Raw genomic sequence first — 114,399 nt, 5'->3', positions numbered from 1 at the left:
AGAGATGTTAATTAGAAGACCGTTAAAGATGGTTATCAAATTGCTCAAGTACAAGTACTGATCAACCAGCTCAGAGGAGCTAAAGTCTTTTCAAAATTCGATGCAAAGTCGGGTTTTTGATAAGTCAAGATGCATCCAGATAGTGTTCCCCTCACTGCATTTGGAACACCACAAGGTCATTATGAATGGTTAGTAATGCCCTTTGGCCTAAAACAAGCCCTTTCAATCTTCAAGAGAAAGATGGATGACATCTTCAAACATGTTGCTGAATTCTGTGTCGTCTACATTGATGATATTCTTGTCTTCTCCAAAAACCAAGGTTCTAAAAAATGCTAGGCGCTAGTCGGGCGGTGACCCAGAGACTAGCGCCTAGGGGCCTAGGCGGGGACTAGGCGGTTTTTTTATTATTTTATTTTAAATTATTTTTATGACATATAATAATATAAATAACAATATTTAAAGTCTAAAAATTAATTATAAATATAAAAATAGTCAAAATATAGAATAAATTAGGGTTTACGACCGCCTAGGCCCCGCCTAGAACCGCCTAGTCCCCGCCTAGCACCACCGCCTAGCCCGCCTAGTAGCCCAGCGCCTAAGGGAAACGCCTAGGCCAAAATCGGAGCGGTTCCTTGCCGCCTAGCACCTAGGCGCCGCCTAGGCCGTTTTTTAGAACATTGCCAAAAACAGAGAAGAACACATGAAACACCTCTATGAGGTTGTAAAGCTGATAGTTCAGCATGAAATCATCCTACGAGAAAAGAAAATATTCTTTATCCTAGATGAAGTTGATTTCCTTGGAATAAATATCAAGAATGGAGAGATAAAACTCCAACCCCACATCCTTGAGAAAATCTGGAAATTCCCAGATAGAATTCCTGATGCTAAGAGTCTAGAAAGATTCTTAGGAGTCATTAATTATGGGAGAGATTTCATTCCCAAAATCTCAGGACTAACATCAATGTTATCCCCTAAAACAAGTTCCAAAAGAAAATGGAACTTCACAGAAGATGATGAAAAAATTGTGAAGCAGATAAAATCCCTCTGCAAGAATCTCCCTCCTCTACAACAACCAGAAGAGAATGATGAAATAATTCTCCAAACAGATGCTAGTGATAATTACTGGTCTGGTGTTGTTTTGGCAAAAACGCTTGGAACTAACATTGAAAAGATTTGTAAATTTTGTAGTGGCAAGTTCAGCCCTGCAGAACAAAATTATCATACAGGAGAAAAAAAAATTTGGCTGTTAAGAAAACAATTTTAAATTCTCTAGCTTTTTTAGGAAAACCCTTTACTGTACGCAAAAATTGTGCTAGAGTAAAGAATTTTAAAAATTTTAAACTTGATAAAGTTGCTGATAGAGGAAGATTAGCAAACTGGCAATTATTTCTTAACCAATATGATTATAATGTTGAATTAATTGCAAGAAACAAGAATTATCTTCCAGACGCCTTAACAAGAGAAATGACAATGTTCAGCCGAAGAGAAAGCGACGAATGTTGCAATCCCAGAAACAGAAGAACAGGGAAAGAACCTGAACAGGCTGAGGAATCCAAAGAAAAAATCCTCAAAAGATTTATGCTAGGTCCTAAAGGACTAGCCATAACTGATTAATCCTAGGGTAAAAGATTGGCTAGCCCGTCTCAAACGGCAGACGGTAAAGGCTCATCAAGACCGTTGAAGGCTGTTGCTTTGCCAAAAAGCAAATCAACTCCAACTAGAGTTATAAATGTTTTTAATTATGAATTAAAAACCTTTGCTGACCCTGTGTTCAGAACTGGGAGGAGGCTAGCATACCACCAGAAGGCAATTTTAGATAACCTCTTATATGCCTTTCAGGAAAGAAACAGTGGAATCATGTTCCCAGCTCTCTTTGCATTAGCTGAAGAACTCCATGAAAATGATAGACCACAGTTTGAAGAAGTTAATGAAAATACACAACAGAGTGCTCTCCAGAATGAAAGAATTCAGTATCTTGAAGACCCTGAAAGCGCTAGAGTTCCTGTTTTAGCACTAAATTAGCACTAAAAGAATCAGACTGGTTCGACTTTCATAATCTCATTGGAAGTCATAATTTTGACTCATTTCCTCTAACTCTCTTCATAGTCCCTGGACCTTATGTTGGAAGATATGTAGTCAATGTTCAGAGTGAACATCCTCAAGAACACAAGCTTTGGCTTGTTGAAAATGGTTTTGTCCATAATCTCTAGACAAAAACCAATGAAGATCTCAAAGGTTTGCCACCTATCATAGTTAACACTGTCAAGAATGTCAGGAAAAATGACTGCATTCTTAGGTTGAAATTCAGATCTACTCTACCATAATGGATTCAGAAGAAAAATGGTGAAGTTGAGTATATTTCTCCATATCATATTATGTGTGAATTATTCAAGGAATATATCTTCAGTCTGCGTGTGTAGAATATAATGGCCAACCAAATTCCAGCATCCCTTGGATGAAGGCTATGTCCCTAGAATATATCAAGAAGATTATTGAAGAAGATACAGAAAACACATTCCTGGCAGCAGGACAAAAAAATTATTGTTACTGCTTATGACCATCTTGAAGTTATTAGCAGCGACCTTTTCCTATCTCTCAAAAGAAAAGAGATAGACTCCACATTAGCATGTCTACAGTGGATCGAGAAGCTTGAAAATGATAACCACTACAAGATGTATGAAGATACAAACGTAGAGGAAAATGGAACCAAAGCAAGGATGAAAAGCAACTCTTTTGTCCTTGGTCACAACTCTGAAACAGATGAAAACATGCGAAGCAGCAGATGTAAAAAGCACCGAAAGCAACTTTGGCATTTTCCCTAAAGATGCTTTTTGCTTTTCAAAAAGAATGTGAAAAACATTTCACCTAAAGGAATCTGCTTTTCGTTAATCGACCTCAATCATCAGGAGCATTCACGAGAGCAGAAAATAATGGAGTTGTTCTGTACATTTTTATGTTTTGAATTTCAGTTTGAATTCCGCTCCCTATATAAGGAGCCTTAGGTTCAGTTTGTAAGGCATCAGAAAATTGAGCAGAAGAGTCTTCTCTCAAGAAGTAAGAAAGTCATAGTAGCAGTGTGCTCTTTCCTGTCTAGTGTGGAGTAGTGTGCTTTCTTTCTCAAGTAAGTATCTATAATCATTCTCATGGATAGCTAAACAGCTTTTTAGCTGTTTACCTGAGAATGAGGCTCTAAATTTCTAGTATGTAATTATGTTTAAATAAATAAATTCAGATTGCTCATCCACTTCGCCATTTTCAAACTTTTTATGTTATTTTTTATTATCGTTTAGCCTAAATTCCTGTACTACCTCTAAGTCTAGATTTGTTGTTTCTAAGAAAGATTTTTCTCAGCTTATATAGAAACAAGCAGCAGTAATTCCGCCTGTTAAAGTAACCGTTAGGTGAAAAACTTGGGCATGTTGAAGGATAGTTTTGTTTTTTTCAAAAGATTGAACAGGTTTTTCTAAGAAAAAGTAGATTTTGGACCTAAAAGTCAGCATATGATACATTAGGCACTACTTTAGAAAATACTACCCCTATGAGTCTTTTCCTTTAAGATTTGTGTAAATTGGCACAATACAAACTTGTTGGTGCAAGTGGGCAAAATATTAAGGATTTCTGGGTATACGGGAAAGAACCCTATAAAAAACTCATTCCTGCAGCATCGCGCGGATTCGTTATCTAGGATTAGTGATGCAAATAAACTAGGAGAAGGAGGATTCGGGGACGCCTACAAGGTAAAAGAAAATACTACACAATTACATGCTTTGTGAAAGATTTTAATGTTAGTCCTTGAACAGGCAACTCTAAACAATGGGAAAACAGTTGAAGTAAAGAAATTAGCTATACTCCAATCAGACAGGGCAATGACAAGTTTCGAAAATGAAGTCAAGCTTATAAGTAATGTACATCACCGGAATCTAATTCGCCTTCTTGGATGTTGTAGTAAAGGACAAGAATTACTTCTGATTATCTGATATATGAATACATGGCAAACAACAGTCTGGACAAATTCTTATTTGGTAGTCTTCTGCTCCCAGCCCCGGCTAGCTCTAAATCCATGAATATAAACAAATATAAATAAAATGTGCACATGATACATTTCATTCAACTTTAATGTTCATTTGCCTATTTCAAGGTTCTTTCTTCTTCTTTTTTCCATGGAAGTAGGTCAGAAAAGAGGCTGTCTCAACTGGAAACAACGGAATAATATAATCATCAGTACAGCTAGGGGTCTAGCCTGTCTACACGAGGAATTCCATTATAAAACCCAGCAACATTCTTTTGGATGATGGTTTTCAGCCAAGAACAGATTTTGGGTTGGCAAGGCTTTTACCCGAGGAACCCTTCTGGGCCTAGTGCTAGGGTTTCCCATTCTTCTGGGCTTCGGTAAGCATGTCTTTATCTTATGCTATTGTTTATATTTTATTTTTACGCATGATATATGTAGCATATATTTTGTTGTATATTTGTACAATTTGAGCATGCCATGTAATTTATTTTTATATATGCTATGTTTTATTCTTTATTACGTGCTATGAATATTCCTTATTTAGAATGCTATACAAAAATTGTGTTTTGCCATGATAATGAAAATTCATGCGCATTATAAATACATACTTACCGTGATAAAACATTTTCATATAGCATCGAAAAAATGTGACCATTACGAATCTTGGTTTTGAAATCTAATTCATATTTTTGGAAAATAATTTACGTGGATGTCTTTATGACTGCATAATTTATATCTTCCCTCGTGTTTATCTAGATGGCTGATCCAACTCGACCTGAATTTGACATTTTGGACTCAGAAGGACTTGAGTACCACCGTTGGGTTTCCGATGTAGAAACTACCTTTGTGGCAAAAGACTACACTGCCACCATTACCAACCCCAAAGACGATGTACCGTCTAATAAGGTGAAAGCAAATGCCTTAATGTTTCTGAGGCGACATGTTACACCCCACACCTGATATACCTTTTTACCGAGTTACATGAAATTCTTATTGGTTACCGTTCACGATTTTAATTTTAACGTTTAGGGGAGGGGGGGTGGTTAAAAATTGACTTTTTATGAGTTATTAATTTGAGAAAATTTCCTTCATGAAAGTTGTAGAGGACGTTAACCCGAGCGCGGGCATATGTGGTACGTAAAAATTGGAGTTCGTATGCAAAAGTTATGAGTGAATTAAGAAAGTTACTGTTCATGGTAAGAAAATTATATATTTAAGGAAATTACTGTGGTAGGTTTCCAAAACCGGAAACCCACCTTTCTCTCTCCTCTCCCCCGATTTTCTCCTCTTTCTTCTTCGGGAAATCCTTCTTCCCTTCGATTGGCCGCCGTCCGGCCATCACCCGGCAGAAAGCCGGCCACCACAGGGTCGTCTCCTCCCCCTGGTCACGCTGGTGCCCTTAGTTTTCGACGATTTGGCCGGAAAAGCTCAGATCGAAGCAAAGTTCTCTCCGGCTACAGTTTTGGGATTTCGCCGATTTTCGGCCATTCCGGCCACCTCCGGCCACCATATTGACATCGAAGGTTTGGTTTTTGATGGTGATCATTTCCCCTAAGGTAGTTCGTTCCAATTTGCATTGTAGAGGTTGAATTGATGATTTTTCATTTCTAGGGTTCTTGAAGCTTCGGGGCTTTCCTTCACCAGCTTGATTCGACCACTTCGAGGTAAAATTGGTTGATGTTGTAGTTGGGAAGTTGATTGGGCTTGTTGTGTAGATGCTAGTGCCGGAGTTTGGTGGTCATCGGAGGAAGTGGCCGCCGGCGCGTGGTCCCCACGCGCCGCCACTGTAGGTAGCGCGTGGTGGCGCGTAGAGCTGTGTTTTAATTGTCGTTTTAATCCCATGTACCCTATAATGATTGTAGAATGTAATGCATGAAGTTTGGTGGAAATCGGAAGATTTACGAATTGAGTTAATTGGTTAACTATTGATTTTCGTGAATTCGATCACCGAATTTCTTTCGAATTCACTTTAGAATTTATTTATCGATGAGAGATTATTGTGGGAGTAAGCATGGATGTTGTGGAGAGTTGAGGAGTTGGATTTTAGGAAAGGGGGGGATGTTTTGAATTTCCAATTATAAGTATTGTAGAGTTAATTCCATCCTGTGAATTATATATATATTTATGAATGTTATTCGTACAGGACGAGAGGAGTCTCCATACGAGGAAAATACCGAGCGACGTCAGGATTGAGCATATATTGTGAGTGGACTTTTGTTTTTAAGAATTGATGCATGCATTTATTTCTTGAAGTAATGCTCTAATTATTTATCATATTACATTTCGAGCATATGATTTATTTTCAGAGATTGATTATTATTTGACGAATTATTTATTTCCGAGGTGATTTCCGGAATTATACTTTTTTTTATTATATTTCTATTCGTCGATTTGAGACTTTTAAAGGATTTTCGAAATGGGATTTCGATGAAGTACTTATATTTCTTGTTTATTTATCGACTTTCGGCTTTGGCATTGGGAGTGCCTTGATGATGAACTTGGAATTGGTTTTGTTTCGATTCATGGAGATTATGTTTTATTATTATTTTCTCTCCTATTTATTTTGAACTTGAGATTATCTTGGCGTGTGGGACACGTCGTTGGAAATTCTTTTACGAGAGATGGGGGAAGCCTTATGTATTTTGGATTTACTGGATTTTCGGTTATGTTTCCCTGTGCCATACTGAGGGGTGATTTTATCATGCTAGCATTGATTTTCCGCCTTTGTGGCGCGGTGATGGGATCACCGTAGCCCTTCCGCCTTTGTGGCGCAGGTTACTGTCTCTGTGACAGTAATTCTGTAGCCCAGTATCCTATCGCTACACTTAGTGGCGTAAGGGTATATTACGGGAGTTATGGGAGTTCTTTAGCCTGGGAGGCTATCACCCAAGCCTGAGTGGCTTATTCGTATGGCTATCATCTTCCCCTACTTATACTATTTTTGACTAGCGGGGACTAGTCTGAGTTTTCTTAACCAGCGGGGCTGGACTTATATTTTCGAGTTTTGAAATTTCAATCTTTTACTCTGTTGTTGTGACTAGCGGGGCTAGTCGGTTTTCTGGAGTTCAATGTTTTTCGGATTATTTTCTTAAGTGTTTTATAAATGTTGCATGCATCCGGATTTTATATATATCGAAAAATGTGGGAAAGTATAAAATCCATTTGGTTTATATTTGTTTATTTTTGTCCACTCACGCTAACGTTTTTATGTACTTTCCCCTGGGCCCTTCGGTTTCAAATGCCCAGTTTTCAGTGTTGCTGCTCGGCGTTCTGAAGTGAGCCATAGTGACCGCATCCGCTTCCGTCATCATATTTTGTAGGTTATTTATTTAGCCTACGGTACTCTATGTTAAACTTTATTCCTAGAATGCTCTGATTACTAAGGGATATGTGACCCAAACTTGTATGAATTATATTTGAGGTCTATGACCTAACTTTGGTGATTGTAGTAACTTGTACCTTTCGGAGATTATGTATGATGTTGTTAGCTTTGAGATGGGATTGGTGGAATTTGGGAGCAGGGTGGCTCCAGGAGTTGTGGTTGGATTATTAGAAGTGAATTTTGTTTCCGCAGGATTTTGGGTTATCCATTTTTAAGGGAGGTTATGCCGAAATTTTTGGTAAATCTCCTTTAAAGGTGGGTCCCGCGGGGCCACTTCGGATTCCAGGGTGGAATTTGGGGTGGGTCCTGTCACGACATATTGATCCTAACCTACGCTGGGAGTACCTTCAGTTGAAGACACCCAAAGAATTGTGGGATGCCCTTAAGGGACGTTTTGGAAACATTCACGATACTTTGCTCTCAGAACTGATCGTTCAGTGGAATGAAATCCGCTTGCTTGACTACAAAAGGGTCAATGACTTCAACAAGGACATGTTGCGCCTAAAGGCACGTCTAAATTTATGTGGAAAGGAACTCACAGAAGATGATATGATCCAGAAGACTCTTCCCATTTTTCCCACTTCAGCACTTATACTAGCGAACCAGTATAGGCTGGAGTATGACAACATAAGAATCACAACTTTCAATAAGCTGATCAACCTACTGCAAGTGGCTGAGAGGCATAATGAGGTTCTCTTGAACAACAATGCCAGGCGTGGATTTTTTTTTTTTTAAAATATTTATTTTTATGTAAGAATTCATTTTCCTGTGGAGAATAGATTCATACTTTTAGTTATTTTTATGTAAAAATTCATTTTCCTATGGGGAATAAATTCATAAGTTCTCTCTGAGATTTGTCACAAAAAATACTTGGGATGTCTTGGCCCATTGATTTTCTAGGATGTTTTAGGGTAGATTTTGGCTGAGCTTCATGATCAGAAGTTGAATTATGTAGGTAGTGACTCTTTTGACATTCCCACAAGGGTGGGTCGTTATGTGTAATTTTGCTAATCAATGCAATGAGTTGACATTTCTCTCAAATAAAACAAAAAAAAGTATGGGAGCTTCTATTCATACCTCCAAATTTGGCATTTGGACCTCCATACTTAATAGACCTCCAACTTACTTTTACACATAACCAATTTGCTATCTACACCTCTCTAATTTTCCTATAATGCCCATCGTCTAATAAAATCAATAAAATACTTTTTTTTTTTTTAGATTCTATTCATACTTTCAAAACTCAGTAGTTGGATCTCCTTCAGTTTTTGAAGATTTGGAATTGCAGCGATTTTTTTTTTTTTTTAAGTTCATCCTCCGTATACGAGTAACAGAGGTGCTAGCACTTTTTTAATGAATTGTCGACTCTTGGTTAGCGTAGGCAACAATACCATGTTTGTTCATCATCTCGTACAAATATGTTTTCCAAGTATTATTTTCATTGCATTTAGGTGTCATTGTCCCTAAACTGATTCTCTCCTACTTGTTTCCATAGCAGCTTGAAATGAACATGCATGGTCTTTTTGTTTTAGATATGTATGAGATAGTGGAGGAAATTACAATAATAAACCATGAGTCTAGTGCATTCTCCATAGATTTATATCAGATGGTCAAATTTTTCATCATATCTATAGAATAGTTCCACATAAAATTGCTCTGCACTGATGATGTGCGGGAAGATCTTGTGGACAACTACCCATTACTGCGTTTGTCATATAAACGTGCTGAAGTACTGCTTTTTGTCGTTGCTCGTTCACATGTTTGATTGCATTTAGAATGAGTAGAGCTTCATCAACTGATATTTCCCATTTTCTCTCCTTTTATTTTTTATTTTTTTTATAGCGCATTGATAGATCTTGTAAATTGTCAGCTATGTAAGCAAGGAAGTCTATCACTTTACGAAGGCAAAATCAAATTCAGAAAATTTTGACTTCAACGTTAAATAACATATCGCCAATTTAGGGTTTATATTGGAGGAGAAAATTTTTCCCAAGTTGAAGACTATTACAGTTCGTAGAGATAAGAATATATATATATTTTTTCCCTTATTTGTATCTTTATTGGTAATTTGACATGACTTGACAAAGTCAACTATTACTTGAAAAAAGTGAGAGGTCCAAATACCAATTTTGGAGGTATGAATAAAAACTCCCAAAAGGTATTCCAATCCTGAGATTATGACAAAAAATCAATTTGGTTTAGTGAGCGAGGAACGAATCCTTATTTCCGGTAAAAATCTTTTTTTTTTTTTTGGATAGCTAGATATTTGGAAATAATATTCATCAATTTAACAATTTGAAAAAAATAAAGGAATGACTTGTTTGGAAAGAAATCCTTATATACTCAAGGTAATATATTAATTCTAGGATTTGGCTTTTATTGTATATTTTTAAAAATAATAAATTCTAACATCGAATCTCAATCTTTTTAAATCTTGAGTAGAATGTAAGAGAACCTAATCAGATTCTAACGCATCAAATGTGAATATTTTTAGCAAATATTTCATGCATAGGTGGCGTACAAGATCATGCATTGAACCTGAAAATATTCCTAGAAGCTAGCCTTGAAGAAAAATTACTCTTACCGTATTAGGATATTGAATTTATTGAGAGACTTGTATATAAAGAGCATTGGGGGCGTCATAATACACACATCTTTGACGTGACACAGAGCCCCAAAATGACTGGTTCTTGCAGCCTTAACCTTGTCTTCGGTTGCCTTATTTTCATCAGTTTTCCAGTTGTGTTTTCAGTGGATGGTGGTCTTCCGATGATTACTGTTATTAATGACGTCACACCGGCACAGGCTGTAGAGTTTTCACCAGAGAAGTTGCCTAACGCCACAATCAAAGCGGGTGCGGATTACAAGTTGAGCATAGCAGAGAATGTTAGTCAAAGTTGCGTTGCACTGAGGGAGGACTTTTACATTGCAGCTTTTGACTATTATCAGCCTTCTCGAGACTACGGTAAAACGGTGTATTGGTTGATGAATAAAGATGGGATTCATCTGAGTTGGGATAAATCTACATGGAAGAAAATTGTTAAATGGACTTTTAAAGAATGACTTTTTGTTAAATGGACTTTTAAAGAATGACCTTTTTTCTTCTTAATAAGAATAAAATCAGCTACATGGCTGGATTGATTCAGTTATGTGTTGTCTGGTTGTAAGTTTTACAATAAGTAGAATGCATTGTTATGCAAGTTAATTCAATGCCTTGTCTTTGTATTTACTTTTCGCCGCACTAATACTATTAACTGAAGAGGTTATTCGAAAAAAATTTGATTTCTTGATGTCGAATTAGCTGAAAACAAATCCGTGTTGAAGAAATTTACTGTTGAGGCATGCTAAATTGTGATATATAGGGCGTCTTTTTGAGGGAGAACAAACAATTAGGGCTAGTTTGGGATTGTTGTGACTTTTAAAAAAACTACTGCTGCTGTGTTGTAAGAATAATCAGCTGTGAATTAAAACAGTTTCGTGTTTGGTAAATAATATTTTTAGAAGTGTTGTCAGTACATAAAACAACTGCAGAGCGTGTTTACTTCTGCTTCTAAAATCTGCTGCCAGTGACCTATAACTTTCAATTAAAGCTGTTTTTTATTTATTTACCAAACACAATAAAATCTAAAATTTTGAACAAAAACTGATTTTTTTAAAAGCGAAGCAATCCCAAACGGGGCCTTAATGACTAAGACCATGAATATAAGCTTCTTATTTTGGGTGATCACCAATTTAATTTCATTTCACAACAAGTCCCCATATTATTGTAGGTGTTAAGACAAGGCACCCACCGTTTTACTTTGGAGTGGTCTGGCATTGAAATCCAAACTCAAAAAGAAATTTCACGTCAAAAAAAAAAAGCTCTAAAAGAAATTCTATATTTTAAAGTTGGGAGTTGTAAGCAACTCCAACAGATTCCCTATAATTTTTGTATTTTAAGGAAGCAAAGATCAAAGCTAGATATAATTTTTCTTCTCCAACTCTAACAGATTCCCTATTTTACAGCAATCTCTAAAATTTTCATATTTCTTTCATAAAATTTTAGAGATTGCTGTAAACTTAGGGAATTTTGTTTTCTCTTTCCTCACTATCCTTAAAATGGGGATAGTTATAGAGAATCTGTTGGTTTTCAATTTTTGGTGGGTTTTTACGGTTTCACGTTATGTATGGGTTTGATGGTCAAATGGGCATTGGTTATAAACAGAGTGTTTGCTTTGTAAAGGTTGTGAATATAAAGAGCTAGTTTTAATTGAATTTGGCTCATTGAGTAGATATGAAAAGTGAAGCTCGAAAGTGGGTTTTAAGTTTGATTTACATATTTGTTGTTGCATCTATGTGGATACCATCATTTTAACTGAAATTGTTAAATTTTTGATGTGGTTTTTGTGTGCAGGATTCTATGAGGATATATTAGAGGAGCTGAGCAAGTATGGACAGATCGAGAGCTTGAATATCTGTGATCAAACGGTATTTTTCTTCTCTATTTTCGGTAGGGTTTTTGTCCATTTACCCCATTTCTAGAGATTTTTTTCCCACTTACCCCATTAAATTTTTTTAATTCCCTCTTACACAAAACACTCTAAGGAGATTTTCCCTAATACCCCATTAAGATTTTTTTTTTTTTTTCATACCATTTTACCCTCACCCCTTTGTTACTTAGAGAGAGAGAGAAAGAAAATGGAAGACAGAAAAATCATAAGAGACTTCGCCGGAGCCCGATCACCAGGCGCCGGAGCCCGATCACCAGGCGCCGGAATCCGGCCACCCACTGCCGGCCGCAGAAATCCAGCAAATTTTCTCCTGAATCTGGTCGCCGGATTCCGATCACTGGCCGTCGCCCACCGAACTTTTCAGAAAACCTCACCGGAAAGGTTTATTGCCCCAATAGACATCTATTGTCTCCCAATAGAGGGGCCCCCCAATAAACGTCTATCAGCCATGTATTGCCCCCCAATAGACGTTTATTGTCCCCTAGTAGAACTTTCGGTTGCCAGAATATGAACTAATCTCCCAAAATTTAAACAAATAAAACTTTGTTTAAAGAAAAAAACGAAGAGATTATATTAATTTAAAAACGTCTATTGCCCTCCAATAAATGCCTATTGTCTATTCAATTTTCTTTTTCTTTCCTTCTGCCCCATTACTTTAAAAAAAATAAAATAATAATAAATTATTTGGGTACCCAGAAACTGCTCTGGGCACCCGCATCTTCTTCTCCACCCATCTTTGACTTCGACAGTTGCAGCCTGGGACCGGATTTCTGGGAGATCAGATGCAGTCGAACTCGGACCGGCTTGGGGGCTGCCAGTCGCTCCGGTAAGGACAGGTTTGAACTGTAATCATGTGCAGCGCCGTGAGAGAGATCGAGGTGAGAGAGGTCAAATTGATCAGATTTCACGGGAAACCAGAGATTTTGTCTCTTTTCTGCTAAGGATGAGGACGACGAGGACATGGTGATCTGAGATTCAGGTGTGATGCCGGAGTTCGAAGCCGCACCGGATGTGGAGAGAGAGAGAGAAACCGGTAGAGATCGGGGAGGGAGAGAAAGAATTGTGCTGGAGACTGAGTTCGACCCGGTAGCTCCGACCGAAGCTTCAGGCGTGATGCCGGAGTTCGACGCCGCACCGGAGGTAGAGAGAGAGAGAGAGAGAGATGACTGTTAAAATGTAATTTATTAATTATAATAAGGCTAAAATTGTCATTTTACTACAAATTGGGTTAGTGGAAATAAAAATTTGTTGTTGCGGTAAGTAGGACAATTTTAGCTGATTTTGGTGCTTTGGGTCAAGGACCCTTGTTGTTAATGTGATTTTAGCGTGTTTTTTTTTTTTTCAATATTAACCTAAATGGCATATATTAGTGTTAACAAATAAATGGGCGTATATTAGGCACAATAATTATACTTATCTCCACAACTTCCTTCCCTTACTCGGGGCTGCTTAAATAGCTCCTAACTTCTATTACATGATTCCAGAGACAATATTTGCTTCTATTGTCGTGCATTCAAATGAAATTACTTCTCATTTTAGCGTAATGACTTTACTGAAGTCAATTCACATCAATAAGGACCTACAACTATTGTTTGTATTACTTTTGTAACTTCTCTGTTTATGATTGCTGAGATGAGGCTATCCCCGCTCTCACTTTTGATAATTGAAGGAAACCTCCTTAAAGCTATTCAATGCCAATTATATATCAAAGTCCACGATTCCTAGAATTGGGTTTAACTTAGTTTACATTGTTCTTTCAGGTTTGAGAGGGTCAAGGATACAGAAATCTATCGTTGTTGGGATCATATATTGTTCTGTTAATGCTCAAAGTCTGGCGGTAGCCAAACCTTCGTTTAACGCGGGTCCGGTGGGCGGACCGCTACTCTGTAGACTTGGTGAACTTCGCTAGCTGTCAAATGAAAGACAGGGCGATAGAGGGAGACCGCGTTGGGCGGTCTTCACTTCTCCGATGCCTAAGTCAGTCCAAACATATAGACAGCATAACAATAAATGAGTAGTAAATGCGTAATTAATGAGGAGAGAGGAGAGAACCTTTTATAGGTGAGGAGGAGTCTGATCTTCTCCTTGTTTTCGATGTGGGACTGATGTGCTTCAGTCCCCAGCTTTGGGAGCTTCTGATGCTATTTTGGCACGGCGCGTGGCGGCGCGTCGGCGGTGATCTGGGGGTGATCCGAGGCTCAGGTCGTAGCCCGCTTGGCTGTGTATCTACATGTTATTCCTTTGGCGGGAATTAGTACCTCTGGCGGTACAATGAGCGTAGCCCATTATAGCTAATTATGCTTGTAAATGTACATGTATGTACAAGTCCCCCAAGTCCCCAGTCAAGGAGGGCAATCTTGGTTGGGGAGTTGTTCAGCGGTTTGAAGCGTTATCTTCCACTAGACTTGCAACAACATAATTAGCGTCAGTGCGTTGTCAACCATGGATTTACTGAGCAAACGCTTTATACCCTTTCGGGTGGGCCCCTGCTAGGCCCCCCAGGGAGTCCCCCACTCCCCGGCGAAGATAGACCTCCGGATGGTCGGCAAATTGTTTGTTGAGGGGGAGCTTCACGGAGCAGAGGGTGTTAGGTAGCGAGCCCAATCTTTAGTACCCAAGTGACGGGGGTCAACGTGCCTGATCAGGGCCGTCGTAGATTGTTGACAAGTCCCCGTGTCCCGTAGGGACGGTCTGACCGTAACTCCGCGTGGCGGTCGTTGTCAGAGTGAGGCGTGGCCTAGGGATCCGCCGCTGGCGGATATCCCCCCGCTGACTGTAGCAGGAAGCAGCATCCAGTAGACATGCCTGGCGGTATTTTATTGAGCGATATTGCGCTGAACAAAATACGCAGCTTGCAAGATGAAAAGGGGTTCCGCTAGAGGTGTGTAGCGGAAGACGCCCCGCTTGCAGGATGACAAGGGAGAAGTTTTGCTGGCGGGGTTTCGCTCAGCGTAGACTTCGTCACTTGGAAGGTGACAAGGGAGAAGTTCCGCTGGCGGGGTTTCGCTCAGCGGAGACTTCGTCACTTGGAAGGTGACAAGGGAGAAGTTCCGCTGGCGGGGTTTCGCTCAGCGGAGACTTCGGACTGTTAGTGATTTCTTCCCAAGTGGTTACTTCCATTAGACGCTTCGTCTGATGGTGGTCGACACGTGGCCGACTCGTAGAGGGTTAGCGTCTGGAGGCTTGTCTCCTAAGTCTGGTCGTCTTCTCGCCATTAATGCGAGTAATTATGGATTCCGTAACCGAGGCGAATCCGGATAGTAAGTGGAGACGTGGGACACGTGTACGGCTGGTGTGCGATGTCGTTTTTCAGTGGACGGTCTAGAATTCGTTGATGTTGACATAAAAGGGGGGGGGGGAACTCAGCGAGATTTGACACTTTGCTAAGGCTTCAAACTCTTACTCGTCGTCTTCACGCTCTGCTCGTCCAAGACTGAAGAAAGTGGCTGCTGGAGTTTGGAGATATCGTTCCCAGAAAAACGAAGATTTTCCCCACTGAATACCATTGCTCTCCATCACACCGGAGTTTTCGCCACTAAGGTTGGTATTTTGATTCTTTTCCCTTTTTCATTGGATCTGTTGGTTTCTGGGTTTTGTTGTTTCTGGTTTTGGGGTGCTATATGTTCTTCTCCGGTGTGCTCTTAGGGTGTGAAGTGAGATTTGGGGGTGGGTTATGGTGTTTGGCAGAGGGTTGGTGTTTAGGGATTTACTAGATGGTCGAATCTGGGTTGAGTGTGCTTGCTCTTGTTTTGGTATTTTCTAGGTAAACTGTTCTTGATGTTCTTGGCTATAACTGATATAGGCATAGGCTAGATCTTGTTTGAGCTAACTGATTTGAGTTTTAGGGTTTGGGATGGCTAACGTCGTAGAGATTTCGAGCAGTGAGGATTCCGGGTCTGACATATCGTTCAGCGTGGCGGATAGAATATTTATTGATTCGTTGCGTCCGTCTGCCCATGCAAGAACCTCACTGCCAGAACCGCTAGAGGTTGAGCCGCTACAGACCATACCCTGGGAAGTAGCTATGGGTCGTGCCTCGTGTCCAGAGAGTTCTAGGGCAGGGGAGGCCGCCACTGCCAAAAATAGGCGTGACGAGCGATTGGCGAGTAACAGCGCTGCCAGTGGCTCCGCTGGCGGGGGAGAGATGGCGGGGGAGGATGCTGAGTCAGCGTGGGTCCTCCAGGACGGCACCCCTGTTGACGAGGCAGGAGGGCGGATGAATGTTGCTGCCGTCAATCGGGTGAAGCGGATGTTCCGGTTGCCAGGTTCGGTGAAGCTGCGTCCGCCGATGGTGGATGAGAAGGCATCGATTCTCCCAGAGGGGTTTGCCGCCGTGCACGAGGCAATATTCCGCCAAGGAGTGACACTCCCGCTGGTGCCCAACCTTCAAATTTTGGTGTGCGAGTTTGGCCTTGCTTTTGGGCAAATTTGCCCCAATATGTGGCTGTTAATGCTGGCGCTGAACTCCCTATGGCGGCTGTCCGGTTGCGAGGGGCCAACTGTGGCGGAAGTGCTGCACTTCTACGAGCTGGTGTACGTGAAGCGCCAAGGTTGCAGAGGGCAGGTGAACTTGAGTCGCCGCCAGGGGGCGCCCAAGCTGATTGAGAACTTGAGGGATTCCATGTCCTATTGGTGGGGGAGCTTCTGTGTTGCCACGGCGGGGTGGGAATACGAAGCTGGGTCCAACGAGGGGGAGCCGACGTTTACGATTAAGTCGGAGTTTCAACATATCCGAGGTTTTTTACCGATCTCCGCTAAATATTGCTGGCGGTTTCTTTTATGCACAGCCTTGTATTTTTACTGACGATTACTGTGTTTGTGCAGCGGGCTTGCGCTATAACCTGACGCGTGAAGAAAAGTGTCGCGTGGCACGCATCAAAGGTTGTTGGCGGAATCGCAACTTGTTGGATTTTCGTCTTCTTACCGGTTGGGAGTTGTTGGTCGATCAACGACTGACTCGTGCTGTTGGTAAGAAATCTCCGCCACATTGTACTTTCGATCAGAGTGCCTCAGGCTGACTGGTTTTATTGTTTTTTTTTTTTTTTAGAAACTCCGCCAGGTAACAAAGCGAGCCTCGACGCTTTCGATAAGGCGATGGACCGCGTAGAGATCGACAATTTCCTGGAGACCATGTATGCCTCCGGATTGGCGGCCCAGCAGACGGTCGTGAACCCGGAAACACTGGCACTGAGCCCGTCCGAGGTTCCTGTGGTGCTACCTATACCTCACCACTCCCACCTTGGTGGTGACGGCTTGCCGGTTGTTCAGGCGGGGGTAAATGTGGATGGCGGGAAGAAGGGATCTGCTACCGCCGCGCCACAGAATGAGAGGGTGCCTGCTAACAGGCGCGGCTCTCATAAGGAGAGAACGATACCGCCGGCGGAGACCGTCACCGCTGCAAGGGAGGAGCCGCCAGCGAGAGGGATGAGGCCTACTGCTGGGAACACAAGGGTGCTCCAGCGAAGGCGCCGGCAGAATGACTCCCCTGATGAGGAAGAGGGGGACGACGTGGAGACCATTGGGGCCCGCCAGCAGAAGAGGGCTCGACAAGCTCCGCTCAAGGCTCCCGTGGTCGAGGAGAGAGAGACGCCCGCGAGTGACCTGGACTCGTTCGCCGCGTACGCGGAGTTCATGACCGATGGTGAGCGGGAATTTCTCTACCACCTCTGCGAGCGGCTGGGGTTTGGCGGTCTAGCAGGGATCTCGCGCCCAACGGCCATTGACCAGTCGCCCTTTAGCTCGGCCTTCGGTCACCTTTCGGTTGGGCTGCATGTAATGTTCCTGGCGGCGTCGAAGCAGCCCCAGGTTGAGAGGGAGCTCAGGGAGGAGGTCCAGGGTCTTCAGAGAGAGCTGGCGGAGGCAAAGGACAGGCTGGCAGAGGTGGAACGGCGCCTGAAAAAGGCGCACTGTGACGTCGCGGACGCCCGCGGCAAGCTGGCGGTGGCCATCAAGCGGGACTTGGAGCGGAATGAACATGTCTCCAAGCTAGAGCAAGACATGTCCTTGCTGCAGGAACGGGTGGCCGCTAAGGATAAGAAGATTGATATCCTGCAGCGGGAGTCCGCCGCCAGGCTAGCCGAGGTGAAGAAGCTGGAGGGTGAGGTCGCCCGCCTGAAAGCTGAAGGGAGCCACACCGCGGCCGCCGCTGTTGAGGCATTCAAACAGTCGGCTGATTATAAAAAAGCAATGACTGAGGCGGCGAAGGCTGGGGCCCTAGCCAATGTGGAGATGTTGACACAGAAGGGCGCTATCGACTGGGCGAAGGTGTCCCAGCCCAACTTGTCGCCAGCTCAGAATGTCCCGCCGGCGAAGGGTGTGGTCCCCGCCCAACCTAAAGGTGCTCGCTCGGGAAGCGGAGAGAGTGGCGCACGCCCGGCGGATGGCTCCCAGCGGACTCCTCCTCCTACCCAGTCGGAGATGTCCCGTGCTGGTTTCCTGGCGGCTCATACTCGGGCGGATGGTACCATAGAGACTCCAAGTCCCACCACCCGAGGGTCTGACCAAACAAGCCGCGCACAGCCGCCGCCGCATGCTGAAGGTGAAGATGCTGAGGCCAACCCCTGACAGATGTTGGAACTTCTCTTTTTTTTTTTTTGTAGCCGCTGAGGCGTGAACTTTTTTTGTAATGAACATTTTTGGGTGGGGAGTCCCAGCCCTTTATATGAAATGAAGTTTTGAATTTTGGTGTTTGTCATGATATGCTTGTACCGCTAGGGTTTTGACTTAGAGTTTTCTTTTGCCAATCAACGAAACATTAAAGGAATTAAGATTGGTCCAAGTGCACCATGTAGCGGACGTGGTCCGCTGACGATTGCTGGCGTTGCCAGTTGCCCTCAGTGCTAGACTTGGTAACAATGGTTTGAATAATTCCTCGTTTCATTGATAGCTGATTGATAAGCGTGTACAAAAGTGGGGTAGTACCCGTTGGGTAGCTTCCCTTAGCTAAATATTGAACAAAAAATTTAGCTAAGTCAAGATGCTCCTGGGTAGCGGCATGACTATTTGTAGTAATACCGAAGGTGTTCGGTATTCCAAGGGTGGGTCGTTGTGACGCCATCCTTGCCTATTAAGTAGAAACTGCCTGGGCTAGCGACTTCCACGATTTTGTATGGACCTTCCCAAGTTGGGCGGAGTTTTGTTGGCGGTGGAATTACTTCATTCATTACCCAGTCCCCCAATTGGAGGTTCCGGGTTTTGACTCTGGCGTTGTAGAAACGCGATACCCGCTGCTTGTTTTGCAAGTTGTGCAAATGGGCCTTGTGTCGTTTTTCTTCTAGGAGGTCCTTGTCCAGGTTGACGCCGTCGCTGTTGGTCTCTAGGCAGTAGCCTTCGACCCTAGCGGTAGGTTGAGTGACCTCAATAGGTAGGACAGCCTCTGTTCCGAACATCATACAAAAAGGGGTTTCGCCGGTGGCGGAAGTTGGAGTTGTCCTGATGGCCCATAGGACTTCTGAAAGCTTCTCCGCCCACAAACCCTTGGCGTTGTTGAGTTTCTTTTTCAGTAGCTTCTTGATTATCTTGTTTGCTGCTTCGACCTGGCCGTTGGTTTGGGGGTGGGCGATAGAAGCAAAACTCAACTTGGTGCCAAGGTTGGCGGTGAAGGATATGAGTTATTTATTGTTGAACTGTGTGCCGTTGTCTGTAATGATTGTATGTGGGACACCATAGCGGCAGTAGATGTTCTTCCAGAGGAAGTGAATTACCTTGGTGGTAGTTATTGCCGTCAGTGGCTCTGCCTCTATCCACTTGCTGTTGTAGTCGATAGCAACAATGAATATTTGAACTGGCCCTTGGCGGTTTGGAATTTTCCCATCAAGTCGAGGCCCCACGTAGAGTGAACCCATGGGCCAATGATGATTGACAGCGGCTCTGCCGATGCATGTGGGAGATCAGCAAACTGTTGGCATTTGTGGCAAGATCTAGATATCCGTCGGGCGTCATCACCGAGTGTGGGCTAAAAGTAACCTTGTCACATTGTGCGATTGGCCAAGGATCTGGCGCCCGAGTGGTTTCCGCATTCTCCGCCGTGGATCCTTGCCAGCACGACCTTTCCCTCCTCTGGGGTTAAACAGCGGAGGTTGGGGTGGGTGAACCCCTGGCGGTAGAGTTTGCCATTCTGGATGTTGTAGCGGGTTGCTCTCCGCTTGAGCTGTCGCGCCTTGACTTTGTCCTCCGGCAATGTCCCGTTGCGCTTGTATTCGATAATCTCGTCCATCCAGCTGGGATTGACTTCAATGTTGAAGATCTCCGCCAGGGTCTTTGTGATACTTGGCTTGTCAAGGCACTCCACTCTTGTGTCCGCTGGACTCTGATGTGACTGGGCAGTTGCCAGTCTTGCCAGTGAATCAGCCTTGGCGTTCTTTTCCCTGGGGATTTGTGTGATGGTGTGAAATTTGAACTTTTTCAGCAGTGTCTTGACGTACCCCAAATATGCCGCTAACTGTTGGTCCTTGGCTTGGAAGCTGTCGTTGACCTGGTTAACGACTAATTGAGAGTCGCTGAAGATGTTGACGTTGTCAGCACCTGAGTCGATGGCGAGGAGTAGGCCGGGGATGAGTGCTTCGTACTCCGCCATATTGTTTGAAGCTTTGAAGTTGAATTTCAACCCGTATTCCACGTTCAGTCCCCCGGGGCCTGTTAAGATGACTCCAGCGCCGCTGGCCTTGGCGCTGGCGGAGCCGTTCACATGCAGGTTCCAGTCTGAATGTAGGGGAGCTGATTCTTCAGCGGTTACCATTTCCGTTCCGGGCTCTGTCCCCGCGCCGGGTTCTGGCTGACGCTCGGTGAGTTCAGCAATGAAGTCCGCCACCGCCTGGCCTTTCATGGCGGTTCTTGGTTTGTAATCAATGTCGAACTCGCTGAGCTCAATGGCCCACTTGCTGAGGCGCCCCGAATGTTCAGGGTTCTGCATTACCTGCCTCAGCGGTTGATTGGTTAACACATGGATTGTGTGGGCCTGAAAGTATTGGCGGAGGCGCCTGGCGGCGACGATGAGTGCAAGAGCAAGTTGCTCTAAGGGAGGATATCTTGTTTCTCCTCCGTTCATGCCCCTGCCGGCGTAGAATACTGGGAGTTCTTCCTGGCCCTCTCGCCGGACAATGGCGCAGCTTACCGCTGATATCGATACCGCTAGGTATATGTACAGTGTTTCTCCCTGCACAGGAACGGAAAGGAGTGGGACTGCCGCCAGGTATTCTTTCAAGCCCTGGAACGCCGCCTGACACTCTGGGTTCCAGTCGATGACCTTCTTGTGAGTTGTTTTGAGGACTTTGAAAAATGGGGCACACCTATCCGTGAGTCTGGAGATGAATCGAGAAAGGGCGGTTAACTTGCCCTGGAGACACTGGACGTGTACCTTATACTCAGGGTCCTCCAGGTTGAGTATGGCTTGTACCTTGTCCGGGTTAGCTTTGATGCCTCGTTCGCTGACGATGTAACCGAGAAACTTGCTGGCGGTGACGCCAAAGAAGCACTTTTCTGGATTGAGGCGCATACCATAGGCCAGGAGAATGGTTACTATGATCTTGAGGTTTGCCACATGTCCGCTGACCTTTATGCTCTTGACCAGCATGTCGTCCACGTAGACCTCGATTATTTTTCCGAGATGTTCCGCGAACATAGCGTTCATCAGTCGTTGATAAGTTGCACCGGCGTTCTTTAGACCGAAAGGCATCACATTGTAGCAGTAGAGGCCCTTGTCGGTGGTGAAGGTGGTGCACTCCTGGTCGCCGGGATGCATCTTGATCTGATTATAGCCGGAGAAAGCGTCCATCATGCTAAGGAGCTCATGCCCGGCGGTTGCATCAACTAGTTGATCAATGCGAGGTAGCGGGAAACTATCCTTTGGGCATGCCTTGTTGAGATTTTTGAAGTCGACACACATCCGCCACTTTCCGCTGGGCTTTTTTACCATGACCAAGTTGGATATCCACTGGGGATAGATGACTTGGCGGATGAACCCAATGCCCTGGAGCTTGGCAACCTCCTCTCCTATTGCCCGGTACTTTTCCTCATCAAAGGCCCTCCGCTTCTGTTTTATGGGATAAAAGGATGGTTTGATGGTCAACTTGTGTGTGATGATTTCAGGAGAGATACCTGGCATGTCTGCGTATGACCATGCAAAGACGGCAGCATTGTCACGTAGGAATTGAGTGAGTTCCGCCGCCACCTCTGGGTCTAGTTGGGCGCCTATGCGGACTGTCCGCTCAGGGTGCTCGTTCGAGATGCAGACAATCTTCAACGACGTTTCCGGGTTGACTGGCTCCTTCTTTACATACTTCTTCTCCTCATCTCTAGGATCCTCGAAGATATTTGGTGGCGGTGCCTGATTACCCACTGTCAGGATTTCATGGCGGCGCGTTGACCGCGCTATAGTCGTTGAATAGCATTCTCGTGCCAACTGCTGACTTCCCCTCACACAGCCCGTGCCGTTGGGTGTGGGAAACTTCATGAGAAGCATGTATCCGGCGATGATGCACTTGAGCTTGTTGAGTGTCGGCCGTCCAATGATGGCGTTGTACGAGCTGAAACAATCGACGACTATGAACTCTGTATGTACCTCCGCCATGCATGGACTGGTGCCAATAGTCAACCGCATGTAGTCGGAACCCAGCGGTTGCGTGATGTCGCCGGAACAGCTGAGCAGTGGCTCGTGATCCTGGAGTAGTTTCTTGTTCCGCTTGAGGTGGTTGTAGCAACCGCTGAAGATGACTTTGACAGCTGACCCGCTATCCAACAGGATTCTCCCCACTGAAAATCTGCCAAGAATGGTGTCGACCAAGAATGGGTCCTCATGGGGTAAATGCACTCCGCGCTCCTCCTCCTCTGAGAAGGTAATAGGTTCCCAACCTGACCTTGGGAGTTTACCGGATCTCTCGTAGCGGATGTTGCAGACTTCCTTTGGGTGATTAGCGCGTGCATAGCGCTTCCTTGCCCTGTGAGACATGCTAGTGATTGGAGCACCGCCGCCGATGGTGTTGATGCGGCCCATGGGCTCAATGTTGGCGATCACAGGTGGCGGTTGGCGCACCTTGAATTGCTCCATCTTACCGTCACGGTACAAGGTTTCAATGGCCGTTTTGAGAGCATTGCAGCTGTTGGTATTGTGACCGCTGTCCTCGTGGTATTTACACCATCTGCCGGTGTTTCTTGGTTTTCCCGTTTTTGGGTATCTTCCTGGGGGTGGCGGTGGGATCTGATCCTTGCACTAATTGTATATTTCCTTATACGAGGCTGTGAGGACTGTAAACACTGCATACCGCTGAGAGGATTCCGTTTGTTTGTTGCGGTTATCCCTATGGGATGGGCGGTTGCCCTTATTGTAGTGTTGGTCCTTCTGCCGCTTGTTCTGGTAGTGGCCCTGTTGCCACTCCCTCTTCTTTTCAGTTGGCGGCGCCGCAGGGGTCTTGCTAGCGATCTCCTGATGACTGGAGGAGGGTTGTGTTGACTTTGTTGGTGTTGCTGGTGGCGGTGGGGTTTCTCCATATGTGATGAATTCTGCTTGGGCATGAATGACCGCTTCACTCATGACGTGGTCATACACCGAATTTGGATGATTGTAGTTGAGGTGATAGAGGAATGGCCCCTTGAGGAGTCCCTGCTTGAAAGCCGTTGATGCCATTGTTTTGTCTAGATCGCGGCAGTGAGATGCTGCCGCCGGCCATCTTATGACGAATGCCTTCAGTGATTCGTCTGCCCCTTGCTTGACGCTGAACAGCCGACTTGTGTTGTGATGTCCGGCAGACAATAAGATGAACCGAGAAAGGAAGGCGTATGATAGTGCGTGGAATGAGTCAATGGATCCCGGCGGACACTCGAAGAACCAGTTCATTGCCTCACCGTCCAACGTTTCGCTGAACAAGTGGCACAGGGTGGCGTCGTCAAATCCCTTGTTGTTGGTGACCTTCTTGAAGGTGTCCATATGAACGAAGGGGTCAGACATGCTGCTGTAATGTGACATCTTTGGGGTTTTTGCGTACGCTGGTCTGATAGCCTGCAGAATCGCAACGGTGAATGGTCCTGGTCTAGATGCGAAAAGCGGATTTAGAGTTGGCGCTGGGGCGCCCGACTCCGCCCGGATTAATCTCTGCTCCAATTGTTGCATCCTTTCCAGTATTTGGGCTGTTGCGTTGCCGGCGGGACCTGCCTGGATATTCCGCTGAACCTGCCTGCGCCTTGGGGCAGGCGGATTGCCCTTAGTCCTTGCCCTAGCTTCCGAGCGGTTGGTGCGCGGCATTGATTCCGCCTCCTGCTCCAACATTAGTTAGGGGACGGGCGGTGGTCCCATCCCTAGTAGTTCAGGTGGGTTCAGCGGTACCTGCATCTGTATGATTGGTCCCGGTACCAACGTACCAGTGTTGGGCCGGCTACGCCCGGTGCTTCGTGATTGCTCGCTCTGCGTTGGGTTGGCGTTTGCCTCCAGCGTCCTCTTTAGTTCATCAAACGTGACATCAGCGTAACCACTTGTTTTTGGGCCTCGGCCTTTTCTCTGCGCTCCTCTTCACGCTCTCTGTTTGCCTTGTGAAGGTCCGCCAGTGCCAGCTCGTACAGAGCGGTGAGATCTTGGCCCGGTGGGCGGCTGCTACTTGGATTTGCCTCACCGCTGGGGTTGGCTGGGGTGCTGAATAGTGCGCGGTTAATGCCTGCCGCTGGGTTGGTGGGTTGGGGAATGGCGGATTGGTCCGCCTGCTCTTCAGCGTTTCCCCCGCTACCCTTAGTCATGGTAATTGTGGTGGGATGACCTTTTGTTCAAGGATTCCCACAGACGGCGCCAATGTTAATGCTCAAAGTCCGGCGGTAGCCGAACCTTCGTTTAACGCGGGTTCGATGGGCGAACCGCTACTCTGTGGACTTGGTGATCTTCGCTAGCTGTCAAATGAAAGATAGGGCGTCAGAGGGAGACCGCGTTGGGCGGTCTTCACTTCTCCGATGCCTAAGTCAGTCGATGCATATAGACAGCATAACAATAAATGAGTAGTAAATGCGTAATTAATGAGGAGAGAGGAGAGAACCTTTTATAGGTGAGGAGAAGGCTGACCTTCTCCTTGTTTTCGATGTGGGACTGATGTGCTTCAGTTCCCAGCGTCAGGAGCTTCTGATGCTATCTTGGCACGGCGCGTGGCGGCGCGTCGGCGGTGATCTGGGGGCAATCCGAGGCTCAGGCGGTAGCTCGCCTGGCTGTGTATCCGTAGGCTAGCTACTCCTTTGGTGGGAATCAGTACCTCTGGCGGTACCATAAGCGTAGCTCATTATAGTTAATTATGCTTGCAAATGCACATGTATGTACAGTTTATATATTAGGCAAACTTTGAAGAGGTATTTGCTGGATTTATTCAAAAAAATTCTTCCAAATTAATGTAAAATTTCATATGTGATTGATTTAGGGTTTGGGTAGATAGCTCTGGAGCTTTTGGGAATTGAAGGAGGAAGAGCGTAGTATTAAAACAAATTGATTGAGGTACGAAGCTGTGTTTTTGTTTGCGTTTGCTTTGCGTTTTACAACTGTGTATTTGGTGCATGATAGCCATTGTGTTTCTCATTCCTCTATTTGGGTTTTGTTAAAGTTTGGAGGTACGGAGCTCATTAGTGGAGAATTGAAATGGGTTTCAGGTGCAGAACCACATGCGAAACAAAGAAGGAGAAAAGAAGCGTGCTTTTCATACTCTAGAGGAGATTCACCTTCTGCCTGATGACACAAATACTTACAAATCTATAGGTACTTCAGTTTTAATCGACAAAGAGTCTCAAGTTTTAATCTTTCCCTAAGAAAGTTACCTCTTTTGTTTTTCAGGTGTTTGAAATTGAATTGATAGTTTTATTGGGATGTAATCTGTTTTGCAGGAAGAATGTGAGTTCTGGATTGCCTTCCCCTTTTAAATTAAATCCTAAAGCTTCACAAAGGAAGAACACTGAATGCGCCAATCCAACTGATATGGCAACAGGTGCTTTCCAATTCTATCTTTTTGTAGAAAAAGTGAACTTCTTACCTCTTTTGCCCTTTTTGTTTTCTTTAAGCATTACATACATGCAAAGGGAAGACTTCGTACCCAGACCACGGAATGTATAATGCAAGAATATCTAATTTATTGGAATACAAGAATATCTAACAAATTCAGTGGTTGCATCGTTTGCTCTTATACAAGTGTGTACGTTGTTGCATGCATTCTTGGCTCATGTTTCTGTGCTTTATTTTGGTTTGGATCAGTGCTTAATTGAAATGAATGAATATAGGAATCCACTCTTAAGCTTCTGTTCTATCGGATTTATTTCATGCTCAGTTGGTCATAGAACATTTAATGTGCAATTCTAAATGAAAGAAATTGGAACTCATAGACTGAAATCTATGTGAGATAATTCTTTTGGGTACCTATTATTACAATGTTGTTGATCTCTGTGTACTTCTGAAACCATCCCGACTTCACTAGATTACCATCCATTTTCAGTGTGATGTTTACATTTAATTATGCTCCCACAACTACGCTCTGTAAACATGGAAGTTTTTGCTGCTTCCGTTAGCCCAGTTGTATAAGACCTTGGATTCCTTAATTCAGTATTTGTGACATTTGCCCTTTGTAAAACTCTCAAGTCAACCAAGTACTAAGCTAAATTGTCAGGTAATGACAGTTGGAAAAGTTCAAGGAGGTGAATGATACTTTCAATCATGCGAGCATGTTTGGAGTGGACAAACTCGATGCTGTTCTTCTCATCAAAATTCGATTGATATAAGATGTTGGATATACAGATAGAGTCGGCTGAAGTTTAAAATCACTGAAGGAAATTCAGTATATATTGTTATTATGTCCCTGATCGAAGTTTATTAAACTTTTCAAACAGTCTTTTAAGTGGATTTAGATATACAGGAAGAAAGCAAAGCATCAAGTATTTACTTTTCTAAACTTCTAACTTGATTACTGTTGGTATTAAGGTGTGAATGTAAAGTAAGATAGAGTCAATAATCTAGAAGTGAAGAAGAATACTTAACCTGTGAATGTTCCTTTTTTATTTTGGTTTCGTTTCTTTTATATTTTGTTTTGAATTGGTTTGGCTATTTGGATTCTTTTGTTATGAAACTGTGAACTTCATTCGATTTATGTTGTTAATTATATTAGAAATAAAGCAATTGATAATTGTTATACGACTTGAATGCAGTTACTACCCGCAGCAAAGCGCGGGATCTGTAACTAGTATAATCAGTTCTGCTGCTCGGTCTCTTCTTTTTCTTATTCTGACTCTTCTTTCTATCTCCATCTGAACTTTCCTCACTTGCATTTCCAGAAGAATGTGATGATGATGAGTACTCGTCTGATGAATACCCTTTTTTTAGATCCCTCTCATTATTTCAAGCTCTTCGCCATCCAATCCTTGACCCAAAGCCCCAAAATGAGCAAAAGTTATCTCACTTACCCCAGCAACAAATTTTTATTCCTCCTTACCCAATTTAACGTAGAAAGACAATGTTACCCTCAAACAAATTAATAAACTCCACATATGCCTGGGATCTCTCTCTCCCCCCCCCCCCTTTATCTCCTCCGATCTAAAACACCCCCTCTCTCTCTCTCTCTCCACCTCCAGCCGGCGTTGATTCGCACCAAACTCCACCTCCGGCAGCCGTCGATCCTCTCTCTCTCTCTCTCTCTCCACCTCCGGCCGGCGTCGATTCGCTCCCCGATCTCCAACTCCGGCGCGGTTTGACCTCTAGCTCACATTCCGGTGCAGCTCGCCGGTGAGCTCAGCCACGTCCAACCGCCGTCGCGCTGACAAGGACGACTAGACGACGTCGTCGATGGGCCTCTGGACGCCTCGCCGACGATGAAATTGAAACGGAGGACTCCATGGCTGATGCAGAGCCGCCGGCGATTGGCAACGAGGAATTCCGGTGGCAGAGAGTGGAGCTGATATATTAATACTGCAGGAAGCGAAGAAGGTTGAAATTGAAACAAGGCTAGTTAGTACTACTTTGGGCAGTTTTGGGCTTCAATTCCAGATTGGAACAGTAGGAGGACTGGTAAGGATTTGGAATATCAGGTGTGTTTCTGTGCTGGATTCAGTTGTGGGGGTGGTTCCGGTATGTATAAAAATCACAGTTCTGGAAGTTAATGGCTGATGGCTTTCAGAAATGTAGAATGCTTACGGGGAGAGAGAAAGAAAACATCTTTCTTGGAAGAATTGACATGCCTATCTGTTTTGTGTGGTCCCAGATGGTGCATTGGTGACTTTATGTAGTGCAATTTGTTTTTGAAAAATCGAAAGGGGAGATTTACTGAAAGCATGAAGGACTTGCAACAACTAGTATTAGAGAATCTTTGACTAGTCTTATCAGATAATCTTCCAGCCATCTTTTTTTTCTCCTTTTCTTTTTAATTTTCCTTAATTATCTATTGTATGGACTTGCAACAACTAGTATTAGAGAATCTTTGAAGATTGGAGCCTACTCATCCTGCATATAGTCCATACCTTGACTTGTTTTTTTATGATTGAGCTGCAACCCTCTTGCTTTTTTTATTTTTTTACTTTTTTGGTAAAATAGGGGGCAGAAGGTCGAAAAGGAAAGAAAAAAAAAGGAAAAAACAAGTTTTATTGAGGGACAATAGACGTCTATTGGGGGGCAATAGACGTCTATTGCGGGGCAATAGATATTTTAAATTAATGTAATCTCCTCTTTTTTTTCTTTAATTAAAGTTATATTTGTGTAATTTTGGAAAAATTAGTTCTCATTTCGGTAATCGAAACGTCTATTGGGGGGCAATAGACGTCTATTGGGAGGCAATAGACGTTTTAAAATTGATATAATTTCTTCGTTTTTTTCTTTAATCAAAGTTTTATCTGTCAAATTTTAGGAAGATTAGTTCCTATTTCGGCTACCGAAAGTTCTATTGGGGGGCAATAGACGTCTATTGGGGGGCAATACATGGCTGATAGTCGTCTATTGGGGGGCAATAGACGTCTATTAGGGGGCAATAGACTATCGGGGCAATAGACGTCTATTGGGGGGCAATAGGAGGCAATAGAGGTCTATTGGGGGGCAATAGATGTCTATTGGGGGCCAAAAAACCTTTCCGGTGAGATTTTCAACAAATTCCGGTGACCGGAATCCGGCGAAAGTTGGCCGGAATCCGGCGAAAGTTGGTCGGAATCCGGCGGCCGGTGACCGGATTCCGGCGGCCGGTGACGGGCTCCGGCGAAGTCTCCTATGGTTTCTCTCTCTTCTATTTTCTCTCTCTCTCTACGTAAATAAGGAGTGAGGGGTAAAATGGTATTAAAAAAAAATTAAAAAAAAAAAAAAATCTTAATGGGGTATTAGGGAAGACTCCCTTAGAGTGTATTGGGTAAGAGGGAATTAAAAAAACTCAATGGGGTTAGTGGGAAAAAAATCCCTAGAAATGGGGTAAATGGACAAAAACCCATTTACTATATCCTGAACTCCTTTCTGCCCTCCTTATTAATTGAACTCGTCTTTTGTTTCTGTTTTGTAGAAGCATTCAAATTCTCATCCTGTGTTACCAGTAACGGCAAAAAACTTAACCCGCTCTTAATTACTACAAAATTTAAAAACAAAAACAATTATGAAAGAAACAAAAGAAAAGAAGGATAGTGCGACTCTTTCAATCTGTTCTCAAGGCATGAACTTCACTCCAGAAAGCATAATCGTAATAATTAAATGATCTACAGACCAACTCCAAAAAGCATCAGTATTTGCTAAAAGTGTACTAGTATTCTCATTAGTAAGATGACAGATGAGAATCAATCAAAAAATTGTACATGGGAATAAAACCCAAACCCAGACTTGGATCTCCATTCTACATTACATTCTTTTTAGTAATGAACACTTATTTTCAAGATCTGTAACCATATCAACCACCAGATGATGAAGATACTTGACATAATCTGGTCATCTTATGGCTATTATTAAAGCAAACAAACACAGCAATCATTTTCCTGCACAAATTAACCTTCAGTCATAAGTGACTCATAACAACGAAATCATGAACAAGACTACTACTATTTCATGCCTAAAAAGATGCGTAACTGCATCACTGGTGAAAGGATGATCCAGGACTTGTGTCTGGGGTCATCTCGCAACAAAATTTAACAAAACAACTTTTTGGGTGTCTCGAAAACCAACACACCTAATGGGACAACAAAAACAAAACAATTGCATAAAGAGTCACAGCAAAATGAAAACAATAACAGAGCAACAGATGCCCAAAGCAGACTCCTCTGCACTACACCAAGCAATAAAAAGGCTATAGTTTTAGATACTGAGGCAACAAATCTGATGGGGCTCGGTTCTCTTTGGGCAGAGCTGCTGGTCCCTATTCTTTGTAATTGATTGACTCAAAACATATAAAGATAAACTAACAAGCCATAACTAGAGCAACATTTCTTGGCTTAGCACATCTACCAATATCATCAACACAAGAGCTTCAGTTACCACAGCAGGCGGGTACTTGAAGGTACAAATAAATACCTTGCACGATAGCAGTGTTGCAGATTACTAAATTCCCCATTAGATATATGCAATTCTCAAATCAAGTTCCAATATCTAACAAGTAGATTCAATAAAAGTTCAATATATTCCCAAATGAGCCTTATTCACATAACACATATTAAGAGAACAAAGATAAAAACGGGATGGTGATTACGCAATGCGGATCCAAGTGGCCTCACTTGGTATGTTTTGATGAACAACATAGAGCATAAAATACGAAGAGGGGGCCAGGTTAGGATCACTTGGCATGGTGAGCTGCCCTTGATATGTCCGATTACCCGCTGATACGACATTGTCAATAGAGAGAAGTAATGACCGTTGGTTCATGGAGAACGAGTGGGTTGAAAATGATGGAGAAATCATCGATGCGAACAAGGATTGAGCGGCAAGTTTCCCGGATATAGAAAATTGAATCTGTACCTTTTGCCCGTAGCCAACAACTTGTTGAGATTTGGGTGCACTCACAGTGGGACGAACATCGGAGAATTCAGGATTGAGATATTCCGGATAAAATGCTTCCAAGGAAAGTTCGGTTGGGAAGAGCACGGAGGAAAACATGTATCCCTGGTGTGGATTGCTCCCACCGACCAACACGCGACCGTCACGTAAGAGAACGGCGGTCGAGTGGTACATGCGAGGGATGGACGTCGGATTCATGATCTCAAAGCGGGAACCGGCCGGATTTTCCGGCTTGTAAACAGTTGGGTTGAGAACCGGCCCTCGGCCCAGCTCCCAGCCTGCTGAGCCTTGCGATCGGCCATTGATTATGAGGACACTTCCGTCAGGCAGCAAAGTCATGTCGGGCATGACTCTTGGGCTGGGCATGGTGTCCAAATTCCATTGAGGATTTGGATCGGTTATGGTCATGCGGGCGCAGGTGTTCAAAGCGTCCAAGAAAATCCCCTTGTTGAGAGCCTTGTCGTAGGAGCCTAGCGGAGCTCCGCCGCAGACGAGGACTTGCGCCTCCGCCACAGTACCGTTTTGAACCTTCAAAGGGAGCAGGACGGCGGAACCGGTGCTGGGGTACGATCTCGGATCGCCGCCCGATATTGTGGGATAAGTCTTCACAGTTTCTCCGGTAACGTAGTTCAGAAGAATTGCTCGATTGTTGGCATATATGAATAAATTGCCATCAACGTTGAGGAAAACAAAAGGGTACAGATTGTCCTCTACGGCGTCCTTTGTTTCGTCAAGGAAAGGCACAGTGATCGACCCCTCCCCGTCCTTGGTCTTGGGAAAAAATTCAAAGTTTGGCTGCGAGCGTCCGCCAACGATTATAAGCCTGCCATCTGGCAGCAGGTGATTTGTTGCATACCACCTTGGGTGGGCCAGCGCATGCGCAATCTCCACCCAATCACAACTGCTGCACGGCTCAAACAGTCTCACCCTTAGCTCACCGTCGTTCCACCCCCCAGTCTGAACGAGACTGCCGTTGGGGCTGACTGACCCGGAGGAGCACCAAGTGTCGGAAAACAGCATGAGCGGTCGGAAAGAGTTACTCGCCACGTCGTACTCGACCGAATGTGCGGTACAGTCGACCTTCAACGCGGTGTCGTTTGGGTTCCTCCGGCAGATTCCCCTCGGCAGCGACAAATTTGATTTTCCGAAATCCGTTCGGTCGAACATGATGACTCGGTCGTTGCGCAGCAGCTGCATGTGCATGGCTGAAATCCCAATACTTTTCTGCAAGACCTGCCACCGGCCGCCGCCGCCGGAAGCAGCAGCAGCTGCGGTGATCAAGAGGGAGAACGACAGTAGAAAGTATTTAGTTGTCATTGTTTAGTATCCTGATGAGTTAAACAACTCTGATGAGGTGATGATCGAGCAAGAACCCTTTATAGATATAGGAGGCCCTGCAGAAAACTCTGTACGTACGCCATCAAATTAATGACCATAGACGTCAGAGACGTCGAACAGATCGTATTATACTTTCCCGAATTGCTTCGTTTTGTTGCATCACGCAACCAACAAAAATAACCTGTACAAACACAGAATCATAGTCATTTTCCTGTAATTGGTATTATCTCAAAACAAAATAACCTGTAATTGGGCGTTGGGTTGAAGTTGCATATTGATCGCTCCACTATGTAATCGTTTTAGTTTCTGTGGGGTGTAACTCGGTTCTTAACTGGTTGGCATATCAACTTCTTGTGACCGGGAAATTGTGTAGGTACAAGTTTTGATTAACTTGGTGTGTTGGCATTCCATACAAAACGGGAAAGTATCGTTGAGGTTAATAGATTTAATATCGATCTCTTATTCATTTAAAGATATTTTTCTGTGTGCCATATTGGATTATTGATTTCCCATATATTTTAGGGTTTGGTGTCCTTAATTATATATATTTTTTATTAACACAAAAAGATTTGTTTTTCCTTGTAGAAGGCGGATTAGGGTAAATAGCTGTCTTTGGTTGTTTTGGTGGACACGACAGCTAAGTTTAGAAGAAGGAAAAACAGACGGTACCTCATGTACAAGCTAGAGACGCAAGAATTTTTGTAGAGTCTTGCATGTTTGCTTGAGATTTGAGTCTTCACAAAGAGTCAAAACACTTGGTCCATGTATAAGTGTTGTTGATCATGTTTTCATATGCATAAAACTCTCTTGAAATTAGTAGAGAGATTGTGAAGAAAGAAGGCCAAGATTTGGTGATCGTTCAAGTGAAGGTGTTCAAGAAGGAAGACAAACTTTGTGGTAGATATTGTTTAATCATTGTAGCCGAGCTAGTGCTATTCAAGTCTGTAAAAGAACATATCCTTCATAATAAGATCATTCTTATTTTGGGCTCTCAAGAGTAAGAGCCCCGCAGTGTTTTTAATCTCATATTTGAGGTTTTCACTGTGTAACCAAAATCCGGTGTTCTGTTTATTATTTTTGGTTTCTGCTGCCCAGTAAGGATTGATCAGTGCACTGCAATCCCCATTTTCCAGAAAATCATATTCTGTCCTTGTATTTTCACTTGGCATCAGAGCAGGTTCTAAAGTTTTTTTAGTTGATCCGTGGTCAAGGATGGAACGTGATCGAATATAACAGAGCCTCTAGCTAGTTCTATAAATTACCTGCCTTTGTTTGATGGTGAAGACTATTCACAATGGAAGATTATGATGAGGGCTTTTCTCTACTCTCAGGATGAAAACATGTGGAATGTTGTTGAGAATGGATGGGAACACCCAACAAAGGCAGAAGAATCAAAGAAAGTGGAAGGGTCATCTGCAAGAATTCTTAAACCTAGGAAGGAGTGGACATATGAGGAAGTTCGTGACAAAAATTGTGATTTTAAGGCTAGAAATTCATTATACACAGCTTTATCCAAGAGGAGAGGGTGAGAATAAGCCATTGTGACACGGCTAAACAAGCATGGGATCTTCTTCAGGTCACTTATGAAGGAAATAAAAAGGTTAGAGGTCAGAAGCTTCAGAGACTTGTCTTGGAATTTGAGAACATGCAAGTGGGGGAGGATGAATCAATAGATGACTTTCATGCTCGTCTTATGTACGTGACAAGTCAATGTCACAGTCTTGGTGATCCTTTTGAAGAGCATCGGATTGTCAAGAAAATTCTTAGGTCTCTTTCATCAAAGTTTCAATCCAAATAGACAGCTATAGAGGAGACTCAAGACCTGAACACTTATTCTCTTGACGAACTGATAGGTAATCTCAAAACCTTTGAGATGAGGATCAAGCCCGAGAAAAAGGTAAAAAATATTGCTTTCTCTTCTGTTAAAAAGAAAGATTATATTGTTGATGATTCTGTGGATTTAGCTTTGTTGACAAAAGAGTTCAAAAAAAATTTTAAAAACAAAAACTTTTCTGGAAACTCATCGAAAATTTTTCCTAACAAACCTAAATGCTTTGAGTGTGGTGGAATTGGACATCTTGCTGCCGATTGTGGCAACAAGAAATATAATTCACGTGGTAACAAGGCTTTAAAATCCACATGGAGTGATAGTGATGAAGACTCTCAATCTGAGAATGAAGAGGTAAATCTTGCTCTTACTTCCTTTCTTAATATTGATTTTTCTGATGGTTCTGACTTGGAAGATGATACTCTTGATGAAGAAACAAATGAAAAGTGTAAGCAATTGTATAATGCTTCTAAAATTGTTCTTCGAAAAAATAACAAACTTGAAGAAGAAATTGAATCTTTAAGAGTGGAAAAGATAAAAATTGAGCAAAAAATTGATACTTCTTTAAAAGAATGGGAAGAAGAACGTACTGACCTTGTTGATAAGATTAAAGTTTTGTAGGGTGAGGTCAAATCTCAAAATTGGGACAAGGAGCATGATGAGCTTATAAACAAAATCAAAATTTTGCAGGTTGAAGTCAAGGCTCAGTCTACTCTAAATGTTTCACTAACCCTTGAAAATGAGAAATCACAGGATGAGCTACTCAAAGTCAAGGAAAGCTTCAACAAGTTCTCTATAGGGTCTGAAAAGGTCTCCAAGATGATGGATTTTGGTAAAACTCATGGCAACAAAGAAGGGTTAGGTTATGAAGGTGAGTCTTGCAAGCCTTTAACCTTTGTTAAAAGTGTGGAATGTGAAAGTTCATTGGATCAGTCACCAGCTTCAAATAACAATGATTCTGGTCCCAAGTTGCCCAAAAGATCAGAGGCAAATTTAGCCCTTCAAACCCATCAAAAAGGTGCTCAGGTAAGTTCTGACAGTCACAAGTCTGTGCGTTAGCCCAGGTACGTTCATAACTCTAAAAGCTTTATTCCCACTTGTCATTATTGCGGAAAATTGGGACACATACGTCCTAGGTGTAATATACTTCGTAGCAGATGTGTGATCTCGTCACTTTAGTGGGGATCGAGATGAGATATAGTGGGGACAGACCACGACAATTTATGTCGTTCCTGCTGAACATCTGTGTTGTTATCTCCCCCTAACGACGGGAAGACTGTCTCATCAAAGTGATATCTGCAAATCTAGCGGTAAGGAGATCGCCTGGCAAAGGCATTAAGTGGCGGACGATTATTGGAGTCTCAAATCCAACGTAGTTGCCCATTCGTCTGTAAGTACCCATCATAGAGCACTGTGGAGGCACAATTGGCACATAAATGGCACACTCAAATATGCGGAAGTACGATACTCACTATAAGAGAAAACCAAAAATGTGACGAATGGAATTCCTCACAAAAAGTCTAAATTCCTCACTGATAATCATCAGCGAGGAAATTGAGTCGTCGCAAATTTTCCTCGCTTAAACCCCCTCACGGATTACTATATGCGAGGACTTGTGGTTTCCTCACAAATGAAAAATTGCGAGAAATACATATTCCTCGTAAATTAAAAATTGTGAGGAATGCATATTCCTTGCAAATTAAAAATTACGAGGAATCTATATTCCTCTCAAACTAATATTTATGAGGCCCTTGTATCCTCACATTTAAGAATATGCTAGGCCATTGTTGCTCATTTGTCATTTCACAAATCTCTTGTTTTTTCTTTTAATAAGTTTTTATTTCACTTGTTTGAAGATGAACCACTAATATCAGACAACTAAACAATTGATCAATAACACTTCCAGACTTATATTAAATAAAGAGTAGTTATTATATACATACATAGTTCCTCAATTGCAAAAACAAAATATCTTAGAAGATATTTAGTTGCTTAGTTACATGTACAAAAGATACTTCCTAAATGGTGGTCCATGAAAATCAAGGTATCAATGTCCATGAAAAGCATACCATTATTGTTGCTAGTAAAATACTCCCATGTAATTTGTATGACTCGAGGAGTACTCTGTGATGCCTCTTGAGCTTTGCCCTAACATATCATCCTCTTCTTCATTTTCTCCTACAGCAAAATGAAAGGAGATGACTATATAGCCAACAAACATCCAAAAAATTTATATCGCTGGTAAGGTTAACAATAATCTGACATTGATCAACCCACAACACTTGTTATACACCAGCAAAGACTTATAAAAAAATAGTAATGTAAGGACGATATTAATTTGAAAACTGACGGAACAATCATCAGTGTATTACCATAGCTAGGAAAAAGTAGGATAACATACTAGATCACCCATACGATCTAGTATATGGTTTCTGAGAACAGAGGAAGTGAACAACCTTTTGTCCTTCCCACTTGTGACTAGGACCCAGAAAAGAAACAATCAAACAAGCATCTTTCCATAACATTTGAGATGGCCACTTGCAAAGCTACTTATCGATATGAAATTTAAAATATTTGCACCTGAACTCTCAATTCCTTTCTTTGGGTTCCGATTGCAAAGAGATATGCCTTCCTGCCATAAAACATACATTAGATTTTAAGTGCCATGGCAGAACAGGGATCTGATAGCATTCCAAACAATTGGCTTACCTGAAGTTCCAGCTTGTAAGCTCAGAGTTGCTCAATTGTCAAAGCATCAGAGGCTTCACTGGAGGCTTCAGAATGAGAATCTAAAAACCTATTCCACATAAAAAAAATATAAAAAAAAAATCTTTAGAGACCTCAGTGTAGGAGAAAACAAGCTAAATTCAAAAATATGCTGAAGACAAGTGCATAACGTTTTAGTCATTTCACTGCATCCAACGATATGAAGTGCAAATCTAATTGAACAGAAAGGGGAAATTTGTGTAAATCATAAACTTCTGAACTATGCAAATGCACACAAGTGCAAACCAAAATCACTGAAGAGACCAGATGTATTGGATTGCAATGTCAGAATTCAGAAGACTTATCAAAATCTACCAACTAGAAAATTCAACGGACAAACCATACAATATTCCCTTCAACAGATGTTCCTAGAGACTCTAATCTGTAGATCACTCTAATACCTCCGAAGATATACCAATTAACTTGCTATGTAGTAAAAGTGGCATATCTGCATTAATGCATAATGGATCAGCAAGCCTTGGGACATGCTTGATCCAATTTGAATCGCAAATTAGATCTCAGCAAAACCATCAAACATGTAAACCAATCAATTGATTAGGTGCTATCACTTATCAAACACTATAATGGTAAGCATTTCCAGGCACCAAACTTTCAAGGACATCACTTGAGCTATGACTTGCAAACAATACATTTCCAGGCATCAATGAAACCTGCTTAATTAATTGTTAATCTAAACATCCTCATTTCCCAACAATACATTCATATAGACACAAGACACATAGAGACAAAGATCAAGCCCCTCCATCATAAGCCTTTGGAAGTAGGAAGATCAATCCATAAACAAAGTTTCGATATTTTTATTCTTCACCATATATCGATGGAAGTTAATGGAACCAATTCCAATTAAAAGCTTGTGAATTCAAGTTAACCAAGTTTACCTTGACATGACTTTTAGATTGGCATTGATGTCCTCTTTTTCCTTTGCACAAGAAAGAAAAAAGGTCTAAAAATTAAAAAGCAAAGGCAGCAACGCCAATAAAAGAAGAGCAAGAGAATTATACATATAAGGTGTATCATATATATACATATATTTCGAGAGGAACAGGGGGATGAATTCAATCAAACTCAGTTTTGTATACACAAACATACACAATATAGTTTCACATAATCAATCAACCATTGCCCAAACAGAATTATCATATTCAGACTCGTAACAGCCAAAATCCAATTCAATCATAACCAAAGCTATAAAAGACAAAGATGATATTCAAAATTATACCTGGATATGAGGGAGAATTTCAATTGGCAGCCCAAAAACCACCTATAAGCACCCAAAGACAAAAGCCCAAAATTTAATCCATAAAACAAAAATGTAATCAGCAATTGCACCATACCAAACCAAAGAAAGAAAAGTGCGAATGAAATTTCAGATGAGTGGAAGAAAAAATTAAACCAAAGTAGTCGCAGTCATGTAGTTTATGTGGGGTTTTGGGGAGGATGAGAAGGTCTAATTAGAAGGGATGGGTAGTCGCACGAGGTTGGCCAACCGTCCGCCGTGGTTATCTGTGAAGAGAGATACCCTAAGTCGGGAGACGGAGGGATGAGCCAAGACAGAGAACAGGTGTAGAGAGTGCTTATATATTGGTAGGTAGTTTAATGTGTTTATAGGATTCTATATTTTAAGCTGCGAGGGCAGCGCCATCTTGTCCCGCCTAAGGGCAACTCCAACCATGGGGTGCCAAACTCAAAATTGGCCAATTATAAGACTTTGCATCTCCAACCAAGGCTTTTTGGTGGATCTGGTCTTATAAATATAAGACTTGGAGCCATTTGAAGTCTCATATTTGAGACTTTTCCAAGACCAGGACTCGGCACTGTTCATGGGGGCCAGCATGTGGGCTGTCTCAGCCCAAAAGAGGGAGGAACGCGCCAGGGGTGGAGAAGGAAGGAGACGCGCGCGCCATTTGAAGGGAAGAAGGTCAGCACGCGCGCCAAGGAGCTGGAGAGAGAAGGTGAGGGGCTTTTTCATCTGCAGACGTGGGGCCCGCGAGCATTTTCTGTCCCCTGCTGACCGTTAGAACCCCCAACGGTCATGAAATCGGCGGTCCTGATTGATTAGGTTTAAATATGGATGGTCCGATGTGCCCTTTTTTTTTTTTTTTTTTTTACTCAACAGATCCATTTTCAATCTGATGGCTCAGATTTGAGGGGAAAAAACTTATCAACGGCTCTTATTAATTGAAGAGTTATTATTTCCTTTTTGTTTCAAAAAAATTTAAAAAATTACCAGAAAATTGAGGGGAAAAATATACCCGTTGGAACAGTACAACAAGGGATTAATAAGAATAATTTTTAAATATTATGATAAAATGTTAAATTATTTATTTTTACCTTATTTAATTAAATTAACATATTTTTAATATAATATTTATCAAAATTATACTCATATTATATTTTAGTCAAGAATAGTGAAAACAGCACCCTCATATAGCACCTCATGGTTGGAGATGAGAATTGAGTCCTATGTGAATAGTGCAACAAGGGGGTGCTAAAATGAGAATAGCACCCCCAAATAGAGTCTATGGTTGGAGTTGCCCTAAGAGATTGGGACAAATTTCAAAATTATTTGGATGGATTTTTTGGGTATAATTCGGGCGCCATATTCCGAGGAATTATAAACTTCCTCGCAATCTATGAGAATTTGTGAGGAATTTTTCCTCGCAGATTTTTAAATAAGCGATAACCATTTATTCCTCGCAAATTGTAACTTTGGGCGAGGAATTATCGATCCTCGCAAATACTTTCCTCGCTAATTACCTGATTTCTTGTAGTGACTTGTACCCAGTCACTAGCTGTAACGCAAAGGTAGATTGAGTGGCGGTGGGTCGTAGACGAATTAGCATAGCTGCATGCGATATTGCATCACCCCAAGCGGATATAAGGAGATTGGTGCACATTACCAATGTCCTGACTACCATCGTAGTCGTTTTCGCGAGACCATTTAGGTGTGTACATGAGAATATGATGTCCAACATCAGTCCCATTCCAATATCCATCGAAAGTCTTCGATGTAAACTCTGTAGCATAGTCAAATCCAATTGACTGAATAGGATGATTCGGGGAGTGAGCCCGTTGTCATATGATATGTGCTAGGAGTGTAGCATAAGCAGTATTACAAGTGGACAATGGCACAACACGTGACCAGCGTGTTTGCGTGTCAACCAACATCATGAAATATTTAAACGTCCGCAAGTTGGTTGAATCAGTCCATAGAAACCCCATGGATTCTATGTAAGAACAGAATGAGTATTTTCATATCCTTTGCACAAGACGGTCTCAGTCCTAATTTCCCTAAGGAACGGGCTTTGTAAAACGAACGAGAGGCCGTAGAATCAACCAATGAGGATTTTGGTTAGGCCTAAGCGTCTCAAATGCTATTTGAAGCAAAGTTGGTGATTGCAACATCACCTAGGGCGTCATCACCATGATGATGATGTACGCTATCCATGGTGTCATGGATAAGGACTAGGCCAGCCCTAGGCTAGTGGTGGACGGCAATTTCTCCGGAGGCAGTGGCGGCGGTCACACTTAGTCCAGGAATCAACTTTTGATTCATGCTTCGTTTTGCTCGAAAGAAAGGATGTCCATATGAAGTTTTTAGTAGAAGGATCATCATATCATGACCAGGATGACCTATCCTGTTGTGACAAAGCCAATATGTGTCTAAATCCAAGAGATCTTCTCTCATGACTTTTGTAACGTCCCGTATCTTAATTTACCCGTTTACTAGTCATTTGGACGGTAAACGACAACTACTTTCACTTTTACCGTCGTTTCGATACTTTTAGTGGCCCTAAATTGTTGACTTTTGTTCGGGTAAAAAATTTGAGAAAGTTTCCTTCATGAAAGTTGTAGAGAACGTTAAATCGAGCGCGTGCATATGTGGTACGTACAAATCGGAGTTCGTATGCGAAAGTTATAAGCGAAAGATTAAAGTTACTGTTCACGGTAACTTTCTATAAATAGCCGAGTTACTGTGGTAAGTTTCCATTTTTGGAAACCTACCCGGCTTTTCTCTCTCTTCTCCCCTTAACCTTTCTTCCTCTTCGGCCGATTTCTTCTTCCTCTAAATTCTTCCTTCTCCGGCCGACCCACAACGGAATCCGGGCACCGGCAGGCTCGCGTCCTCTTCCTTGTCATGCCTGGGGTGGTGTTTTGCGGTGGCTCGGCCAGAGGAGCTCGGAATTGAGCCGCGAAGTTTACTGTAGCCGAACGGAGGTTTCGTCGATTTCCGGCGATTCCGGTCGTTTCCGGCCACCAAACCACCGTCGAGGGTGAGGTTTTTGCCAAGGATCATTTTGCCCCTAGCCTTGAGCCACGATTTGCAGTGTAGAGGGAGAATCGATCAGAACCCGATCCTAGAGTTCTTGGATTTTCTGGGTTTTCTTCACCAGCCGATTTCGAGCACTTAAAGGTAAAATTGGACCATGTTGTAGTTATGAAAATTGTTGGGTCTGTTGAGTAGGTGGTGCTGCCAAAATTTGGTGGCCATCGGAGGTGGTGGTCACCGGCGCGTGGGGCCCACGCGCTGCCACTGTGGGTGGCACGTGGAGGCGTGTAGGGTTGGTTTTTAATTCCTGTTTTAGCCTAATTAAATCCTATAAATGTTGTAGAGCTTGTATGTGAAGTTTGGTGAATTTTGGAGGAGTTTGGAATTGTTTGTGATTTTCCGAAGTTCGGAGTTTTGTGATTGAATTGTGGGAAATCCTGCCGTCGGATTTCCCTCGTTTTCGTTGTGGAATATGTAAATCGAGGAATTGGTGTTATGGGTGTGATGTGGGTTGAATCCGAAAAGAATTGGAGAGATGATTTATGAGGATTCGATTTTAAGAATCGTATTTAATTAGAATAGTTATTCACGGATTATATTTATGTACAGGGCGTCGTACCGAGCTATTGCTCGACGAAGGAACTCGTACGCGTGATCGTCGGAATAGTACTGTGAGTGGACTTTTGTTTTAAATAATGATGCATGCATTTATTTTGAAATTATTGATTTATTTAATTATCGTTTTATTTATCGAGCATGATATTTTGTCTTGGATTATAATTTGACATTGATTTTTTCATGAGTTTCGGATGTGAACTTATTATGCTCGGATTTGGATTTATGATTTATTTTTGAGAATATGAATTGATTTTCAGAGATTGATTATTATTTGAAATTATGATTATGTGATTTTCAATGAATTATTTTCCGAGGTGATTTCCGGAATTATACTATTTAATTATATTTCTATTCGTCGATTTGAGATTTTTAAAGGATTTTTGAAATGGGATTTCGATGGAGTTATATTTCTTATTTATTTATCGACTTTCGGATTTGGCATTGGGAATGCCTTGATGATGATTTTGGAATTGGTTTTGTTTCGATTTATGGAGATTATGATTTATTATTATTTCTCGCATTTTTGCTATTGAATTGAGATACTCTTGGCGTGTGGGACATTTTTTGGCATAGTGGCATAGCCAACAGCATTGCTTCCGCGTACTGATTCTATTTCTGTTTTCGTTGTTACCTAGTGGGTTAGTATTGGTCTGATAATCTGTGGGATCAATATTGTATTGGGGTTGAGACAATTATATGTGAAATTGGAGTTGTGATTTGGGTAGCAGGTGGCTCCAGGAGAATAAGGATGGATGATTTAGGAGTGTAAATATTTTCCTACATGTTTTGGGTAGCCTACTTTTAGGAGAAGTTTAGCCAATTTTTTGGTAGAATTTCTTCTAAAGTGGGCCCCGTAGGGCCACTTCGGATTTCGAGGTGAAATTCGGGGTGGGTCCTGTCAACTTTATTGGATTTAATTGCTCGAATAGTGACATAGAGTCCACTAGAGGGACACATAAACTTCTCTAAGATGCGCTTTTGTTCGCAATCGTTAGAGGTATTGCAAAGGAACTCATTTTCGTTCTCTACATGCGTTTTCACATGGAATCCGTTGGCTATTCATAGGTGCGATTTGCCCTAGGAGCGTAGAGAGTTTCTGTGATAGTAATCAAGGTGCCATTTGGCAAGGGGAACTTGGGCTATTCCATGTCCTTGAATTAATACTGATACCCATGTCACAAAGTAATATGCTTTGAATCAAAATGGAGTCATAATGAAAAGAACTCGGAATTTTATTCATAAGCCAACGAAGTACATCATTGTCTCTTAACCATTAGGAGAATCTAATCCAAATGCTAGCTAATGCAAAACAAAGGTAGTCGTTTGACTTCTTTCGGTAACTCCAAAATAAATATGACCAGGTGAGTAAAGAGATGTCGGTGGAGCATAGCTCGCTTAAGTACCACTTATCTCAAAGCCTTCCTAGACATCATACTCATTTTAGATGAGCCTATATATGTGAAGAAAAACTAAACCAATGGCATTTACTACAAAGTATATGACAATTGTCTATTACCTCTCTTGGAAAAATAAAGACTTAAACAGAATTGGCGATCTATTGATCCCAGCCAAATTTATAGTCTTCAACCCTTCACTCTAGATCATCTTCTTGATTTTCTTGTTCCACATAGTGAGCTTCTCTTGCTTCACAATATGCTTTGTAGGTGGTGACAATTTCTTCACGAGCTCTACAAATGTGTGCCCAATGACCGGATACTCCACATCGAGAACATACATCTCTTTGCTCAGACTACATTGATTGAGGCGCTCTGAAAGCGTCATTTAGATGGCTCTTAGTGTTGGTGGCGCCACCAACATGGCCAGAGGCGTTGCCTCCCTCTCTCTTTCCACGTTGACCTCTTCGGTTCCGTGTTCGCCTATATTGGCGATTACCTTCCCAAGTAGAGCGATTATATGGACCAGAACGTCCAGAAGTATCCCTAAGGTTAGGGTTTCGCTCTTGACCCCTTCTCTTAGGGGCGCGACTATAATTGGATTCCGGAATATGCTCTATTTCCACGGATCTCGAATTATAGTTCTTCACAAGGATGTTGTCATGCTTTTCAGCGACATTCATAGCTCCAATGAGCTCATGAAACCTTGTGATCCGTCCTGCAGTAACATCGATTCGATAGTTCTTAGCAACCATGCATCAATGCAGAGACGAGGAAGGTAGAGAGAGTCTTCTCAATCAACATCGCATCTGTGATCTCTTTACCACAGAATTCCATTAAGGATTTAATGTGAAGTGCTTCCGAGTTGTAGTCAAGAACTGACTTGAAATCACAGAAGCGGAGGCTATGCCATCTCACTTCTAGGTCAGGAAGCAGGGAGTCACGGACGTTGCCAAATCTTTCTTCGAGTGAGACCCACAGCCTTCTAGGGTCTTCTTCATTCATACACTCGTACTTGAACGAATCATCTATATGTCGAGTCATTAGGATGATGACTTTCGCCTTATTTGCCTCTAAGGCTGCTCTATTTGCACTACTAGAAATCTGTTCATTTACATCGCATGTTTTAAATCGGTCAGACTTGCCCACGATGTAAAAAAGTTATTTAACATCGTTTTACAAAAATACCGATTTAAATGTATATCATTAACATCGGTTCTTAAAATGACCGGTGTTAAAAGTTTTGTTTGAAAATTTGCGGGAACCTATTTTTGCAAAAAGCGCTAAGTCTTTTAAGTGAAATGAAGAAGCGGGTACTAAAACTCAAAACTTTCACACTTACAAAAAAATTTGCGCCCGACCCCAAAACTGAAACAGAAAACCCTAGCGAGACTCCTTCATTCTGAACTCATGACCCCAAACTGGATCTCCTCCCAAACTCAACCTCCATTCTGGACCCTAAGCTCACTCGAACTCGCCGCGATTCTAGAGCTTCTCATTGCTTCCTTCATCTACGTCCTCGGCTTCTTCGGCATCGACTCTGTCCAGTCCGTCATCTTACGCGCTTCCCACTACGACGGTGACGACGTCCTCATCAACTCCCGCTGCTGCCCTCCCCCGGCCAAACCCAAATTCGATTTCTTGTGCTTGAGGGATTCGAGTTACTTTTGCTTCTGCCAAAACCCTTTTCAACTCTTCACAGTTCGCCCTCCAAAGCGTTTCGCCGAGCTCGTTGAAGGACAAGGTTTATAGGATCTTCTGCAAGGAAAAGCGTAAGCTCGCCGGTAGAAAGGGTAAGCTTCGTGATCCTTCGCTTTTCTTTTAAGCTCTATCGTGAACTGGATCTTTCGATTTCCGATTTCGAATTTGTTTGGAATCATTCGGTTGTAGAGAAACTGTATTAGAGGGATAGGTAGCTAAGTTTCTTATTTGTGGATCATACTTGGAGATTTTAGTAGCTAAAATGGTATGCATTCAGATTCTTTTTTCCGATGGATCTACATCTGGTGAATGAAGCTTGGGCTTTGAGTTGTCAGTTCTAATTTCTAAGAAAAGAATAAAATTTGCTAAAGCTTTGGTTTGGTACTGGAAAAAGGTTGGATTGTTTTTTCGTTTTTAAGTTTTTTCATGTATGTTGCTATTTTGATTGTTTACTTGTAAATTTCTTAAGTAGAACTAAAAATGAAAATGAACCTTTTGCTTGCTTTAAATAGAGAATTGATGGCAGCAAGTGTCACAAAGTTGATTCCTTTCTTTGTTTTTGTGCTCTTGGCAGATCAACAGACCGGCCTCTGATCACTTTATCTATTCTCTGTTGGTTCTTCTTGCTTGGTCTACTTGGGTCAGTTGATATTTTCGTTTGTGATGAAATCCCATGTTGGACATTCAATCAAATATTGTAGCTTTGGGGTTGGTAGTGGATTGTGTTTGGTGGGTTTGATTTGAAATGTGTTTTTACAGGTGTATAGCTCAGTTGATTGGGTATGCTGGGATTAATTACAGCTCTCCTACTCTTGGCACGACAATATATGTCAACCTTATTCCAGCTTTCACTTTTGTACTTGCAGTTATATTCAGGTTTTGCCCTCCTCTTATGTCTTTGGTGTAAAATGTTGTAGCTTGCTTTTCTATTCTATTAGGAAAATTGAGCATACATTGGAAGAAACCTTCATGGAGATTGAGAATCAGGGTTATTTTCTTGTTTTGGAATGTGATCATCGCAGTTGTTTTATCTTGTTAATGTGTTTTAGATTAGTTTTATGGAAGATTTGGTTTTAGTGTGTTGTATGCATGACATTTCGGACATTGTAGTATGCTCTTAAATTTTTGTTTAGAAGAACTAGTGTAAATACGAAATAGTTCAGTTATCTTGTTATATTGTAGTATGCTGATGAGCTTTCTCTCATTCCAGATAAGAGTTCTGCAATGCATTTTTGAGTCACTTTCATAGTGCCATCCAATTCTAAATAATTCAATTGGGTGATTTCAGAATGGAAAAAATTGATCAGAGAAGCTGCAGTACCCTAGCTAAAACCTTGGGAACAATAGTTTCAATATCAGGGGCTTTCATTGTGACTCTTTACAAGGGACCCCCACAACTGATGACAACCTCAGTTGATTTATTGTCTCACAATCAACTTTTCTTGCCGCAGTCGAATTGGGTCATTGGAGGAATGCTCCTTGGGTTTTATTGTGTGGTGCCTGCAGCATTTCTTATCGTACAGGTGAAATCTGTAAAAGTTGATACCCTCACGAAACTGTCGAAGTTGAAGAATTATGATTATTTACTATACGTTTTCTGTATTTCAGGCATCAGTATTAAAAAAATACCCAGTAGAGCTCATTATAGTCTTTTACTATTGCTTCTTTGTGGCTATTCAATCTATAGTGGTGTTGTGGTTTGTGGAAAGAGACTTAAGTGCTTTAGCCTTAAACCCTAAGTTAAGGTTGTTTGCGGTTTTATACTCAGTATGTAGATAAGCTAAATTGACGACAATATGATGCTGACTTTGAAACTTACTCAAACTCTCAGTGATACTATTGCAGGGAGTTTTTGGCTCAGCGTTACATGGTGTCTATGTTCAAGCCTTTAGGTATTGTAGTTGCAGTTGCCATTGGTGTTATCTTCTTGGGGGATACTTTCTACCTTGGAAGGTAGAGTTCATATCTTTTTTGTGTTTTGGCTTTACTACCATGACTAAATGTTTGTGGTTGAGAGGCATTAAATTTCTTTATTTTGAAAAATTAAAAAGGTTATTTCAGCATCATACTTTGCACTTTATGAATGCTGCAGTTTGATAGGAGCAATTGTAATTGTCATTGGATTTTACTCTGTGATATGGGGCAAAGCCAATGAGGAGAAGATGGATGATGATGCAGGGGCAAGGAGTTTGGCATCAAAGAAACAACGGATTCCATTACTGCAAAACATTATTGAAGAAATCTAGAAGTTTTAACAGCATATACGTCGTAAGGTCTCTCTTGCCAAACAAATAGGTACTCTCTCTTTGTTGTTTTTGTCTCTTTTGAAATGCCACCCTTTTCACCATTCTAAAAGATTGGTATAGGTTGTGGGAATTATTTTGTTCAGGCCATTGATGAGAATGAGAAATGGCGGTAATGCAGGGAACTTGGGCCTAACCATTTGTTATAGTCCAACTCAGGCCTACCTGTTTGATCATTAACTCATTAATATCTTATTTAAATTTAAATTAGATGTAATGTGCAAGACACACTAAAACTAGATGTATGGATGCACCTAAAACACTGAATTCATTCTCACTTAATGAAAAAAAAAAATTAAACAAAAAGAGAGATATATAAGATATGAATTGAATCAACTATTGAGGGGCTGAACATGGCCAATTGGGGACCCTTTTGGCTCCAACTGTGTATGTTGTGTATTCCCACACGGCTTCTATTCGCTTTCTGCTAGTCTTCTTCTCCCACCATCCTATTGACCAGAATTGCACAATGGCCTGTATGCCCTTCACATGTGCAGATTCTTCAAATAATGGATCTGTCTCTGAAGCTACTACTCAGGTATGTATACTTCACAATAGTAGATTTTACATGAAAATGTCATGAAATTGAAGCGTAATACTTTTGCGAGTAATGAAACTGCTTTGTATAAACAAAGATATTTTTCTGGGTAGTGTGAAGTAGCAATAATTGAAAATGTGTGCAGGTTTCCTTTTCAGAACTTATTACTCATAAAGTTAATTATAATGTGATCTGTATTATCTGCATTTATACTTTATAAAACATATAAAGCATCTCTGTGAACTCTAATATACATGCATCAACTGTAACTCAAAATTGAATGAATCTTCATTTTGGCTCTCAATGAGATGCTTCTAAACCTATTAGTTTGTGAATGTTCATAAATCTCAGTACTATCAGCAAGAAGCTGCCAAACTGCGTGCCCAGATAACCACTTTGTAGAACAGTAACAGGTAACCTCAGAGAGACTAGGTCAACCCTATATATATAACAAAATAATTTCACCTTGGCAGATATTGACATGCTGTTGATATCCAGGGGTTATATGGCTGAGGGTTTGAGCAATATGTCTATCAAGGAGCTCAAGGGCGTGGAGACCAAACTTGAGAAAGCAATTAGCAGAATTAGATCCAAGAAGGTATCTCTTCCATCTGAGTATTTGATATTCTTTGTGATATCTCTCTCTCTCTCTCTCTCTTTCTGATTTTTTTCTTTGATTTGTTGTAACTTTGTTTCGTCTTCTCTTTTCTCAGGATTGGAAGACATGTTCTCTTAAAGAAAAGCAGGTAAACTGCTTGTTTTTGCAATAAATAGAGAAGCCATAACTAATTGATAAGAAGCTGTAGGATTTATATTTTATGATGCTTTTGTTTAAAATTTAGTTTTGTCCACTCTGCAAGATTAAAATTGACTGCTTTGTACGTAAAATTCATCTTTGCTTTGTAAGTAACATTGAAATTCATCGTTTCAGTTACTCAAAGCTTAGTTGTGCATAAAAATAGAAGGGCAAAGGAGGCATGGTGAAAAAGAAAAGGAGAGAGCTGCTGACCAATTGCATCAAGGTGGGGAAGATGATGAAAGCCTGGGAGAACATCTCATTTCATCTTCTCATACGATAAAAATTCTGCAAAAAGTGAGAATTGTGATGTTTTTGTGCAAAGGAGCAATTTTATGAAAATTAATTTGTTTTCTGGATGTGTTAGTGTGCACAACCAAGTAGCTAAAACTTTAAACTTGCAGCTTCATGATCTCAGTAAAAAGTTTCTTGTCATTAATTTATGTGTGTTTACATTTGGTATAGTCTAGTTATATTAGTATTGGATATGACTTGTAGTTGTGCAGATCCATCATTTAGTTCAGGCGCTGCACTTTTTTTGTTTGATTTTCTTTGTTTTGTTTTTGGGTTAATTAAATATTAACTTGCATGTTTACCCAATGATTGTGACTTATATGTTGGTTTATACAGTTCTAGTGGGCGGTAAAGACTCGGAAATCATATAGGCAACAGCGACGCATTGAAGTGGCTGATTATATACAGACTTTGGTATAGAATTTTGACTACTAAAATTAATAATTTTCAGTAAGGCTAGTTTTTTGCTTTGAGGCAAAGTTTGTTGATAAAACTGATTGTAGCTTGTTATTCATATGTTTATAGGTTAGCCTTTGTAGGCTTGGAGTTTTATGTTGCATCATGAATTTGGAAAGAAAATTAATGGAATGTCCCATTTTTGGATGATGTGCTTGAGTTAAGATGTTGAGATATTGTTTGGCTCCAATTTTGTTGCAGCTGGTCAACAGTCTCTTTTCTTGCGCGGGCGTGCCAGCACCGTTCGGGTGCGGTCGTCGGGGGTGTCCCTTGACCTGACTTCTTTCAAGCAATTGTGGACGAGGAGAGCACCAACCTCGTCGTGGGATTCTTTGTGCCTCGTGGTGAGGACTTTGCTGAAGTTTCTTCTTGTTCACAAGTCGATACTCAATATTGCAGATTGAGCAGAGCGAAATCACCGGGAAGTATTGAGATCTTGCTAAAGCGTGACTTTAGCTTGGCTGGGTTGCTAGGGCGTTACCCTTGCTTGGCTGGTTCTGTAACCGTTGTGGTCGCGGCACTACCGTCGGCTCCCGAGGAGACTACGACCGAAGCACGTTGACAGAGGGTTGGGTGGCACTGAAAGTCGGCTTCTGAGAAGACTAGGACTAGGAGTGTGATCACCGCTAAGAGAAAGAGAATGAGAGGAGTTGCTCTTAGAGAGGTTGCTCTAGAGAGAACTTAGATCATCTTAGAGATGTTTTGATGTTGTGTTGTGAATGTGTTGCTAGGGCGTTACCCTTGCTTGGCTGGTTCTGTAACCGTTGTGGTCGCGGCACTACCGTCGGCTCCCGAGGAGACTAGGACCGAAGCACGTTGACAGAGGGTTTGGTGGCACTGAAAGTCGGCTTCTGAGAAGACTAGGACTAGGAGTGTGATCACCGCTAAGAGAAAGAGAAGGAGAGGAGTTGCTCTTAGAGAGGTTTGCTCTAGAGAGAACTTAGATCATCTTAGAGATGTTGTTGTATGTGAATGGGTGTCTATTGCTAGGTTGTTACCCTTGCTTGGCTGGTTCTGTAACCGTTGTGGTCGCGGCACTACCGTCGGCTCCCGAGGAGACTAGGACCGAAGCACGTTGACAGAGGGTTTGGTGGCACTGAAAGTCGGCTTCTGAGAAGACTAGGACTAGGAGTGTGATCACTGCTAAGAGAAAGAGAAGGAGAGGAGTTGCTCTTAGAGAGGTTTGCTCTAGAGAGAACTTAGATCATCTTGATGTTGTTGTTGTATGTGAATGGGTATCTTAGAATGAGAGGAGAATGTGTTTATATAGGGAAGAAAAAGAAGAGTGAAATGATGAGTGGAAGAAAAATAATGAAAGTAGATCTAAGTTCACTTGTAAAATATGGAAAAGATAGAGAAAAGATGAAATGAAAGCAAAGCATGAAGGTGCAGCAACATGGAAGTGGTGATGATCTATTAAAGAGATTGTAGAAGAAAAATATGTCCAAGGAAAAAGAGAAAAGCATCTAGCTTTCTTCATGTGGGTAGGAAACATGAACATGTGAATATTGAGCTGGTTTTAGGTCAGTTTCTTCCCCTTTATTCCTTCAACTATTTCTCCAACAAGACTTCATTATATGCCTACGACTTCTTCATATGAAATGTTCCACTATGAGTGTAGATCATCCTGACAAATTTTCAGATTTTTATTCCTTGTGGTTGGGCCGAAAATGCTGCTGGACCTCTTACAGGTCCAGTTTTCCAGTTTTGCTTCTGTAGAAAATTGGGCTGATTGTTTGAAGGCCTTCCACTCAAAACAAGCTCTTGTACTCTTCATAAGAAATGATCCTTGGGCTGTCTAGAATGGATCTGGAAAGTTTCAGCACATTTAGATTTCATTTAGTTAGTCTGCCACCCCTCCTTCCTTGTCTAGCTCGGTTTTTCCTAGCCGAAGTAGGAAAATATGCTAAAGTTGACTTGTCATACTTCCATAGTGGGCTTTATTTAGCCTCTAAATATATATTTCGAGCTTGTCGACAATATATAGCTTGAGCCACTGATATTGGCTCAATTTCTCCAAGACGTGCCTTGTCAGGCCAAAATGTTCATTTTGGGTCCAAACAGATATGTCAATTTTTTTCCAAGCAGCAGCTACAATTAAACTTTGCACATCATGCTCGTCAAAAGGAAGTGATGTATATAAATGTATAACAAAACAATAATGTCAAAGAAAACGATGTTAATTCAGAGATTAGAAATCAGTATCAAAATAAAAATCGATGTCTCATGATTATCAACATATCGAAATGTGACCCCAAAATCGATGTACACAAAATCAATGCACATCGATATCTAAACACCAAACCGTTATCTACTGTCAACGTAAAAATCAGCTGTTATAAAGTAAACCGATTTACCATGAAATATAGGACATCGGTTTTGAAAAATAGAAATGATGTCTACAAAACTACTAGACATCGTTTCAACCAACGAAAAGCGATGTTCCTAGTAACATAAAACATCATTCTTAATAGATTAACCGACGTTGCCTAAATGCACATACATCGTTCTCAGGAGAATAAGGCGGCAAGATGCACGTAAAGTTGGACACGAACAAACAAAATTTTTTGGAGACCGATGTCTACGAGAGTATTAGACATCATTTCTGAAATTGTAATCGATTTAAATGTTCACTTAGGTATTGTTCGAGATATACTTTATTAAGCATAAAATGTGAAAATATGAAGAATTAAATATAGTTAACATATAAGATTATGATGATTATAATGATTATACATCGATTTGTATTTTAGAATCGATGTTGGTTGTTATCTGGGACATCGGTTAAAAACGCTCTTATACTGATGTCTGCATCTTTTACATCAGCCACTAAGAGATCGGTCAGAATTTAGTTTTACATCGGTTCTGGACTGATGTAAATGAACAGAATTCTAGTAGTGTTGCTTCCAAAGCTTGAGCATGCTCAACAGTTAGCACGTCCTGGCTGGGCTCGAGAATCGTATCTAGGATTCCATCGGCCTTGAGATGCTAGCGGACATCACGAACCCACCTGTGATATCCAGAGCCAGTTGTTCCCGATGGAGCAAAGTCCAATTTGTTCACGTTACTCATCCTGAAAGAGAACAATAAATTAGGGTTAGTTTCGGAGCGTAAAAGGCTACCACGAAAACATATAAAATTTTTAAGCGTAATCGCTTCCAAGAAATTCAATTCCAAGAGGTATTGGATTAGATCGAAACAATGACGTAAGTGGTCGATCATAAATTCTCTACAAACTCTAAGTTTGGAGATCTCAACAAGCTCCAAGCTTGGAGTGAGCATGAACCCCCACAGTTCGGCTTAATTAGGTCTCCCCTATGATGAAGAAAGGGGGGTAGAAGAAGGGAGTTTGCAAGTCCCCGAGAAAAAGAAGAGAAAAGAAATAAAAATTTCAAAAACGGGAACTTTTAGTAAAATATACCTTGAAATAGGTCGGAAAAAGTCGCCAGCGATCACTGTTGCCGGTGATGACGTGGCACCGGTGCTGACGTGGCGTTGCTGACGGTAGCTGATGTGGCAGGCTGAGCTGAGGTGGCGCTGGAGTGGGCCAGAGACGTGTCAGTGGGCTTGTGACGTAAGTGGGCCAGGCTGTTGTCCCTTTTTTTTTTTTTTCTTTCTCTTCAGTGGGCCGCGGGCCGAGCTATCTTCTTTCTGGGATGGGCTGCGTCGCTTCCTTCCCTTTTTTTTTTTTTTTTTTTTTCCTCTGGGCTCGTCTGGGACGGAGGGAGAATTAAGGTGGAGGTCCACTGATTCAGCAATTCTGGTGGCCGGTTCGGGAACTTCAAGGCCGGTTTCGGGGATAATTTTTCCGGTTCCCGGATTTTGGGATAGAGGTGCCGCCTCTGACAAAATATGATGGTCAAAGGTGGACCGAAATGGTTAGAACCGGACAGGGGATGTTCTTCTTCTTCTGATGGCCGGTTCGCCGTCTTTCCGGCCGGTTCTGGACTCTTGGGATTTGAGGCTTCAATATATGCAGCGGTGGTTGCTAGATATTGAAGGCTACGAAATTAGGGTTTCAGGGTTAGAGCTTCGTGCTGATAATGTGTTTAAGGAAAACTGAATTTGGAGAGAATTGAGTTGTGCTTTCATTGATAATAAGGGCCTCTTTGTATAGAGGATTACAAGGCATAGATACTGAGTTGTACAAGAAAAGATAATTGTACAATCAATAGGATATCTATGAATATTTCCGAGAATATCTATAATTCTAAACCCTATTACAACTAGGTCAAGTAACCTATAGTTTGGGCCATACACATATTCTGGATTTACTTGAACAATTTCATAATTGTTGTAAAAAAATAAGTATTTTGTAACTTTATCTCAATTTAACGGAATAATTAAAAAAAATACTAAAGAGGCTATCGGAGGGATAGTACATGTATCACCAGACTCCATAAAAATTTATAGATACCAAAAAATGCATTTCATGATAGTTCAGGTATAATATTTGGACTGCACCCATAATATAATCTATTATTATTGAATTGAAAAGTCTAGAAAAAACTAAGATAATTTTTTTTATAATACTTTTTTTAATAGTCATTTTGTGTGGGAGGATATATATATATATATAAGGTAATAATTCATAATAGAGTAAGGTCAAGTGAACAGTCTTAGAACGCAGTGATCCAATCTACAGTGGAGCTGTTATTCGCTGGCAAGTTTACGTGTGGCGTGGGGCTAAATAGAGCGCGATAGTGGATTTTGCATGGGCATGTGTTGGTCGATTGGTGCCTTGTTCGTTTTGTTTCTGTCAGGGAGATCGATGTTTCGAGTGGTGACGCCTGATTCTCTCGTTAGGCTTGGATATGAGATTTCGATTTGGTGCCGATTTGGTGATTGCTCTGCTAATCGGTGTTTGGTTGCAGAAAATAATTTGGGAAGGTAGTATGTGTCTGATCAACGGTCTTCCGCTTGTCGATATCGACGACAATGTGTTGGACAAGGCGGTCGTTGGAGAAGGAGGCAGTGACTCTTTGATAGGAGACGCAGGGTAGTCTTTCTGCTAGCCTTGCTCTTATTTGGGCTTGGGACTACGGGTTGGGCTAGTTGGGTCTGTGTTTTAGGCTCTCAAGGAGGGTGGTAAACCCTCACTTATCACTTAGTGAATTGGGATGGCTTGGGCTAAGAATTGGACATTCTTGGACATTCTTGGACATTTGAGTCGATATATGGTCTTTAATTGCCTATCTATTTGGACCATGACTTTTGTAGGAATTGGTAACTATCCTGAATGATTGCGCATTTTGAAGCGATTTATGAATAAGGAGTTGCTCTTATTTTTTTGCTAGGAATTGAATTTCTGTTGTTACTATAATTGCGTGCAAGTTAATGAAAGACTAGTCAAAATTTTTTTTTTTTTTTTTGAAAAGGTCAATTATTTTTTTCTTAGAAGACACAGAGTTGTTATTTCAAAATAGATTTGTAATGAGTGTCATTTACTTAATAGAGTTTTGAGATTCTTATTTGTTGTCATATGATTCCTATCACATCTATTGACTCTAATGATATCAATATCCATTTAAAAAAAAAAAAAAGTGAACAAATTTAAAAGTTTTAATAAAAACACTAAAATTAAAAAAAGTGAGAAAAGACGTTCTACTGGTCATTTGTTTAAACAGGCCGAAAACCCTAAACCTCACATCCCCGCTTCTCATTCCCCCCCTCCCCACGTCGCCGGCCCTGAGCTTCACTTTTTGGCGCCGACTCCTCACCTTTTCGGACAGCCCCTGCCTCTCTTGTTCTTCTTCTTAGGTAACAGATTCTTAGATTAACTTTTTCAATTTCTCGATACCTTTTCTCTTTCACCTTGATTCTGCCAATTTGTTACTGTAAGGTTTTGTTTTGAGCCAAGCTTTGCAGCTAGATATTACTTTTAGAACCGAAAAATCGCAGCTTTGGGCTTATTGTGTTCTTCTGAGTTGTACTGTTTGATTATTTGGTCAAGTTATTCACTATATTTGTTGCTCAATGTGATTCACTAGATTACTATGAGAACCGAAAAATCGCATCTTTGAAGGTTATTGTGTTCTTTTGGGTTCTACTGTATTGGATTAAGTTGATTTTGTTAATTTATTGCTGAAGGAGAAAGAATGAAGGTTAAGAAGAAGAGCTCTGTTGCGGCAGACTCGGTGAAAGAACAACAGAAGAAGCAAAAGGGGAAGGGGAAGATGAAGATGAAGATTCCTGAAGCGAAACAAGAAAAACAGCAACCGGAGGAAGTAGACTCTGATTCTGTTTACGATTCCGGAGCTGAAGATGAGAGGAGTCTGTCAAATCATGAGGTATTTTTTTGAAATCGATATAGAACACTCCTCGGTACTGTATATGGCTGTTGAAACTAGGAGAAGTATGAATCAAGGTTAGCGGTGCTTCAAAGCTTTAAGAGCTTGATGTAAATTGATAGAACTAAGATTGGAATTCCGTCACAAGTTTAGGTTTCCAGTTTTTAAGGTGATGGTAATATACATATAATCTTGCAATTTATACAACTTCAATATTATTCTCTGTTACCATTTTAATTTAGGTGGATAAGGTGGGTCTGATTTGGAGCTTTTTCAGTGTTCTGTTTGTTTGGGAATTGATATTGACTCTTACTTATGCGATTGACTTCAGAACTCTTATAGCTTAATTTATAAATGTGTATCACTTTCCTGGTAAAGTCGAAAACAGCATAGGACCAGATGTTCCTCTGTTTTCTGGGTTCAGTTTTCATTTATATACTTGGATTTTTTTACCAAGCAGAGAATGAATTGTAGGTATGTACAGTGCTTATTGCTGCTAAGTTTTTGTTTATTTTGAGGACTGGTGATGACATCTTGGTTGAATTGATTAGGTTCCTTAGTTGTCTTAAAAAAAAAAAAAATTGTAACTTCAATAACGAGATTAAAGAGGAAACTTCACCCTTCAATAAAATTAGGGGTAATTGATCAATACTTTTAAACAAGTTCTAATATATAGTCATAGATTTTAAAAGGGGTTTAGTTTATTGAAAAAAGTAGTAATTTATCAAAATTTATTGGATCAAGTTGACTCTAGGTAAATTTTAATTTTAATTAATATATATTTGATAATAGATTGTGGGTAAAGCTATGGTATGTTAACATTTCTCATACATCAACTATTTTTACCCCTTTAAGGACTCATGTTACCACTTTGAGGACTAATATTACTATTTTGAGGACACATATGGTAAACTAAGAAAATTTGCCACTTTAAGGACTCATGTTACCACTTTGAGGACTAATATTACAATTTTGACGACTCATGTGGTAACTAAGAAAATTTACCACTTTAAGGACTCATGTTACTACTTTAAGGACTAATATTACTATTTTGAGGACTCATTTTACCACTTTTAAGGCAATTGTATGCATGTCATACGTTAACATATTGTAGAATTTTCCATAGATTGTATTCAATCCTAATGTCCAATTTAATATTTTTGACAAAACCTAAGAACACAAGGAACTGCTAAATTTTTTTTTGTTCTTTCTTAAGTAATCGGTGTTTTATTTCAAACAAAATAAATGAGTGACGTTTTAAAATTATAGGATATGTCTGGTGGTGAAGGATCTGACTTAGAGGATTATCCATCAATCAGAGACACAGACTCGGAAGATGAAGAGAGTGGTTTTTCTGAAGATGAGGTATGCAGATATATGGAAAGAAAATAAGCTTAAAGAAGTAAAGATGTGAATTATTTTTCTATGCATTAAGTTCTCTATCGATTTCCAATCTTATTATGAACCTCCACATAGTTTAAAGTTCAGGCGTTATGAAGTTTTCATGATTTGAATAAAAATATGGCAGTCTGCATCAAGAAAGCTATCTGTTTTGACTGTCTGTTAATATTGTAAGTATTAACCATGGCAGGGTGAGCTCAACACCAGCAGAAATGATGGTTTGGCAATTGATCATGGTAATGAGGAGGAAAGTGATAGTTCTGGACTTCATGAAGTAGTCGAGGAAAGTGATTCATCTGAAGATGAGGTCTGTTGTTTTATCTTTTTTTCTTAAGAATTTTATGATAGTATGGTTATCTTAATGCATTTGAGTACATTTCCCCTCATTTTTCTGTTTTTAACAGGTTGCTCCTCGAAATACAATCGGTGCTGTTCCCTTGGAGTGGTATCGGGATGAGAAACATATTGGTTATGATCTTACAGGGAAGAAGATTAAAAAGAAGGAAAGAGAAGATAAATTACAATCCTTTCTCGCTAGCGCTGATGATTCCAAAAATTGGTGGGTTTCAATTTCTAAGATAGAAGTTTAAGTGAAGACTTTTGGTGAAATTCTGTAACATGCTACATTTTCCATGGCCAAAAATATCTATTATTACAGTATTCACCAAACATGCTACTTTTGTTACTTTTCAGGCGCAAATTTTTGGATGAATACAATGATGAGGAAGTAGAAGTGACAAAAGAAGATATGAAAACTATAAATAGATTGCTTGAAGGAAAGGCGCCACACGGTGACTTTGATCCATATGCGGTTCGTAGATCGCACCCATCAAATTCTAAATAGCATTCTCTTCTTAAAAATAAATAAAATAAAATAATAAATAAATAAATAAGCGACTTTCTTATAGCTAATTATTTATAGTAAAACTTTCCATATATAATCTCTTTTTACATATGAAATTTTCATTTGTAAGTTGAATTGAAACTTCCAATATGTCACTTGCAGCCTTATGTTGATTGGTTTAAATGGGATGACTCAAAGCATCCACTGTCAAATGCCCCTGAACCCAAGAGACGATTCATTCCTTCAAAATCTGAAAGTAAACTGGTAAGGCATATGTTCAGTTATTGATCCTGTTGGGTGGTTTGTTCCTCTTTAATATGTCAGCTTCTGTGATAAACAAGTGCACTTGTTTGAGCGATTGGCCCAGATCATTTATTATTTTTGTATTTATGTATATTGTTTGCAATGTGACATGGTTTCTTGTTTCATGCTCTGGACTTCTTCCTGTGGTCTACAGGTGAAGAGGTTAGTATTAGCAATTCGGAAGGGTTTAATTAAGCCTAGAAAGGATGAAGAAGAAGAAGAAGAAGAAAGTGTTTATCCCTTGTGGGGAGACGACTCTAATTCAACGGAAAAGGATGGTAGCCATTTATCTTACATTCCAGCGCCAAAGCCAAAATTGCCAGGTATGTAATTTTTATCCATATCTTTACTAGTGTAGAAATTCAATTAGATCAATTCCTCTTTGTTGGTGCTAGTATCCTGTGAGAGAGCTTAAAGTAACTCTTTCTTTTAGGGTATGAGGAGTCTTTCAATCCTCCTCCAGAATTCATCCCAACACAAGAAGAGATTGATGCTTATCAGTTAATGTATGAGGAAGACCGCCCTAAGTTTATACCGAAAAGGTAACACTAAAGTTACTTGAAATTGGGACTGATGTTAATTTGTTACTCTTAGTTCAGCATCTAACATCTGGGCTGCTGTCATATTGGTCAGGTTTACATCTATGAGAAGCATCCCTGCATATGAGAATGCTATTAAGGAGTGCTTCGAAAGATGTTTGGATCTATACTTGTGCCCCAGAGTTCGGAAGAAACGTGTAAGTGAGAAATTCAGATAGCAGAAGAAATTTAGCAGTGCTAATTAGTTTATGCTTTGATGGTCTTGCAAGATCATTTCAATCTTTGAATCTAATCAAATGAAGGCAAGAATGATTCATTATTCATAACACTATCTTTTCATGTCAGATCAATATTGATCCTGAATCTCTGAAGCCCAAGCTACCAAGCCGAAAGGATCTCAAGCCTTATCCTGTGAAATGTTATCTAGAGTATAGAGGTCACAAAGACACAGTTACATCAGTTTCCACAGAAGTTTCAGGGCAGTGGATTGCATCAGGTGTGCATGTTGTTCTTAATTCTTTTTTTGCATTCAGTCAGGTATTATAATTTCATATCAGTATCATTAATTGTTATGGTTTTTACAGGTTCATTGGATGGAACTGTGCGTATTTGGGAGGTTGAAACTGGTAGATGTCTCAAACTCTGGGAGATTGGAGAAGCTGTCACATATGTAGCTTGGAATCCCAATCCTGAGTATTCCGTATTGGCTGTCTCTGTGTAAGGCTGCATTTATTTTTTGATTAATTCATCCTTTTATATTTGTTTGACTGGGATCCTGTTACTTGACCGTAACTATTACCAATTTTTTAGGGGACAAGATGTACTTATTCTCAACACTGGTTTTGGGAATGAAGAAGTACAGAAAAAAACTAAAGAACTTCTTTCAGCTGAAACACCTACCACACCAGATGACACGGGTGAGTGTGAGTTTGCTGTTGCTCTGAATATATTCAAAAAATGGTTTCTAACCCTTACAATACACATACATTGGCAAAACAGCTACCTTCGTGAGCTGGATTCAAGATGAAACACATGAGGGCACCAGGTTAAGACATTTTAAGGTACATTTTTAATACATGGGTTGTAAACTGAAGTCAAGATTGGAAGGAAGGTCTGTCAACAAAGAATTTTAATTGCTCGCTTTGTTGGGATCTTGCAGACTGTGTCTTCAGTGGAATGGCATCGTAGAGGAGACTACTTTTCAACGGTGGTGCCAGCAGATATCCTTTTTAGTGTCAAAATATCTTATACGCTCTCTCTCACACTCTCACTCACTCTCACTGTCACATATCACTCACTCACTCACTTTTTTTGCACGATCCAATTAGTCATCTCCTTGCATTTTCTTGACTTAGCTTTACGCCAATCAAAATCAATTTTTATGCATAGGCTCTCTCAGAAGTCTACCCAGACATTTTCAATCAAGTTGGGTGGGCTTGCAGTTACTTCAGTTTTCCATCCTGTTCGCTCCCACATCTTCATTTCTACGAAGAAAACTATTCGCCAATATGATTTGGTGAAGGGAAAGCAAATCAGAAAGCTTGATACAGGACTAAAAGAAATCTCCTCCATTGCAGTTCATCCTTCTGGTAAATTTTGATTTTAGATTCACTACATTTCTCTGTATTTATTCAACTATATGCAACTATTCGCTTGTCTGTGCGTCATTTATACTCTGATTTATCATCTGAGGTGGACTGTTAATGCAGGTGATCATGTAATTGTGGGGAGCAGAGAAGGAAAATTTTGTTGGTTTGATATGGACCTTTCAACCAAAAAACCTTACCTTATTCGCCAGTAAGTTCCACATTTAAATAATGGTGCCAAACATATATATGAGTTGTACGTTTTTTTTCCTTGGTATATACTTTCATGCAAGGTTCTGTTATTCTTCACTCTAACTCTGCAGAATTTACAGGTTTTTGGAAGATGTTATCCATTACATTGTCGATTTATTACTATTTTTTTGGTCAGATCAGATGATCAATTTTAGAAACACTGAAATATGCATATACATGAATTTCCCTTTGCGATAACTTGGTTCTTTTGTACATTCATATTTCACCGCTGATTTTCACAATTTATCAGGTGGCATAAGAAGGACATCAACAATGTGTCTATCCATCGTTTATATCCGTTGTTTGCAACATGCTCTGATGATTGCACCGTACAAGTTTCTCATGGCATGGTTTATTCAGATCTTAACCAGAACCCTCTTATAGTTCCACTGGAAATACTCCGAGGTCATGCAAGCTCAGATGGGAGAGGTGTAATGGATTGCAAATTCCACCCAAGGCAGCCCTGGTTGTTCACGGCCGGTGCTGACTCGGTGATCAGACTTTACTGCGATTGAGAAGAAAAGAGATGAAACTGCATTCGTACACAGTACTAATTGATCTAGCATCATCAGTTGGGTCACAATTTTCTGTGCTCTGAAATCTAAATACATTGTTCATCTTTTAGATGTCTGTAGTATCAATAATTGTTCAATCCCAATTTTGACACCATACAACTGGTCCTTATTAAATTTGTTTTCCTTTTCTATTTGCGTTTCGGCGGGCATTATAGACGGGATAATCTGAGATTAACATCATCGAGTCATAGCACCAAAACTAATGGTGGTTTGGGTTGGGTTTCAGCCCTTCTTTAGGGATGTGGTACGGGCTTTTATGTATTAGGTTCTCGATTATGGCAAGCATACAAATATTTTAGATGAGGTCTCTACCATTTTTTCTCTTCTCTGCAAATGGATTTTTCATTAGTAGAAGCAGAATTCAACAATGAGAGTCGAGACTACAGTACTAACAATAATCCAAAGAAATGAAGAAGGAAAAAAACAATCAGGAAGAACACAATGGATTTGTTGGATGTTGTTCGGCCAGGTTGGGCCTGACCATTTGGATCAAATAATTCACGCCTCTTCATCTGTGTATGATGTACCTGATTTAGGTAACCAAAATTGAGGGTTTGTTCTTACTGCCAGAATGAATCAAATCAATTTTTGCATTAGTGCCAATAGTATGAGTTGTGTTCACTTGGTTCATCGTTAGCAATTTTAAATATAAAAAAAATGATTTAATGTCTTCACCGATGATGTATTCATCGCAAGAGGTTTAGTTAAAAAATTAATAAAACTCTTATATTGTCCACTTATTCGTCGGTCTAGGGGATAAATAAAAAGTAGAACATGCTTGCAAATGGCTTTTCGTCGTTGGCAATTTTAAATTTAAAAAAAAAAAGATAGAACATCTCTTCTGACAACGTACGACTATTAGCAAAAAATTTAAATAAAAAGATTGATAGGACACATTTACTGAGTTATCGGTGGACGGTTTATATAAGAAAATTGGTAACATCTTTACCAATGACTCATTATTCAGTAGTAGATTTATATTTAAAAATTTAGTAAAGCATAGTTTTATGATTTTTGTTGGTAGAAATTTTAAATAAGAAATAGTAGAACATCTCTGTCGATGACTTTATATTCGACACAAAATTTTCCTGCTGAGCCTTGAAATGTTTGGCTAACGTCCAATCTATAGTCCAAATATCCAATGTACTTATTGTTTTTTTTTTATAGTTCTTCTACAATAAATTCAAGATGTCGAACTTATTCTTATCGGGTCCTAAAGGTCAAGTAGAATAGTAGATTACCAGATATGAGTAAGATCAGAGATGTTAATAATGATCGAATTTGTGCAAAGTGATTCACGTGGCTTGGCGGCACCAATTATTGGAGTAGTTTTTGCCAAGAAATCATCTACCTAGTTCATAATTTGCTCTTGTGGTAATAATTGTGGTGGTTGAAGTGATCGACTTTCTGCGTTGATCGATTGAGAACATTCTCTATGATTTCGAGGATATTTGGTCTTCTCTTCATCTGATTTTTGTACTTGCTTTGTAGCTAAACAGCTAGCCTTTTGGTATTCCCCAAAGTATATCTGTTATAACACCTTGCTAAATCATTCGCTATTTAATTTTTTCGGTTATATATAAAAACAGGCATGTTAATATTCATGTTTCACTTAAAGTAAAGCACTAGATGTGAATTCAAACAAGTTCGAATTGCAAACATAAATTTGAATTGAATTATTTTTAAAGTTTGTTCAACTCAATCTTAAATTTAAATATGTTCACGGTCGAGAATTCTAACTAACATTTAGTTGATTTCGCGGCCTGTTTTTATATGATAAATTTCTTCAATGATTCAATATTTGACTATTTTTGGTCGAGTTGGACTTGTGATCCTAAAGATACAAAACATTGTAAAACACAAGGCACCATATGTAGCAATACCTATACCTTTTGTTGTAAGTTTTGACTCTGGACGTGGTTTGTGACCAAATGTAGAAGCCACCAAATTTGGTGAAGTAGTTTTTGTATATTCAATCATAGTTTTACGGATGCAACATCTTTAGTGTTTGACCAAGAACAGAATATTTTTGTTCCAAATAAAGCTGAACAAAATATTTGATTGATTTGGATTTGTTCTTGTGTGCTGCACATTCCCATATCATTCTGAGTGACACATGCACTTACGATTATCTTAAATCTAAAATCAAGATTTTCATGCTCCTAAACATCTTAGGGGTCAACTAATTGCTCAATAAACTAATGCAACAAGAAGACTATTAGAAATGATGTCGCGATGTGTCTGCGCGCTATGTTTTGTCTTGTTTTTTTTTTTTTTTTTTTTTTTATAATAATTATTATTATTATTAAAAAAAAAAAATTTATGGAATTAGGAGTAGGACTAACTCGGGGTCCTAATCAGGAATTTTATTAAGGGGTTTTGTCTATTTACCCTATTTCTAGGGATTTTTTTTCCACTTACCCCATTAAGTTTTTTTAATTCTCTCTTACCCAATACACTCTAAGGGAGTCTTCCCTAATACCTCATTAAGATTTTTTTTTTGTTTTTAATTTTTTTTAATACCATTTTACCCCTCACCCCTTTGTTACTTAGGGAGAGAGATAGAGAAAATGGAAGAGAGAGAAACGATAGGAGACTTCGCCGGAGCCCGTCACCAGCCGCCGGAATCCCGTCACCGGTCGCCGGAATCCGGTCAACTTTTGCCGGAATCAGGTCACCGGTCGCCGGCTGCCGCCCACCGGAATTTGCTGAAAATCTCACCGGAAAGTTTTTTTGCCCCCAATAGACGTCTATTGCCCCAATAGTCTATTGCCCCCTAATAGACGTCTATTGGCCCTCAATAGACGACTATCAGTCATGTATTGCCCCCCAATAGACGACTATCAGCCATGTATTGCCCCCTAATAGACGTCTATTGCCCCTCAATATATGGGCAATAAACCTCTATTGCCCCCCAATAGGCGTCTATTGTCCTCCAATAGAACTTTCGGTAGCCAGAATGAGAACTAATCTTCTTAAAATTAGACAAATAAAACTTTGATTAAAGAAAAAAACAAAGAGATTACATCAATTTAAAAACGTCTATTGGCCCCCAATAGACGTCTATTGCCCCATAATATAACATTTTTTTTTTCATTTTTCTTTTCTTCTAATCCTTTTGCACCAATTTTAGCAAAAAAAAAAACACCGAGAAGGTTGTATCTCAATCACACAATAGATAATTAAAGAAAAAAAAACAACCATAAGCTAATCAAAAGTCAAAACCATAAAAATCTTCTTTAAAAAAAAAATAATAAAGAAAAAGAAAAAAAAGCTAGCAGTCGGCGTTCCTACTTCGGTTTTGATTTCGTGATTGGCGAGGCTCAAGCAACCAGCGGTCCTACCGGTTCCAATTGCGGCCGGATAGTGAGGTGAGAAGCGGAACAACGTCGTCGGAGATTTTATGGGAGCGGAAAACAGCGTCGCTGCAGAGGCAGAAGAGGTCGGCGATCCGGTGCGGAGAGAGGTGTGGTGGGATCGCTGAAGTTCCATTGACTCTGCTTCATCTCGCTACTCAGCGAAGCCACCGGAGTTGAGCTTGACGAGGCCGGTGGCAGAGAATAAGCTAGAGTTTGAGTCGGCGCCGGAGCCAGGGCCCTAAACTTCCTCCGCCTCTGCCGTGCGATGGATTAGAGCGTGCGCCGGAATAATGCCAGCCTCGGCCGCCGTGTCTGGACTGAGACAAAGAGGAGAGAGATCCTAATGTCGCCGGGCCTGGTCCTTCACCGGGGCAGGGGGGAGAGAGAGAAAGAGAGAGAGTTTCAGAATTCAGATCGAGAGGGATGAGGGAGAGAGATTGATGGCATGGATGTAAATCATTAATTAGGTCGAGGGTAAAGTTGTCATTTGACTTTAATTTGGGTAAGTGGGAATAAAAATCTGTTGCTGGGGTAAGTGAGATAATTTTAGTCAATTTTGGTGTTTTGGGCCAAGAACCCTTTTATTAATATAAAGTGTAAGTACAAAGAAGCCAGCGGACCAAACCAGTTGGCTCAAGAAAACAGGCGGACCAAACCGAAACTAGGCTCAAGAAAATTATGAACAGCCGGCGGACTAACTTGCGCGCTACGTATATTATTGAGTGTTTTCATGATGTTGATTATTTTATTTTTGCATTGGTCCAACTAGTCACATGGTTAAAGACATTATAGGATTATTATACTGATTGAATCTTTCACCTAATTACTTAAATTTACTTACGTAAATCAACATTCATTTGTATCGACTCACATGAGAAAATGAATACGTTTAAAATATTTCGCCCACGGCCGATCTCTTGAGGTAGATTGATTGTTGAGCATTAATCTATGACTCGGCATATACTCGTTTTTTCACTTAAGAACGTGAGCTCATAGTTTAACACGATAATGATAATGTCCCCATTATGATTGTGATGATAAAGAGTGATTAATGTCTTAATAGTAACTCTTTGGAGGCGGCATTTTGTCATTCGACAATCACCAAATCATTACAAAATCTATCAAATAATTTATCCTAAGCCAGACCATGAGTAATTTGGCAGAAGCAGACAAATTAATCACATAGAAGTGAGAAGTTACTGGTCTAGTTTCTTAGAATCACTTTCTATCGCTTAATTTGTGGGTCTCTACGTCCGTGGCGGCGACCAAATGATTTTGGACTTTTTTCTTTTGCATCACTATTAGCATCTCATGCAATCTGATCCCACTGATGTGGAAAATCAAATTGTCACATCTCTCCGCCCGGCGCCAAATTGAAATGGTCCAACATGTGTATCATTTCATAGTTAGAATTTTTTCAGTATCACATGTGCTTCGGATTTTTCAATTATTAGATTTATCTCTTTCATTTGATTTAGTAGTTAAAAAAAGTTTAATGAATAGTAGATCTTTTATTAAATTTGGATTGAGGATCCGCACCATTGTGAAAAAGACGAGGACAAAATAAACGTCAAGCGTGTTAAGAAGCTTAGTAAATTTAAAAGAACAATTCTTAGGTTCACCTCTAGGGTGAATGAGCATATTCACCCCCATTGTCGATTAACGCATAATAACTTTATAATTTTCTAATCCAACCATTCATGTTATATAACGTAATACAAAGATTAGCTTTGTAAAAAATCAATCAAATTGAAGACCTTTCAGTTATTCATTTCTATGAAATACATGGACGGTTCATCATAATAGTAGTAAGTGTTGTTAGAACCATCCATTTGTTTGATTCAATTAGATAATTAAACGATTTCTGATTCGATTGATTTTTTACAGAGATGATCTTTAAAGGCTAATTTAAGATATGGACCGTTGGATTATAAATTTATTAAATAAAAATATGTTAATCGACAATAGGGGTGAATATGCTCATTCACCCTAGGGGTGAACCTAAGAATTGTTCAATTTAAAATACGAGAATAATTTATTCAAAAAAAAAAATACGAGAATAATATTCATATTTGTATATGATTGCAGATTGCCCCTTCATACTTTCTGCTTTCAAAATTTGATCTTTCAATACCGATCGATCAATTCTCGTCACACATCAAGCAAGCAAATTTTAAAAGCAGTTCAGTAATGAATGAAATCGCCTGCACGCCTGCTAAACAACTAATGAATGAAATCGATTATCAAGCAAGCAATCGCAGCGAACCTGAACCAGCCAATTCATTGACATATAGAAAATCCAAACTGAAATAGTCAAATGGCCGGCTTTCTTGTTTGGCAATATATCCATGTATTATTGCTAACTTGAATGAAATTATTAATTAGAATGAAGTCAAGATGGATCCATTTTATTTGGAGCATTATATTGTGGTCTGCAGCCATAGGTTGACATCTTTGTCTGTGTTATGTGTTACAGTTGCCATTGATGTTCATTGGCACCAAGAGACAAAGGGGCCGAAAGCAGAAGACAAACCTTGACCAAGATAAGCAATTAATAGCGAGATAAGGTGCAGCATTTTGTTGTGGTCTTCCCCATTAAGTCTCCATTTTCCAATTCCCATAAAACAAAAGAGAATATGAATACACCTTATTTTCCTCGGTGAGTATCCATCGTTCATTCACAACTTAATAGACAGAGCATGAAGTCAGGACCTTCTTTTCCATTAACTTCATTTCACACCTCAACTAGCTAGCATCATATTAACTGAAAGGCATTTCATAGCCACTTTTTTCCCAATGAAATCATAGCGATTTGAAGTTGATTTAAAGAAGTTCCTTTACATCTCAAATCGCTATTTTTTTCTCGATGAAATCATAGCGATTTGAAGTTAATGTAAAAGGACTTCTTTTTCATAGGTGAATTTCAATCAATATTGGGTGGAGTATTTTAAGTTTTTAACAGTTGCTCTATATACACTTCCCTCTCTTTCATTTTATTACTTTTTTAGTTTTATTTTTTATTTAAGGGCAAAGCAAATATATATAGAGAAATTTTAAGGGAAAATAATCATTTACCCAATTTTGGGGTTAATTAACCCCACTTACCCAAACACTCTAAGAGATTGCCCACTTACACAATATTTTTTATATATATTACTCTAATACCCAATTAAGTATTTTTTTATTCCTTTTAATTTATTTTTAGGACAATTTTGCCCTCTCCTTCTGTGTCACTTAGCAAGAGAAGTCATCGGAGACCTCGCCGGACTTCGGTGACGGGTGGCTGGCTGCGGACTCCGGTGACCGGATTCCGGCGTCCGATTTTACTGCCCCCTAATAATACCCAGTAATCATATTATTGCCCCTAGTAATCGTATTATTGACCCCCAGTAATCAACGTGCCTTCCTGACGAGGTCATCATCGAGATCTTCCGGCGACTCGACTCCAAGCCTAGAACGAGATCTTCTTTCTCGTTCTGCCCACAGTTTACCCAAAAAAAAAAGAAGCTTTGGGCACCCACGAGCTTCTCAAGCGCATGAACCGCCGCGTAGAGCTTCTCCTCCGACTCTGGACATCGTCCCACTTCATCCCTAGGATCGCGAGCTCGTTCAGATCGACTACCTTCCTGATCGCCGACGAGGCATTTAGCGAGATCGATGTGAGTACGCCGACGCCGTCTTCTGTCGATGAGCTGTAGGCCAGTGAGAGGGGTGAGTGAGTGAGAGAGAGAGAGAGAGAGAGAGAGAGAGAGAGAGAGAGAGAGAGAGAGAGAGAGAGAGAGAGAGAGAGAGAGAGAGAGAGAGAGAGAGAGAGTGCAGAAACAGTATAGATAGAAGAGAGAATTTCGATTCCTTGTCGTGCCGGACTCTAAAACAACGTCGAGCAGGGGCTGAAGGTGGAGATTGATAGCAGGGCTGATCGAGGTCTACGTCGGCGTCGAGCATCTGTCGGATCGTGCCGGAGTGGAGCAGAAACAGGTTTTCCGGCGGTCTGGGTTGTAGTCCGGTGAGCTGGCGGCTTCGAGTTCTGGTCTGGAGTCGGATTTCCGGCCGAAGTCCAGCTACGGTGGGGAGAGAGAGAGAGAGAGAGTCTGAGAGGAGAGAGATCGATGAGTTTCAGTTTAATTGATAGGGCAAAACCGTCAATAAATGTTAAATTGGGTAAATGGGAGTAAAAAACTCTTAGTGGAGCAAGTGGGCAATTTTTAGGCTCAAATTGTGTAAATGGTCAATACCCCAAATTTTAAATACACCACCTCAATTACTTAATACACATTCCTTTCAATTTTTTTTGTCTCATTTTTTCATCAAACTTCCATCTATGCCCCTCCTTATTAAATAAATAAATGAGAAAAACTTTTTTAAAAATTAGGTCGGCTATGTATCAAAATTTTTTAGACATATTAGGCATATCTTCAGAGAGTGCAACATGACTGCAGACGCCTTGGCCAAAGATAGTATTAACCATGAGCTTGGTTTCATTACTCTTGATGACACTCCCATTCATGTTGCTCAACCTTACCTGGATGACATAGCCTCTGTGTCTAGAGCAAGAAGAAGTGCTTACTCCAGTTCTTAGTCTGTTTGTTTTTTGTGTTTGGGCCTTCTAGGCCCCATTTGTAACCAAAAAAAAATAATAATTATTTAATATATTATTTTACTATAATCTTTTGATTTATTGTGGAATTAATTGCTAATTAGTTCCGGCTCATATCAATATGGTAATTATTAATTATACTTCTTTCTCACATCAATAAAGTTGGTATATTGCTAGAAAATTGAATAACTTTATTTTCTTACCTTTGTTGTTCTTCAAGTTGAAAGACTGAGCCTCTAAGATTTTTAAAGATTCAATATATGTCAATATCATTATGATCCATATAGTCATGGTCAATAGTAAAATCAGTAAAGAATGAGTCATGGTGGTTGTTTTGCAATCAAAGTGATTGATGATGATGTATTCATGTATCCAAAATATATTTGATGGTTTTATAACCTCTTTTAATATGTTTCAACCAATTTGGTTGTTTGCTAATTCTTCATATGGACTACAATTATTTCATCTGCCATTAATGTTCACGCATGATCTTGAAGAGAGGTCTATTATATCACGATCAAAGACGAGAAGAAAATTTAACCTATAAGAAAATATTTAATTAATATTTAGATATATAAAACATTTAATTCTTTTATTTTATTTTATAGATTCTTCTATTTTTTATTTATTTATTTATTAATTAGGAGGGGAAAATATGGAAGTTTGATGACAAAAAAATAGAGGCGTGTGCATTAAGTAATTAAGGGTGTGTGTATATAAAACTTCTATATATATATATATACAGATCCAATCCAGAGCGGAGCTCCGCTTTGAAATTAACGTGTGAAGTTCGAGTTTTTGGTCACTTTTCGGTCGCATATCCACATCTCGACCGTTCAGTTTTTAGGTACTACTGTATAGATCATCTCTGCAAATTTTCAGCCAAATTGATGATCATTAAGGTATCTAACTCGTTTAAACCAATGGACGGACTGAATCTGTCAACCTGAACCGTACTAGCTTTAAGGCACTTATCAATGCCTTAATGATCATCATTTTGGCTGAAAATTTGCAGAGACGATCTATACACTAGTATTTAAAAACTGAACGGTCGAGATGTGGATATGCGACCGAAAAGTGACCGAAAACTCGAACTTCACACGTTAATTTTCAAAGCGGAGCTCCGCTCTGGATAGGATCTGTATATATATATATATATACACACACACTTTTTTTTCAAGGGGTATGTACATTTAAACCTAGAAGCTAAGGCTATGTTTGGTATTACTTTTGGGAGGGCTAGAATAGCTTTGGAATTAATAAGAAAATTAGTCATAAATATAAAAGATTATAATATATATATATATATATATATATATAATGTGTATTGAGTTTTGGAAGCACTCAAAAGTAGTTATGAGAAGCACTTGTCAAGTAATTTTTAGTTTAAAAGCACTTTTTAAATTTGACAAAAGCATTTTTAGGCATTTAAAACAGTCCCAAAAAAAGCCTAAAAGCTGAAAACCTGAGGGCACAATTAGGGGTACATTTGATGTAAATTAAACAAATGAAAAAGAAGTTTCTAGAGCAATTAGATCCGTGCAAGGGTGCTTGGAAATTTTAAAAGGGCTAGCCTATGCTGATTTGCGACCCATTGTGTATATCCGAGAAAGAAATGGGAAGACACAACAAAATTCGGTGCTTTCCCCTAATGTAAGGAAAATTATATATGCATTGGTAAATTGTGGACAAAGTTCGATCATTTTTCTCGTGTAGGATTTGTTTTTCATCTTTGTTTTGGATTGTTTTGTTGTTATGCATGGTTAGGATTCATAATTAAATTTTACTTAGGACTTGATTGTTGTCTATATAAGCACCAATCATAAATTTTGAAATCATTCAGTAAATCAGAAAATCGATAATTAGTTTCAATTGTTCCCGAGTCCTAAGTTTGAAGGTGGTCTAATTATTATCCATAGCCTTCAACGTTACATAGCTACTTCAAATTGATTTAAGAGGGTTTTGAAAAGGAGTGAGACAAATGTCAAACATGGATGAGAGGCTTCAGAGGATGCTTGGAGGGGCTTTGGGCCACCCACGACCCGATTCACCCTCCCTCGATTCCTCCGAGCAGGTCTACATCTCCTCACCGGCCCTCCTCAAAATGCTCAAGCATGGAAGAGCCGGGGTTCCTATGGAGGTCATGGGATTGATGCTCGGTGAGTTCGTGGACGATTACACAGTTCGTGTGGTTGATGTCTTTGCAATGCCGTAGAACGGTACCGGTGTGAGTGTTGAAGCTGTGGATCATGTATTCCAGAATCCAGACCAATATGCTTGACATGCTTAAGCAGACCGGACGACCGGAGATGGTTGTTGGGTGGTACCACTCTCACCCTGGATTTGGTTGCTGGCTATCTGGTGTAGACATGAATACACAGCAAAGCTTTGAGGATTTGAACAAATTAAACGTGCTGTGGCTGTGGAGGTGGATCCGATTCAAAGTGTCAAGGGCAAGGTGGTTATGGATGCGTTCCGCCTTATCAACCCCCAAACTATGATGTTTGGTCAAGAACCGAGGCAGACCACATCCAATCTAGGGCATCTCAATAAGCCATCCATTCAAGCGTTGGTGCATGGGTTAAACCGACATTATTATTCCATAGCGATTAACTACAGGAAGAATGAACTTGAGGAGAAGAGTTGCTTAATCTTCATAAGAAGAATTGGGCAGATGGGCTAACACTTGAGCGTTTTGATACTCATTCAAAGACAAATGAGCAAACTGTTAAGGAAATGTTAACCCTAGCTGTGAAGTACGTACAACGAGGCGGTGCAGGAGGAGGATGAGCTGACACCGGAGAAGTTTGCCATTGCAAATTTACTATGTTAATGTTTTTTTTTTGACTTTGTCAAGGGGAACCCAAAGGTTTCCTAGGCCCAAGATAAACCCCTTCAGCGCATGTGAAATGCTCCAACTGTGCATTGCAGCACAGTGTCTGACCACTTTGACAGCTTCGGGGTTCGAACCTAGGTTGGGGAGCACAACCCACTAGGCAAGAACCACTAGGCCACTTGCAGTGGTTACTATGTTAATGTTAAATTTACCATACTTTTTTGTTCACCATACTTTCTCATTACACATTAAATTTAGTTATCTAACCTATTTCTTTTTTCAGAAATATCCTTGTATTAAAAAAGATTTTAATATAGGGAGGAGGTCCACTACTCCAACCTAGCGGGAGACCCATGCCCGTTTTCAAAAAAAAAAAAAAAAAAAGATTTTTTATAATGAAAATCTCTCATTTATTTTATACCAATAAAAAATTAAAATATATTGTATTTTCCTAACAAATCATAATTTGACACAAATCTCCAACCTTGTTTAGCAAGCATAGCCAAATTTTTTTTTTTTTTTTTGAAAAGAGCATAGCCAAATTATAAGCATAAAGATTTTTAAATCCCATCAGAGCTAATGCTCTTTGGCAATAAATTTTCCCTTCAAAAAAAAAAAACATAATTTGATTTACTTCTATGTTTTAATTAACTTTCTCTTCCATGTCAAAAGATTAGTAAGTTAACAACTGTGAGCAATAAAGAAGGGAATGGTTTTTTTTTGTGTGTTTTAAATCTTTACTTTCGGTGTTCACAAAGAGTATTGCAAAGATTTTGATGAAGTTAACACTAATGATTTTGTAAACTGAAAAACGAATTAACGATGAGGAGGGAACAAAAAAAAAAAAGTAATGAATCATATTTGGGTGGAGAAGATGATGTTATACAATGAGAATGTAAGTAGTCTTTGTATTTAATTAATTAGTTATGTATTTAGCCTTCCTTACATATTTGAATTTTGAAAATTAGTGTACTTATTCGTCATTTTATACTTGGGTGATATAATCTTTCCATAATTCGCATGTTCGTCGGGTGAACTATGAAAATAGTAGGGTGGCAATAGCTGCACCCTATATCTTTTCATTTTTAGTAAATGAGAATTGGGGCTTTCCCAGACAGCTCTGTATTAATAAAAAAAATGTCAAGTTAACTTTGCATGCAAAACCTAAAATTTCACTACGTACTATACTACTATTTGCATGATACCCCATTAAAAAAATGATCTCTTTGAAATAATATGGTGATTGATGTAAGGTTAGTCTTCATATTTCACAATGTAATTGAAGTGAAAATTCTTCTATGCATAGATAGTGCAAGTGAACCAGTAGTTTTTTCTTAATAACAAAAAAATATACTTAATGTTATCCAGCCGTCCATTTCTGTGGGTGCAAGTGAACGTCGGTGGACTGAATATTCTCTCCTACTTGAAGTCCTTATCGATATATTTCATAAGAATTTTTTTTTTTCTCTTTCAAATTTATACAGACTAGTTTTTACCACCTTTTTTTTTTCTTTGTTGAGAAAAACGTCATACTAGTTTTTACCAATTGGTAGTGCACACGTACGAAAGATACACAATTCTAATAAAAAGAAAATAAAAAGAAGAGAGAGAAAGAAAGAAAAGGTAAACTAAACTAATTTGAAACTTCTCATAAGTAATGAATTAGAAAAGTACGTGTACATCTAAAGCTAGGATATTCTAAACAGTGCTCTGTAAGTATTTCCTTACCTGCTTCAACATTTTTTCTTTTCCTGCATGTCTGTTTTTTTGACTTCAATGGGCCCAAACAGTATGAAAAGCTCTTTGAATCATACAGCAAAGAGATTTTGATGATATCATCGGGCAAAAAAAAAAACAAAAGAGGTTTTGTCGTTTTGATGATATCACTATTCTTTTCTTCTCCTAGTGTGAAAAGCTATAATTTCCTACGAAATTTCCAATGATTTTTTTAATGAAACTTCCTAATCTAATACAGTAGCCAAAAGCTCCAATGGCCCATTGACATGCATCAATCTCATACCCTTTTGCCCTTTTTCTAATGTAAAAACCAAAAAGCATTGTCTATAATTCTATATCTAGCTAGTGGGAACTGTTTCTGATAGACATCTATGCGTTTAAAGCAAAGAATGTAATTTAGGATCTGATAATGCAAAAGCAACGGAGTTCAATCAAATCAAAGCATAACCGAGTGAACATTACATTCTCCTAATCGAGCTCAACTATATTTGAAATCATCGAATTCAAAGAGACTGTTAAGCCCCACTACCACTACGAAAGGCGAGTGTTAGCTGTCATTCCAAAAAGTTGGAAACTGAGAGCTAGAAACCAAAAACTAGAAAATTGGAAACTGAGTAAGCATACTTTTGCTAGCTTGCTCTTTCCTTCTGGAGTTCTGGACAGTGGACCAAGGAAGAAGATGACACCATCACGTGAATATAATAAGGAAAAACTGCTTCTGTCCGACTCAGGATTGCGTGGAAGGAGCTTGGACTAAAATTCAATGATGGACTCTTCCATCACCAGAAGGGGCGACCGACGAGAAGTACCTGCTACAGATTCTGGAATATGCTTAAGCATAAACAGTTTCTTCAACTACCTCAAAACATACCAAAAATGTGGATGAATTCATTTTATCAAGAGCTCTAATTTCAACCGCTAATTATTTTTCTTTCCTCGGTTTATACACTAATCCACTCATGAGTTTATATGGCGCTGTGTAAGGCTAGGAACAAAGCATGCAATCCTACAGAAGTAGACCTTCGACATTATAACACGACGCAGACATGAATGAAAGTTTCAAATTTTGCGTCGAGTCTCCTTAGTTTCGGGTCAATTAAGAACAACGCAGTAACGAAATGGTTAGGCCTCCATTTTGTGGAGGCCACAACTGGTCGCCAAGATTTTACTCGTGGCAATTAGTAGCTGAGCTTGACACTGATTAGAACGAATAATGATTTTCATGACCCAATACATCAAGTGACAATGATTGGGATTGATAGTGTATTTGATGATGTGTACGTTATTTGACATACAGATAATATGGTTTTCTTTATTATACTCATTCATGTTAAAATAATGCGGTTGAACTATATTTTTGGGTATCATCTGCATTTCATCACTTTATGTGTTAGTTGATGTGACATAACCACATTATTTAATGAAATCTTTTAAAAGGTTGGTCTTTGTGCTATATCAACTGTCACATAACGTGAAATACATGTGATACTCAGAAAGGTAATTCACTTAGCATTACTTTTCATACCGTGACTTACAACTAAAAGAGAAAAAAAGATAGAACACTAAGTGTTAGTGATGTTTAGGATTTTTTTTTTATCAACTTGGGTGGTGCATTTGCCAACATTTTATGACGCTGACGAGTCTTGGGTTTGTTGTCACCCCTATACTCAATGTTCTAAAAATCGGGCTAGGCGGCCGCCTAGGCGCTAGGCGCCTCCACCCTGTTCCGATTTCAGCCTAGTCGAGTGAGCTAGGCGCTGAGGAAAAAATCGGCCGCCTAGGCGGTGCTGGGCAGGAGCTAGGCGGGAGCGATTAGGCGTTTCACCCTTCTTCTTTTTTTCTAGACTGAAGCCAATTTATCCCAATTCCCAAATCGAAGAATCGAAGACAGAACCCTATCATGAACTAAGTCGCCGTTTTCACGTTTTGAACCAAAACTGGAGTCGCCCTCTCTCAGTCTCTTTCTCTCAGAGACTCAGAGTCTCAGTCTCTCCCTCTCTCTGCGGTCCGGCCGCACGATTCTCAGGCTCTCAGCGGCTCAACCTCTCTCCGACTGTCGGAGTCGCCGGTGACAACGAATTTCTGGGTTTTCAATGATTCAATCGAATTCGGAATCATGATTCTCACAATCTCATGAACTCATTCTGGGTTTTCACTTTCCAGTCATCACTCATTCACTCTTGGTTTGCTTCTTCGACTCCTCCTCAAGCTGTCAAGCGGTCAAGCCACTCACTCAAGCTGTCAAGCCACTCATCAAGCAGCAAACTTTGGTTCGATTTCTGGGTTCTTGTCTTTCAATTTTTCAAACTTTCAATCGAATTTCTGGGTTTCATTGTTTCAATCTCACAATTTCTGGGTTCACACTTTTCAGGGCTTTCTGGGTTCGATTTCTAGGTTCAAGGCTTCAAGGAGTTCAAGCTCGGTGATTCTGCAATACATTGTGAGTCTTGTTAAGTTGCTGGAATGCTGGGCATTGAGTCATTGTCTCAAAGTATCAAACTGCGAATGTTTTGTACTTGTGTATCTCATTCTCAAGTTTTGGATTTTGGTGTTTCTGATTCATGATTGTTGGAGGCTTGGAGCTGTGTTGGACTTTGCTTACTGAGTTACTGAGTTACTGCATTGTTTTGAGATAATGATATTTGGCCTCTGTTTTGGGAATTGAATGTTTTGATTAATTGAATTGCATCTTGTTTTGGCCTCTGTGAATGACTAAATGGGAATTGAATGTTTTGATTAATTGAATTGCAGCTGGTTTTGGCCTCTGTGAATGACTGAATGGGAATTGAATGTTTTGATTAATTATATGTTATAAAAATTAAAAAAAAATTAAAAAAAAAACCGCCTAGGCCCCTAGGCGCTAGTCCCCGGCCTTCCACCCGACTAGCGTCTAGCGTTTTTTAGAACCTTGCCTATACTATAGTAAAGAGAAGACCTTTAGTTATCCATAATCAAATTATTTAATGCTAATAACCGTCAAATATCAAATAACATTTGATAAGATGTAAACTTTCAAATATCAAATAAACTTCGAGAAGATGGAAACGGTCGAGGATAAAAATGTCAAAAATAAAATAATTAGTAGAAAAAAATTAAAAAAGATGATCAATCCATTACATATCAACGAAAATTACCCACTCTCACACCCATATATGGGGTGTGTTTGGCATCCTAGTTTGATTTAATTAGAGCAGATTTAAGGGATTGTGAGGAACAAATGCATCTCAACCACATGTATTAAATAAAAGTAGAAATTATAACAACTTAAAACTGTGCATTTATTTTTAACCGTCAGATTCACTTGTCCCTTACCGTCCCTTAAAAGTTGTCTCTTAAAAACTGTCCCTTAGAGGTTAACTTTCATTTGTTTTTCTGCCCAAGTAAAAATTAACCCCCATTTAACGCGTTGTAATACTAACTTACTACCCGTGCGATGCATTGTTATTGTTGAAAATAGAAAAAACGTGAAATTTTTCTTGAAGAAGTTGGTGCAATTTTTTTATATTTATATTTTTGGTTTTCATTTTACCGTTATTTATTTTTATTTCAAAGGAAATTATAGATAACTCATATTTGGTAAACATTTTGACACCAAAACTTTTGCCTGTGTCCCGATCAAAAAAAAAAAAAAAAACTTTTGCCTGTGTGACACCATAACTCAATTCTTGTTACCAAAGAATTGAAGAAAGAGGAAGTTGCCCTCACTTTAATCTTTTTCATATTTATGGTTTCTCATTTTTTTTCTTTGTTTCTATAATAACTGCTGGATAATTTTATGGTTCTAATCCTACCTTCCTTAATAGTATTTGGACCTCTTCAATTTCTTTTTACCATTAAACATCCAATTTTGCCCTTTTGTCTTTTCTCTCTACACCTCTTCTCTCATTTGTGAAAACGAATAGCAGCTAGGCAAAAGAAATACAAGCTTTGCAAACGAATAGCAGGCCAAGAAAATGATACCCAAACCAAGCTTTGCAAAAGAAATACATCAGCTTGCCAAAGACAAATATTTGAGAATTTTGCAGCCAAGGGTGACACCAATTGAGACGAACGTGATAATATTTTAACTGATGTAATGACCTACACTGTAAAACTCAAGTACTCAAATACTCAATTGATCTCTTCCTCGTTTGATTGTTGGAGCCTCATGCAGTTATGTTTGGGCGGCCCTTTAGAAACTTTGTGCGTCGAGGCTTAATGCAATGAAATATCTATTTGATTAAATATATTATTTTTGTGTGTGTGGTTTTTTTTTTTTTTTGTTCTTCTGTTATGCTGATGATTTTAGTGAATCAAATGAAAGAGAGGTTAGATACAGAGGGGAGGGTAGAGACCAGAGACGAAAAAAAAAAGATTAAATACTTGTTACTCCTCAAACTTTGCCCTGAAAAACAGTTTAGTCCCTCGCCTTTTAAATTAAACTGGATAGTCCTTATTCTTTGCAAATCTCACACAACAGGTCCAAAATGACATTTATACCCCTCACTTCCTTTTTCTATATTATTTTTCTCTCTGTTTTTTTTTCTCTCTCTTTTTTTGTTTGTTTTACTCTCTCTTTCTCTCTTTCTCTCTCTCGCTCACCAACGGTGACCCGCCTCTTCTTCCTCTTCTCTTCCACAGCGATGGCCCCGCCCCATTCTTCGATGGGCCACTCCACCCAAAACAACTCCGCACTTCTCGCCAACCTAGGCATCGGACCCCACTCCACCCAAAACGAGATCGAGACTCCACGCCGGCGACATCAACGTTCTTCTGCAACCCGACTCTCTCCAAATGCCATCTCTCTCTCTATCATCCTTCTCAACCCGACGCCTCCAATTCTGATCGACAAGGCCCAGCCTCGATTCCTGACCCGAAGACTATTTTGGTGACCGGCAACAGAGGAAAAGGATCCACATCGCTCGACCCAGGACCTCCGGCAACAGACCTCTGATGCTCGACCCAGGACCTCCGGCGCTCGACCTCCGGTGCTCGACCCAGCTCTCCGGCGCTCGACTCAGGCCAGTGGTAGAGGAGAATGATAAACCGGGTGCCCAGAGCTTTTCTCTGGGTGCCCAAAGCAATTATTTTCTTTCTTCTTCTTTTCTCTTTTTTGGTAAAATGGGATCGGAGCTGGGTGGAGATGGTGGAATTGGTCTCTGAGGTTTGGTTGAGTTGGGCAGAGTGGTGTAACGAGTCAAACTCACAAGGAACTGGAGAGGGAGTTGTCGGAGAGTCAAGGTTATGGGTACAGTTGTGGGCTGGGTTCTGGATCGGGCACCAAGTCGGGATCTTTGGCTTTAGGTTAGTGTTTGCTGTCTAGCTTTCTATAGAGGTGATAATGTGATGGATTGATGTTGGTATAGCAATTGAAATTGGGATATTTTGTTTTTTGAATCATATGATGGCGGAGGACTCACGGGAGTGGCGGCCGACAAGGGATTGGGAGTGGTGAGGGGAGTCGACGGGGCAAAGGATGGGGTTGGACTGAAAAGACATGGTGGTCTTCTCGCCGTTGTGGGAGTCGCGGAAGGGGCTTTGGACGTAGTAGATTGGGCGACAGGGGAATTGAGTTTGGGATGATGGTCTGCACTAACGGCGGAGTATGCCTACACCAACTCACAGAGAGAGAGAGAGAGAGAGAGAGAGAGAGAGAGAGAGAGAGAGAGAGAGAGAGAGAGAGAGAGAGAGAGAGAGAGAGAGAGAGAGAGAGAGAGAGAATAAATAAAAAGAGGTCAAGAGTTCGAGCCCCATCAAGGGTAGGAATGGGGTGGAGTTTTTTTTTTTTTTAAATAAATAAATAAATAAAAAGAGAGAAAAATTAAAAAAAGATTGAAAAAAAAGATGAATGAGGGCATAATAGTCAATTTAGGTCTGTTGAGGACCTGTTGTGTGAGATTTGCAAAGAATAATGACTATCCAGTTTAATTTAAAAGGCGAGGGACTAAACTGTTTTTCAGGGCAAAGTTTAAGAAGTAACAAGTATTTAATCCAAAAAAAAAAAACTAGACGAGAGAGATGCAGGGATGAAGGAAGCTGGATGAGAGACGTATGACAATAATTTTTTATTTTTTATTTTTAATCTCAAGAGGGCAAAGTAGGATTTTAAAATGATCAAAAATAAGAGAAGGTCTAGATGTCAATATAAGATGTATGAATAGAAACACTCCTTTTAATTTAGAAGACCATTTTAGGCATATCATATTTTGGTGAAGCCATTTGACACCAAAAGAGTGCTTCCATGTGGAGATATATAAATAGATATACAGATAGACAGATAAATATATATTATTAAATAGATAGATAAAATAGCTCCATAAGTTATCTTAAGTACAAGTACAGCCAATAGCTTAAACTTAAGGATACATCAGTGATAGGATCAATGTTTTAAAAGGCTGAGGCGTTGCCGGGAGAGCCTCAGCGAGGCGTTCGCCTTGAGGTATAAGGCGTAAGTCTTACGTATAAATGAGCTATATTTATGTAATCATTAGTCTTATATATAGAACATTTATTGTAACCAAAAGAACATTATAAATTGTCATCCTTTCATAATAAGCAAGTACTAGAACTCATTGTGCCTACACTACACAGTTTTAAAACTTATTTCAATTTAAAGTGGGAGTAGGACAACTAAATACACAATGCAAATCATAAATAGAACTACATGTCATCAAAGAAATCTTAAAAAAAAAAAAACAGAGTATAGACAAAAAAGAAAACTAATAATGTTGGAGTAATATCATGCATTACATATAATCTAGTTGATAACAATAGTCAGTCTATGATGTGATAAAGATATAGATGAAAGAAAATTGATCCAGCATGCTACATATCTACCAAGAAACCGATTTAATCGCCTCCCAATTTCATAGTTCATTATTGGAAGTTAACAAAGCTCACAACTAAAATAGTCTTAGACCTCCTCTACTCAAAGACCAAATCTCTCTTACTTACGTCTTTCTATTTTTCATGTAAAAGCCAAACTATACCAAACTGTACGAATCCAATAGTTGGTAGATTTGCAGGTGATAAAATATCCAATTGACTCAAGCTAGATGGTAGATTTGGTCTTATAGTACTGGAAATTTATGAATCAAGATGCATATAGCTACAACTCATATAAATTAACAATCCAATTCGCTTACCCAGTTACCCCCAAATAACTTCTCAAACATTGAAAATGAAAAAACACATTACGAAATACGAATCAAACATTGAAACGAAACCATCCAAAGAAAACATCGAAAGTTGGGAGAAAATTCATACCTTACACTCCTTGTCTTCAAATCAAAATACAACTATCCAACGCTCTTCAAATCGAATTTCTTTCTTGCTCCAATTCTGCAAATAGCCTCCTTTAATTTAAAACCAAATTCTTGAGAAAACTTATGGGCTCTTTATAATTTGATCAAATTTTCGAGCAAGGTATTGGGATTGGCTGCTTTAAGAGTGAAGGAGTCGGGGAGGACGCTACTTTGAGTAATTTCTGCTTGGTTCGTCTACAAACACGACCTAAATGAATTTGGTTTCTGAAAACACCAAAACGACTTCGTTTTGGTGTTTAAAAACAAAAACAAAAAAGTTCTCAGGCGTTCTAGGGTAACGCGCTTTCCACGCTTTTGCCGCCTTCAGCAGTGCCTCTGCTCCTCAGCTGCAAAACGAAGGCATTTTCCTCTGTGCCTCGCGCTTTCTAAGCCTCAGACGCGCTTTTTAATTCATTGGATATGATTACACTCACGAGGTCTAAAACTTTCCGTTTATACACCTGCAAACTTAGGATGCTCAACTAAACCGTCGCCCAACCGTCACTATATATGTACGTTTAACAACGAAGCTGCCACCTGAATTAGGCTGAAACCACCATCAAACCACCACATCTGGTTGTCATTACGGTCACACCAAGACAAAATATATATTCCCTGGTGGGACCCTCCTCAATTCCCCGTATCCTTTACCATTCGCGTGGACTAATGACATTTGCAACACGTGTCATTCTAAAATACAGTCCATCAAAAAAAAAAAAAAAAAAAAAAAACTCTGGAGGTTTCTCAGGTAGCTTCTTCCCAATTATGACAGAATTGCAGAAAGGGAGCCATCTAAAGCAAACCAGTTCAACAGGTATGAACCCTTTGGTCTTTTTCTTAGTTTATGTTTCTGGGTTTTTCAATGAGATTCCTAGAGTTGTTCTACTTGAAGTAATATATTCTCAAAATCAAAGAAAAGACACAGATTAGGTAGAGTTCTGATTGGGTTTGTTTGCTTCTTGGTTTGGTAATCTGAAATGAGGTTTAACTGGGTGTGAAGATTTTACCTTTATCTGTGAAGAAATTATCTCCTGATAACATGATTATTTTGTAGTTAGTGAAAGATTTGAGATGTCTAGAACTTATCTGATAATGGATAGCTTCATTTTTGTGGTGAATCAATTTGTTTGTGATTGGAATCAAAGAACTCTGTTTTTTCCTACACCTTAATTAGTTCAGTGCTCAGCACCATTTCTACATATTTATGCTTGATTCCCAAGTCCCAAAAATTGAATTAAAGAACTAGCCGCCCTATTATTATCCACATTGCCTAATAGAACTTTCAAAGTTAGGAACTTTCCCACCTTAATTAGGAACTTCCACAACTAACTACCTATATTGCCTTACAGAATCTGATAAAGCTCGGAACTTTGTCCCCATTTCGATCCTAAAACAATGTATTTTGAGGAAGAGGAGGAGGCCTTTGAGCACACACTCCTAGTGGTCCATGAGGTCTCGGTCTATAAAATTCCACCACGGTCAACGTCGGGTGGTTACAGTGAGTGGCTCCAGTCTGACAGGATATGGTCAGGAAGATTGCGCGTTGTGTCGTGCAAGGAACGGTGTGAGATCCTATTGGAGGATCCAAGCTCCAGTGAGCTCTTTGCAGCTTGCTTTGTTTTAACCAGGCCAGCGCGAGACCTCAGTGGAGATGGTGCTTGATATTCACCCAGCTGTGAATCATAGATTGAAGGTAAAATCTGAAAACTCTGACCACTTTCAATCAATTCATTAGTCTCCTTGGGATCTGTAGGAAGGTGAAACTATTAGGATAAATGTCAAGCCCAAGCCTACGAGTGAGACTGGAATGTTGTCAGCCGCTGGGCTATCTGGGTCTGCAAAGCCTAAACCATTGAGCCTTGGCCTGGCCCCGCCACCCGGGGCTGGAAAAATCAAGTCCCCTCTGCCACCACCTCCCCATGGTCCAGTTGCTGCTAGAAGCATCTCTGGTGGTGTCAAGTTACCCCAAGATAACCAAAGGCATAATTCCAACCTTTCATCTCATTTTTTTCACATTGAGATATGGAAATGTAAATCTCAGTGTTCCTTCTGAATCTAGCAGTTTAGCATATCTTTTGCTCTGATTTGGTTGCATTTGGAACTTATAAACATGTTGTTATATAAGCAAATGTGTCTTGGTTGAGTAGGTTTAAAATTGTCATGAAATGTCCATGAGTTTTGATATATCATCAGCTATAAATTTGTCATAGCTGACTAATATACAAAGAAGTTCCACAAGGTCCTTCAGTGTTGAATTTTTTATATTTATGCAGCAATTTTGTTGTCTTCACATGTTATTTATCAGGCTATCGCATTTGAATCATCTAATATATGTACAAATGGTAATCTTGAAGTGTGTTCTCGACTGGCTTTAAGCTTTTGCCATGAATGTTTCAGCATTCGATAGTGTTGTTGTCTAATTGGAACCTGTTGCATTTTGATGAACTCAGAATTTTAATTCCTGATTTCCTTAAAAAATTGAGTTCTAAATTACATTGCAAGAAAGGCAAGCCAAGTAGCTGTCAGCTTATTGTCAAGCGGGTCAAATATATAGAACCTGATTTCAATCAGAAAGCTTGATTCTAGCAATGTCTTTGTTATTGTTTCAGCGAGTCTCTATTCCAATAAACTTGTACGAGTCTCATATTTTTATGTTTGCTGGTACACTTGTTCCCCACAGGAAGTAATTCAAAAATAAGTGTGGTTTATGGACATTTGCTAAGTCTCTTTTGGGAGAGCCCTTGCTATTTATTATTTTTGGTCATTTGGATAACCCTTATATGCAAGTGAGATCATATATATCTCTTTATCATTTGCAGAGGAAACATCCTTCAACAAATGGATCCGGAATAACAAAGACAATTGCAGCTGGATGGGTGGCTTTCTGACTGTGTGAGCATTTGTTAATTACAAGGGAAGTGCGGAAAGAATATGTGGAAAGAAAAGAGGCACCAAATACTTCCATTTATGGAAAATGATGAAAATCATGTGTTCTTGCAATACATGTTCAAGCTTGTTTTGTCCCACCCTCCCTGTTCTTTTTTGCCGGCTCTTTGTCAACTTAGAATTCCCTGTTTACACTTCTATATAATAGAGAAATACATGCTTTCGGTTTCAATTGTGATTTGTTATCGTTTGATTTTCTTTTCCCAGTTCAATGACAATACATTCAATTTTCCAATTTCAGTATCAAGTGGACTAAGATGAATTGTCATTTCGTTCTGGTTTTCCTTTTTCTTTTTCTTTTTCTTGTATTCGGTTGGATCTCACACTACGGTGTCTGCGTAATCATAGAATCGGCATTTGAACCATCCTGATATACATGGTGTATATTGTCTACTATCCCTTTACTTACTTACTCAGTGGTTTCTGTTCTGGCCTCATTTCCACTGGATATGAGGTAGAAAAGCTTTACTCGTCTAGAGGATTTACAAAAATGAGAGGTGATACAATTCTTTTCAGATCCTGATGAGGTTAGAGGCATTCACTATATCAGTTCTTGTACAATTTTCTCATTAAAGAATAGGCCACTTGCAAAATATTGCACATGAAAAGACTGATGCTGATGTAAAGTAGTTCACATCTAAAACCAGAAAAAGATATAGATGGATCGTAATCTTGAACCTTCGCTTATAAACTGTCAAACATAGTCTATGTACGTGATGATAAAGTAAAGATGGACTATACCACAAGAAAAGATGGCATAACATCATGTGAGGAGTTGGACGGTTAGTAGGATGGGGCATGTACAATATGATGGGGCATGAGTAGGACTGCAGTACTGAATCTGGAGGATGAGAATGAGAGTTCTGGTGGTGACAAAAAAAAAAAGTGTAGAAATATGATACCATTACAAATGGTGTATTGTCTGATTGCTTCTTGCTGGCATGGAGGACGGTGAACGGCCTCAGTCTGATCGCTCCGCAATGTAGTTTAGTGATTTGAATTGTCAATGGCTTAGGTCCCTCGTCAAGGATTGTCTAACAAAAGGGTGTCTAAAGCGTAACAAAAGGGTCCCGGTGACCGTACAAATGGTTAAACGTTTTCTGATTAGTGACAATGTGATGCACACTGGTTTGGTACATAGCTGAAGCCACCAAGCAACGGTCATGGCGGGAAGAATAACTGTAGTGCAGGGTTATAGTGTGAACTGAGTTCAAGTTATGTGGGGGAGGTGGGCCATTCTCCCCCCCCCCCCCCCCCTACATTGGAATTTTGTGTATGCGTCAGACAAGCAATCTTGGAAACTTTCGGTGTCTTGTGTATATTTTTGGACTGTTGGTTCCCCCATGATCCTATATATACACATGACATTTGCCACTCCTTCACTCCCTCTTCCTTCCTTTCTTTCTCTGCTCCTTCCCTCCTCCCCCTTTTTGCTTCTTGACACTGACTCTTGTGCTACCTCTACCTCTTTCTGGCTCACATTCTTTTCCAACTGCCAACCACTTCGATTTTCGACAAGTTTTGGATGGTTTTTACTTCAGGGTCTTGCTATAGGTTCCAATTCTGGAAGTTCTGACCAGTTTTCTTTAGACAAAGCTCTTCTATTTTTCACTGATTGAGTTATTTCACATTCAAGTTGTGACATTTGAGCAATATCAGCTTCTGGGTATTGACTCGGAGGCTTAAATTTGATTCCTTTCCATCTTATTTTGGGAATTGCTAAAAAAAACTTGTGAGGGGGGGTTGTTGGGGCTGGCACATAGGTTATAAGGAAAGAGTTTCCAAAGACAATGATTCTGCCATCCAAAGGGTGCATTCTGTGGAGGTTTTACTCAATTCCTGACAAGAAATCTCTTCTTGACAAAAGCTTTTATTTTTGGATTTTCCAAATTTTTAATAGATACAGTACGGGCACTTAACTAGCATTCATCCCTAAGCTGCAGCTCTCTGCTATTGTAACTATTATATATATATATATATATATATATATATTATTTTGTTTTGAAAATTTCGGATATTTGTGAGTTATGGGAGGGGCATCACTACCACCAGGTTTTAGATTCCACCCAACTGATGAGGAATTAGTGGGATACTATCTTAGTAGAAAAGTGGAGGGGCTTGAATTTGAGCTCGAAGTAATTCCTGTGATCGATTTGTACAAATTTGACCCCTGGGAGCTGCCAGGTAATTGTTATATCAATCTTTTTAACTCGGTTCAGTAGTAACTATTACTTGCAGTGTTGTCTGGTTTTTGTTCTTTCTTTAGGATTTGATGAATTCCAATGAGCTTTTCTATGATAGGAATCTGACTGTTATTATTTTTAATGACATAGAATTCTAGGAGTTGGGTGACCTTCTAAGAGAAAAGGGTAGAAAATATAATGGGTTTAGTTAGAGATGGCTTGCATACCAATCTGAACAGAAGAGCATAAAGCTAGTTTTTCATTTTTGTGTAAGTGAGCTTCTTTTTTGTTCTTTTCTGACTGCGCATGATGTGGTCTTCTTTTCTTCCAAAAGCCAAGCTAAATGGCTTTAGATATGCCCTCATAACACAGTTCAAGTTATATAAATTACATGAATAGTGAAAGTTTGTTTCTTTTCAAATTCCAATATGCTTTTCAACAATAATATGCCATGACTAAATGTTGGTGGATCAAAAAGGGTGTGGCATCTGATACATGTTTGTCTTATTCATTGCAGAGAAATCGTTTCTCCCCAGGCGAGATATGGAATGGTTCTTCTTCTGTCCAAGGGATCGAAAGTACCCGAATGGCTCAAGAACAAATCGAGCTACTAAAGCTGGCTACTGGAAAGCCACTGGAAAAGACCGCAAGGTTGTCTGCCAATCTAGTGTTACTGGATACCGCAAGACCCTTGTTTTCTATCGTGGACGTGCTCCTTTAGGTGATCGAACAGAGTGGATTATGCATGAGTACCGCCTCAATGATGATTTTCCTCAGGGGTCACCAGGTCATCAGGTACATCTAGTCTTGTGGTTATGGTTTAGAACTGAAATGGTATGCTGGAGAACTTTACATACTTATATTTGGCATTTTGGTCATCTTTACAGGGAGTTTTTGCTTTGTGCCGTGTTGTTAAAAAGAAAGAGCATACACAGAAGGCAAATGATTCCAATGGAGAACCCAAGGCTAAGACGACTGGAAGTACTTCGAGCACTGGGGATTTGACCTCAACAAGAAACTCGAATGAGACCTTGAGCATCTCTGCTGGAATGTCATCTCAAGTGAACTACCAGCATGACGAGAGTCGCCATTCAAGCCATACTACTTCTCCATATGAAGTCTCTCCAATGGCAGAGTTTGAGCCAGCTCCAAGAGGCACCAATCCTGCAGACTTCTGGATCTCACCTGACTTAATTCTTGATTCTTCAAAGGTAATGGTATGAGAAAAGTTGATGAGAAATTTCAAGGACTTGATGTTTCATAATGTTAACATCTTTCTCGAACATTTCTCTTGGGCTTTTGTGCAGGACTACCCACAGTTACAAGGAGCTGTGCCTAATTACTTCCCCCAGTACGAGTTTCCAAGCACAATGTCACCATGGCAGTCATATGAACACACTGAGATTTCGCCTAGTTCATCATACTCAAATTTTGGAGACTTCCAAATGGCAGATGATATGAATCAAATGGCCAGCATGTCACCTTTCTCAGGACACACAGACTACATGGGTTATTGTGGAAATGAGGGATTGCAATTTGAAGGTTTTGACCAGACTAGTACAGTGAGATATCCAAATCACTTCTGAAAAGGAAAGAAGAACATTGTCGATCTTTTTTTCAATATATGCAGTATCTGAAACATGGGATGGCCAAGCTCTAATTTGCAGGCAAGTGAGCGCAGATGGGAGTTTACGGGAGCTTGGACGTCTATGGCTGCAGGAAGACAACATAATTGTGATGTAGGGGTTTCCAAGACAACGCCTTTTAATGTTGGTTCTTGGTAGTAAAAATAATCAGTCGTCTTCTTCTACAAGGACTTAAGGAGTGGTTTGTATTCTCTGTAATAGTACTGTCTGCATTGTTTGGAGTTGTTTCAGAAGCCACTTATGATCTTCATGGTTTCTTTAAATATCGTCAGTTAGTATCCCCCCCCGGGTGATAATCACTTTTATCGGTTTCCCCTGGAGTTGGTTTATAGTAGCTGTACTGTTTTCCAAAGTGAGCTTCTTGAATGTAAGCTACCTTGTGGTTAATATATACAGTATAATTTTCTATGCTTGATAATCTTTATGTATTGATTCCACTTATTGCAGCAGTAAACAGCCATTGTTAGATACTTTATTCCTTGGCTTCTAATGATTGGTTACCGTTTTGTATTATTCACAAGTTAAACAATATAATGTTTGTAAGTATGCAAGGTAAAGACAAAAGAGAGAGAAAAAGAGAAAAGTAGTTGTGAATGTGAACTGAAGACAGTACTTTGTGTTTCAACAAAGTTAAAGTTTCCATCTTCAATCCCTAATGCTTATTCAAATTATTGAAGTTTCCAAATTTAATATTCTCTTGAGATTTAAAGCTAGTGACAAAGTCTACTTTTCAAGTGTTGATAAGCCATCCAATTGTGCAGTTACTTTCACCCACATTCTTTAAACTTTTTGTTGGTATGTTTTGTGTAATCAACGGACTAATTGGTGGGGATCACTTGGGTTTTGGTGGGTTTAAAATCATCTTATTGAAGATTCACATCCAATGCAGTTAATATTTTTAATTTGGCCACTTCCAATCAAAATTACATTGCAACTTTGATTTTACAGCATATCTGATAGTACATGGAAAGCTCCAAGAGTTAGGGACCCCACTGATCAATTGCCACCACCTAATCTGTCTTAAAGCTAGCTACAACTGAGAATTGCTTTTCTGTGTGGCTAGCAATCAAACAAAGCTATAAAGAACAGGCAGTAAATTAATCTGGTGCTGTACAGAAGGGGATTGGAGTTGAGGGATCTGATCAATTTTGATTTTTGAAGTTGAACATATTTATAAATATTTGAGTTGTTGGAAATCAATAAACTCAGAGGCTGCAGGATTCAACCAGAAAATGATACACTCTCGACAGTATGTTCAAGTTTGCTAGTTAACTATACGAGTTTTGATAGTATGAACTGTTGAAATCAAGCTGAACTTTGTATTTTAATATGGTGATTAATAGTTTCAGCTGCTGTGGTATGATACACTTGGAGAGAAAACTATGTTAGGATGCATGAAAATTGAGACAATAACTGGTCACCAAAAGCTTAAGCTATTGAGGAATGGATCAACAATGTATTCCGAGCTAACAAGAACACCAGATAATATAATGTATTTTTTAGGACAGAATTTACAGCACCTACTGATGAGAGCTTATGTTTTGCTCCTAATTTGGTAGTTGGTGCAACTTTTGATATGGGAATGAAGTTAAAGCCCAGTTTGAGGTGCTTTTAGAGAACCCCAAATTTAAAATTTTCAAATGAAACTGTCACTCTTCATGGTGTGAACATTCAAAAGATACAAACAATAACTTTAGGTTCCCACAAGAGATTTAATAAGCGTAGAATGCCATGGAAAGACCATAAAAGGTGCCACCCAGACCCATTGAGTTTCCAAGAAATGTGCATTTCTCTCTTCTGAAGTTTTCCAATTGTTCCTTGCCCCTTCATAACTTTGTTAAGCATCTTCATAAAGAGACTGTTTGTGGCTTTAGGAATACTATCCTAAAAGGCCTATATTTGCTCTTTTTTATCCAAGTCCCCCACCATTGTTTTCTAAAACAGATTCTCCCACCCCCCTACTACCTCACTCTCAGCATCCATTGCTTGGTTTAAAGTATGGAATAAGCTCGCCGCCTCATCTTTTAAGAGGGGAATGTAAGAAATCTGACCTTGAATTTGGGGTAAATACTCTCTGCCACTAGAGCTACAAGCCGCATGTACCTTTCCTTTGCCAAGCAAAGGAATAAAGAGAAGACTCCCTTATGTTGGTTGAAAATGAAAATGAGGAAGTAGCTGCATCAGAAAAAGTCTCATCTGCACAATTTGTGATGAATTAAAATAGTTTATATATGATGCAACTATTGAGTGTTAGTTTAGTACAAGCTTGCAATTTGAGGACTACAATAGACTTCTACTTCTTCAAGGGTTGCTCTATTCTCATCCCCAAAAAGTGACTCCTTTCCATCTTTTCTCTTTGCATATGACAATCCTAATCTAGATTTGGCTTGCCTTAAATCACCAATACCCGAATTAGTATCCGGGCCAGCAAACCCACCCATAACCGGCGCTAGAGGTGGGCCAATGAGGAGCCCATCGGCCCCAAATTGTGGCCCACCCCGAGCATAGTCAAAAAGGGCTGCACCACTGCCTCCTACTTTGGGCAGAACAATTGGGTCATCAGTTTTCTCATTATCTGTCCAGTAGAATAGAAATGGATCAAAACTGTCATAGTAATCATCTGTGCTTCTATAGCCTTCAGGGTTGAATGCACCAAACTTGAAGGACTTGTTTGTGTAGCCAACTATGGCACATGGCCCCTTGAAGTCACAACAGTTATGGAAATCAGCTGCACTAAATCCATCAATGGTGGCCTTATAGCAACATTTGAGTTCCCTACCTGCTCAAAATCATTCAAACAATGTTTGAAGAGAATAGATGGTTTTGTTCAGTATAATTGTGTTTAGTTGTCTCATTCTTGAGATTATAAACTATACCCTAGAGTTAACTCGTAAGATCCGGTTTAAGAGTATTTTACATGTTGTAAGATCGAGTTTGCGATATAGAAATCTCCTTATTTAGTGAGGTGTTCTTTTTGTGGCAAAGTTTGCTATCCAATTGAATGAGATCAAGAACAGCTAATTAAGTCAGGATTATGTTTTGTACGTGTTAGTGACTTGGTGTGATTTAGCATACCATTTTCTGCTATAATACATACTAATAAGACAATGCACAAAATGGAACACTCTCTGATTAGATCTGTTTTCAAATTTTAAGCCTCTCATAATGACATGATCTACAACAAAACCAACATTATGTGCTTGTATTTGCATAGTTGTACAAGAATTATGGGTTTTCATTATGTAAGTGAAATAATATATATCAGACATATAATTAGTGATGCATGTGCATTGCAACTATGAAGGACAGAAATCAAATGAGAGAGAGAGAGAGAGAAGTAATATACCTCTTAAGAATGTTTTGTCCAGAAGAGAAGGTGGAAATGGAAGATCAGTAGTATCATGGTACTTGATCTGTGGCCTTGGATCTTCATCAAGTTTTGGCTTGCCTATATTCCACCCAAACAAGCTATAAGGGCTTCTCTTCCATCCAGAACCAGAAGAGACAGTGTTTGAGAAGTAATAAGCCATGTGCAGCAGGATCACTTCACTTCACTAAATTAATCCACACCCAACATTCCCATTCACTAGAATCCTCACAAATATTTGGCCAAAGCTCTGCAGCATCTTATCTCCTTATACTTCTCTACCCTTTAAAATTGACATGTGTCAGGCCCTTATTGATCAAATCATACTGGGTTAAACTCAGTTTTGGCTTTATGATGCCATGTTAAGACTTCAAGCTCATCCAGAATTATAATTCTGCCAATGCATTGATTTATATAGCTTGGAATTTTGAATGGTAGTAGTTACTTCTGGTTTTATTCCTGAGGGACCTATTTTTGAAATATCATATCCTTTGCAAGAACTCATCTTCTTAAGAAAATTTGTGTGAGTGACTAATCAACAATGGGTCCATAGCTCAGTGGTAGAGCATTTGACTGCAGATCAAGAGGTCACCGGTTCGAACCCGGTTGGGCCCTTTTTGAATTCGTTTCATTTTTCAATTTTTGTCTCTATTTAATATGTTAAAAAGAATTTTCCAATTTTTGTTTCCATTTAATTTGTTAAAAAGAAACTTTCTAAAAATCATTTTACTTTTAGAGTGTGTTTGGATGAGAGAAAAAATGATGGAATTTAATTGAAAGTGAGGATTTCATAATTCCTAAAAGCCAATTCTCTCGTTTGGCATTATCAGATTGGAAATTTTAAATTTCTCTGTGAAAAAAAATGAAGGAATTCATTATTTAAATTCCTCACTTCAATTTCCACCAAAATAGGTGTTATTTACGAATTCCTTTGCAGTATTCAATTTTTATTTCCAAAACAAGACTTTTTTCAATTTTATCTTTTTATTTGTTTTAAACTTTCTTAATTTATTACACATTTCAAATCATAAATAGATGTAACCAAACAATAGAATTTGCAATTAATGGAATTTTAGATTGATGGAATTAAAGATTCCATCATTTATAAATTCCAACGGATTTTATAATTTTCTCATCCAAACGCACCGTTAGGGTTTTGGACTTAACAAATTTTTCTAGAAGCAAAATCCCTTTGTAACATTTCACGACAGAAAAATAGCTTTATTTCTATCATTTGGTCTCAATTATCATCTAGTATGAATGAAACATATAGCCTGCTACAAATTAAAGACACCTAAAATGTGTGTAATAGTTTCATAACTTCAACAATAAGCCAGCCACTGCCAATATGAGGATATATAGTGTATACTCCTGCAGCCTAATATTTTGCTATTAATCAACACCATGGGAAGGCAATTGGTTTTGAGTTACATCAATTACTTGTGGCTTGTCACTAGTGACAACGATATTCTCATCACCATGTTCATACTCTTTGAAGCATGCAATCCTTCCCAGTTCTTCAACTTCCTCAATCACATTGTCAAGCTTTGCCACTGTCTCCACCAGCAAAGCAGCAAAGGCAGCAAAAGGAAGTGCTTCTGAGAACTCGAGGCTAGTTATTGCGATTTTGCTCAACTGTGGCCGCAGGAACTTCCTCTCGGAAGACTCCCTCTTGGATTTCCATTCCATCAATGCAGAGCTGTCGGTTTTCACACTTGACAAAGAAACTCCTCCTCCCCCTGACGAGTACTTTGCGTGCTTTTGGGATGTGGCGTGTGCAGCTGCTAAAGCAAGCATGTTGGTAGCCTGGTTGCTGTTTGCGCCTAGGAAAAGTCTCGGTTGTGACTTTATGGCGGTGTTGAGGTCTTGTAAGGCTTCATGGAGATGATCAGAGAGTATTTCGGGGGAGCAATGGCGACGATTCCTAACGCTGTTGGCCAGTTCCTTTAGTCCTTTTGATACTTCTCCTGCAAGCCTAATGCAGGGGTCCTTGAATAGACCTCTAACAGATCTTGGGGTCTGCAAAAGAAATTTAACCTCTTATTTATATTGAATATGACTGTTGAAAATATAGATTTCACATAGGTAATTGTAGAACTAGAAGTTACATGACAAGATATAAGTTCTCGGCCCTCTCCACCCGTGCCTTAGTTCACTTCTCTAGCTTTAACAAAAAAAAGAAATAAGCCTAAATGAGATTCCCTTTTTTGTAGCTGCATGTGAAACTATTTTCCAATATCTGTGATCTGTCACGGTCACAGCAAGCAGCACGTGGAGGCTTATTTCTATACAAATAAAAGTGATAATCAAGGATATTCATGTTCATTATGAACTAATTATTGTGTTTTCTAGCATATAATTATTAAGTCAATAATTAACCATCAAAAAACCACTAACTAGCTAGGACAGGAATTTAAGAATCATTTTTGGGGCATTACCATATACATACCACAAATATATATATTATTCTAGTTGCAGTAAGTTTGTTTAAGTCCTAAATGGATAGGTTTGTGTATTTACCTGAATTTCAGTTCGTAGACATCCATGTAGAGCTACAACAGTGTACCCAAAATGGCGAAGAACATTTCCCAATTTGACATATTGCTGCCATGGAAATCTGTAACAGTGCCTTGAGTGCCTTGGTTCCCAACTTGCATGTAAGGCCTGCTCATCATATCCCCAAAAAGATGAAGTTTCATATAACAAAATTAATGAAACCAATGACTTTCAAACAAACTAAAGTACCTACCATGGTTTCATCAAAAGATTTTGAGTCCAAAACAGCCTTATAACCTCCATATATTGGATCCTCAGTTGATTTGTCTTGGTTTGCTTCTATTTGATCTTGTTCACTGAAGTACTCATTCACACAAGCTACAAATTCATAAATTACAAATTACTTTGTGCACTAGTTATATATTGACATAAAATTATGTAGTGATATATAATATATAATAAGCAATTATACCTTCAATAGATCTAGCTAGGCCTTCAAGCTTGAAGACAGTGGAACTATGTAGCTCTTCTCCTGACCAATTTGGAAATACCAGAAGACTCATAAGGAGGCAGACACCACAGCCTATAGCGATGGTGAAGAAGCGATCATGAGCGATTTTCATGACATTGTCAACACGGTAGCTTGACACAGTTATCAGATTGAAGGTCAAGAGAAATATGACAACTCCATAATCATAGTTCTTCCTAATATAAGGAATGAACCTGATGTATGTTGCTGCAGCTCCTGTAGCCAAATCAAAAAATAATGCAAATGATCATATTTGAAATTACATTGAAAGTCTTAGTTGGTTTTTATTTAGCATTAGGAAATGTTACTAACTAATATCAGCTTACCTATCAGGAAAACTGCAGCTCCAATGAAAAATGCTCGAAATATGTGACCAGATTCAGTTGCAATATACTCAATGAAAAATGCCAAAGATCCAGCTAACAGTGTCCCCAATCCTCTGTTGAGTCCTTTGCATAAAGTTGCCCCTACATATTTTCAAACAACAGTAAAACCTTTAGTGATCATATATTGGCTATATTCATGATCATATGTCTCAAATAAACAAATTATGCTCAGTTTAGAAAAAATAATTATTAACTAACCTGCAGTGAACTCTAGCACAACAACAACAGTCATGACAGCCCAAATGGCATTCTGTCCAATCCCAGTGAAGAGTGGCTGCAACAGATACAACAATGAGACCAGTGTCAAAGCCAGACCAACTTTCACAGCATGGATCGCTCTTCTTGGATCATCTCTTCCCACTTTCCACATGGTCCTCCAAATCAAAACCGGGTATTTTTTCATCTTGTCAACAAGAATTCGCATACTCTTCTCTCCAATGATGCCTTTGCTTTTCCCACAATCCATGTTGCTGTTCATTTCCATATCCATGCCTGCATGAACTTTGGGAAACATAGAGCTAGGAAAATCCCCAAAAAAATATGAGAAGGAAAAACAAAGTAGAATGGTTGTAGAAATTCTGTACAGAAGTATGAATAATATGGGATGGTGATTATTAATGTGTTTTGGGTGGCTGGCTGGGGAGTCTTTGTGGTATTGAGCAGAGAACTCCAAGTTTGTGGGAAATAAGTTAGTGTTACTTTATAGGGAGGAGATCTAGAAAGTGAGAAATAATGGTGAGTCCTCACTTGCTACCCTAGCCTCACGTGTAAAAGTGAACACAAATTGATTGAGGGTTGGCTTTCATAAGTTCCAAGAGTCAATACAATGAAGAAAACTGATTTCGCTAGAACTGTCTTATTTACTTCCTACTTCCTAGACCATGAATAGAGGTTACCATAATCTACAAGTGAACACGTGATAGGAGGAGGCAGGGTCGGTAGTATTTAGTATTTACTACTTTAATCAAAGATCAATTAGAACTTGTTTTCTAATTCTTGGTTCGGTTTGGTTGTCAGTTTACACAATAAATGGCTAGAAATGGTACAGAAAAAAGAGATTCATTTATCCCTAATTTTATTCGGATTTCAATTTAGTCATTGTATTGGAAATTTTGTGATTTTAGTCCTCATGTTTAACAACGCTTGCAATCTAACTCCATTTCATCAATCTAGCATCCAGGTGATGGAATGTATTATAAGTACATACAGATCGATGACTAGTATAACTAGTGTTGGGGTTGTGGGGCTCGATGTAAAGCCAATATGTGAAAAAATCTGACATGGTTAAGAAACGCAACAACATATGGAATATAACTTAGACCTCTAAAAATAAAAATTCACACCTCTCCTTGCCAAATGTGATTAAGTAAGTAGAGACAATATTGATAGTAAGCCATGCCAGGTTCCGTTGCACCATGATCGGTAACCGAGTTGAAGGTTTGGCTTATTCAAGGTGGAATCCCGCGAATGGTCAAGGTGACTAACTCAAAGATGCTATAGGTGGAGCCTACTCGAAGCAAAATTCCCAGCAAGGTTTACATAGCTAAAATTGGAAGAAAAAAAATGCATTAAGTACCGTTTCTAAGTGAACCAAAAACTGTTTAGCCGTTTCTAACAAACAAACTTAATTTGTTTTCCTCCAAGCAACTGGTAGTAGATCACTAGATCTTATGGACCAGACTAATTACCGATGTTAACATGCAAGAAAAATTAGGCTTTGTCAACCGTGCACGGCGAGGGAGTTGACCAGATCCCACGTACAGAAAAGGGAAACAAAGGTATAGATGACAGCATTAAAAGGTGCAGCTAGCAGCAGCAGTACGTACTGTTCAAGATCACGGACTGTATGACTTGCTACACACAGAGAGCCAACCAATTCAGTAATGACTTGAAATATTGAAAACTTGCTCCAAAAGGAAGTAAAGCTAGTTTTGATTGAGTATATTGTTAACCTAACATTATGAATTGATGGAAGCAACTCGTTTGCATATGCAATGATGCTTCATATGCATAGCTGTTGTACTCAAAACAGCTGGGAGCTAGCTTGATTTTTCTTGTGTGTATGTCAACACCTCTCGTGCATTCTCAACTTTTTCTCAATACATGAAGCAGAGGTTTCACCACTTGGCACCTTCTCTCACTGTCCATATGAACCTTCCGTAACTAATTTCTTGGTTTTCTTTAAAATTTTAACCAAAATAACTTAGTTTCCGACTATGTCACAGAGATGTGAAACCTGCACGCCAGCTTGGCATGTTTTCCCGGGTGCTGTAGTTTGTTTGAGGCAAGTTGTCAAAAAAAAAAAAAAAACCAAAAAATCATGCTCTATCTGCATTCACTTTGTGAAGGATCATCAAACTAAAATAAAAAATTATGTGTGGTTCTTAATTGAGATCTCAGGCACATTCTGCATTCACCTTGTGATAGATGATAGTTACGATACAGGAAATGGATTTATGGATTTGACTCTTTTATGGAGCTGCATCTTGATATTTCATTAATAATTCTCAATGCATGCCCTCTGATACTCTCAATAATTAACATGCACAGCCATTGCATTAGTCCCCACTCCTCATGTGCATGTGTATATTCATTCTGATACTCATTGCATGCCCCTGTGATTCTCTTGCTCCCAATAAATAATTAATATGCTTAGCAAATATTTCAATATAAACATGGAAAACCAACAAGTAGCAGCATGCAATTGAAGCCCATCTTGTATCAACTGGCTGGGAATTTTTCAAATTTCGTAAAACCACCATCAGTTGAGATTTCAACATGGAAAGTACTCACAAGTCTTGTAGTGCTTGCCAAGCATTAGATTACTACTACAAGGCGATGTTTGCTTTAGAATTTTTGAGCTTCGACGAAGTAATGATATTTATAATCAAGTTTTCAGTTTCTTGATCATTTGATTTTCAGAGAAGCAGGGAGGAGATTCAGGAAGTGCTGATATCATAATGTGGCAAAGGGTGCTTGTCGCCTTTATGCCGGGGATCTTCATTCTCTTCATGGCTGCACATTGTATGTATATTCATAAACGAAAATCCCAGGATGCATGGTTAACTAGCTAGCCAGGCTTTAGAGATCTGTATTTTCATGTGACCCCATTCCCCTATCCCTTTCAACATGTCATTTTCTTTTAGTAGAAACGCTAGTTTCATTGATAATGTGATAGCCATACAGAGGAACTCGGCGGCCATCAAAGTAAGTTTTTCACACTGTCATACATAGTACTACACTTATATATGTTTGGCCGCTCAAAAAACACAAAAAACTAATAAAATATAGAGCAAACTCAAAAAAAAATTAATGGCGAGTCGAACTTAATTGTGTGATTACCATAACTACGTACATCAAAACCTCACAATGAGTTTCCTCATCCAGCATATCTAGTAGAGCCCTACACAGGAAAGTACTCGTGAGTTTAACTTTGGTAGTACCACCAACGAAGAGGCCACTTTTTCTTCTTGGCTGAAGAGTCAGCCGAATCAGTTTTTAAGGACCAAAATGTTGTTGGACTAGAATCTCTTGATCCATCAGCACTAGAACCCAAACAACTTTTTCCCACTCCAAGTGATGCTTGTCCACGTGGAGGAACTGATCGGCCAAAGAGATCCCTGCTTTTGCGCACATATGGTCGCAGTGTAAGAGCAAGTTCACCCGTTGGGTCACTCACTTACTATTCACTATTTTTTAGTGTATATTTTCATTCTCTGGGTCACGAAATACACTGTACCCGTGACCCAGGGCACAAAATACACTGTGCAGGTCACCATGGTGACCTAGAAAGTGATCCAGGGTGACCCAGGGCACGAAATACACTGTGCTCGTGACCCAGAGAGTGAAATAACACATAAAAAGCAGTGAATAGTGGGTGACCTAGTGACCCAACGGGTAAACTTGCTCTAAGCGAGTAGCAATCCATGAATCTCGACCCAAATAGGCAAGCGATTGAACGGAACATCCATCACATCGCTGAGGCCGTCATAATCACCAATCACCATCATTGCCCTCTTGTAAACCATGGTCACTTAGTGAGGACCTTCTGCTTGTAGGAGTGAGATCCTTGAAACGGCACATATAACACCTGTTCCTGTTCTTGAATCGTGACCTTTAAAGAAGGTTACCAAAATTGGCTCACCCCGCCGCAATGAAGTGTTGCGACACAGTCACTGTTGGGTCCGACGAAGCAAGGCTAATCACCAGAAAAAGATCTGCGTCCTCCCCCTTGTTCGGAACAGTATCGATATAGCCTCCCCCATCATGCATGGCGAGAGCTACCGCCAGTTAAGAGGCCACATCTTCAACAAAGACATAAGGGAGAGCGCGGTTAATTTGGATTTGGGTAGAGTGAGAATTAGAACAGGAGGAGGAGAAGAGAGATTGAGAGATAAGGAGGTTAGGGAAGGTAAAAGTTGCCGAGGTCAGCTAGGGCTTTAGTCGAGAGAGAAGTCTCTCATTTCAACATGTCATGGTGTATAGAAATTCATAACTTTGATTTTGCATTCGCTAATTGACTACTAATGAAGGCGACTTCCAATTACTTTTTTACTTCAATGAGTGACATTGCGAAGTACATTAAAATGGAATGGGGATTCTCTCGTGTACAAGTATAGGTAAATCTATATCAATGGCCAGGGCAACAAACACAAAACAATAAACTAGCAAGTTCAGCATCCCAGTTCAGAACTGAGGGTCCTCTTCTTTCAGAAGAGTTTATTACTAGAAATTAAAATGCACTGCCATCTCTTATTAAGGAAAAGTTATAGATATTTCACCACAGTCGAACATGACTGTTCTGCAACCTATATTCTAGTGAATCTCATAGTGCCCTGCCCCTACAATATAATTCAGCACCACTTTGACAGACAGCCATCATAAGCATCATTCATTTTCCTATTTTCCTTTACACTCTATATACATGCATGTGTAAAGTAACTACTGATGTTCATAATGTAACTAGGTAAGTGTATGGAGAACCATAAGCTAATTTCTGTAACAAAGACAATGGCAACTCCTAGAAACAAAAGTTCCTTTCATTCCAAATTGAAAAGGCACAAGCTGCAAACAAGCTTTCGTTTTATTTAACTACATATCTATTTTGCTGATGTGCTCAGCAAGTTTGTAAATGAACAAGGAAATAAGACACTGTAAATTATTTGGTATACCTGAAAAAGTCATACTCATACTCAGGGAAGACAGACCCCTTTCCAAGCGAACTAAGAACTTGCACCAAAAACACGAATTCTATGTTCAATTGGAGCTCGGCAACATGGGCAAGTAGCTCTACCTTTCTTGCCATAATCATCATTGCAATTAGCGCAGAGAACTTGATGAGCACAGGGTAGGAAAACAACAGACACTTCATCTTTCATGCAAATCATGCATTCTCTATCGCAGCTGACTTCTTTCTCTGCAGAATTCTCCAGGTTATCTAATTCACGAAGCAGCTTGGCAATTGTTTCTCCTTGAGGTTTTGCACCACCAGAGACTCCTCTTGGCAAAGCATTTGATGGAAGAGGCAATTCAGTAGACTGCGCAGATGATTTTAGACGTGAGAGTTCTTGCTCAAGTCTTTGGAGATCATCCTTGTGACGTTGGAAATCTATTTCTATCTTTAGGCGCAAAGCCTCAAGCTTTCGTTTATTACCAGCCTCAGCTGTTTCCTTGGCAACTCTTTCCTCGTCCACTTGTGCCAAGGCTGCCTCCTTAGCCTTCACCTCCTGCTTCCATTTCACCTGTAACAAAAGGATTGACAGCAAAATGGAGCATTGGTATGTGTTATGGAGAATACGAGGATCAACTACTACTACAGTGTTAAAACATATTTAATAATGCGGTAAAGGAAAAATAAGGGGTTTACAACATCTTGGAAATATTAATCGGTGACTTGAGCACTCCCATGAGCAGCAAGAACAGTAATGGCGCGCCTTGAGCAAAATCTTAGACTAAGCTTTTGGGTCCAAAATGTAACGGCCATGCTAGTGCAAGAATCGGAAAAATATTAAATGATAACAAAATAAATAAATAAGCCAGCGAGTCTGAGGTAACAAACTATGTTGGTTTCTTGGAATGGGTTTGGCAGGAATGTCCTTATTCCGTTGAAATGGGACACAATCAGTATTTTGATAGGAGCCATAATTAGCATTTTTAGAACATAGAGGATAGTTTCAAATTGACACATGAGATGAGAGGTAATCTGATCATTCTCAGTATAGAGAATGGGAATGGCAGCCCAGGGCCAACTAGTGCTTAAAGTGTATTCAACAGATTGCTTAAATGCAAATTTCTGGTAAGCAACATCTGGCCAGGTAGAGTGCAGGGCCTGCTAACATTTTGTTTTCTAATTTGTTAGAAAAAAATAGAGGGGAAGAACATGTGACGAAGAAGGAAGAATCTGGGAAAAGGAGGCGAGAAAAGAAGAAGAATGCATAGAACTAAAACTAAGAAAGAACTACAAAAAAACTGTTTTAACATTCTACTTTTTATTTATGAATATTAGATATCATCTCCGTTTTTATTTATGAATCATTAGACATCTTCTACTTTTTTTTTTTTTTTTTAACCAAACATCTTCTCCTGCTTGCCTCATATGTTTCATATTCTCTCAAATCGGCACTGGGGATGCTAACTATAAATTGTGCTGGAACCTTATGTAAGCTCCCCACCCCACTGAAAAGAAAAGGAAATAAAAAAGAATAGAAAAAAAGAAGCGAGCAAAAGCATGCTCTCTTATAAAGTTTGAAAAAAAAAAAAAAACTACAGGTAACGTCCGGTATTTGTCACATCCTCTATCCAATTAGTGTTGGTCTGACTAAAAAGGACGATATCGATAAAGGCCGAGGAATTTGTAACATCTGAAAGCATGGTCACCAGCATTGCTGGCTCAGCCATATGACATTGACTTTGGTTGTTTTGATGCAGAACTGAAGCTGACTATAAGAAGACTTCAGAACATTAAACAAAGAAAAGATAGAAAGAACTTCCAATCGGTTCCACACCTACAGATAGGCAACAATAAGAGTTTTGGTGATTATAAAGCAATACCAAGTAAAAATTCACAAAAAATTAAGACCCCAATACCGAAGCTGACATTTAAAATGAGCCATAACTCCATAAGCAAGCCAGCCTCTAGCTAGAATACAGTACACGGTCTTTTATAATAATCTTCGAGGAAACAATAATCAACCCAGCAACCAAGTTTTGAGACTAATACCAAGGAACCAACTAAGCAATGAGCCATAAGCAAGCCAGCCTGTAGCTAGAATACGGTACACGGTTTATTATAATAATATTTTGAGGGAACAATACTCAACACAGCAACCAAGTTTTGAGAAGAATACCTAGGAACCAAGTAAGCAATGATTGTATTACATGATATATCCAGTTTTGAACATTCACAGAACTATACTTTAGTACTTCACTAATCAATCTCTATATCATTCACTGCACAAGTAATTTCCTAGATGGAGTAAAATCTATGAAAAGAGGGTTGGAAACTCCAGACTGACCTGAAAGTACTGAAGTAGCACACCTACGAAAAAGAGAAAAAAATCAAACAGATAACCATCCTATAATTCTTGACTTCTCCACTAATCTAGACCAAACTTTCTAATCCTAATTTTTCAGAAGACAAGAAGTTATAGCATAGGAGATGGTCATTCCTAAGAAATGATCCCTTTTGATGAGTAACAAAAGGGAATGCATGTGGGGCCCAACCCTCATTGCAAATGATCCAAACCATAAAAAAGTTGGCTTCCACATTCAAGGATTATCCTTACGAGGGTAACTAAATCTGAAACTGTTTACGTACCTAACTATGTCCACAAATTAGACAGGCACTACTCCAACTAAATGCATGGTGGTAATCATGTATTTATGAATTATGATAACTAAATGGTCAAACAATTTCTGATTTTGCTGATTTTTAGAGGGATGTCTCAGATAGAGATACTAAACTTAGTTAGTTTGGATCATTGAACCATATTGTGGTGTATCCTGAACAATGTGATCCCTTTTGGTTCTCATCAAAAGGAATCTATCTTCAGAAGGAACCTCTAGGCTCTAGCTTATACATTGTACAATTAAGTGCTTGTTCAGAATCATATACGATGTTTCACTTTTCTATTAACTGTGAGACTCCGTTAAGTTTCAAATTTTTTTTAAGTGGTTCCTTCACCATATATTCTGATTTATTTAAAACATAAATTTAGTCCTAATCAAAGAGTTCTTGATATGAATCACACAAAATTATCTATGTAAAGAAACACATAAACGCCTGTGAATCAAAATCACATGGACATGAACCTATTTAACAATATAAATGTATAGTGCAAAGTGAAGGCAAATAAACTTAACAAACCTCAGCTTCTTTCTGATCCTGCTTGATACGAGCTAACTGTTGTTGCAATTCTGAAATCCTCTGTTTCTCCTCTCCAATCTCTTCCTGCAACTTACCTTTTTGCTTCTCCCAAGCCAAAAGCCTCTTCAGGCACTTTTTCTCCCTCTTTGCAACCTCTAAACAGGTGTTGACTGACTCTGACGCACTCAGTTTAGAAGCCTCCATCTCTGCTCTGATTTCTGCATTCTCATTTTCAAGTCTTCTAACAGCTGCATTTGCCCGGTCCACTTGACCACTAGCCTTTCTTAGAGCGTTTTCCATCTCGGAGAGCCTCTTCATGGTTGTGTCCTCAAGAGTTTGCTTCCCTTTCTTCAACCTTTGAGTCTCCTCTCTTTCCATCCTCAGCATTTTAAGCTCTGTCAGATCATGACTAAGCTTTTTTGCAGCTTGCATAGCCTTCTGGTGGGCCCACTCCTTGCGCTCCTTCACTTGCTTCTCAAGCTCTTTAACCTGATGAAGTAAAGTTACTATCACCTCATTCTTTTGATCTTCCCCTACAAGTTCCAAATTCTCATCAAGATTCAAATCACGAAATTTACTCAACACCGAGTTAACCACCTCCTGGTTCTTTGACTTCTGTGACTCTTCAGATTGCTGGACTGCAACTTCAGCCCCCAATCCAACCAGCGCATCCCCACTCGTCAAACTGCTGAGGGAAGCCTGCGGTTGCGAATGCAACTGTTTGGAGTTTGCTCGAAAACCGGCTGCAAACATGGCTACATTCCTCTTCAACAACGACTTCATTGAAGGAGAAAGATTAAACCTCTTGGGACACTCAATATCCCTCTGTAAAGTCAGCTCAGCGCCATAGGACAAAAACCCATGAACAGGAAACTCCGAACTCCCCCCATTGCCAAAACCCCACCCGCCATGAAACCTACAAAGCGCGGGGGCCATGACACCAACAGAATGGCTCCCATTACCCCCAGTCTCCACATTACTAGCGGCCGCAGCACTACCCTCATTCCCTGCGCTAGGAAGCACCGGAATCTCCATAGTACTGGCCCTCCCCACATGAAGATCACTCATTAGCAAACACCACATGGCATCACCTTTACTCAACCTCGGCCTAACCTGCTGCAACATACACACCATCCCGGCCAGCGAATACTCCTCCAACTGCCTCAAATCAGCGAAAACCGGCTCCGAATCCTCGGAATTCCCGGAACTAGTATTCAAATAAGCCAACGAGTTGTGCATGATGTTAGTCAAGACATCCATGCCGCCATAGCAGTGCCCATTTCTCAAAATGGCTTTGAGGGCAAGGTCCTCGTCGTAACCCAAGGCAACTAGCTTGGAAATCGCCTCATTGTAGAGAAACTCCAGATTCTTCAACAGAAGCTCCTCCAATTGGTCCTCAGTGCAGTAGCCCCAGCCGGTCTCGTCGGAATTGGGCCTCTGGGCCGAATTAGGGTTTTGAGTATTGAAGGGTTTGAGGCCCGATTCGAGCACCGATTTCGCGATTGAGGCTCTCTCGACGTAGCAGCAATGCTCGAAATCGGTTTTCACGGATCGGATCCTCCGATTCGTTCGGACGTGCTTCTCTCTCACAGTGCAACCCATTCTCTCCCTCTCTGTGTATATGTATAAACAGCTAGCTGTCACGGAGAAGATACAGAAATCAATCAAAAATGGTGAAAACAAAAGAGAGATGGAGATGGAGATGGAGGGTGTTTTGGGAAATGAAAATTAGAGGGATGAGGAATCGGAGAAGGTACTCACATGGAATCGGCGACGATCGTCGGCGGTTGGTGGTGGTGGTGGTGGCGGTGGAGTCTGAGAGAGTTGGTGAAAGTGATGAACAAGAGGAGAGGAGGGCATGCAAGAGCTTCTTCTTTCTTTGTTTTTTTTTTTTTGTTAGGTGTTGAGTGTTAGAGGACCCACAACACCACTCGGTAGGGCCGTCGGGTTTTGGGCCGGTCACGTGGCCCAAAATTCTGAACTCGCGCTCGCGCTGAGTCGGTCGAAGGCCAAGACATTCCAGTGAGGGTATTATGGTCATTTCGTCGACTGCCTCAACTTTTTACGTGCAGGTGAGATCATAGCTTTACACTTGGGCTGATGAGTGCGTTTTGGAGCCCGCTATGTAGCCTGAGGAGGGACATGATAGGTGAGATACATGGCTTCACAGTTGGGGTACTGATAAGTATGTTATGGAAATAATATGGAGCTTGGGGTACTGGTAAGTATGTTATGGAAATAATATGGAGCTTGTTATGTACCGATTTTATTTCTATGAGTATAACGGATTCACTATTTGACTAAACTGAAGAAAAAGAATGTACAAAATCTTGAATAATATGAAAATACTTGGATGAAACGTTTTTTTGGGTTTCGGGGATTGATAGGCACGTTGCAATCCTTACTGGGCAGAAATCAAAAAATTTACACAGAAAGCACAATTTTGGTTACACAGTGAAAACCTCAATTTTGAGATTAAAAACACTGCGAGGCTCTTACTCTCGAGAACCCAAATAAAATCAATTAACTTATTGATGAATGATATGGTTCTTTACAAACACATATAGCTCTCTACGCGGCTACAATCTCTAGACTCACTAGAGAGGTGCTCATCTTGAATCTTGACTTTCTTCTTCAATTGAACGATTTGCAAATATCGCTTCACTTGCACCACCAATCTTCTCTACTGATCTCGAGAGAATCAATGCATGTATATGAATGAATAATGAAACACTTAGACACGGAACAAGTGTTTCATGGACTCATACGGAACTCTTTCTCAGCAAGCAAGACACACAATAATTCTTGCATCAAAATCCCTACACAATCAACGCTACTTTTCTGAATATATTGAGGAGAAAATAAATTCTCAACAATTAAGACTTAACCCTAATTGGACTCTTACTAGGAAAGATCTTTTAATAAAAGATATCCAATTAAAATAAACAAATCCTAAATCACCTAGGACTTCAAAAGCACGATTTTATCAGTTGAAAAATATCTTTGTAAAATAAAATCTAAAAACCAAAAGATACTTTCCAAAATTGAACTCCCAAAAACGTAGGGTTGACTAGGACTGACTCTGGCAGACTCGGGGATTGCAACACATGTTGCAATCCCGTGATTATGCATGATATGCAATTACCTGAAATTCTCCGAGATCAGTTTTGATGAACTTTGTAGGCTTTTTCAGTGCTTTGTATAGGGATGCCAACACATCAAGTATAAACCTTATACCTACAATCTCCCCCTTTGGCATTCCTATACAAAACATCCTATTTTAGGCACACTCCCCCTCAACAAGTACTTGAAGATCATCACATTCCATCAGCAATATGTCTTTCCTGAAACACTTATCAACACACCTTATAGAAAGCAAGTTAAAGATAAGGCATAGGAGTGTCAACACAATTTCAAGATCGATATCAAAATATTTAAACAATCAAAACACAAATTGATCAAATTCACCAATATCTCCCCCTTTTTGTCTAGGAATGACAAAGGCAACTTATGTAGCGGAAGCTATGTAGAATCAATCAGTTGGATATAGTCCAAGTATCAATACTCCCCCTAAGTATGATCATGTTATGAAAGATGTAAGAATGAAATGTAAACATACAATGAGTGAGTTTGTATCCTTGTACAAATGACAGAGACAAAAGCATAGCTTTTAGACAAGAGTGCTAGCACCAATCCTCAAACATGAAAGTAATAAGTTAAGGTCACATGAATGAAGAGATTTTGACAACAACAAAGTAAGCAAGAAGATGATCGAGTATTATGTACCTTTGTTGTGTAAGTGAACATAGCTCAAAGTGGGGTTTGTAAGAATCTCATAATCAGAGAAAGTAGAACACACATAAGAAGTGAAAAAGATAATCACAATCAACTCAAATCTCCCCTTATGACACCGTGTGGGCATAATATTTTTTCTTTTTGCCTTTCACACACCATGAAGCTTTTCACAATTTTTTTTTTTTTTCAAGAAAACTAAGACTCATGTAACAAGTTTTATGTCAGCAACTCCCAAGTCAGTTGACTTTAGGGTACTAGATGTAACAAGGACATCCCAAAGGACATATCAACTCGAGTCAATAGTTTCACAATCCACCGTGGTGACCAAATCATTCCCTTTTCTTCCCAAACCTCATATCGTTCACCACGACCAAAGCCTGTTTACTTTGGGAATAGTCTGGCCTTGCTCCAAATATTTGTACCTTTTTAATAAGGAGCAACAACAATATTCACTCACTTAGTATGTGTGAACTAAAATCAAATCAACCAAGAGGATACGTACCACCACAAAGGAGTATGTGTGCATGTGAGAATACAAAGTGATAAAGAATATGTTGTTCATGCTCAAGATTACAAAGTGATGCAAGAACCCATTCAAAACATGTTATTCGACTCATCACAATCATATTTAAGGAAAGTATCAAAACACTTGTCAATCTAAGTTCAATTCGATTGCTGTCAGACACGTAGGGATACAAATCACACTTGCAATCCTGAATCTCCAGAAACTGAACTTAACACTGCAAAGATAAAAATAATAATGCACCTATACTATGATAAAGATAATAATGCACCTATATTACGATGAGAACATATACAATATGAATGCATGCAAAATGGATCAAGCGAAATGAGAGTATCAATACTTAGAGCATCCACCAACAGTGCTTCTAAGTGATTCAAATTGAGTTATGTCTAAAGGCCTAGTAAACGAATTAGCCAATTTGTGTTCAGTAGGAACAAAAGAAAGCTCAAGTATATTATCAAGATTATCCATATGAGCAGAAAAACGATTATTTGAACCTTTTTTAATCCAGATTTGCTTCTGCTTCAAATTCTGCTCTTTGGGGATTGCAATACGCTCTGCAATCTTGCTAATCAACTTCAGATGCTCTTTCAGCTCAGGTTGCAGCGATGCAGTTGAGCTAATTTTTGATGTTTTCCTCTGATTTTGAGTGACCCTGCGAAGTATATTACACCTAGGACGAATGTGTCCCAATTTTCCGCAATAATGACAAGTGGGAATAAAGCTTTTAGAGTTATGGACATACCTGGGCTGACGCACAAAGGTGTGACTGTCAGAACTTACCTGAGCAACTTTCTGATGGGTTTTAAGGGCCATTTTAGGTTATGATCTTTTGGGCAACTTGGGACCAGAATCATTGTCATTTGAAGCTTGTGGCTGTCCCAACGAATTTCCACATTCAACACCTTTTACAAAGGTCAAGGGCTTGCAAGACTCACCTTCATACCCTAAACCTTCTTTGTTGCAATGAGATTTACCAAATCCAATCATTTTAGAGACCTTTTCAGACCCTATAGAAAACTTGTTGAAGCTTTCCTTGACTTTCAATAGCTCATCCTGCAATTTCTCATTTTCAAGCGTTAGTGAAACATTTAGAGTGGACTGAGAGCCTTGACTTCAACCTGCAAAATTTTGATTTTGTTAATAAGCTCATCATGCTCCTTGTCCCAATCTTGAGATTTGACCTCACTCTGCAAAACTTTAATCTTATCAACAAGATCAGTACGTTCTTCTTCCCATTCTTTTAAAGAAGTATCAAATTTTTGCTCAATTTTCATCTTTTCGGCCACTCTTAACAATTCAACTTCTTCTTCAAGTTTGTTATTTTTTCGAAGAACAATTTTTGAAGCATTATACAATTGTTTACACTTTTCATTTGTTTCTTCATCAAGAGTATCATCTTCCAAGTCAGAGTCATCAGAAAAATCAATATTAAGAGAGGAAGTAAGAGCAAGATTTACCTCTTCATTCTCAGACTGAGAGCCCTGTTATTTTGTGAGCTATATTTTCTGTTTCCACAATCATAAGAGATATGACCAATACCACCACATTCATAACATTTAGGTTTTTCAACAACACTTTTCTCTTGATCAAAAATATTGATTTTGGTGTTTTTGTTAAAACGTTTTTCAGATAATTGCCCACTTTTTGATTCAGATATACTTTCTGAAGTACTACCAAAGGATTTTTTATTTTTAAGAAATTTTTTAAATTCTTTGGTTAGTAAAGCCAAATCCACAGAACCACTATCATCTACTTCTTTCATTTTAACAAAAGAGAAAGCAACATTTTGTACCTTTTTCTTGGGCTTGAACCTCATCATGATCTTCCATTGCGAGTAATCTCCACCATCAAAACATGGGGGACAATTTATCGAGCTCTGTCAAATTCACGTTCCATCCTGTCCTCGGATCTACTAAAAAGCTTTAGAACCCGCTCTGATGCCAAGTGAAAATACTTGGATGAAACGTTTTTTTGGGTTTCGGGGATTGATAGACACGTTGCAATCCTTACTGGGCAGAAATCAAAAAATTCACACAGAAAGCACAATTTTGGTTACGCAGTGAAAACCTCAATTTTGAGATTAAAAACACTGCGGGGCTCTTACTATTGAGAACCCAAATAAAATCGTCTGCGACCCACTGCCACTCAATCTACCTCTGCGTTATAGCTAGTGACTGGGTACAAGTATCGTACTTACGCAACTCTGAGTGAGCCATTTATGTGTCAATTGCGCCGCCACAGCGCACTATGACAGGTCTTTATAGACGAATGGGCAACTACGTTGGATTTGAGACTCCGACAATCGTCCGCCACTTAATGCCCTTGCAAGGCAATCTCATTACCGCTAGATTTGCTGGTTGTCACTTTGATGAGACAGTCTTCCCGTCGTTAGGGGGAGATAAGAACACGAATGTTTAGCAAGAACAATATGAATTGTCGTGGTCTGTCCCCACTATGTCTCATCTCGATCCCCACCAAAGTGACGAGATCACACATATCTGCTGCAAATATGCCCGCAAGGAAGGACGTCCCTACTAGAGGACCTAGCGCCACCCTACACGGAGGTAGGCATGGTGCCAACACCAAAGAGAGTGGCACTCTAGCGTTATAAGCCATGGCCCCAGCTAGGATGCGTGGGAGGCCTGTGGGTTCGAAGGATACTTTGGCACATTCCAATTCTTTGATCATCAAGACTCAAAATCTGTCTCATGAGAATCTTCTGGATTAAGGTTACCGTTGGGGGACGCCTCAACGTCAGAACCTATTCATGAGAATATAGAGCTCTTTGAAAATTACACTAGTGTACATGAGAGGTGGGATAGAAACTCCATCATAATTTATGATGTAGTTGCGCATGAGTTTGTTGAGTCCGATGATATTGAACCACGCTCCGTTGATGAATGAATGCTAACGTAGAGAAATTTGGCCTAAATGGAAAGATGCGATCCAGGTTAAGTTGGATTCTCTAACGAAGAGAAAGGTTTCGAGCTAGTGATGCCAACACCTCCTAACATAAAACCTATTGACTAATGGGTCTTCGTTAGAAAGCGCGTTGAGAAAAAGAGATGGTAATCTAGCCTTATGGCGCAAGGCTTCTCACAAAATGCTCTGGAATCGACTACAATGAGACATACTTTCTCGTAATGGATGTCATTGCACTCCACTACCCTGTCAGTTTGGTAGTTTCCGAATAACTGAACATGCAGCTTACAAATATGGTTACTACGTATCTCTATGGAGATCCAGATACGGAATGTACATGAAGGTTCATGGTGAACTTCATTTACCCAAGTCAAGTGGCTATAGACCATGAAGCGCGTTTACAATAAGGTTGAAACGCTCACTAAAGTGACTACTTGATTGGGAAGGGATATGCCCGCGCGTTTCCATAACAAGTTTCGGATTCTATCGCGGTTCATGTTAGACATGATATTCATTGGAAGCCCTTAAAAAGTTAAGGGAAATCGCTGAACACTTGAAATCCGAGTTTGAGATGAAGGATTTTGGGAGAACACGATTATGTCTCGGTTTGGAACTTGAGCATTGTGTTGATAGATGATAAGGTCAAACCTTCAAGCACCCCCATGATCGTCCGTAGTCTTGATCCTGAAAATGATCATCTTCGTCCCAAGGATGATGACGAAGATGTGGTAGAGGCAGAAGTGCCTTACTTGAGTACAATAGGCGCATTATTGTACTTAGCTCAATGCACAAGATCGGACATCTCATATGTTGTGAACTTGTTAGCTAATGTATAGCTTTGCGCCAACGCTACGCCATTGGATTGGTGTAAAAGATATCTTTCGATACTAGAGATATACGACTGATATGAGCATGCTTTATCCCTACAGAAAGATGATGGATTCGGACCCATCAAATGCCAGGAACGCCACCAACACTGGTTTGAGTCCTCTATCCCCATCCCAGAACGACATGTGTTTTGGAAGGTATTGCTGATATTGGGTATCTCTCTGACCCACACAAAGGTCATTCCCAAATTGGTTAAGTGTTCACCATGGGTAAAGACCGTGATATCTTGGAGGTCTACAGAATAGACCCTAGTCGCTATATCTTTGAACAATGCAGAGTTTATTACTCTTCACAAAGTGGTTCGTGAATGTATATGGATTGGATCCATAATTATGCATGTTCGAACAATTGTGGTTTGAAGTTTACCACAGATGAGCCTACGAGCGTATAGGATAATGCTGCTTGTTTTGAACAAATGAAGCAAGACTACATCAAAAGCGACAACACCAAGCATAATCAGCAACAACAGACTCTCCTCAAGATCAAAGTGAACTAGGTTCAGTCTGAGGACAGTGTGGCAGGCTTGCTCACTAAGTCATTGCCTAAATTCCACTTTCGAGAAACATGTTGGTAGCATCATATGAGGAAGTTATCCGAACTCCTATGATCGTTGTCATCAGAGGGAGATGTCTACATGTATGGTCTCGAAACGTGAAGGGTGTGTTGTGCTCTTTTTCTCTTTCGACCGAGGTTATTTTTGTCCCACAGGGTTTTTGTTGCTCGGCAAGGTTTTTAATGAGGCAACGAAATGAGCACCACGTTTGGGCGACACAAGGGGGAGTGTTTAAGTAAATTCAGAATATGTGTTTGGCCCAAACTCTAGGTTACTTGACCTAGTTGTAATAGGGTTTTGAATTAGAGATATTCTCGGAGATATTCATAGATATCTGATTAATTGTACGATTATCTTTCCTTGTACAACTCTGATTTTATGTCTTGTAATCCTCTATATAAAGAGATCCCTATTATTAATGAAAGCACGACTCAATTCTCTCCAAATTCAGTTTTCTCTTTTATATTTTTTTTAAAAAAAATTAAAAATTATTCCCTTAGGTATTCCCTATTTATTCTTTTAATTTTTAAAATTGGATAAAGAGAGTGAAGAAATTTTGATATGTAATAGTCGAGGTACCTTCTTGGCTTGAAAATTTCATAAGGTGCTAATAACGAATGATTGTCGGTTTTGAAGCACATCAAATCATGTCCAGAAATCCAATGTTCTATTACACAAGTTTTGGACAATATTCAAGGTGGTTTGCACTAAATTCAAGCAAGTCGAGTTTGCTTGGGAAGCAATCTGGACATGGTGTTTCAATAACGGACTTTGGTGATGTTCTCTAGAATTCTGGTTGCTATGTCATCAGTGTTCTAAAACGCGGCCGCCCAGCCCGCCTAGGCGCTGGGCGGCACCTCTCCGCCCCGAGTAATGCATAATCGGAGCTTCTGGGCGCTGCGATTTTAGGCGGGTGCCTAGGCGGCCTAGGCGGGCGCCTGGGCGGACTGGGCGGGCGCCTGGGCGGACTGGGCGGTTGGGCGGTTGGCTGGGCGTTTTCCAGAGTCACTAATCTGATCTTCTATAATCTTTCCTATAACAAACGCCAGAGCCCAGATATAACCCCACCGAACCTGAAAGCAAAGCAAACAAAACTAGATACAGTTGCTTGCACGATCTCTAAAAGCAAAGAAGAATCTCACAATACCCAAAAAGGAGTGGCCTTTACTCTCGTGTCTTCATTCACATCATCTTCGGTTTCTTTTCTTGTTCGCTTTCTGGTTAAGCAGAGTCTATATTCAATGAGATCAGACTGTACTCGAGTGGATCAGGATGAGATCCACTTTCAAATTTCTAACTCAGAGAGTGAAATCGTGAGATAGAGAAAGAGAGAGAGAGAGAGATACAATGATTTCGATCCAGCTGTTGGAGAATGGAGATAGAGAGGGAAAGAGGAGGAGAGCAGGACTGCAGGAGGAAGTGAGGAACAGAGATAACCTTTTTTAGTTTTCTTTTTTGTCTTTCACGTATTCTCTTTTTGACTGAGTCATAGAGAGTAAAGGAAGTGGTCTGCCACCCTTCCCTATGTTCCCCTTTTTAATTCATTAGTCATGTTTGAATCACCTGGGCACTAGAATCTTGGAATAAAATATAGTTTTATAGGATATCTTAGTATTCTTTTATAAGTTATAATAACTCTTCAGTTCTTCATATATTCATTTAAAGGCTATATATACTCTCATATATATATATATATATATATATATATGATATAAAAATAAATAAAAATGAAAAAATACAAAACCGCCTGGGCGCCTGGGCGCTCCTCCCCAGCCCACCGCCCGACTAGCGCCTAGCGATTTTTCAAACCTTGTATGTCGTACGCGACCTTCGCTTTGGATAGTTTGGCCTCTCTTTTTTTTTTTCTTTTTTTTTTGGAAATTAATGAAAACTTCATTAATAATTACCAAAGGGAGAAAACCCAATGGGAGGAGCCCAAAACAAGGCCCAATTACAAATAAACCCAACAAGGAAAATTACAACTCAACCATAATCCACATGGATAGGGCAAAAGAGTGTAACCCTAAAAATTAAATAAAACATCATCTCCTATCATAATAACACAGCTGCCGCCACCCAAGCTATCCCGCACAGCCGCCGCCGCCGCCAGGAGCCAAGAGGTCACGAGAAGTGCCAAATCTAAGGGATGAGAACCGAAAAGCCGCTGCCAGAAAAATCCCAAAACGCAGATCCATACAAAACCAAAGTTTAAGGGGATGAGAGAATGGAACCAACACCAAACAATAACTATCTCTAATCCACCAAAGAGACTCAAACCAGGGAGGAAACGAAACTACTGAAATAGGACAAAAGCCAATAGCAAAGAAAAAATCCAATGGTTAATGGGGGGTGAAACACCCATGCATGAGCACCTATACACCTCTAGGTAAGTGTTTCTCACTTTCAAGTGGTAGTGACGACAACCTTCAAGGAGTAGGCCTTTGGTAGAAGGAGGGGAGTTGATGTGAGGTACTGGATGAGGGGAATCATGGAGGTTTATGGATCTAAAAAGTTTTTGGAATGGTCGGCAGAGAAAGGAGGAACCAGGTCCTCTGGAACTGAACATATGCCAGCAAAATCACCACAAAATGGGTGTAATCACCACAGAGGGTGTAAGAGAATCAAGGGAAAACGATTAAGAACAAGGGAAAAAGAAAAGAGAGGCCAAAGAGAAGCCGCCCCCAACTTTCAAGCCGTCGATCTAGATCCGGAGGGATCCAGATCTGGGCAAGAGAGAAGGGGGAGGGAGATTAGTGTTTTCAGATCTGTTTTCTCTCTCTAGTTTTAGAGAGAGAAGCTCTCAACAGTACGAATCCATTATAATAATGAACGAAGTGGAAATTGGTGATGTCAACAAAGCAAAGTGCGGTGATTTTGGTAAGGTTTGACATGGTTGGTCGACTGGGCTATTTGGCCCTAAGATTTATTGGGCTTCACATTATAATATATTTTTTATGCATGATTGTGATCAGTAACGGCTCCACATTACAATGCTTCACCTTCTGTGTGGCTCGCTCGCAGTGTACTTGACTTTGTTCG

The 114,399-nt window shown here is 39.9% G+C and overlaps 6 protein-coding genes, 1 long non-coding RNA gene, 1 other non-coding gene and 3 pseudogenes across 9 annotated transcripts; 6 read left to right on the top strand and 5 right to left on the bottom strand.

Annotated features, from left to right (window-relative positions):
• Nucleotides 1-30,194: 30,194 nt before the first annotated feature.
• LOC133746171 (aldehyde oxidase GLOX-like) lies at nt 30,195-32,157 on the bottom strand. Its single transcript, XM_062174334.1, has one exon. The coding sequence runs from the start codon at nt 32,145-32,147 to the stop codon at nt 30,522-30,524; it is 1,626 nt and encodes a 541-aa protein (XP_062030318.1). The 5' UTR covers nt 32,148-32,157; the 3' UTR covers nt 30,195-30,521.
• A 3,725-nt stretch (nt 32,158-35,882) lies between these two features.
• Nucleotides 35,883-38,456, bottom strand: LOC133746205 (uncharacterized). The gene is made up of 4 exons (XR_009864024.1): nt 38,003-38,456; nt 36,706-36,793; nt 36,577-36,628; nt 35,883-36,174 (listed from the first exon to the last, which is right to left on the bottom strand). It is a non-coding gene; the product is annotated as an uncharacterized LOC133746205 (long non-coding RNA).
• Nucleotides 38,457-45,286: 6,830 nt separating this feature from the next.
• On the top strand, nt 45,287-48,889 carry LOC133746115 (WAT1-related protein At5g40240-like; annotated as a pseudogene).
• Nucleotides 48,890-54,771: 5,882 nt separating this feature from the next.
• On the top strand, nt 54,772-61,074 carry LOC133746182 (ribosome biogenesis protein BOP1 homolog). 2 transcript variants are annotated; one of them, XM_062174344.1, is made up of 18 exons: nt 54,772-54,913; nt 55,244-55,443; nt 56,713-56,808; nt 57,035-57,151; nt 57,249-57,403; nt 57,538-57,655; nt 57,851-57,952; nt 58,146-58,314; nt 58,425-58,533; nt 58,625-58,727; nt 58,876-59,026; nt 59,115-59,247; nt 59,341-59,447; nt 59,530-59,591; nt 59,690-59,750; nt 59,892-60,119; nt 60,240-60,327; nt 60,619-61,074. In XM_062174344.1, the coding sequence occupies exons 2-18, from the start codon at nt 55,252-55,254 to the stop codon at nt 60,881-60,883; spliced, it is 2,256 nt and encodes a 751-aa protein (XP_062030328.1). In that variant the 5' UTR covers nt 54,772-54,913; nt 55,244-55,251; the 3' UTR covers nt 60,884-61,074. The 2 variants fall into 2 exon arrangements, with proteins under 2 accessions (XP_062030328.1, XP_062030327.1); XM_062174343.1 differs by having other exon boundaries at nt 59,690-60,119.
• A 9,806-nt stretch (nt 61,075-70,880) lies between these two features.
• On the top strand, nt 70,881-71,732 carry LOC133744739 (26S proteasome non-ATPase regulatory subunit 14 homolog; annotated as a pseudogene).
• A 9,841-nt stretch (nt 71,733-81,573) lies between these two features.
• On the top strand, nt 81,574-83,873 carry LOC133746160 (uncharacterized protein At1g03900-like; annotated as a pseudogene).
• Nucleotides 83,874-84,964: 1,091 nt separating this feature from the next.
• On the top strand, nt 84,965-87,971 carry LOC133746161 (NAC domain-containing protein 71-like). Its single transcript, XM_062174318.1, has 5 exons — nt 84,965-85,885; nt 86,402-86,679; nt 86,772-87,095; nt 87,192-87,426; nt 87,515-87,971. Exons 1-5 carry the CDS (start codon nt 85,729-85,731, stop codon nt 87,625-87,627), a joined length of 1,107 nt encoding a protein of 368 aa, XP_062030302.1. The 5' UTR covers nt 84,965-85,728; the 3' UTR covers nt 87,628-87,971.
• A 1,770-nt stretch (nt 87,972-89,741) lies between these two features.
• Nucleotides 89,742-91,286, bottom strand: LOC133745315 (uncharacterized). Its single transcript, XM_062173374.1, has 2 exons — nt 90,877-91,286; nt 89,742-90,309 (listed from the first exon to the last, which is right to left on the bottom strand). Exons 1-2 carry the CDS (start codon nt 91,058-91,060, stop codon nt 89,786-89,788), a joined length of 708 nt encoding a protein of 235 aa, XP_062029358.1. The 5' UTR covers nt 91,061-91,286; the 3' UTR covers nt 89,742-89,785.
• A 154-nt stretch (nt 91,287-91,440) lies between these two features.
• On the top strand, nt 91,441-91,512 carry TRNAC-GCA (transfer RNA cysteine (anticodon GCA)). The gene has a single exon. It is a non-coding gene; the product is annotated as a tRNA-Cys (tRNA).
• Nucleotides 91,513-92,169: 657 nt separating this feature from the next.
• Nucleotides 92,170-94,992, bottom strand: LOC133745310 (aluminum-activated malate transporter 12-like). Its single transcript, XM_062173370.1, has 6 exons — nt 94,507-94,992; nt 94,249-94,389; nt 93,866-94,138; nt 93,647-93,771; nt 93,418-93,561; nt 92,170-92,916 (listed from the first exon to the last, which is right to left on the bottom strand). Exons 1-6 carry the CDS (start codon nt 94,820-94,822, stop codon nt 92,290-92,292), a joined length of 1,626 nt encoding a protein of 541 aa, XP_062029354.1. The 5' UTR covers nt 94,823-94,992; the 3' UTR covers nt 92,170-92,289.
• A 4,334-nt stretch (nt 94,993-99,326) lies between these two features.
• LOC133745096 (MND1-interacting protein 1-like) lies at nt 99,327-104,565 on the bottom strand. Its single transcript, XM_062173089.1, has 3 exons — nt 104,435-104,565; nt 102,674-104,310; nt 99,327-100,049 (listed from the first exon to the last, which is right to left on the bottom strand). The coding sequence occupies exons 2-3, from the start codon at nt 104,273-104,275 to the stop codon at nt 99,531-99,533; spliced, it is 2,121 nt and encodes a 706-aa protein (XP_062029073.1). The 5' UTR covers nt 104,276-104,310; nt 104,435-104,565; the 3' UTR covers nt 99,327-99,530.
• Between the last annotated feature and the right edge of the window lie 9,834 nt (nt 104,566-114,399).

The sequence above is a fragment of the Rosa rugosa genome, chromosome 4 (assembly GCF_958449725.1).
Source record: "Rosa rugosa chromosome 4, drRosRugo1.1, whole genome shotgun sequence".
Taxonomy (NCBI): Eukaryota; Viridiplantae; Streptophyta; class Magnoliopsida; order Rosales; family Rosaceae; genus Rosa; species Rosa rugosa.
This window is presented reverse-complemented; position numbering and strand designations above follow the sequence as displayed.

Excerpts from the sequence above, each read along its gene's own strand:
- LOC133745310 (XM_062173370.1), bottom strand. The coding sequence starts at position 94,822 with ATGTTTCCCAAAGTTCATGCAGGCATGGATATGGAAATGAACAGCAAC. Across the intron at positions 93,772-93,865 it reads CCTAGCTAGATCTATTGAAG|CTTGTGTGAATGAGTACTTC; the intron begins GTATAATTGCTT and ends ATGAATTTGTAG. Across the intron at positions 92,917-93,417 it reads GTCTACGAACTGAAATTCAG|ACCCCAAGATCTGTTAGAGG; the intron begins GTAAATACACAA and ends TTTCTTTTGCAG.
- LOC133746161 (XM_062174318.1), top strand. The coding sequence starts at position 85,729 with ATGGGAGGGGCATCACTACCACCAGGTTTTAGATTCCACCCAACTGAT. Across the intron at positions 87,096-87,191 it reads TAATTCTTGATTCTTCAAAG|GACTACCCACAGTTACAAGG; the intron begins GTAATGGTATGA and ends GCTTTTGTGCAG. Across the intron at positions 87,427-87,514 it reads TGAGGGATTGCAATTTGAAG|TATCTGAAACATGGGATGGC; the intron begins GTTTTGACCAGA and ends CAATATATGCAG.
- LOC133745096 (XM_062173089.1), bottom strand. The coding sequence starts at position 104,275 with ATGGGTTGCACTGTGAGAGAGAAGCACGTCCGAACGAATCGGAGGATC. Across the intron at positions 100,050-102,673 it reads AGGATCAGAAAGAAGCTGAG|GTGAAATGGAAGCAGGAGGT; the intron begins GTTTGTTAAGTT and ends CTTTTGTTACAG.
- LOC133746182 (XM_062174343.1), top strand. The coding sequence starts at position 55,252 with ATGAAGGTTAAGAAGAAGAGCTCTGTTGCGGCAGACTCGGTGAAAGAA. Across the intron at positions 57,404-57,537 it reads GCTGATGATTCCAAAAATTG|GCGCAAATTTTTGGATGAAT; the intron begins GTGGGTTTCAAT and ends GTTACTTTTCAG. Across the intron at positions 59,027-59,114 it reads AGGGCAGTGGATTGCATCAG|GTTCATTGGATGGAACTGTG; the intron begins GTGTGCATGTTG and ends TGGTTTTTACAG.
- LOC133745315 (XM_062173374.1), bottom strand. The coding sequence starts at position 91,060 with ATGGCTTATTACTTCTCAAACACTGTCTCTTCTGGTTCTGGATGGAAG. Across the intron at positions 90,310-90,876 it reads GGACAAAACATTCTTAAGAG|GTAGGGAACTCAAATGTTGC; the intron begins GTATATTACTTC and ends GATTTTGAGCAG.
- LOC133746171 (XM_062174334.1), bottom strand. The coding sequence starts at position 32,147 with ATGACAACTAAATACTTTCTACTGTCGTTCTCCCTCTTGATCACCGCA.